Here is a 144,179-nt window from a genome sequence, read left to right on the forward strand (position 1 = left end):
CCTATTCCTTCTCTCCATAGATGCTGTCTCACCCGCTGAGTTCCCCCAGGATTTTTGTCTACGTTTGATTTTTCCAGCATCTGTAGTTCTTTCTTAAACAGAAGTTAATCTTCATCATTGCCACTGAAGGTAGCTCATGCTTTTCAAAGAGACGAGGCACTCTGGCTGCAAACTGTGCAGAGATATCCTGAATATTTAAAATGGGTGCAGGGGATAATGGGAGAATGCCCAGATTCTTAGGGAACCTCTGAAAGCAATTGTACAAGATGTATACTGGAGAGAAATTGCTAATTCATAGGTGGGGGTGTGGAAAAAATCCACCAGGCGGGCCCATCAAGTCTACTCCGCCGTTCAATCACGGCTGATCTATCACGGCTGATCTATCTTTCCTTCTTAACCTTATTCTCCTGCCTTCTCCCCGTAACCCCCTACCTACACCCCCAGCACACTAATTATCTCTCTCTTCTGTTTCTCTTCAAAATATCATCACTGCAGTGCATTTTATACCATCTGCTTCCCCTCTCATTTAAAAATTGCAGTCTTGATAGCTTCAGTCTTTGCTGATCATACCATGTTCGTGAGCTGTTGATATAACTTGGTGATCCCTATCTTAGTGAAGCAAAATGTTCCTGATACATTGTACTTCATAAGGGTTGAGATAGAAGTGTGAGCTCGAGTTCACTGTTGTCGTCAGCTATGCAATATCATGCGGCTGCCAACTAATGTCTCCTTCTTTCTCCAGCGCTTTTCATTGTCCTTCTCATTCTGCAGCCTAAAAGGCAGACCCACAAGACAACCCACAAACATCTTAAGCTTTAACAGAGAGACATCAACATTCCAAAGATAGCAACATTGTAAATAAAAGGCATAAAATTAGGTGTACAATAAAGTAAATGAGGCAGTAATGCAGAAAAGGACAAACTTGTCGGAGGACTTTAGAGAGCATTTTTGCAGGCCAATAGAATGAATACCACATACAATGCCAATTTCTGCTTGAAACTTTTGATCCTGTTTAACTATTCAGTAATAATTTTCTATTCACTTCTTCGGTGTAACCTTGAACATTTGCTATTAAAGAATGCTTTTCACGCATTAGTATTGTAAACTGCTGAGAGAATTACAAAAAGGTTGCAATGGGAAAGGCGGCTCTTGGGCTTATCGGGTCCACATTGGCTATGTACAAGTCGGGGTGGGAGATTGCAACCTTCACGTGGTCCGCCCTGTTTCAACAAATATAATCAACCTGGCGTGCACAATCAAATAAGATCAAATAGAACAAGTCCTACAACTTTAGGCTGTGCTCGCCCTACTCAAGATGTATAAGTCCAATCAAGGCACTCGCCTGTCCTTTTCATACAGTCCTGTAAATTCCTTCCCTTTATTATCCAGCTCTCTTCTTAATGCTATATTTAAATAAACTTCCATTAACACCCTTGGCTGTGTATTCCAGACCCTAAATGTTTGCTAGAAATAAAACTTTTTCCCCCATAACACTTCTGGTTCTTTTGCCAATCTCCTCTATTCTATGCTTCCTTGTTTTTAATCATTTCATCAATATGACTTGCTAAGTCAGGCAAACAATTTTTTTACAAAAGAATATGCAGGCAAAGGAGAAAGTAAAGGACGCTTAGTAAGTCTCTCAGCTGATTTTGTCAGTGCCTTAGATTTTGCTTTAACTGAGAATATTATTTTCTTTGTGCATGTACTTTTTGTTTTCTCTATTTTATCTTGCTGATAATGGAAACTGAGTTAAGCGGTCAAATTGGCCAGCAGAGATGGGCATGTCATGTGTACAATTATTACAAGTTGACTGAGATCAAGGTCAGTGAGCGTTAAGCTAATAGGGAAAGAAACAATTACTACTATGTAACAAAGTCAGCTGGAGCAGTCTTCAAGAAGAACAGTTAACCCTGCAGCTAATGGGCCTGTCCCACCTAGGCGACTTTTTAAAAAGACTGCAGGTGACTATGCATTCGCCACATGTTCGCGGGTGGTTGCCGGGGAGTCGCCTTCATGGTCGTGAGGAGTTCCCACATTCTGGGAACTAGTCGCGGCCTCATTATGGTCGCCATGAATTTTTCAACGTTGAAAAAATAGCGGCGACCAGAATGAAGCCGCCATGGAGAGTAGTGAGAATTCTCGTGCCGTAGGTGGGTTGCCAGGAGGTCGAAGGTTCTCGTAGGTTGTAGCCGGTACTGACTGGTGAATTGACTCATTGGGAAAAAAAAATGTAAGCAGTTCAAAACCAACCGGTAATGTTAATGTTCGCCAAGCTTTAGAGCCGTGTATCTAAACTTCTTAAAAGTTGTCTCCACTCCTTCTCCCCCCCCTCTTTATAAAAAATTACATTGCCAACCTTCCTATTCATCGCGGAGTGTGTCTGTATCACATTGGCTTTGAATTTCGCTCAGTTAGCGCTCCCCCCGCTTGCCATGTCCCCTGCCTGCATAACGGGCTGGTGAAGGAAGCGATGTGTGTGTGTGTGTGCTTTCTGATCACGACAATTTGCCAATCTCCAGTACATTGGCCGTGATCTGTATAGACGGGTTGCCTATTTGTCAGTAATTTAAAGACCAATTTGAAAATACACGCATTTATGATAATGTCACCCAATGAGCTGCAGTGATGCATAGATTGTCTTTGCAATCTCTAGTTATTTGCCAAGTTACTATGGCTTCGAATTAGTTATTTCACAAGTTGCTAGATGCAGCCTTCAACGAAGAGGTGTTCCTTCCAATCAGACGGAGGACCGCAGAACGAAACTTAACCTATTCTCCTTCCACAGATGCTGCCTACTGAGTTTTTCCACATCTTATACAGATACATTGACAATAGGTGCAGGGGTAGGCCATTCGGCCTTTCAAGCCAGCACCACCATTCAATGTGATCACGGCTGATCATCCACAATCAGTACCATTCCTACCTTCTCCCCATACCCCTTGTTTCTGCTAGCCCCCAAGAGCACTATCTAACTCTCTTTTGTTTTTATTTCAAAGTTCTAGCAGTTACAATCGTTTTTATTCATTTTCATTTATAGATGATCAGTAGTCTTCTTCATCTTACGACTGCAGACCCTTTCTTCTGCATCCTGATTCCTCTAGATCCCTCAGTTCAGCCTCTTATCCCTTGCAGTTTTTCTATCTGCCAAGGTGACACAGACTGCCTTTATTTTTCCACTGCCCTCACTCTGGAGGGAAGAGTGTGATAGCAATGCAGTGTATAGTGTGTATGTGCCAGCAGGGAAGCACAGTGTATGTTTAAACAGGGAAGGAGATAGTTAAATGCCATGTCTTCTGCATAGGCCCCTTCAACAACATGGACATGGCAAGAATGGACCATGGCTGAAAGTATACCCACAACAAGGTGGATGGAACGCAACTTGTATGCAACTTATCCAGGAATGCAACAATGTATGCAACTTATCCAGGAAGATCTCTTTCAGGAGGATATGGTTAAACACCTGGAGCAAAACGTTTATTGCAGTCGTGGAGTCATATAATGTGGAAACAGGCCCCTTGGCCCAATTTGCCAACACCATCCAATATGTCCCATATAGACTAGTCCTACTTGCCTGCATTTGGTCCATATCCGTCCAAACCTGTCCGAACCATGTATTTGTCTAATTGCTTCTAAAACATTGCAATAGTTCTTGCCTCAACTACCTCCTCAGGCAGCTCGTTTCATGCAACCACCACTCTTTGTGTGAAAAAGTTACCCCTCAGATTTCGGTAAAGTCTTTCCCCCTCACTTTAAACCTATGCCCTCTGGTTCTCGATTCCTCAACTCTGGTCAAGAGACTCTGTGTTTCTACCTGATCTATTCTTGTCATGATTTTATACGCCTCAGTAAGAACACTCCTCATCCTGCTACTATTCCCTCCTACGCTCCAGGGAATAGTAGCAGCCTGCTCAACCTCTTCCTATAACTCTAACTGTGATACCACCTTCAGGGAACTATTTACCTGCACTCCTAGATCCCTCTGGTCTATAACACTTCTCAGAGCCATACCATTTACTGTGTAGGTCATGCCCATGTTAGATTTCCAAAATGCAACACTTCACATTTCTCTGCATTAAATTATATCAACCACCCCTCAGCTTACCTGGCCAAGAGGCCTACCAATAAAGATCTTGCTGAAATTTTTGACAACTATCTTCACTACCTGCAATACCACCCCCTTTTGTATCATCTGCAAACTTGCTAATCTTGCCATGTACATGGCAAGATTAAATCATTGATATAGATGACAAATAGTCATAGACTCATACAGTACAGTACTGGCCCAACTCATCCACACCGACCAAGACGCTCATCTAAGTAATCCCATTTGGCCCATATCCCACTAAATGTGTCTTCTCCAGGTACCTGTCCAAACATCTTTCAAATACCATTATTGTACTTGTCTCAATCACTTCAGATAGTAATTCAGTCCATAGACATACTACCCGGTGGGTGCAATTGGAGACACACATAGGATAGTGTTTTTGCAGTAGCCTTGGATTTGGCGGGGGGGGGGGGGGGGGGGGGGGGGGGGGCGGTGGTGCAGGGAATGCTTAATAAAGGGCCTTTAAAATCCTATTTAATCACACACCCGACCCAGGGTGCGGATGCTGTCTGCGCGGAGTTTGCACGTTCTCCCTGTGACCTGCGTGGGTTTTCTCCGAGACCTTCGGTTTCCTCCCACACTCCAAAGGGTTTTGTAGGTTAATTGGCTTGGTTCATTTAAAAATTGTCCCTAGTGGGTGTAGGATAGTGTTAATGTGCTGGGATTGCTGGTCGGCGCAGACCCAGTGGGCCGAAGGGCCTGTTTCCGCGCTGTATCTCTAAACTAAACTAAACTCCAAATAGTAAACTACAACCGGTTATCAGTTGTGAAATGAAAAGCATTGTTGCAAGAATCAGCACCACTGTCTGAAAAGGGCTGGCTGGTGGGTCACAGGCCAGGGTTGCTCGAGACATGGATTGTAAACAATTGTAAAGACATGAACCATGAGGCATTCCTGTTTGCATTGGCCAAATGTAAAACAATAGGGACATGTTAATTGACTTACTTCAAACCAGGCATCAAACATCTCCAGCTTCACAACCAATAATTGGAGATATAGACGTATCAGGCAGCACAGACCCCACAGCTACTTGGTCACTGTCCTCAGAAGTTTTTAAATTATCCATGTGCATTACTGTCTTGGTTGGTAAATATTTAGAGCTGCTTTCTTGCATAATGTGCTCTCATTGTGACTATGTAATTCAATGGAACTATTTGTCTGCATTCAAAATATTGAAGTAAACAATGTAATTTTAACGACCGCTGTCATCTTTGTTCTAATGAGTATAAAAACAATGTAGAGGAAGATGTAGAGATGGTACAATTACAATGTTTAAAAGACATTTGGACAGGCACAATATTAAAGGTTACGAGGGACATGGACAAAACACAGGCAGATGAGACTAAGTTGGCATCTTGGTTAGCATGGATGTATTTGGCCAAAGGGCCTTTATCTGTGCTGCATATTATGTGTTTTGATTTCAGACATTCTCCAGAGAGGATCTTCCATCAGGTCGCCATTTGAATGCTTGTGCTGAATAAAGACCTTTTACAGCTCCAGCTCCAGTCTCCGCATGATTTATTTACAGTCACGACATTCGGAAGCTCTTCCAGGATACATTCATGACCCATTGTGTCGTCAGCAACTCCAGAAGTCCAAGGGGGGAAGCATTTTTTTTAAAGTTTAGCATCTGCAATCAATTTGTTTGGATCAATAGTTTGAAAAGATTAAATGGATTGAATCCGTTGGATCAAAGTATTGAAGAACAGAGAGCTGGAATGGTCTGATGTGGGTCTTCTCTTCAATTGTCAGCTTGTGCTGAATAAAGTCCTTTACATCCACAGCATCAGTCTCCACTGTGACTCATTCACAGTCATAACATGGCCAGCTGTGACAAAGGATGCAACTAGATCCAAGAATACTAATTTTCCAAACACTAGCCAAAAATATTACTGGAAGAAATATTCTTTTAAAGTAATATTTCTTCAGTAATCATTCAAAGAAAAAACAGCCGTACAAAAAACCTGTCAAATCAAGAATCTGGCAATTAGATAGCACACACAAATCAAAGGAAAATCTTGGCTGCTCTCGAGATAAAAAATACACAACTTCTGACCCATGGAATCCTTGCAATATTGCAATGAGGAAAGCTGGTAAAAATAATTTTCAAGTGAAGGAATTCATAACCAATTTAAATACCTGGCCAAAATTAGGATTAAACACAATTTTATCAAGGACTTGCAGTTACAGAAGGAAAACACAGCTGGAAAACAACACAGTTTAAATTCTTGATAATTGTTACCATGAGATTGACCGGGGAGGAAGTGCGTTCTTTGCCACAACCGTTACCATATTGTCAACTTACAATGTCACCTTTTCAGGTAAGCACTTTCCAGGAATAGATAGCTTGCAGGAAGCAATGCCCTTCTTCCACTGAATTTTTCTTGAATCTCGAACCCTACATTATGCGAGAGATCTACAAAGGTAATAAAGAATTGTAGAATGGTTGCAGCACAAATAGCCATTCAGCCCCCCATATCGGCACCAGCTTTCTAGTTCCATCCACAGCCCCTTCTCCATACTTTTGTAAATTTTTCTCCAATTCCCTCTGAATTAATCCCGTCTTTCCAACATTTGCAACAAATGTTTACCAGATTTTAATCATGTGCTGCATAAAAAAACCTCTCTTTATGTCACTCTTCATTCTCTTTCACTTAATTTTCTGCTGCTTACATTTAATTCGTGGCATTCCACCAAAAGAAAATGGCTTCCCAATATCCATTCTGAGCAAACTCCTTGCTCTGTTATATATGTGTTTCAAATCTCCAATCAGCCTTCCTTCCATGCACATGAAAATGTCCCTAATCTGTTATTTTACATGTTGGCTCGCATCTTGGGAGGTCCATCTTAAATCTCTCCCTTCACTTTAAGCCTATTCCCTCTAGTTTTAGAATTCTTTACTCTGCAGAAAGATCGAGTCTGCACTTCAGCCACACTCTTCATAAGTTTCTATATTTTAATTAGGTCACCCTTCAGCTTCCAACACTCCAAAGAAAAGAGTCCCAGCCTATCCAGCCACTCCCTGCAACTCAAGCCTACAATTCTAGATAACATTCTGGTGAATCTCTTCTGCACCCTTTTCAACTTAATGCCATCCTTCCTGCGGCTGGGCGAACGGAACTGCACATGGAACTCCAAATGTGGTCATTTGTATAGTTGCATCACATGATCCTTCCCAATAAAGGTAAGCATGCCAAACATCATCTTCACCACCAATTCCAACTGACTTGCCAATTTCAGAGAACAATGCACCTTTACTCCTAGATCTCTCTATTCCACAACAATGCCCAAAGCTCTATTATTTACCGTCCTTCTTTGGTTTGGCGCAACTCATATTTGTCAGCATTAAGTTCAATGTGCCATTCCTCGGCCCACCTTCCCAACTTTAGATTTAGATCCTGTTGTAAACTTAGATATCCCTCCTCATTATGGGCACCGTCGAGTATGGCTGCCCAGCCTGCAGCTGTCCATCCTTTCACCCTTTCTTAAATGTTTTAGTATGTTAAAAAGTTTCATTTTGGAGGTTTCATCTTTTTTATGTGGGGGGTGGGGGAAGTGGGAAACAGTTTTTCTCAGTCCCTCCCTGGTCTGAGATGCGGCTTTTCTTTGGCCTACCAACGTGACTAGAGCGGTGTTTCCTGCCGGGATCGGCCAGAACTTTAGCTTCGGGGGCGGCGCAGCGTTGAAGCACCATCGCGGAGCGGGCGATGCCTTACCCAGGTCGCCATGTGGTAAGCTCCGGAGTGCTGAGTCCGCTGACTCCAACATCGCGGAGCTGTGGGGTCTGCGGAGCGTCCAGCCATGGCTGCGCTGACTTTTCAACACCGCGGAGTCTGGGATCTCTCGCCGAGATCGCCAGTGTCGGAGCTCCAACCAGCACAACCTGTGGACTTCGGTCTCTGGCAGCAAGCGGCCGTTCCAGACACGCCAAGCCGCTCAAGAATGTTCTCCCGACGCCGGAGCTCCATCATCCGGCGAGAAGGCCTGAAACATCGGGCCGCCATTGCGGCGATTGCGGAGGTCACAAATAGGCCCCGACTACGGGGTGAACAAGAGGAAAAGGACTGGACTTTGTTGCCTTCCCTCACAGTGGGAACCATTGTGGGGGGGATGTTTTAATGTTTTATGTTAAATTCTTCTTTAACTTGGTGCCTTACTTTTATTGGTGTGCTGCAAATGGCAACTCAAATTTCACGCCACCAGAAATGGTGTATGTGACAATAAATGTCCTGTGTCCTTTGTCCTACCACCAGATACGGTGTAATCTGCAAATTTTCAAACAAAGTTCACTGCATTGTCCTCCAAAGCTATTGTGGAGAACAACAACGAGCCCTGCAGCACAGGTCACAGCCTCCTATCAAAAAGACATCCACCACGACTCCCCTTCAACTCCATCCTTCGAACCACTTCTGAACCCAATCGGGTAGCTCACCTTGGATTCTATGTGTTCTAATCTTCCACAGTACACTAACATGTGGGACCCTGTCAAAGGCCTGGCTTAAGTCTGTATAGATAATGTTTACTGCCCTGCCCCCGGCAATCCTCTCAGTAACCTCTTAAAAAACTCTATCAGAGACATAATTTCCCATGTGCATATCTAAATGTACAACAGGCTCAAGAAACCAGATAACTTAACCTATTCCAATATTTCTATAATACAGTGGACCAGACCAACAAAAAAGAGCAAGTTACAAATGCTCTTGATGATTGGAAAGATGGTCAGAATATTATGGTCAGAACATTGATATTTTTAAAGGAATATTCTATTCAGGAACATCTTACTCATTTCTGGGATCAACTGGTCAAGCAAAACCCGTTATGTGCAAAGTAAAATTAAACCATAAAATAAAATGATAAAATAGAAAAGTGATGACATAGAAAAGCCAACAATATGATAGTTATTTAAAAATTTAAAAAATCAGGTTGATGTTCCATCCAGTACATAGATGGATGTTTTTGCTGTGCACTTTGAACAAGGCTATTGAACTGAGGTTTAAAGATTAATCAAAAAAATGAATTAAAAAAGTTGGAGATACCCCAAGAGAACATGAATTTTAGAGTAAAATATTATCAAACAAAAGGCAGTGCATTGATAACAAGATTAAGATCTTAAATAAATTATCCTTCTCCACACACTTTAAGATTAAACCTTACAGATTTGCATATTGCTGAATTTAAAATTAAGATTTGCAACATAAAATTGCTTTTATAAAATGGAAGGTAAATAAGCCGATACTAAAGCAATTAATGGAAGCTTTACATAAAGCACTCATTCTAATAAGAACTGACCTAGAAACACTACTCATTGCGAATCAGTGTCCAGTAAATACTCAATATGAGCTGTCCAAACATTAAACACTGATTAGTACAGGTGTCAGGGGTTATGGGGCGAACACAGGAGAATGGGGTTAGGATGGATAGTTAAATCAGCCATGATTGAATGGCGGAGTAGACTCGATGGACCGAATGACCTAATTCTGCACCCATCATGATTTTGTTACTTTATAACTAAAGTAACAAAATCTAGTAGTCTGTCTTACATTTACTTTCCAGTAAAGATCATGAACATTATATACTAGAATAAGATCATGTACTCCATACATTACACTATCCCTGTTCAAACTTGTTCCAGGTCCTTATGGCAGGCCAGAAGGGTTTGTTGGACCAATTGGATGGGAATGGTTGGATGGATATGAGATTTTATGCTCGGAGGGAAGGAAGGCACTACCAAATTGCTGCAAATTTTTCTGAAGTCCCAGGAGGTTAAATGTAGAATTCCCAACATGATCCAGAGAATGGCTTGAACTTCTTTTAATGTCAGCGATGTCAAGCAAATGACACCCAGCAACATAATGGAAACTTTCTGGTTACCTATCCAATGCATAAAACAAAAAACACCACAATGCTAATTGGGCAGGAGATCATCAGCAAAGCTGTGGGTATACCTTTTTCTCCTTGATCTCAAGGATTTTCCCAAGAAAGATATCACTGGAATTTAGGTGGAAAACAAACATGACTAACAGAACATGAAAAGCATAGTAATCTCAAGTTGAATTAATCCAAAATGTTTATTTATACAGGTGCAACCAATAATAAAGATCAACATTCAACTTTTGAAATATTACTTTCAAATGTGTTTATTAGCAATAATCTGCACTGGAAAATGGGGGTGTGGGGGGGAAGGAGAGAGAAAATCATGCATCAAAGCCATCCGGGAAATAGGGATTTTGGCCATTTACTCATTTATTTGAAACACAATATTCTCTCGCCTAATTTGTTACTTGTATCTACACACGGGAACACTGTTTGCATTTCTATTTGGGAACAAGGCAGGACCAAGACCAGGACCACAACAATAAATAGGTAGAATGTGGAACCACACTTGAAATTATTATTAATGTCCATACATGTTCATCAACATATGAGATACCAGTTAAAGGCAGTTGTAACCCATTTTCCCCATCTAGCATTCCCAAAGCTAAACGAAATAAAAAAATTAATAAGTATGTTATTTCTCATTTAAAGCATCATTATGCAGTTCAGAGATAAAAGAAAGATTCATGGACATAATTCACTAAAAGGATATGTAATCAACTTCGACCTGAAATACTGTATATCCTTCATCTTGAATTCAGGTGCAGAGAGTTCCACTATGGCACATTTTCTGCTGTCAATATTGAAGATGCATACTTACGAGCCTGTAAAGGAAACACATTTTGAGCAAATAGATATAGCAAACGTTAAATATTTATCAATTTATAAACTGCTGAACATCTATTTTCCATGTTCTACATGAAGCTTCGGTAAAGCAGATCCTGTTAAACAGCATGCAGGAAGCCAAGGCAAGGCAGGTTCATTTAAGATGGGTGTTGCAGAGAACAGTTTATGAAGAGAACTGAAAGCAAAATGGCGAGTCAGCGAATCCAAAAGGGAGACCCAGCACGTACGCGCATTGTTCAATGCTTTAAAATCATTAACAAAAATATTGGTTTATTGATTTATTATTGCAACATTTACTGAGAAACTGAAAAGTTTTGTTTTCATGCTTTCCATTCAAGTCACGCTATACCTGAGTGTAATCAAGCCATGCACAAGCACAGCAGATAGCACAAAGAGAAAAATCAGAGAACGAATGCAGTGTTACAGCAGCATAGATAGTTCAGATTTAAAAAAGTAGATAGGCAAAAGATCGGGAATTCATCTGTAATATGAAAGATCCATTCACGAGCCTGATAACAGAGGGGAAGAAGCAGTTCCAGAGTCTGGTGGTGCGCACTTCAAGCTTCTCCCCGATGTGTGCAGGGAGAAGGAATGAACAGGGTAGGAAAGGTCTTTGATTATGTTGGCTGCTTTCCCGAGGCAATGTGGTATAAATGGGGTCGATGAGGGGTGAAGAGGGAGCAGGGACAGGAGGGTGGCTTGTGTGCTGGACTACAACCAATCTGGAATTTCTTGTGGTCTTGGGCAGGTCTTTTGCCAAACCAAGCAGTGATGTATTTCAACAGGATGAATTCTGTGGTGAATCTATAGAAGTTGGTAATAGTCAGTGGAGAACTGACAAACCTCCTTAGAACCTCTTTTGAGGAAGTAGAGGCTTGGGTGCGTTTTCATGGCTATAGCTTCAATGTTATTGGTCCAGGACAAATTATTGTTGCCTAGGAACATGAAGCTCTTGACCTCATTAATCTCCACCTCAGCACAGATTCAGATTCAGATTCAATTTTAATTGTCATTGTCAGTGTACAGTACAGAGACAACGAAATGCATTTAGCATCTCCCTTGAAGAGCGACATAGCAAACGATTTGAAAAAAAAAAAAATAAGTGTCCGGGGGGGGGGGGGGGGTGGGTGGTTTGGCAGTCACCGGGGTACGTTGTTTAGTAGAGTGACAGCCGCCGGAAAGAAGCTGTTCCTCGACCTGCTGGTTCGGCAACGGAGAGACCTGTAGCGCCTCCCGGATGGTAGGAGGGTAAACAGTCCATGGTTGGGGTGAGAGCAGTCCTTGGCGATGCTGAGCACCCTCCGCAGACAGCGCTTGCTTTGGACAGACTCAATGGAGGGGAGCATGGAACCGGTGATGCATCGGGCAATTTTCACCACCCTCTGCAATGCCTTCCGGTCGGAGACAGAGCAGTTGCCATACCATACTGTGATGCAGTTGGTAAGGATGCTCTCGATGGTGCAGCGGTAGAAGTTCACCAGGATCTGAGGAGACAGATGGACCTTCTTCAGTCTCCTCAGGAAGAAGAGACGCTGATGAGCCTTCTTGATCAGAGTAGAGGTATTGTGGGTCCAAGAGAGGTCATCGGAGATGTTGACTCCCAGGAACCTGAAGCTAGAAACACGTTCCACCTCCGTCCCGTTAATGTGGATGGGGGTGTGCGTGCCGCCTCTGGACTTCCTGAAGTCTACAATGAGCTCCTTGGTCTTCTTGGAGTTAAGGGCCAGGTTGTTGTCAGCGCACCATGCTGCTAAGTGCTGGACCTCCTCCCTGTAGGCCAGCTCATCGTTGTTGCTGATGAGGCCAATCACCGTTGTATCATCTGCATACTTGATGATGGTGTTAGTACCATGTACAGGTGTGCAGTCATAGGTGAAGAGGGAGTAGAGGAGGGGGCTCAGCACACAGCCCTGAGGAACGCCGGTGTTCAGGGTGAGGGTTGAAGAGGTGTGCTTGTCTAACCTCACAGACTGGGGTCTGTTGGTTAGAAAGTCCAGTATCCAGTTGCAGAGGGAGGGGTCGATGCCCAGGTTACCGAGTTTGGTGATCAGTTTTGATGGAATAATGGTGTTGAATGCTGAGCTGTAATCGATGAACAGCATTCTTACATAAGTGTCTCTGTTGTCAAGGTGGGAGAGGGCGGAGTGAAGTGCCGTTGAGATGGCATCCTCCGTACTCCTGTTCTTGCGGTAGGCAAACTGATAGGGATCCAGTGTGGGGGGTAGGCAGCTTTTGAGGTGTGCCAGGACCAGCCTCTCGAAGCACTTGGTGATGATGGGGGTAAGTGCAACTGGGCGGAAGTCGTTGAGGCTTGCCGCAGTGGAGTGTTTTGGTACTGGCACGATGGAGGTGGCTTTAAGGCAAGTGGGGACAACTGCTTGGGCAAGTGACAGGTTGAAGATGTCAGTCCAGACGTCTGTCAGCTGCGCAGCACAGGCACTGAGCACGCGCCCGGGGATGCCGTCAGGGCCAGCAGCCTTACGTGCATTAGTCCTACTCAGTGCCACGTACACGTCGTAGGGGGTGAGTGTGAGGGGTTGGTGATCGGCAGGTAGCACAGCCTTGATGGCTGTCTCTAGATTGTCCCTGTCGAAGCGGCCATAGAAGTGGTTAAGCTCCTCAAGGAAGGAGGCGTCGCTGGATGTGGGGGTGATGTTGGAGGGTCTGTAGTCCGTGATGGCCTGGATGCCTTGCCACATGCGTCGGGGGTCGGAGTTGTTGTTGAAGTGCTCCTCAATCCTGAGCTTATGGCAGTGCTTGGCCTTCCTGATGCCCCTCTTCAGGTTAGCCCTGGATGAACTGTAGGCTCGAGCATCGCCTGACCTGAAAGCGGTGTCCCGTGCTTTCAGCAGTAGCCTGACCTCGCTGTTCATCCATGGCTTCTGATTCGGGTATATGGTCACCTGTTTGAGGGAGGTGACACTATTGATGGTGGAGTTTATAAAGTCCAGGACAGAGGATGATAATTAGATCATTGATAATTAGATCATTCTTAAAATCAATAACTAGCTCCTTTGTTTTGCTAACTGAGGGAAAATTTACACGTTTACACCTCTTTATTAAAGACTGAATTTAAGGTGTAAACTTATATCAATGTTTAGGCTCTCTGCCCTTGCACTTCAGATTTAATTTCAGAATTTACTAATGCATTATAATTGTATTAAGAATAGATATCTATATTTAGACCCTTTGATTTGTGGAAATGTATTAATATTTAGAGTGATACATTTCCTCGACCTCCGAGCTCAAACCATGGGAGTCTGCAGACTTTAACATCGTGATCTCGGAAGCTCCAAGCTGCGGGGGCTTCGACCGCCGCGGCTGCAGGAGCTTCGACCACCCCGACTGTCCATGGTTCGACTGCCCCGACCACGGTGGAATAAAGAGGAAAAGGATTAGACTTTATTGCCTTCCATCACAGTGAGGAACATAGGGAACCCATTGTGGTGATTGTTTATGTACATTTTTTATGTAGTTGTGTGTCTTGTTGCTTTTTTAAAATATGGCTGTATGGTAATTCGAATTTCATTGCACCTTAATTGGTACACGTGACAATAAACTGACATTTTCAAACCTTGAAACCCATCTGATATTCATTTTTTTCCAGCCTAAAAATTACCAATAAACAGAGTTTATTAACAATAACTCGTTCCTCCTCAGGGGATACAGTTCTGTAGCTTTCTTCTGCAAAACCTTATGAAATAAAAGCTATATTGAGCCAACTTATTTTTCACATGCAATTCATTACCTGGGTCTCATTCCGATGCATGGATATTTCTCAGAGACACTAGTTTGGTAATGTTGGATTCAACGCTTGAGGGGGCAATTTGAAGGGTCTTTTTTATGTTAGAAAACAGGTCAATTTCACCTTTCACTTTCAATCTTTGAACTTTTAGAACTGCTTCATGCACAGATGCTTTTGCCTTCATTACCAGGCACAAAACATAAATAGCATTTTTACCCCACCTAAAAGATCTGTATACTTCTTTGCACTTTTTTTTTGTTACTGTGTACTTAATTTTTTGTGTGCTTAATATTGTGCTAATAGGGACTGCTACCACCCCAGAGTGTAGTAATCTAAGATTATCTCATATGATTATATCATAATGATGTTCAAATAATTCTAATCAGATTTAGACTATGTCTTTATGATCGCAGTATATAAAAGGAAAATGTACATAATTTTTATAGTAGAGTATACGATTTCATATTCTAATACATAAATTATACGCATTACAGAGTCACAAACTGAGCCCCATATTGAGAGCTGTGGTCTGAGTTTTGTCTTTTCAGAATACCATATTGCAATATATCCAACTTTGGTCCACATATAAACTGACAATGGCGGACGACAGATGGCGCAATGGGCAATGGGAGTGCAGTGGAGAGATAAGTTTATTTGGCCTTCCATCACAGCGATGTGATGGATGTTTATGTAAATTATGTTGTGTCTTGGGTCTATGTGTTTGTAATGTATGGCTGGAGAAACGGCATTTCGTTTGGACCTCAAGGGGTCCAAATGACAATTAAATGTATCTTGTATCTTGAATCTTGTAAATGTTCGGCTGGCAACCGGAAGGTAGCCGGTTCGAATCCCGCTTGGAGTGCATACTGTCGTTGTGTCCTTGGGGCAAGACACTTCACCCACCTTCGCCTGTGTGTAAATGTAATGTAATTATGTGAAGCACTTTGGGGTCAATGCAAGTTGACTAAAAATGTGCTATATAAATAAGATTATTATTATTATTATATTATTACATATGTTTCGATTATAATTTCCTACTCTGTAAAATGGTTCAAACTTTAAATAACATATGCAATTTTCATTTTGCATGTGCAAATTCTTCAAAATGACTGTCCACACAACCAGCTTGATGCTTCACTGCCAGATTGGATGCCTGAGAGCAATCAACATTGGAAAGAAGGAGACCATGGCACAAGGATTATGCAGACAGTGTTCTTTGAAGGTTTTGAAGTTTAGACCAAGATTTCAACACTAACAAGTAAAAGTAAATTAGAAAGCTATGCGACAAAAATAGTTCTAATATAATTTTGACTTGCTGCATAGAACACACAACATTCAAAGATTATTAAAAGGTAACTTACATTTTTCTCTTCTGCCGATAGAATACCATTAATTGCCACGATTTGATATTGCCTATGCTTCATACTTCCAATAAATCGACGAATCATTTTAAGATTCATTCCCGTTATATCACTGCGTAAAAGTTTCTGCATTTCTTGATTGCCAGGATCAAAAATTAAAAGGCAAAGTGTTCCGTTATTCCTTTCCTCAACGCCAACAACAGTCCGACTGTGACCTAATATTGCAAAAATTAATAAATTATTTAAAAAATAAGACGTGTTCTCCCGACAAGTCAAACAATAACGGGTTGTGCCGTCAGTGATGGCAGCCTCGCCAACGGTCTCTGTCTTTTCGTCTTTTTTGTTATTTTTAGTGTGTTTTAAAAGTATGTGTTAATGTTTTCTGGTTTGTTTTATGGGGGGGAGGAGAGAGGGGGGAGGGGGAAAACTTATTTTTCACAATAACATACCTTGCTGGAGATACGATTGTTTTCCGGATCGTATCTCCGGTCGCTCTGTGGCCAAACATCATGGAGCTGGAGACCTTGCTCAAGACTGACTTTGAGCCCCACCGCTGGGCCGTGGATTTACCATCAGAGCCTGCGATCCCTTGCCTGGGATCGATGCTCCAACCGCAGCCTGCGGATTTCAACATCAAGGAGTTTGCAGTCTCGGGTAGAGACTGATGTCGGGAAAATCAAAAGTCGCAGGAGGTTTGACCAGTCCCGGCCCGGGGTCCGATCGCCCGGTGTGAGGGAGCTGAGATCCCCCTGATGTGGGAGCTTGATCACCCTGACAACGGAAGGTTCGAGGCCCTCGATGGAAAGAGATTGAACTTTTCTTTCTGCCTTCCATTACAATGAGGAATGTGGAGGAGTCACTGTGATGAATGTTTATGTTAAAATGTATTTTGTGTGTTTTGTTGCTTTTTATTGGTATGACTGTATGGCAAATAAAATTCCTTGTATGTTGCAAACATACTGGGCTAATAACGTATGAATATGATGATTATAATTATGAATAAACAAACACTTCCAATGAGTGGTGTTAGAGTTTAGTCAGAGGGTGGTGAGTCAGTGGAATTCATTGCCGCAGATGGCTGTGGAAGCCAAGTCAATGGACGTATTTAATGTGGAGATTGACGGATTTTTGATTCCTAAGGGTGTCAGGGGTTAAGGTGCGAAGACAGAGGATGGGGTTGAGAGGGAAAGATAGATCAGCCATGATTAAATGGCGTAGTAGACATGATGGGCCAAGTGGCCTTATTCTGCTCCTAGAATTTATGAACAAAGTACTTATGAGTGTAAAATTTACCTTTTTGAAGACATTAAAAACTAGTTAAATTGTTTTAAAAATGTGCAAAAAATTGCCCAATTTGCCTCTTGGTTCAACTTTCATTAGAAAATCCAATGGGAATATTTCCCGATTACTCCCAAGCCTCGCATCATACATAGGAAGCTTCAATATTATCCATATTTTATGACATAATGCAGCAGTGTCCAAATGCAGCCAAAAATATAGCAGGCTCTAGGTGTCACAATATCCAAATAAATGTTATGAAACTATTCTCTGAAAATATGAATTATCTTACAAATTGTAATTGTCAAATGCTTTTATAGGATTAGCAATAACTGCAATTGAGAAGTCTATACTGAAAACATATCATTGACGCAACTCATTGAACTAAAGCTATGAACAATCTATAATAACTGGAGGTCCAAACCTCATGGAAGAGTTGACTCAAATAAATAAATGGTAATTTTCTCTACTTCAAGAAATAAGTGCACAAATGGCCATTTAACACATTTTCTTTTAAGATCATGGATTATTCTCTACCTCTCTCCTGTACTATCCCCACATCATTCAGAATCAAAACCACATTTAAAAAAAAATACAGTTTTGTATACATTTTACCGATGACTGGAATGGAGAATTTCTAAGTTTAACAAATTTCAGTGAATAAATTTTATTTAATCTCAGTCCAAATGAGTCAAGTTCACCCCAAGTTCTTGATTCTCCAGCCAGGGGAAGTAGTCTTCAGCTTTTACAGTCAACGCCTCTTTCAGTTTGTTTTATTAAGTTAATCTCTCACTTTTGTCAACACCAGTGAGTTTACGGCCATCCAACTTGCAAACAATCTAAGCACAACACCTTAGTTGCATGATTCAAGATGGCGGACAGCGGGGGTGATGCGCCGTTGTGTATGGCCGCTCCTCCTGCTGTCTGTCCTTTCACCCTTTTTTATTTTTATTTTTAGTCCTGTTCGTATGAAATGTTTATTGGAGGACTTCTTTTATGCGGTGGGTGGGGGAGGGGAAGGGGGAAACTATTTTAACCCCAGTTCTACCTGGTCGGAGATGCGGTTTTTCTCCGAACCGCATCTTCGTCCTCTCTGTGCGGCCTAGTCAAACTGGAGCAGCGCTGGAGCGGCGTTTCCTGCGGGGACTGCAGCTTCGACGGCGGTGTAGATGCTGGGACATCTACAAGGAGCGTGGGATGCCTTACCGGGTCGCCTTGCGGTAATCTCCGGGGCACTGTGACCGTCGACAGCACCGCGGAGCCTGGGATCCGAGATCGCCAGTGTCGGGGGTTCGGCCGGCGCGGCCTGTGAACTTTGGTCGTTGCAGTCTTCGGGGGGGAAGCGGCCGCTTCAGTCCTGGCCGCTGATGGACGTTCACTGACGCCGATGGTCCAGCTTCACGGCAGGAGGGCCTGAAGATACCGGGCTGGCTGAGGAGGCCAGATATAGGCCCCGACCTCGGGTGGACTATGAGGGGGGAGAACTGGATATTTTTTGGTGCCTTCCCTCACAGTGAATTCTGCTGTGGGGGGACGTTTCATGTTGATTTCTATAGTGTACTGTTTCTGTGTCTTTTTTCTTTTTCTCTTTTTTCTCTTTTTTTGATTTGTATGGATTTATTGCATTGATCTGTTCAATTAATTTAATCAATCTCTGTAAAGCACTTTGGTTCAAATACTGGTTTTGTTGAAAAGTGCTATATAAATAAATATTATTATTATTATTATTATTATTCAACTGTGATCCTTCATTGCCAAGGCAAGTATAGCTGCACTTAAGTAACCTAATCAAAAACTGCTCACAATCTTCTTGTTGTGGTCTTTTACCAATGTCTTCGCCAACTGCAGCAAAGGTGTTCAGCAAAACAGATGTGGACTCTTATACATTGGTGAGACCAAATGGGCGATCATTTTGCTGAACACCTTCGCTCAGTTTGCCTGAACCTAGCTGATCTCCCAGTTGCTAAACACTTTAATTGTCCTTCCCATGCACCTTTCTGTCCTAGGTTTCGTATATCTTTCATTCATTGTCCTTTATCTCTAAACATCATTGCCTATATCTCTCGTTCCCCTTATCTCTAACCAGTCCGAAGAAGGGACTAGACCTGAAACGTCACCCATTCCTTCTCTCCAGAAATCCTGCCTATCCTGCTGAGTTACTCCAGCATTTTATAACTTAATTACTCAAATTGTGATTTCTTGCCATCACTGCTATAAACCCTAAGTCTTCTTTACAACTGTTGGCTTCAATAACATAAAAATTATGAAATATTTAACTTAATTACACAAACCATAATTTCCTGCTATAAACCCTAAGCCATCATTATGACTGTTGGCTTCAAAAAACCTTATTAAGACCCATGTAAGTAGCAATGAAAACATAGAAACATAGAAATTAGGTGCAGGAGTAGGCCATTCGGCCCTTCGAGCCTGCACCGCCATTCAATATGATCATGGCTGATCATCCAACTCAGTATCCCGTACCTGCATTCTCTCCATACCCCCTGATCCCCTTAGCCACAAGGGCCACATCTAACTCCCTCTTAAATATAGCCAATGAACTGGCCTCAACTACCCTCTGTGGCAGAGAGTTCCAGAGATTCACCACTCTCTGTGTGAAAAAAGTTCTTCTCATCTCGGTTTTAAAGGATTTCCCCCTTATCTTTAAGCTGTGACCCCTTGTCCTGGACTTCCCTAACATCGGGAACAATCTTCCTGCATCTAGCCTGTCCAACCCCTTAAGAATTTTGTAAGTTTCTATAAGATCCCATCTCAATCTTCTAAATTCTAGAGAGTATAAACCAAGTCTATCCAGTCTTTCTTCATAAGACAGTCCTGACATCCCAGGAATCAGTCTGGTGAACCGTCTCTGCACTCCCTCTATGGCAATAATGTCCTTCCTCAGATTTGGAGACCAAAACTGTACACAATACTCCAGGTGTGGTCTCACCAAGATCCTGTACAACTGCAGTAGAACCTCCCTGCTCCTATACTCAAATCCTTTTGCAATGAAAGCTAACATACCATTCGCTTTCTTTACTGCCTGCTGCACCTGCATGCCTACCTTCAATGACTGGTGTACCATGACACCCAGGTCTCGCTGCATCTCCCCCATTCCCAATCGGCCACCATTTAGATAAAGATAAAGAGATAAAGAGATAATTGAATCTTCACAACTTTTAGATAAATACACAACAATTAACGAACTGTAACACTTGGCTTTCCTCTAGATTACTCATTAGTCAACTGCAACCACAAAGATCAGTTTACACCCCAGTGGTATGAACATCGACTTCTCCAATTTTAGGTAGTCCCTGCTTTCTCCTTCTTTCTCCTCCCCTTCCCAACTCTCCCTCAGCCTACTGTCTCCGCATCTTCCTTTCTTCTTCCCCCCCACCCCCACATCAGTCTGAAGAAGGGTCTTGACCCAAAACTTCGCCTATTTCCTTCGCTCCATAGATGCTGCCTCACCCGCTGAGTTTCTCCAGCATTTTTGTCTACCTTTGATTTTCCAGCATCTGCAGTTCCTTCTTAAACAAGTCACCTTATAAAATCGTTTAACTTGTTTATTTAAAATTTTCCTGTCTCTACCTTGTTTTCAAGAGAGATTTAGATTTAGCTCTTAGGGCTAAAGGAATCAAGGAATATGGGGTACTGATTATTGATGATCAGCCATGATCATATTAAATGGCGGCGCTGGCTCAAAGGGCCGAATGGCCTATTCCTGCACCTATGCTTCTATGTCTCTGCCTTCCTCCCTCCTTGAACAGAGCAACAGCGCCACCTTCCAGCAGTGCCACATAACTATTCTTTGTACTTGAAAGAAGAGGTTTCCTTGACTCCTTCAGTGCACCATTTAAACGTCACTACATCATCAAAACATTACAGCATGATGGGAGCCATTCAGCACACAGAGGTCCTGCTGTCTTAATTCAAGAATTAAGGGAAAATGGGTAACTAAATAGAGAATAGAGCACCTCAGAAACAAAGCAGTCAGATCTGTGTGGAGGCGCAGGAAATGGGCATGGTCCTCCAGGTGGCCTTTGCCTCCGTTTCTACCGTGAAAATAGACATGAAGACTGGGGAACTTGGGACAGTTAAACCCCTTTTTCACGGGGCGACTTGACGCAAGAGTTAACCAGAGTTGAAAATCGTGGGAACCTCTTGCGATAACCGTATGGCATTCGTGGACCACCGTGGACCACCGTGGCGCTAACGGCAGGTACTCGTGTAACTTGGTGACTGGGGAGAAAATTCAAACAAGCTTGAATTTCTCCAAGAGCGACTTGTACACTTGTGGTTGAACATTGCAACATTATATGCACGTAGTGGCCAGTGCGATATCCGTACTGACTCTTGCGTGTACCGTGGGAACTCCTGCGAACGGTGAACCCGGAAGCTGGACAGAGGGGACAGAAGGCGAGTAAGAATTGTCTTCTGTGGGATTGAATTTAAAAAATAAAGATTTGCATCCACATATGGACATCAACTTATTCATAAGTTATGTTAATGAGATTCAAGAAAATAACTATAATCTTTAAATGGGACTTTACTGAAAGGTCCCGCATTTTCATGGTCCGTAAGAAATTTTTCACATGTACTTCTTTGAGAGATACAGCTCGGAGTCCTCGCCGACCAGCGATCGATGCCTTTCCGAAGCAGGGTCCAGAACGCTACCAATCAATGTTCGCCAGAGACCCGTGTAAAGGAGTGAACTGCACATGCTGGTTTAAAACGAAGACAGACACAAAAAGCTGGAGTAACTCAGCGAGTCAAGCAGCATCTCTGGAGAAAAATAGGTGATGTTTCGGGACGAGACACATCTTCAGACTCAATTCCGATTAGGATGTCTGAAGAAGGGTTCCGATTCGAATCACCACCTATACTTTTTCTCCAGAGATGCTGCCTGACACGCTGACTTACTCCAGCTTTTTATGTTTTTCTTCCCAGATCTGATTTACCTGCTGAGTTACACCAACATTTTGTGTCCGTGTTCACTATGAACATTGAATTATTTAATTTTAGGTAACTTACACTCTCTCTTTCTTTCCCCCGCCCACCCCCTCCCCCATGCAGTAAATGTCGGTTAACCAGTCCAAGGTTTGCAACGCTGGTTCCCTCTTGGGATCACACTATCCCTAGCCAACAATTGGCCTATCATGGAACCAAATATAGACATAAAGTGCTGGAGTGACTCAGTGGGTCAGGCAGCATCTCTGGAGGAAAGGGTTAGGTGACATTTCGGGTCGGGACCCCTCTTCAAAATACCCTGCTGAGGTCATCTGTTGTTGCCCTGATTTGTCCCGGTCTTTTCTTGCTTCCAGTTTCCCCCTACAATCATCCCGAAGAAGGGTCCCGACCAAAAATGGAATCTATTCCTTTTCTCCAGAGATGCTGCTTGGCCCGCTGAGTTACTCCAGCATTTTGTGTCTAACTTGCTGATTCAGACAGTTTTTGATTTACTCTGAAACACACGTTGGAAATTTAAACTTGGGCGCAACTAACATCGTCTTACTACCGTGGGAACTCTTTAACTCAGCAGGCAGGCAGCAGTTAATTGTTGCTCCCTTCAGTTTCCCAGGGGGTCGGGACGGGACTGGAGTTGGGAAGGAAAGGTGGGGGAGTCGAGGGAGAGGAGGGGGAGACAGATGGGGGTGTCTTCATTTACTGGCGGCGGGTGTCTGTCACTGAAACAGGCAGGTGACATCATTTGTGCCTCGTGATGATTTAATTACACTTGACAGTTTACAATGTAATTCAAGATTTAACGGGAAAGCTCGGGAGACGGACAAATCACTCGCACAAATAACAGAAATGCCGAGTACCGTGGGAACTCTTTGTCTACCCCCCCCCGTTATATCGTGTGATATCATGCTAGACCACGACCACTTCACTCTGGGTACATCTTGCGTCAAGTCGCCCCGTGAAAAAGGCCTATTAATGGAGATGTCTTGAGGACAGTTCATATTACGGCCGAGGAGTGCTAGGCTTTCTAAGTCGTATTAAGGTAGATTAAATATCCGGGCTTGAGCTGCTGAGTTATTCCAGCACTTTGTGGCTTTGAGTAGTTTATTAACCTCTGGAAAAGTCAGCCTTTCCAATAATTCCCATGTCATTTTCAGTCCATCCATATTTCAACTTTATTTTCCTTTGCTGAGACACCAACATCATCAACTTCCTCAGTAAAGACCAATGACAAGTATTCAATTGCTACCTCAACCATGCCCACTGCCTTAATGAGTAGATATGTTTACCATCACTAATTGGCCTTTCATTTTACTACTTGCTAATTTGCCCACAGAAGACTTCTGGATTATATTTTAATATTTGCTGCCAGTCTTTTCTCATATTTCTTTATTGTTCCATTGTACATATGGTAATTTTACACTCTTGACCCCCATCTCAACCTTTTTATATTCCTGGCTGCTCAGTTGTTAACAGTACAGTACCTGTCACATGCAATTATATTACCTACGCCTCTCTCTCCAGTCATCCAGGTAACTCTAGCTTAAAATTGCATTAGCTGCCTCCCCCTCGTAGGAATGTACCAGATTTATACAACAAATTCTCTTCCCGAAGGGAACAACAAATAGTTTTGCCTGCCAATTTCATTTTAACTGAGTTAGATCTGTTCACATCCTGCCGAATGTGATACTTATCAAATTAATCCTTTCTATCAGTGATCTTTCCCCTTTTTCCAAAGATATTCCAAAACCTTTTGATAATTTGATAATTGTTCCCCAAATGTTCCTTTCCCAAGTGCTTTAACCAAGTCAACCGCTTCCATTCTTATTCAGCAAGAAATTAATTAGCTGACAAAGTTCCCCAAACATATTTCAACTGCTCCTCCCTGTCTTTCACCTTGTATTCCTCTCCCATTCTGTATTAAGATAGTTCAAGTCCTTCATTGTCACTGTTCTGTGGCTTTTGTATTTCTCTACAATATCCCCATAAATTTGCTCCTCCATATCCTTTCCACAAGGGAGTAGTCCATAGAATATTCCGTGGAGTAAAGGAACCTTGAAAGTTTAAGTGTAATCAAATAAATTTTGTTCATGACTGTTGAAGGATATCTTGTCTCCGCAATATTGCAAATGCCTTCAATCTGTACCGGCAGCTCTCCACACCACTCACGAGGTTCGTCTTCATCTCAAGATAAATTATCCACTGACATTTACTATACACCCACCAACTCCCACAGGAAGACTATGCCTCCTACTCTGCTACATTAACAACTGTATTGGTGTGGCCTCCTGCACCCATGCAAAAGTGTTTAAGAAGGAACTGCAGATGCTGGAAAATCGAAGGTACACAAAAAAGCTGTAGAAACTCAGCGGGTGCAGTAGCATCTATGGAACGAAGGAAATAGGCAAAGTTTCGGGTCTGAAGAAGGGTTTCGGCCCGAAACATTGCCTATTTCCTTCGCTCCATAGATGCTGCTGCACCCGCTGAGTTCTCCAGCTTTTTTGTATACCTCCAACGCAAAAGTGGCCAATTTCATTAACTTTTCCACTAATTTCCACCCTGCCCTCACTTGGACCATCCATGACACTTCTGTACTTTAAAAAAAAAAAAAATCTGTTTCCATCTCAGCACACAAACTATCAAATGACATTTACTACAAACCTACCGACTCCCTCGCTCCAGCATCTCCTCGGCCATAATATGGACCGTCCACTTATTAGGACCTCATCCTACTCTGTCAGGTACACCGCTCTCCCTTCGGTCCCTATCTCCATCCTTCACCCACGCACTCCTCCCATCAAGTCTCCTCTCCCCATTGCTCTCATCTACCCACCCCACCTCTCACCTTTGGTCCCATACTCCACCTTCCTTTCCCATTAGATTCGGTCATCCAGTTACCTCCACGAATCACGTCCCAGACTCTGTCGCTGTCTGCACCACTGTCCCCTCCCTCTGTCTTCATCCACCATTGCATCCCTTCTCACCTGGATCCACCCATCACTTGCCAAATCTAGGCCCACTCCCCCACCTCATTCAGTCCAGATTAAGGATCTCAACCCGAAACATTTACTGCCCATTGTCCTCCACAGGTTCTGTCTGACCTGGTGAGTTTCTTCAGCCATCGGTTTTATGCAACTCACCCCTCACCATTCCTTCTCCCACCCAATCTCTATCCATTATTTCTCCTTACTAATTTTTCCCAAACGTTTTGTACCCATAGATACTTAGTACAGAATCCTGCTCTATGTTTAGTCAGGTCTTTGTTATTACCACAATGTAATTATCCCACATGGCTACCTGCAATTTCCAACGTACGCTTAGATGGACACGCTGTACAAAGATAATTTACACTTCCTTATAGACTAGTGCATTATAAAAATCTTCTTATTCTTTCTCTAGTGCTACAATTCTACATGCACAATTTTTCTTCATATCAATCCTCAATTCTGGAGCCTATTTACCTGTTATTATTTTAAGCTCCAATCCACAAACATTTGCACAAGATGACAAAACAATGACTTTGCCATTTCAGATGCGAGAATCACGCCGGAAATAAGGTATAGCAAGCTTTCTTTTATTTACCTTGGTGCTGAAGATAGATTGGTGGTTTGTTTGTCCAAATTACCTTGGGTTGTAATCGTAACGCAGCATTACTGCCCAAGGAATAATATTGTCTTATACGCTCAAACAAACGAGGATGTGTGCCGGATGGTCCAGTGGGCTGGTGAAAATCAACAATTTGACATCTACAGAAACCAAAATTATACATTTAAATTTATCCAAACATAATTAGGAGTAGCGATTTGTTAGGTAGATACAGATATAAAGCAGCAAACAACAGTCTTTTATGTTCTCTATTGGCATGTCCAATTTCCCTTGAAAACCATGGCTCTTTCCACTTTTTACTGTTTCCTTTCAACCGAACAGGAACATAAAGATTCTGTACTCTTAAAATTTCCTCTTTAAATGTCCTCCATTTCTCTTCTACATCCTTCCCTTAAAACAAAATGTCCCAGTTCACTCCTTTTAAATCATTTCGCATCTCATCAAAGTTAGCCTTTCTCCAATCAAAAATCTCAACCCTAGGTCCAGTTCTGACCCTCTCCATAATTATATTGAAACTAATGGTATTGTGATCACTGGACCCGAAGTGCTCCCAACGCATACCTCTGCCACCTGTCCCGTCTCATTTCCTAACAGGAGGTCCAACACTGCCCCTCCTCTAGTAGATATATAGATAGCCTTTTATTGTCGGTACCTCTATGTATTGCTGCAAAAAACTATCCTGCACACATTTTACAAACTCCAAACCATCCAGCCCATTTACCTGAATGTGTTTCCCAGTCTATGTGTGGAAAGTTGAAATCTCCCACAATCACTACTTTGTGCTTACTACTAATATCTGCTATCTCCTTACATATTTGCTCTTCCAATTCTCGATCCCCATTTGGCGGTCCATAATACACCCCTGCATGCTTTTTTACATGCTTTAATTTCAAGTCATCAAAGTAAAATGTTTTATATTTGTTTCAGAATGCTTCAATCTATAATAAGTGAACATTTCTTTCAGTTCTCTTAGTTCTTAAGAAAGTTATGGGCTTTTGACTGTCCTCGATCACAGCTTTTGTGTTAAGTCAATGGAAAAGCAATAGGGAATAAGATGCTAATTTCAGTATGAAAATGGCTATAACTTTTTTAATACTGAAGATATGAAAGGGAATTATGTGTCAAATTAAACTTCTTTTTATGCTTTATCTGATGGGATAAATTGTAGACTTGATTTTTTAAATCTCAAAATTTTGTAACATTGCTAGGAATGGGCACAGAGAACAGGGAAGAGATAAGACTTTTGCCTATCACAGTGAGGAGGTGTTTGGGATTCACTGCAATGGATGTTTGTGTGGAATTGTGTGTTTGTTTTTTTTGTTTGTTGTTATGACTGCAGAAACGTAATTTTGTTCGAACTTATGTTCAAATGACAAAAAACAATTCTGACTCTGAGTCTTACAGAGTGGAAACAGGCCCTATGGCCCAACTTGCCCACATATCCCATTTACACTAGTCCCACCTGCCTGTGTTTGGCCCATATCCATCTAAACCTATCCTATCCAAATTACTGGAAGTTCTTAAGAAAAGAATTTACTTGCATTTGAGATAGCATTCCTCATCCTAATTTGGCCTAGAAAAGGTGGTGGTGAGTTAACTTCTTGAAGAGCAGAGGTCCTTCTGGCAAAGGTACTGCTAACAATGATAGCAAGACAATATGATGGTGCGGTGTTACATGCCTGACTTGGTGGTGGGGGGGAAATGGTGCCTGACTTGGAGAGGAGGAAACACCTAATGTGTGCCTATGCCTTTGCTGCACTGTCCGTTTCTGTTGTAGAGGTCATGATTTTGGGAGGTGTTATTTGAAACAGTGTTGAAGAAGAACTCAAGCCACTGTAAACTGGTAGTGAAGTGAATGAATAAATAGGTTGCTGGACATGGTGTTAATAAGTGAAATGCATTGTCTTTAATAGTGTTTTCCTGTCCCGCAGAAGGGGAAGAGAGGATAACTTAGGCATAGATTTTGCCTTTAAGAATGTTGGCTCCCAGAAGCCTATACAACTTTCAGTTCTCAAACCCAAGTTCCATTGTGCAAATCCAAAACTACCTAATTTGTCAATATATTTATGATTCATTATGACAAATTCAGCCTGTTGCAACAGATCTTCATCCATAAAAGTGTCAAAATAGCAAGCAGAAAAGAAATAACTTTACTTTGCACCTGATCCATGTCTATTTAAGGTATTACGATTACATAATAGGGGCTCTGGATCCAAAAAATATTCTTGTCCCCAAAATTGAGCATTTATCAATTATTATTTATTAGCTGTAATCATCAACTTCTTCAACAAGTTTTAAAAACATCAGTGAAATCTATGAGAACTTATACGCAGCTTAATTCATTTGGGGATTCACTGTTCTTTGTTCTATTATAAAACATACCAGAAAATAACAGCATCATTTTTATTTTGATCTCCAAACAGCAAACAACTGATTTTGTTTTGTTAGTCAACATACTTACTTTATTCTTAGAAAGGTCAATAAACAATAGATTTCCGTTGCCCCAATCCAAGCGCGAGTGCCCTTTAATTTGTTTTCAAAAGAGGCAGCACCTTGAGGATCAAAGCCAGTCTTCCATGCTTCCTCGATCATGATCTGGATTTTCGGAATGCAAGGTATTACAAGATCTGAAGGAAAAAAGAACCATAAAGTAATTGCAATTATCCATCCAAAAAATAAATGTATGTAAAACACACAAATTATATTTCAATCACTGTAGACAGAGTATATAGTGGTCAAAATTTTGATAACCAAAGGTTACAGCAAAAATTACTATTATTTTTTGCATTGGTATGAATCCTTCAAAGATAAACTTAGTTTCCAGACCCCAAAGACAAGTTTAGAAACCATTCCAGAACTTGAGCTCCTAACCTACTTTGATGTTAATTGAGTGATAGTTTCATCGAAGTCCATTCATATTTTCCTGGTGACTTGCCAAGCAGTATTTCCCCTAGGCATTGACATTAAAATATATTGGTGTTTGGCTTTAGGATTGGTCTTTTCTTAGTGTCACCTCTACCAAGACACAGTGAAAAACTGTAACAATGAAAAGCTATCTAGTCAAATCATACTGTACGCGAGTGCAATCAAGCCATACACAAATACAACAGGTAGAGCCGAGAAAAATATAAGAGTGCTGAATATAGAATAACAATTTATGTTTTTGTTGCCAATATATATAGCAATTAAACACACTTGACTATCGTGTTACAGTATTATAGTGTGACAGCAACAGAGAAAGTGCAGATATATTTAAAAAAAAACAAGTAAAGGCCACAATGGAGTTGATTGGGAGATCGGCACATTGGGATATCATTCAGTCTGCCAACAGAATGGAAAAAGCAGTTCTTGAGTCTTTTTGCCCAATGGGAGAGGGGAGAAGTGAGAACGATCAGAGTTTAAACGATTCGTGATTATGTTGGTAGCTTTTTCTGAGAGTGTGAAGCGTAGATGGAATTGATGTTATGTGGGGGGAGAGCTGTTTTGTGTAACAGATGTGGGTTGCAACCACAACTGTGACATTTCTTGCAGACCTGGGCAGAGCATTTGCCAAACCAAGTATAAGGATGGACTCTGTGGTGAGTGCAGAGGTTGGTAAGAGTTGTTGGTTGGAAACATGCTGAAATTACTTAGTCTTCTCAGGAAGCAGAGGCATTGGTGTGTTTTCTTGTCCGTGGTTTCAATGTGATATGTCCAGGAAAATCATTGGTGATATTAATGCTTAGTGATATGAAGTTCTTGACCATCTCTAATTTGCACCATTGATGCCGATTGGGGCATGTACACCACCTCGATTCCTGAAGTCATTAACTAGCTCCTTCGTCTTGTTGACATTGAGGGAAAGGTTGTCATCTTGACACCATGCTGCTAAGCTCTCTGTCCTTCCTGTATTCCGTCATATTATTAAGTAGTCATTTATCTAATGATAGATTTGTGCAAAATGCACCTGTCACTATATATTAAAGCAATCTATTCAGTGTGAAAAAAATGCAAAATGTATGCAATATAAGCATTGATTGCCAAAGTAAAAGCAAATCCAGGAGCCTGCTTCGCAAAAAAAATTATTTCTTGCTCACAATACATTACGAACATTAATGCTTTTATGTAGCAAAATCTGTACCTTGTAAAACATCCTTATACTGTTCCATCTTCATCAGTGAGGACAGAAGCATTTGAAAGTTTCGGTATCCACATCCCCAGCCGTTGTCCCCTACAGAGGCATGATAGTGATCTGTTTCTGCACACAAATATACATGCTTCATATCTGTGCCACTTCTCTGATAATACTCATTTAGTGCCCTCATTAGACCTGTAAAACATGAATACATTTCAGTAAATACAAAGGAATGGAGTTCAATTGCAATACTGGACAGGATTAATTTTTTTTAAATACAAGTTCATATGATTTTTAAAGAGATTTTGAACTCCAGCAAATTCAGCAAAGCACCATGTAAAACAATTTTTGGTTGCAATTATTGGAAATTAAGCAAATTCAAACTAACGATAAAATAAATATACAGGTAATATATGCAGTTAAAGCGATGGAAATCCTCATCCTGATTCTAATAGGTTTTAACTGAGGTTCAAGTGGTACTCTTGACTCTGAATGAGATGCTTGTGGGTTGAATTGTCTCTACAGAAACTTAAGCACAGAACTAAGCACTGTGTTGATACTCCACTGTTATGTTTAAAGTGTACCATACTCTTAGGATGCATCATCCTTCAGAATGACTGTGTTAAACAGAGATCCCGTATGATTTCACACATGGATGTAAAGGAATTCTTGGGACCATTTTAAACAAGAATAATCATTGGTTTACTGTCCAACGTCTATTTTCTTTCACCATAATAAGGTATGAGGGGATTGATGGAAAACTATCTGCCCTGTTATCAATATACAACCCCATAGTAATGTGCCGCTTCCATCAGGCAACACTTTATCTTTGCCTTGATGTAGTCAAAATTAATATGTTTTGGTTTTAATAAGCATGGAAACTTTGAAATATCTTGGGGCAAAAGTTCCATTGCAAGTAAATTGCAGGCTACCTGCCCATTTTGTTTTGATGGAACTCCAATGTCATCTTCCACTGGGTATCCAGTTCCTTGCAATTCGGTGTGCTGCAGAGACCATCTCACCACAGACGGCCCACTGGTGGCAGACACCGTCTCACCACATACGGCCCTCTGGTGAACAGACCGTCTTAGTGCCATTGGTGATCATAGTCTCAGTGCCACTGGTGACAGACTGTGTCAGCAGACAGCCCATTGGTGACAGACACTATTGCAACACAAGTCACCCATTGGTCACAGAACCATTTTGATAACTATTTTGATAACCATTTTGAGTCTCCATCTCAAACACTTCATCCTCATCCGCAAACTGACAAAAGTTATCAAACCTATCAATGGGCCAATGACAGCTACGATTCATAAATATTCAGTCACAATAAAAGATCAACATTTAAAAGAATTGAAAATACTAATTTAACGTTGAAAGTGAGAAACATTCTCACACTAAAATTGAATTAACTTAAATGATAAAATAATGACTACATATTTTTCTCCCACCAGCTGACTTCCACCACATTTGCACAGAACAGCGGCATTTAGCTGGTGCAGTCTTAGTGGGAAGACATCCCACACAGGAATTCCATGAAAAGTTGACTGCAGTAGAGCAGAGAAATCTCTCAGCTCAGTTTACAGGGTGGAATATGCTGCCACAATCTAAATCTGGGAACTGGGACTGTCATGCCATAGAGATACCAGAGTCAGTCCCAATATAGATATCCGCACTAGGACAAGAAAAAACTTTATCCTTATTCCGAGAAGTCAAGTGGTGCTTTAGAAACTAACCTACTATATTTTGGCGAAGATAGACGCAAAAAGCTGGAATAACTCGGCGAGACAGGCATCTCTGGAGAGAAGGAATGGGGAAACATCACCCAATGAGTCTGACGAAGTCTCGACCCGAAACGTCACACATTCCTTCTCTACAGAGAGGCTGCCTGTCCCGCTGAGTTCCTCCAGCATTTTGTGTCTCTCTTGGGTTTAAACCAGCATCTGCAGTTCCTTGTGTAGGAAAGAACTGCAGATGCTGGTTAAAATCAAAGGTAGCTCTTCCAACATACTTTATTATGGAGGCAGATTTATAAAGTTACCACAAAAATCCTGCTTAGGTTTTAAAACAAAAAGCTGAACCATTCATACCCAATGTCTTAGTTCTGCCATCATCTTCTCCCTTTGCTAATGATTCCATGACTTCTGCTTTTCTTCGATGGTACTCCGCAGGATTCATTTGACCTCGGCAAACGGCTCTATCCATATTTTGCAGTGCCTGATTTTTATATCCTCCGCAATTATTTAATCCATACTGTTTCTAGAGGGAAGGGAAAAAAATCCAATTTAAATTTCAATTAATTTTTAAATAACTTAAAAACTCCAGTGTGGTCAAGAGATTGCTCTGTGAACTTGCATAAACTTAATTGGCTGAATGGCCCCCTTCTACGTCAAATAATGCCGTAAACAAGAACTTCATTGTTCTGTTGTCAGCATATTACGATGTAACACTGTGTCTTAGAAGTTTCCTTCTATACTTTTTTCTGAGGGACTAAAGTCAGGAAGACCATACAATGCCAAAGTTACCTGTTCAGTACCAAACTCATCCCACATGATGTTGCAAATTGGCAATTGAAGAGGTATTTCCCCCCCCCCCCAACCTTAAAACATAATAAATTATGACAAGGGGAAAAATGTCTCGACATTGCAAAATGAATGTATGGTAAACAGACACAAAATGCTGGAGCAACTCAGCAGGACAGGCAGCATCTCTGGAGAGAAGGAATGGGAGACTTTTTGGGTCGACACCCTTCTTCAGAACAATGGTCTTGACCAGAAACATCACCCAGGTTTCGGGTCGATACCCTTCTTCAGACCAAGAAGGGTCTCGACCCAAAACAGCACCCATTCCTTCTCTCCAGAGATGCTGCCTGTCCCACTGAATTACTCCAGCATTTTGTGTCTATCTTCAGTTTAAATCAGCATCGGCAGTTCTTTCCTACACACTAAATGTAAGGAAAGTTACTTTCAGAATAGAAATGTACTCAGAAGGACAATTACGGCAGATTCCAATTTGTTAAGGGGACACCACACTGCTAGTGAAAATGTACAGAGGAACAATTACGTAATACTGAAATAAGACATTTAAGCCAGAAAAACTACATGTATTCAGTTCTCTTGTTAGAAATGCATATACAGAACATCCAATTCAAAAATCTATAACCAGAAAGGGTGCTTAGGGCATACGTTAGATGAAATGCTAGATGTTATTGGACTAGATACAGCTAACTGCAACCTATTTAAAAAAGGGAAAGCTGGAAGTGTCATTCAATTATTTCTATGATATTTTTTTTCTCTGAATGAGATTGATCTATGGAATGAGATTGAATAGCTGGTAATGAAGAGTGTTTTCCTATAGTTTCTCAAGAGGATATTAGGTGGAACTAAAGTAAATAATACCCAAAATGGTTGACATATCTCTGACCGCGTTTTAAAAAAAATATTTTGAACATTGAATCATTATGACAGTCATGCTTTTAAAGATGCCATGTGCTACCAACTCCATCAATTTACAGAGGACCTGGTGCTTGAGAGAAACAATAAAGAAATGTTGCGATATATAATTCTTAAGTACTAAAACAAAATTCAAATGGGTGGGGGCTTTGTAAAATGCTGCAATATTGACTGTAAGCGAGTAGATTTTAGAAACATTTAAATAATTATACTTGGACAGTTCCATCATATATTGCTGAAGAATTTCAGATGTGGTCAACTAACTGAACATTGATAAAAAGGGGTTTTCTGTAAATACCTGAAGTTTTTGAAACTCCTCCTGCTCTGTCTGTGTTTCATGTGACCTGCTTTGTCTATTCTCCTTTTCCTGTAGTTGTTGGGCAAACTGATGATCAGCCAACACACATTCTAGAGATAAATCAATGGATGAGACACACAACCAGCAGCACAAAAGGAAAATACAATAATATGCATACAGCACAGTTTTCAGATGTGCTTTCACATTCTAGAATTTGTTTTAACATCCATTCTATTGGATAATTATTAATTGCTTATTATCGATTCCATTATTTAAAGTTATTCATGATGCTTTATCCTGATCTCACATCTTACCATAACCTAAATTTCTATTCCAATTACATTTTCCTTGACATGTTCCTTGACAAAAGGCCAAGCGACTGATCTGGAAGGATGGAAGTTTGAAAAACATCTAAACATCAGCAATTATTCAAACGGTTAAAATAAGTCACTAATCAAATCAGTTATGGTTCCTGATCTTTCTGCTGCCAAACACCAGAAAGTTGTCTTATTGAATAAATGATGAGAAGATATAGTAGTTTGCCCCAACGGAGTGAGGAAGGTACAATGAAGCAGAAATTGAAAAGAGCTGTATTTGAGATGTGTGGAAGTTCAGCCCTGGGTTAATCAAGGCACCAGCTCTCCAGGATACGATGCTGCCTCGGTGACTGAGAAAACACTTGGTAGCTCTGGGAAAATTTGCTGACAAAGGAAAGAGTTTATGGCAAAGGGCAAAGAAAAGGTGCCCTTCGACCTTAGGTTAGTTGAAAAAAACATTGGCACGTTCCAAATTGATGCCAGGATGTCTGACATCACAGAGATCACTGCTGAGTCAAAATAAATATAAGAAGAAATCTGGTTGGGTTTCACCTTCATACAAGTGGAAACCAACACATGCACACCACATTAAAATAGATAGAAGGGAACAATAGGCCAGGTAGAGAGAGCTCAAAATTAAGTTCATTACAGGCTCCAGGGGTGACAGTGCTGGAGCATAACAGAAGCCATTATTAAAGAAAACCCATCGTAACAACTTTTCGCAAAGCGTTACCTTCAGCTCTGCTCTCAGTTAAGTGTAGCTCAACATGTTCCTGCAGTATATGCCAGTTTTCAAATACCAGTTTGCACATGGGACACACATACAGTCTCTGCTTTGCATATCCTGTCAAATACAAGGTAAAAAATATATAGTTCAATTCATTAAAAAAAAAACAGAATGTTGGGTTGTTGAGCAGATCAATCAACATCTTGAAAATAGAAACAAAGGTAATGTTTTACAACAGTACATCTTCATCAGATCTGAGGTAGATCAATGCCTAAAATGTCAACAATTTTTTACCAGAGGCCAACTAACTTGCTTAATATTCCTGCATTTTCTTTTATTTCAGATTTCCAGCATCTGAAGTTTTGTTTTGCTTTTTAACAAAGAAAATTATATTTTTTGATGCGATGCTGTAATAGTAATATGAAGAGGTACATATTAACCAATGACATTAACATTGCACAATTAATATAAAATCAGCATGGATTACTCACAAAAATTATATATCAATAATTTCCCCTGGAATAATGAGACAAGCTTTCACTCAAGAGAGCAGAGGTTTTTTACATTAATTTCACATTGTTTTTGCTATCTATCGGCACAGACGGCTGTAGACCCATCATTGGGCATTTTTAAGGCATGGATTGACACATTCTTGATTGGTAAGTGTGTCAGGAGTTATGCGGAAAAGGCAGAAGAATGGGGTTGAAGGAAAGATAGCAGCCATGATTGAATGGCAGAGTAGACCTGATGGGCCTAATGGCCTAATTCTGCTCCTATTACTTACGAACATCATCTCGTGAGTTTCATCAATTCATTTCCAATTCTCTCCATGAAAAAAGAACATTGCAGAATACATAGAAAAACATACTGATAAACGTTTTCCTAAATCCTACTGACTTGCTGAGTAGGACTAGAACGCAAGGAAACATGGGATTTGTCAAAGGTCATTCGCCATTAAGAAAAAACGAATGAAGCGCTGCCTGAATAAACTGTGTATAAATTCTTATCTTTATTCATAATTTATGCATAAAAATATATATAATCTGAGGAACTGGCGTGCCAGGTAGTGGGAGAGAGGGGGCAGATACAAGTGGGAAACAGGGAGAGACTGGACCTGTTGCACGCACACAGATCTGCGCCTCATCCGCAGCCAAGATTGAAGCCGGGTCCCCGGTGCCACAAGCGCTGCCGATCCGCCATTGGATCGTCCCTGTCTACCCCCCCCCCTCCCTCCCAATAAAGCAATAAAGACGACAAAATAATCTTAGCTTTTAACAAAGGAACAATAAATACAACTAATTCATGGTTTGAAAGCAGTATTTTCTTACTAGAAAAATGAAAGTTGGAAAAAACGGATGAAATATGTTCACAGCTCCACTGCTTTCAGCAATGTTTGTGCCAGGTGACCTTTGACCTGGGCATGCACAGTCAGAATACCGAACTCGCTTATTAGACTTGGATATGCAGTGAGCTATCTCAAATAGATAAAAATGACCCAATTTGAAATCAATTTACTGCATTTTAAAATTAAGAAATAGGTCAGAATATTAAGGGTTTGGATAACCATCCTGGTGTGTTAATTTTGGGAATAATTTGGCTCTTTATTTGCTCATGACAGATTATTAATTTTACCACACAAATAGATGATACCTTTTTGAGGGGTTTCCAACATTGCTATATGCTTGATTTTAACATGTTCATTTAGATCTCCTCCCGAGTTTCCTATTAGGCCACAAAAAGGACATTCAGGGGCACCAAAGTTTACAGATTCTTCAGAATTGCCACAATGGTTGCCGTCTTTTGATTCTTCATTGTTCTTATCAGATGGTTTTGGTACAGGTTGAACCCAAACTGCTCCTGAAAATTCCCCATTGACATTTTCAGATGGTATTAATCTTCTAGATTCATGCATCCTATCGTGTTGTTTAAAGAGTCTCTCATCGTCAGAAGGTGATGCAGAATAAGACTTGTGAAACTCTTCTGGATTTCCTACTTCACTCTTATTCACCTCAAACTCTCTCCGTTCTGGAGACTCATTACATCGAAGTAAAGAATCAGAATCAGGATCCTTTTCTTTGTCAATAGAAGAGATCATCTTTCCATCATCTAGTGCTTCCACCTCACCGTGTGTAGTCTCTATATGGAACATCAATTCATCGTAGCTGATTCCAGACAAAGTGCAAATTGGACAACTATTTTCATTTTCTTCATGTACATAAAAAATGTGTGTCCTCATGTCTGGTTCTGATAGGCCACTTTGTCCACAAATGTCACAGGTGAACATGTGGGATCTTTGATCTGTCCTTTCACAACTAAATGGGAAAAAATAAATCATGACATTGGCATATCTGTAAAGCACCTAAAACTATTAATTTGTTAATATTACTATACCCTGTGATAATAATGGTGCAAAATCCCCAAGATTTACATAATGAAAATAATAAAGCTAAACCCTGCAACAATAACAATATTTGCAGTATCTATATACTGTGGTTTACATGCAAGACAACAGACACTCTTGTATAAGCTCTGTCAAGAGAAGGAATTACCAGGTAGACAGAGAAGGTTCTAGGATGTGTTCAAAGAAGAAAAGCTACATCTCCGCTGACTCTTGGGAATCTTTGGCCCTTCTCCGCACAAAGTGGAAAAGTACCATTTAGGATACGTGTACATGCCGAGGCCATGCACACGTATGTTCTAAACGAGCTGAGTAAGGAACAGACTAATCTATAAACTACCCACACAGTTGCTCTGTCAACTAACACCTGCTCCATTTGTGGAAGAGTCTGTAGTTCCCATTTAGACCTCTTTATCAATCTAAAAAATCCACAAATCAGAGTGCCAGTATCTCATCCTCGAACCAGAGGGACTCCCCACAAAGAAGAAAACAGCAGCCTATGTGTGATCCGAATGCCTGGCTACAGCATGCCAAACAACAATACCCTGACCAACATTTGTATTACATAAAATATGTTATGGCGACTACAAAATGTTGTAATACAAGGAGATCTCGGGTCCTAGTGCGCAAAATAAATGGTTGGCCTATAGATACAGCAACTAATTTAGAAGACCTATGGAATATTAGCTTTTACAGCATGGGATGTGGAGTATAAAAGTGGGATGTTTTGATGCATTATTATAGGGCGCTGGTGAGGCAAAACCTGAAATATTGTATACAGTTTTGATCCCCATCTTTAAGGAATTATATACTTGCATTGAAGGCAATGAAGCCATTTAAAATAGAGCCAAGGAGAAATTATTCTCCCCAAAGGTTTAACACGTTGGAATTCCCTGTGCCTAATGCCTGCAAGCTAAGTGCACAATCATAGGGTAGGGGAGTAGGTAAGAATGTAGAATTGAGCACAAGATTGTTTTGTTTTGCATGGCAGAATTTTTGCTGAGGGCCATTCCTGTTTCTTATTAAACATTCAGTTAGTAACATGAATAAATATCTAAGATTGAAGGCTGTGTAGCAGAGTTTGTGGATGATACGAAAAGAGGTGGAGGGCAAGGTAGTGTAGAGAAAACAAGGATTCTGCACAAGGATTTGGACAGGTTGGAAGAGTGGGCAGATAAGTGGCAGATGGAATATAGTGTAGCAACGTGTGGTCATGCATTTTGGTAGTAGGAATAAAGGCATGGACTATTTTCTAAATGGAGTTAAAATCCAGAAATCAGAGGTGCAAAGGGACTTGGGAGTGCTGGTGCAGGATTCCCAAAAAGTTAATCTCCAAATTTAATCGGTAGTAAAGAAAGTGCTATATATACACAAATATACAACTCAGTGCTTGTATAAAAAAAAAACCAGGGATATAATGTTGAGGCGCTGGTAAGGCCACATTTGGAATATTGGGAGCAATTTTGGGCACCATATCTGAGGAAGGATGTGCTGGCTCTGAAGTGAGTCCAGAGGAGGTTTACAAGAATGATTCCAGGAATTAGTAGGTTAACCTATGATGAGCCTTTGTCAGCACTGGGCCTGTACTTGCTGGAGTTTAAAAGAATGAGGGGGGGGACCTCATTGTAACATACAGAATAGTGAAAGGCTTGGATAGAGTGGATGTGGAGAGGATGTTTCCTCAGAATTAAAGGACGCTCTTTCAGGAAGGAGATGAGGAGACATTTTTTTAGTCAGAGGGTGGTGAATCTGTGCAATTCTTTGCCACAGAAGAATGTGGAGGCCAAGGCAGTGGATAATTTGAAGGCAGCGATAGATAGATTCATGATTAGTACAGGTGTCAGAGGTTATGGGGAGAAGGCAGGAGAATGAGATTAGGAAGGTGAGAAAGATCAGCCATGATTGAATGGTGGAGTAGACTTGATGGGCAGAATGGCCTAATTCTACTCCTATTCCTTATGGAAAAATGCTGGAATAACTCAGCAGGTGAGGGAGCATTACTGGAAACATGTAATAGGCAACATTTCAGGTCAGAATTGTTCAGACCTAAAATGTTGCCTATTCCTTTCTTCAGATGCTGCCTGACCCGCTGAATAACTCCAGCATTTTGTATCTATCTTCAGTAATTGATAAACATTGATAAACAATTTACCTTTTGGTGTAGTCTGACTTTTGGTGGACTTTTGGTGGAGTCTTGAGAAACAAGAACAATGTGTATTTTCTCCAGGATTGCTTGAAGCTAATGGTAAAACATATAATCTTGTTGATATAACACAATACATATCAAGAAATTAACAAGCCATTCACACAACACTCAAAGGCATTTGACTGTCAGAAACGCCGACAAAACATTACTGTAGTGTTGTTAAATAACTGTTAAGAATGTGGCATGGCATTAACTGCTGAACAGATAATCTCATTTTATATTCATAATCTGAATCTGTTTTCAGGAGCATTGGCATTTCTTATTGTTCATCCCATCCTATGAATGTTAACAATAACGGGAAATGCAATTACGATTCTAATTCCTGATGAAAACTACGAGCAACAGCATCAATCTAAGTTTGGAATGAAAACTTAACTATTTCATGCTCAAGATTACTGAATATGAAGTGGGTACAAAACGATTAAGGAAAGAAGTGAAGAACAGGTCATATTTCAGCCTCCTTCACTCGAGGCAAAACAAGCACAATCTATCCAAACTCTCACTTCGCTTTTTTTTTTTCTTCCCACCTGATCCATCCTCTCTGCAACTTGAAATTAACTGCTTGTTCCCATCATTCTTGTTTTTTTTTAATTTACAAAAGTTGGATTGCCATTTCGTTACAGCTCTTATTGTTTCTCCTCCGAATTTACAATTTTAAGATGAAAGATAACCTTGGAAAGTTTGTCACAGAAAGTGGGGCGGGGTGGAAGGGAAAAATCAAAAGAGAAAGAACTCACAACTAGTAACTGCCACCTCACTACCACAACAGAAGATTCGTGAGCTCAGTGATTTTGACCTGCAGTTATGCTCCACCATTTACCTCCAGAATTAATGACCAAATATCACTACTCTTGCTCTAGTATCTTTGTTAATGACTACGAGGGCCAGGAATGCCACACTAAGCCTTGATCAACACAGTCTGTCCCAAAGCTCTAAGATCTTTGGTCTGTCCAATCTCAATGACCCATCGCTTCCGGTGTTCTGTTTAATCCCGTCCGGATACCCCGACCCTTCCACAATACGCATGCGCACAGTCGGCACTCTGTCTGGAGATAGACCATATTCACAGAGGTGTCACAACCAACCCCCCCCCCCCTCCTAAAAACAACAATAGCTTCAGATATTTTCTTTTAAATCTGAATTATTTCATTATAACGATCGGGACAATGCAGTATATGATAACTCAGATTGGGTTAGTTGTAGGTGCGCTGTTCCCAGTGGTATTTAAGCAGAGGGGAATAGTTTTATTTACTTATTAAGGGGGAGGAAATTGCAGAGAGGATGGTGCGCAGGCGTAGAGTGGGTGGCTGCGAGGTGCCTGGTGGGAGAGTTGGATAACCGTCGCTGCCGGCCGTGGTCGCCATTTTGTCCGCCGCCGCCGCCGCCCGTGGTCGCCGACAGACAGCCAGCGAGCGCTGCTCACTTCAGGTGGGGGGGGCACCGCTCTCTGCTGCTTTTACCGCAGCCCGCTCCATTACACTCCACTCGCGTCTCCCGTCCCTGCATTGAAAAGCGTGAAGGAGCGCGGTGCTGGGGGTGGGGGGGAGCGGCCGAGTGCGGTAGGCCTCGAAATGCTGGAGTAACTCCGCGGGACCAGGCAGCATCTCTGGAGAGAATGATTCTCTGGCGATGCTGCCTGTCCCGCTGAGTTACCACAGCATTTTGTCTCTTTCTCGGGGAATGTATGTGGGCCGCCGTGTCGGGGGTGGGGATGGGGGACCCTCTCTCTCCCCGTGTCCGCCCCATTCCTCTCCGTGGCTCTGGTCGGTGCTGGACCTACGCAGACTTGGGTGACTTCGTGTGTGTGTAGTGGACCATCTATGACTTTTCTGCTCCGGTTTTGAGTTTGTTGCGCGGGGAGAGACGAAGGTGAACAAGCGGCGGGTAAATAAATGGTTGTTCGAGGTGGAAGGCTGGAGTAGGAGCTATCGGTGTGGTCGCTGCTGAGGCCTGGCTCCTGTCAGCTCTGATAACTCGCAACCCTGGGCTTGGAATGGTCTTAGTAGCCCTTTTTCAATGCCCATCGTTTTCTTCTTCCCTTCCGAGGTCGAGTAGTCCCAAGTTTTATTTTGCACAGATTGTCGTCTATGTTATTCAGTTGTCATCTTTCATGGCCTACAGGTAAAGTTCTAAAATGTATCTGTAAATTAGAAATATCGTCTGGGTGATGTTAAGTCGTTATTTTTGATAGAATTAAGACTAGAAAGTGTTTTGATTAGGAGCGTGTTAAAACCTGTCATCAACTAAAGAGTGGAAATGCTGATAATGAAAAGAACTGGAAATCTGTGTAAACCTGTTAAAGTGGCTAGGATCGTAATTATGAAAGGAATATGCATACAAATAAAAAATAACACATCGAAGCAGAATTAGACCCATTCGACTGGTGGAGTCTGCTCCACCATTCGATCCAGACAGATGTATTTTTCCCTCTCTGCCCCATGCTCTTGCCTTTCTGCTGTAACTTTTGATGCCCTCAATTAATCAAGAAACTGTCCATCTACTTTAAAAATACCCAATGACTTGGCCTCCACAGCCTTGTGTGACAATGATACACCACCCTCTGGTTAAAGAAATTCCTCTTCATCTCCATTCTAAAGGTGTATCTGGTTCTCTGGTCCTAGATTCTCCCACTACTGGAAACATCCTCTCCACATCCAGTCCAGACCTTTCATTATGCAATAGCTTTCAATGAGATCCCTCCATCATCCTTCTAAAGTCAAGCTAGTTTTGGCCCCGAGCTATCAAATGCTCATACGTTAATCCAATCATTCTTGTAAACCTCCTCTGGATCCACTCCAATGCCAGCATATTCATCCTTGGATATGGGGCACAAAACTGCTCACAATATTCCAAATGTTGCTTGACCAGTGACTTAAAGTTTCAACATTACATCCATATTTTATATTTTAGTCATCTCTAAATGAATACAAACACTTGTCGCTGTTACTAATGACTTAACCTGCATATTAACGTTTGGTAATCATGCACCAGGTCCCTTTGTACCTGCGGTTTCTGAATCCCCTTCCTAGCTAGAAAATGGTCTACGCCTTTATTCCTCTACCAAAGTGCATGACTGTACACTTTTCTGCACTGTATTCCATCTGCCACTTTACCCACTCCAAGGCTTTCCACAGCTCCAATACTTCCTGCCCTTCCACCAATCTTCGTATCATCCGCAAACGTGGTCACAATGCCATCAATTCCATCATCAAGATCATTAAAATATAATAATATGAAAAGTAGCAATGAAACACTGACCATGGGGAACAGAAGGTCGGCTAATGAATGATTGACTGAAGATTATTTTTACGCTACTACCGTATTTTTACCGCTACTCCCCATTTTTACCGTATGGTTTTAAGAACAGATGTTGTTTAACACAAACAGCATTAAGATAAACTAAAGAAACTTTCAGCCCATTGTGCCTGCTTTGCCGTTCATTAAGATTTTGGCTGATCTATTGTCTTGGCACTTTCCTGCATTTACCTCATATGAATGAATAAGTTTATTGGCCAAGTATTCACATACAAGTAATTTGCCTTGGTGCTCCCCACACAAGTGACAACATGACATGCAGTGACAGTTACAAATGACACATAAAACATTAAACATTAATAATAAAACATTATTGATTAAACACGTGATTTAAATAAAATATCAGAGCAAAAGGAGGCTACGGATTTTTGGTTATTGAGTAGAGCTACTCATGGGGGAAAAAAAAGTTGTTTTTTAATAGAGAATAGGTGCAGGTGTAGGCCATACAGCCCTTCGATTCAATGTGATATATTTAAGAGGGAGTTAGATGTGGCCCTTGTGGCTAAAGGGATCAGGGGGTATGGAGAGAAGGCAGGTACATGATACTGAGTTGGATGATCAGCCATGATCATATTGAATGGTGATGCAGGCTCGAAGGGCCGAATGGCCTACTCCTGTACCTATTTTCTATGATCTTGGCTGATCATCCCCAATCAGTACCCAGTTCCTGCCTTCTCCCCATATCCCCTGACTCTGCTACTTTTAATACCCCTATCTAGCTCTCTCTTGAAAGTATCCAGAGAACTAGTCTCCACTGCCCTCTGAAGCAGAGAATTCCACAGACTCACAACTCTCTATGGAAAAAGTGTTTCCTCATCTCCGTTCTAAATGGCTTACCACTTATTCTTAAACTGTGGCCCCTGTTTCTGGAATCCCTGAACATCGGGAATTTGTTTCCTGCCTCTAGCGTGCCCAAAGTCTTAATAATCTTATATGTTTCAATAAGATCTCCGTTCATCCTTCTAAATTCAAGAGTATACAAACCCAGCTGCTCCATTCTCTTAGCATATGACATTCCTGCCATCCCGGGAATTAACCTTGTAAACCTACGCTGCACTCCCTCAATAGCAAGAATGTCCTTCCTCAAATTAGGGGACCAAAACTGCACACAATACTCCAGGTCTCACTTGGGCCTTGTACAACTCCAGAAGGACCTCTTTGCTCCTATACTCGGCTCTTGTTATGAAGGCCAACATGCCATTCGCTTTCATCAATGCCTGCTGTACCTGCATGCTTACTTTCATTGACTGAATTCAGGGCTCTCACTTAACTTTTTTTTCTCTGTTGCCAGCCGGGCAACTTAGGCAGCTTTTTAGGTTGCCAAATGACAGTTTAGGTGGTCAATTTAAGATGGCTTGCATGACGCGTGCTTTAATGTCCTCAAATGAAGTGCGTAGTTGCCAGTGGGAATTATGCTCAATGAAGCATTCACATATTATTTCTGCTTCAAATAAAGTCACAAACTAAACATATTCACCAATCAAGACATGATATATATACCACAATGACATGCAACAAAGTTACAATACAGTATCTCAACTATTTTTACACATTGCAATTAATGCAATTTCTATTATTTCTTTCCACTTCCCAACAAAAATGTGGTTGGATTATTCAGCATATGATCAACCTATGTCAAAATATCCTGGACCATGGTAACATGTATGCTTAACCATGCACATTACAGATTGATGCAAGCATGTTTTCTGTGAAGGACCGAAAATTATGACATGGCCATAGCATGGGTCGTTATTGCTATTGGTACAGAAACACTCTTGCTTCCCACATAACTTATCCACAACAAAATATACAGGTTGCAAGGAAATTCCTAAAGGCATTTTATGATAATAGCTGTTAAAACCGACTATACCCATCTGACTGACAGGAGATGTCCAAAGGACATAACTGCAGCCAATGTTCTTTTGGTAATATGTTTAAAAGGTATATGTGTTGTGAACAGCAATGAAGATACCCAGTTTGTAGGCACCAGATTTAAAAAAAATTATTGATAAACGCTGTTTCCATCATTCCCACTTCAAAATTAACATTAACATTTCAACTGAAATATCTCCTGACCAAATTTGTGATGTATATGACCGACTGTAGAAGTAAAACCTGGATAAATCCAACATATAGTTGTGAATGTTGCTCATTAAATAACAGTATCAAGGCTCTCACTTACCTTTTATCCCTGTTGCCAGCCGGGCAACCGTGACAGCTTTTTAGGTTGCCAAATGACAGTTTAGGTGGTCATTTAAGATGGTTTGCATGATGCGTGCGATAATGTGCTTGGACGAAGTGCCTAGTTACCAGTTGGAATTATGTTCAATGAAGCATTCACATATTATGTTTAAGAAGGAACTGCAGATGCTGGAAAATCAAAGGTAGACAAAAGTGCAGGAGAAACTCAGTAGGTGCGGCAGCATCGATGGAGTGAAGGAAATAGGCGACGTTTCAGGCCGAAACCCATCCAGGGCTCTCGCTTAACTTTTTTTCCCTATTGCCAGCCGGGCAACCTTGGCAGCTTTTTAGGTTGCCAATTTACAGTTTAGGTGGTCATTTTAAGACGGCTTGCATGATGCGTGCTCGGATGATCAGTGCAGGATGAATAGATGGGGGGTTGGGAGTAGATGAGGGGATAAGGGGAGTGGAGGGGGGGGCGTACGAGAGAGAGAGACAGAGAGACAGAGAGGAAGGGGCAGAGGAGGTGGGAAGGAAGGCCAGCGCTCCTCAGACAACACCTGTCAGGCACAGAAATCGCAAACAAAATATGGAGGGGACTGCGGACAGAATAACTTTACGACCACGCGCGCATGCGCACACTCACACACACGAGGCTTCGGAGGCTTAATCCGGCGCTAAATGCAGCTCAACTGCCTGTCGCCCAAAGATACGAGAGGAGCTCCTTTATAATCTGTGGTCTCGCCTACAGCCCTGTCTCAATCCAGACAGGGACAGGCAGAGTTGAGCAGCGCTGCTTGTCTGCGCTGGCTGTGGGTCTGAGGGCACCGCGCCCGTCTGACTCCCGACGTCTCTGACCACCCCCGGGCGTGGGGGGGCTCTCGGGTGGGGATGGGGATGGTCCAGTGGCGGTTCGGCAGCGATTGCAGCGCCGGAGACCGGGATCGATCCTGGCTGCGGTGCAGGGCTGCCGAGAGTGTTTTGGCACGTCTCCCTCCTCCAATCACCGCGCTATATCCTCAGCATCCCCCACACTCTACTTCCGCCTCTGACCGACACCTCCCTCCTCCAAGGGTCTGTTTTGAAAGCGCCGTTGGCGGAGTGGCAGCAGCGGCCGTTATCAGGCCGGGCGGGGTGCGGGAGGAGATGAAGCCGTCATTTGCTCTGACCTTTCATCACGCCACACTTGGCATCTTTCCCACATCCGTCGCCGACACAAAACGTCACGTTCCTTCAGATTCAGATTCAATTTTAATTGTCAGTGTACAGTACAGAGACAACGAAATGCATTTAGCATCTCCCTTGAAGAGCGACATAGCAAACGATTTGAATAAAAAATAAATAATAAGTGTCCGGGGGGGGGGTGATTGGCAGTCACCGAGGTACGTTGTTTAGTAGAGTGACAGCCGCCGGAAAGAAGCTGTTCCTCGACCTGCTGGTTCGGCAACGGAGAGACCTGTAGCGCCCCCCGGATGGTAGGAGGGTAAACAGTCCATGGTTGGGGTGAGAGCAGTCCTTGGCGATGCTGAGCGCCCTCCGCAGACAGCGCTTGCTTTGGACAGACTCAATGGAGGGGAGCGTGGAACCGGTGATGCGTTGGGCAATTTTCACCACCCTCTGCAGTGCCTTCCGGTCGGAGACAGAGCAGTTGCCATACCATACTGTGATGCAGTTGGTAAGGATGCTCTCGATGGTGCAGCGGTAGAAGTTCACCAGGATCTGAGGAGACAGATGGACCTTCTTCAGTCTCCTCAGGAAGAAGAGACGCTGATGAGCCTTCTTGATCAGAGTAGAGGTATTGTGGGTCCAAGAGAGGTCATCGGAGATGTTGACTCCCAGGAACCTGAAGCTAGAAACACGTTCCACCTCCGTCCCGTTAATGTGGATGGGGGTGTGTGTGCCACCTCTGGACTTCCTGAAGTCTACAATGAGCTCCTTGGTCTTCTTGGAGTTAAGGGCCAGGTTGTTGTCAGCGCACCATGCTGCTAAGTGCTGGACCTCCTCCCTGTAGGCCAGCTCATCGTTGTTGCTGATGAGGCCAATCACCGTTGTATCATCTGCATACTTGATGATGGTGTTAGTACCATGTACAGGTGTGCAGTCATAGGTGAAGAGGGAGTAGAGGAGGGGGCTCAGCACACAGCCCTGAGGAACGCCGGGCTTTTCTCCAGAGATGCTGCTGGACCCGCAGAGTTACTCCAGTTTTTTGTATCTTCAGTATAAACAAAGTTGCCAAGCCGGGCAAAATGACTCGCTGTTTAGGTTGCCCGGCGGCACTTTGAGTGGTCAGTGGCAACCGCTAATTTCGAGCCCAGCCATCAGTCTGAAGAAGGGTTTCGGCCCCAAATGTTGCCTATTTCCTTCGCTCCATATATGCTGCCGCATCCACTGAGTTTCTCCAGCACTTTTGTCTACATTCACATATTATTTCTGCTTCAAATAACTCACAAACTAAACATATTCACCAATCAAGACATGATGTATATCACAATGACATGCAGCAAAATTATAATACAATATCTCAAACTCTTTTTACACATTGCAATTAATGCAATTTCTATTTGTTCTTTCCACTTCCAAACAAAAATGTGGTTGGATTATTCAGCGTATGATCAACCTGTGTCAATAAATCCTGGACCATGGTAACATATACTTAACCATGCACACTACAGATTGATGCAAACATGTTTTCAGTGAAGGACTGAAAATTACCATGACATGGCCATAGCATGGGTCGTTATTGCTATTGGCACAGAAACATTCTGGCTTCCCACATACAGGTTGCAAGGAAATTTCTAAAGGCATTTTATGATAATAGCTGTTAAAACCGACTACACCCATCTGACGGGTTAAACATCACACTAACTGCCAATAGATGGCCAAAGGGCATAACTGCAGCAAATGTTCTTTTGGCAATATGTATAAAGATGTCAAAACGCCACGTTACCGGACATTCAGATTAGAGGTATGTGTTGTGAGTAGCAATGAAGATAAATTATTGATAAACGCTATTTCCATCATTCCCACTTCAGAAATAACGTTAAAATTTCAACTGAAATATCTCCTGACCAAATTTGTGATGTATATGACGGACTGGAAACATGGATAAATCCAACGTATGGTTGTGAATGTTGCTCATTAAATAACTACAGTACTGATACTCCATATTAAGAGCATTGATTTGTCGTTGAAATGATTTCTGTAATAATGTGTCAACGGTAGCAGTGGCAATCGAACACCGGTTTTAATGTTTCACGTGTTCACAATTTAATTAATCCATCTTTATAGAAACATAGAAAATAGGTGCAGGAGTAGGCCATTCGAGCCTGCACCGCCATTCAATATGATCATGGCTGATCATCCAACTCAGTATCCCGTACCTGCCTTCTCTCTATACACTCTGATCCCCTTAGCCACAAGGGCCACATCTAACTCACTCTTAAATATAGCCAATGAACTGGCTTCAACTACCTTCTGTGGCAGAGAATTCCACAGATTCATCACTCTCTGTGTGAAAAATGTTTTTCTCATCTCAGTCCTAAAAGACTAACCCCTTATCCTTAAATTGTGACCCCTTGTTCTGGACTTCCCCAACATCTGGAACAATCTTCCTGCATCTAGCTGTCCAACCCCTTAAGAATTTTGTAAGTTTCTATAAGATGCCCCCTCAATCTTCTAAATTCTAGTGAGTACAAGCCGAGTCTATCCAGTCTTTCTTCATATGAAAGTCCTGACATCCCAGGAATCAGTCTGGTGAACCTTCTCTGTACTCCCTCTATGGGAAGAATGTCTTTCCTCAGATTAGGAGACCAAAACTGTACGCAATACTCCAGGTGTGATCTCACCAAGACCCTGTACAACTGCAGTAGAACCTCCCTGCTCCTATACTCAAACCCTTTTGCTATGGATGCCAACATACCATTCGCTTTCTTCACTGCCTGCTGCACCTGCATGCCTACTTTCAATGACTGGTGTACCATGACACCCAGGTCTCATTGCATCTCCCCTTTCCCTAATCGGCCACCATTCAGATAATAGTCTACTTTCCTGTTTTTGCCACCAAAGTGGATAACCTCACATTTATCCACATTATACTGCATCTGCCATGCATTTGCCCACTCACCCAACCCATCCAAGTCACCTTGCAGCCTCCTAGCATCCTCCTCACAGCTAACACTGCCCCCCAGCTTCATGTCATCCGCAAACCTGGAGATGTTGCATTCAATTCCCTCGTCCAAATCATTAATATATATTGTAAATAGCTGGGGTCCCAGCACTGAGCCTTGCGGTACCCCACTAGTCACTGCCTGCCATTCTGAAAAGGACCTGTTTACTCCTACTCCTTGCTTCCTGTCTGCCAGCCAGTTCTCTATCCACATCAATACTGAACCCCCAATCCCGTGTGCTTTAAGTTTGCATACTAATCTCTTACGTGGGACCTTGTCAAAAGCCTTCTGAAAGTCCAGATATAACACATCCACTGGTTCTACCTTATCCACTCTATTAGTTACATCCTCGAAAAATTCTATAGGATTCGTCAGACATGATTTACTTTTCATCAATCCATGCTGACTTTGTCCAATGATTTCACCACTTTCCAAATGTGCTGCTATTCCATCTTTAACAACTGACTCAGTTTCCCCACTACCGATGTTAAGCAAAAAAAGGGTTCTTGGGGGAAAAAAGAGCTACCTTAAATTTAGTTGTGTCTGGTTGGGTAACTATGGTAGGGTGAAGACTGGAGCAGCCAGCATCTCTGGATATAAGAAATTGGGTGACATTTCGGGTAGAAACCCTTCTTTAGACTCCCTCTGATTTTAGTGTTTTAGGAAAAGGGGAGATGCAACGAGACCTGGGTGTCATGGTACACCAGTCATTGAAAGTAGGCATGCAGGAACAGCAGGCAGTGAAGAAAGCAATGGGTTAGCATTCGTAGCAAAAGGATTTGAGTATAGGAGCAGGGAGGTTCTACTGCAGTTGTACAGGATCTTGGTGAGACCACACCTGGACTATTGCGTACAGTTTTGGTCTCCTAATTTGAGGAAAGACATTCTTGCCATAGAGGGAGTACAGAGAAGGTTCACCAGACTGGTTCCTGGGATGTCAGGACTTTCATATGAAGAAATACTGGATAGACTTGGCTTGTACTCGCTAGAATTTAGAAGATTGAGGGGGGATCTTATAGAAACTTACAAAATTCTTAAGGAGTTGGACAGGCTAGGTGCAGGAAGATTGTTCCCGATGTTGGGGTAGTCCAGAACAAGGGGTCACAGTTTAAGGATAAGGGGGAAGTCTTTTAGGACCGAGATGAGAAAAACATTTTTCACACAGAATTCTCTGGAATTCTCTGCCACAGAAGGTAGTTGAGGCCAGTTCATTGGCTTTATTTAAGAGGGAGTTAGATGTGGCCCTTGTAGCTAAAGGGATCAGGGGGTATCGAGAGAAGGCAGGTACAAGATACTGAGTTGGATGATCAGCCATGATCATATTGAATGGCGGTGCAGGCTCGAAGGGTCGAATGGCCTACTCCTGCACCTATTTTCTATGTTTCTATGTTAGACTAACTGGTCTGTAATTCCCTGTTTTCTCTCTCCCTCCCTTTTTAAAAAGTGGGGTTACATTAGCTACCCTCCAATCCTCAGGAACTACTCCAGAATCTAAAGAGTTTTGAAAAATTATCACTAATGCATCCACTATTTCTGGGGCTTCTTCCTTAAGTACTCTGGGATGCAGCCTATCTGGCCCTGGGGATTTATCGGCCTTTAATCCGTTCAATTTACCTAACACCACTTCCCAGGTGAATTAGTATGTGTTGGTTGGAGTATGTAATATTGTGAGGGGAGAACACGGGGGATGTCAGTGCTGTTGATTGGGGGAATCAGTACAGGATGAATGGGGTCGACAAAAATTCTGGAGAAGTTCAGCGGGTGAGGCAGCATCTATGGAGCGAAGGAAATAGGCAACGTTTTGGGTCGAGACCCTTCTTCAGACTGTTCCCCTCATTCTTCTTGAATGGGGGGGATCAGTACAGGATGAATGAGAGGGGAGTCAGTACAGGATGAATTGGGGGGGGGGGGTCAGTACAGGATGAAGGGGGTGATCAATACAGGATGAATGGGGGGGGGATCAGTACAGGATGAATGGGCGATCAGTATGGGATGAATGAGGGGATCAGTACAGGATGAATGGGAATTCAGTAAAAGATGAATGGGGATTCAGTAAAAGATGAATGGGGATTCAGTAAAAGATGAATGGGAAGATCACTACAGGATGGATGGGGGGGAGATCGGTGCAGGGTAAATGGAGGGTGGGTCAGTATGGGTTGAATGGGAGGATCAGTGCAGTATGAATGGTGGGAGAAGTGCAGGATGGATGGGAAGAGGGGTCAGTACATGTTGAATTGGGGGACCTGTGTAGGATGGATGGGGGGGGGGTGGCAGGAGAATCAATGTGAGGTGGGTAGGGTGATGACTAGATTGGGGGGTGGGGTAGATGGGGAGGGGAGCACAGGGAAGGTCAGTGAGGACTGAATAGAGGCGGGAATGGGGATCAATGCAGGATGGAGAGGAGGGGTTCAGGATAAGAGGGGTTCAGGCGTAAGAGAGAGGGAGAGGGGGGGGGGGACAAGAGAGGGGGGAGGGGGGGGGGGGGGGGGGGCAGGGGGGGGGGGGAGGAAGGAAGGTCAGCGCTCCTCGGACGACATCGCCCCTCTGCCTTGATCATCCCTGTCTACCGCCCAGTGCCGCCGCCAAAGGGGGAGGCAGTGGGATCTCCTCGCCACCGCCTCCCCTCCTCCGCCAGCCAACAGCAAGGATTGGGGCTGAGCAGTGCAGCTCAAAGATCGTATAGCTATAGGATCTTTGGTGCAGCTGCTTCAGACGGCGGAAGGAGGCCTCCCCCCTCCCTCCCTCCTCCTGCCGGCGTGCGGGAGGGTTTGTTTTAAAAGCGCCGTTAGTGGAGTGGCAAGCAGCGGCTGCTATAAGGGTGGGCGGGGTGCGGGAGGAGGAGATGGAGCCGTCACCACGCACCTAGTATATTCGCCCCTGCAATACAGTTGCCGCCGACACGAAACGTTATGTTCCTATTCTCCAGAGATGCTGCCTGGCCTGCTGAGTTACTTCGGGTTTTTGTGTTCATCAGTAGAAACCAGTATCTGCAGTGCCAAGCCGGGCAAAATGAGTCGTCGTTTAGGTTGCCCGGCGGCACTTTGGGTGGTCAATGGCACCCGGCAACTGTTAATTTCGAGCCCTGCTGAAGAACAAGGACCCCCAAATCCTGTTGTACTTCCCCTTTTCTCAACTTGACACCATTTAGATAATAATTTATGTCTGGCTGTGGCAGCTTTGGCAGTCCGGAGTCACCTTCCAGAGGAAAGTGATTCAAAGAGTTTGTGGCCAGGGTGAGAGGGGTCAGGGATGATCTTACCCACTCGCGTCCTGGCCCTTGCAGTGTACAGTGTACAGTTTGTCAATGGAGGGAAGATTGCAGCCAATAACCTCAGCTGAACGGATGATTCGCTGCAGCCTCCGGATGTCGTGCTTGGTGGCTGAGCCAAACCAGACCATGATGGAGAAGGTGAGGACATACTCTGCGATGGCCGTATAGAATTGGACCATTATTGCCTGTGGCAGATTGTGCTTCCTCAGCTGCCGCAGGAAGTACATCCTCTGTTGTGCTTTTCTGACTATGGAGTTGATGGTAGCTCCCCATTTGAGGTCATTGGAGATGCTGGTTCCCAGGAACTTAAAAGACTCCACAGATGTGGCTGGTGTTGTTGATGGGGGGGGGGGGGGCTCCCCTGTCTTAAGAGCATTGAGCTCCAGGTTGTTGTGATGGCACCAGGACGCCAGTATGACATCTCCTGTCTGCAGGCAGATTCCTCCCCATCCTGGCTCAGTCCAATCAGGGTTGTGTCGTCCGCAAACTTGAGAAGCTTGACAGGAGTCAGTGGAGGTGCAGTCATTGGTGTAGAGAGAGTAGCGGAGAGGGCCCTGCGGTACTCCTATGTTTGCGGGTCCGAGATGTTCTTTCCCAGCCTCACATGCTGCTTCCTGTCTGTCAGGAAGCTGGTGATCCACTGACAGAGGGGTTCAGGCACAGTAAACTCGGAAAGTTTGGAGTGTAGTAGCTCTGGCACAATGGTGTTGAATGCAGAGCTAAAATCAACAAACAAAATCCTAGCATAGGTCCCCTGGCGGTCTAGGTGCTGGAGGATGAAGTGCAGGCCCAGGTTTACTGCGTCATCCACAGATCTATTGGCCTGATATGCAAACTGCAGAGGGTCCAGCAGGGGGTTTGTGATATTTTTCAGCTTGGCCAGCACAAGCCTTTCAAGGGTCTTCATGACTACAGAGGTCAGTGCGACAGGCTTGTAGTCATTAAGACCTGTAATCCTTGCCTTTTTTGGGTAAAGGGACAATAGTGGAGACTTTGAAGCAGGCAGGGTCAGTAAAGGTTTGCAGGGACTGGTTGAAAATGTCTGTGTGGACTGGTGCCAGTTGTTCTGCACAGAGCTTGAGAGTAGAGAGTATCCATTGCACATAGTCAGAGTTGTACAGGGAATCGGGCCCTTTGGCCAAACCTGTTATGTGTCGATGAAGTTACTTAACAGAGATCGTTTTCCCTATGAATGCATACCCCACTGCTCACTGAGCAACAATTATTAAACCCAGGGAGGTGCTGTTGTAGTCTGGCAGGCTGATCACTACCACGCTGAGGCCAAGTGACCTCGCACCTTGGCCATGACCTAACATGAACATCAGGCTATTATCTCCCAGACTGTCAGCATCTCATTAACTGCAATTCCCATCCCCCAGTTGACCCCCAGCCCACCTCTATCACCTTCCCAAAATCCACAAACAGGACTGCTCTGGCAGACCCATTGTTTCTGCATTGTCCCACTCAACATAACTCTTTTCCAAACACCTTGATTCCATCCTATCCGCCCTTGTCCAGTTCCTTCCAACCTATATCTGAGATGTTCTGAAGATGGGACTTTCCTTTCAAGCCTTTTTCTGTGGTAAAGGTGTTTCCCCCTCCTCCCATCACCCATTCCTTCTCTCCAGAGTCGCTGCCTGTCCCGCTCCAGTTTTAAACAGAGCTCTGCCAGTTTAACCCGTGGGAATTTAAACAAAGAGCTGTCGGCTAGAGCGCTGTGGGATCTAAATATAGAGCTACCGGCTGGAGTGTTATGGGCTTTACACATCGCATGGATCACACATGTGTCACAGACCAGGAAAATTCTCGTATAACAATGAGTCTTTGGAATTCTTTTTGAGCCTTTGATTATTTTTCAGGCAGTGGTAGAATTCTGGGTAAGCCTAGTGGTGAAAGGCTACCAGTGGGATTGTAGTTACATTGAGATTGGCCTTTATTTTACAGAACGGTGGGTGGGCTCAAGGGAGAGCGAGGGAGGGATGGGGGGAGGGAGGAGGAGGGAGAAGGAGGGAGGGAGGGAATGAGAGAGAGGGAGGGAGAGGGAGGCTTCCAAAATGGCTTCTACATCATCATCTGGTGCTAAAAGCAGGAAGCAGCCTTTCAAACACCAGTATACAAAGAGATGGCAATGAATGCACTGTCAAGTAAGGTGTATAGAAGACATGTCAATTGGTAGCATACATATGCATTCTTGTACTCTTACATGGGTATGACCGCACATTAAAAAAAAATTCAGCAAAATGGCACCGCGTAAAAACACTGATTTCCTCAGCAAAATACTGATTTTCAGGTACTAGAATACTGAAATGCACTGACAAAACTTGGCAGCTCTGATAATTCAACATTTCCGCCACCTCCAACGTGATCCCACCATCGGTCATGTCTTCCCATTCCACCTTCTCTGGAGATCGCTTCCTCTGTAACTCTGGTTCACCTGTCTTTTTTTTAAAGAAAAATTCACCACTCTAACAATCCTTTTCTATCCATGTACCTGTCCAAGTGCCATTTAAAATACATAATGCTACCTACCTCTACCACTTCCTCTTGAAGCTCGTTCCATATGCACAAGACCCTCTGTGTTGGGGTAGAAATTGTCTCTTGGGGCCCCCTTTTAAAATCTTGCCCCTTACCTTAAACCTATGCCATAAAAATAGACTCCTTGGCTGCAACCCACCACAATCCATTTGGATAGAAAATTTCAAGTTTTATACCTCTGGGTGAAAAAAGTATGCTATCAGCACGTCACTATATTAAACTTTTGTCTTTTTTTCCTATCAACATTGGATGATCTCAAGGTTTTTGCTTGCTATTTCATCAACCATGCATGTTAACTTGCTTTTTGCACAAAACATCTCTGCATCCTACACAAATCAAGCACTGACACCCATCTTTGCACCATCAGCAAATGGATTATGCTTATGTCCTCATCAAATTCATTGAAGTATTTTGTGAACAGCTGAAGCCTGGGCACTGCTGGTGGTGCATGTTCCCATTTATTTTTGCTATTTCCTGTCTCAAGATATTCTAAATCCACAATGGAATATTACCCTCAATACTGTGTGCAATATCAATGATATTGAATGATGTAGCAGGCTTAAAGGGCTGATCGATCTATTTTTGAATTTTTTACTTTTCAAAAGTTCAAAAGTTTTTAAATTAACCTTCACTAAAATTATATTTGGAGCTCCATTTAATTTTTTAGATATCATTCCAGCTTGATAAAAGTGAAGCTCGCTGCAACACATGTATGTCCTGCTGGACTTGTGTTAATATATTTAATTGTTAACCATTGTCTTGTCTTAAAGTTCACACTCTGGACACTGCATGCTATTGCTATTTGGGATGAAGCAGATAAGTGGCAAATTTGAGGCAGAGCTCTCACATGGAAATGTATGCACAGATCTCGTTATATTCAATCTTGTTATTGATAAATTAGGGAAAGTGGGTACTGGCAATATTAAAATAGTGTCTTTGATGATTTTGAAGTTTCCTTAATGTGGACATTATAAAGGGATCTTATGCTCTGTATAGTGAAGTTGTGTGACCAGTGAGATGCCAGATAAAATGCAAGATCATTGGGATGCCTTTTACCTAGTCCATTTCGTCATGGATTTTTTTTGTCCATGCTGCTACTGCCTCTATTCCATGACCTTCAATTTTGTTTGGTCTATTTTGTGACACTTTATCAAAAGATTAAGTACTTGAGTATCATTCATCGGCAAAGGCCTTATTAAAACTGAGATCAGAAAAAAACCAGTTGAGTTCAAATTTGCCTTTAATTAATCTTTGTCAGTTTCCATTAATTAATACATCTGATTGTTATACAAATGTTTATCTCTAAATGCTCCCTCAGCTATTAAACTTTTTAGGAGCTTGGTTTATTCGTGCCTTCGCATTATTATGAATATAGATATATGATCCGCTGGCACATGCTCACAACAAAACATTTCAGATGAAAGCTCATGCCTCCAGTTTAAACTTCTGCTCTCTTCAATCTGGTAGGCTGCAGGCTATCTGGACCTGGTAACTTATGTCCTTTGTACAAAAAGCCTTTCCTGAAGCTTGTGCTTTTTTTTTTAAATGAGATCATCAGAAGTATCTCTTCCACTCATCCATGGTGAAAAAGTACTTGAATAGTACCATGGACTTGCCATCCGTTTTGCTTTCTAATCAGCCCTCCTACTGCTTTCTAAAAAAATTGTAACTTTGTCTTGAGAGTAGTGGGCAGTAATGCTCCTTTTTGTGTTTCATTCTTTGCTTGTACCAGAACATTTGGTGCATTTTCAGTGTATGTGTTATCCTCTCCATCATAAAATGTGATTTATGTAAACAGAAGTTGCATCAACTCACACACAGTTCCTTATTTAAGATAGTTTTCACTTTTCACAATTTTTATTTAAAAACAAGGTTTGGGTAAATAATTATGCTTCTCAAAATAACACTTGGTTTTTACAAAAGAATTTGAAATAAATTAGCCTTTTCCCAAATTCTCACAATTAAAACCCTGTTCGCTGAACTAATTTTAACAAAATTAATTTTTAATTTTAAAACTTTACTCATCCCAGAGGGAAACTGGTCTGCCGACAGTCACAACACACAAGGTACACAAAAACGTAAAATTAAAAGTGAAAACAACAAGAAAAAGACAAGCGACTTGGCTGGCTGCCATGTGCTGAGGCACTGCAACGGGTGGTGAAAACTGCCCATCACATCATCGGTGCCCCCCTCCCTGCCATGGCTGTCCTTCACTGCGCACGGTGTCTGAGAAGGGCTGGCAAAATCATTAAGGACCCCTCAAACCCCAACCATGGACTGTTTGCCCTCCTCCCATCAGGGAGGCGATACAGGAGCCTCGGGTCTCACACCAGCAGGCTAAGAAACTGCTTCTTCCAAAACACCATTACCCTGCTGAACTCACAGGCCCGGTGCTAGCCCCCCCCCCCCCCCCCCCCCTCCCCCTGCTCATCAGTATTATTTATAGTTTATATAATTTATAGTTAAGCTCAATTCACCAGAATATAGCACGCCAATCTTTTGCACCTTAACAACTATCTGTATATATGTATATGCCTATGTACATACGGCAATATATCCTCATTTGTATATATTGTCTTAATCAGCATTTTACTACTTTGCACTCTGGTTAGATGCTAAACTTTATTTTGCTGTACCTGTACTTGTACTATGTGAAATGACAATAAAGTTGAATCTAATCTAATGTGCACAACACGTTCACTGGAACAAATGAACAAAGAAACACAGACTTATCCCCTGGGCAGAGGATTGTATAGTGTCCCCACGCCAGGTCCCCATTGTTCTTCAGGCGTCCCCCCACGCCGGGTCACCATTGTCTTCCCTTCCCCCCCCCTCATGCTTATCGACCGCGAGGCTGCCGCTGAGGTTCCCACTGCCACTGAGGCACCTGCTGCCGAGACTCCCATCGCTGAGGCTCCTTCGGCCCAGACAGACCTCGCCTCCCGGCTTCATCACAATCCCCTAGGAGGCCTGTGAGTCGGGTTGGGCTTAACGGGCACGTTCTGGTCTTTGGTCGTTGGCGCTTGTTTGGCCCGCGAGGCTCCACGGGACACTACCGCCGCACACAAGGCTCCCCGGGAAAATCAATCTACATGAGCGGCTCCCCAGAACTAAGTCTAACTAATGTTAAAACATTTGAGAGCTGTATGAGTCTAGAGGGAAATCTTACTTCCTGAATGTGTCCAACAAACTCATTGTATACTTGAGTATTACTAAACCACTACGCAAAAAAAAAGTTCAGTTGCATGAAAAATGTTAGGCAAACAATTAAATCTACCTTGTGTGGATTCTGTTTATTAAGCATAATGGAAATGATTGCAAAGGTACAAAATCTTTTTTTTTAATACCCAAAATGTGCAATGAAGCTTCAGGTCATGAACACATGAATTTGATTTTTGTATTTCAATAGACATTGTTAAGCTAAACTCAAAGTAGATTTGTCTGTGTAGGTGGGGGGGTCTGGTTTTCTTTGTTGAATGTTATTTGTTAATTGGGATATTTCATTACAGACATGGCAAGCCCAGTAAAAGACAATTGCAGAATGAAAAGCTACAAGAACAAAGCATTAAACACTCAAGAAATGCGAAGACGACGAGAGGAAGAGGGAATTCAGTTACGAAAACAGAAAAGGGAAGAGCAGGTGTGCAAGGAAGAAAACTTTGAAAATATTTAATGCAGATGCTCAGCTTCTTTTTTTTCATCTAATAATTTGGTTTTCCTGTTAATATTCTAGTTGTTCAAACGCAGAAATGTGGCTGTTCCTGGAGATGATGAAGTCATGTTTGAAAGCCCCATTCAGGATCCTGATATAAGTTCAACTGTGGTATCAATGCCAGGGGTAAGTGGAAGGAATTAGATGATTTGATGTCTTTGACAGAATTTTGCAAGAAAAGTATTAATCCTCCTATGCTCTCATAGGAAGGTGTAATCACAGCTGAAATGGTACAGATGATATTTTCAGATGATCCTGATCAGCAGCTTGCTGCCACGCAGAAGTTTCGGAAATTGCTTTCAAAGGGTAAGAATCTGTTGTTGTATTGAGTTGTGAGAAAATCTGTATATGCTTTTGGATTTTGTGGTGAGGCACATGTAATTGATACTAGCCTATGGAAATGTCTGCTAAACTATTACAAACCTCCCAGCTCAGTAGGCCCCCTGGCATGCCTGATTGACAAAGTACTAATTGATTAGAATGAGCCAAATCCGCCATGAACTTTTATAGCGTAGATGATAACATTGATATCGATATTTATCTTTTTCTGTTTGGCAAGATATGAGTGTTGTGCCACAGGGATCAATGCTGGGGGCATCAACGTTAAAATTCATGTAAATCATTTGGATGTGGTTGCTAAACAAACAATATCTTGAATACTTGTATATAGAATTGATCTTAATGTGTACTAAGGAACTGCAGATGCTGGTTTAAACCAAAGGTAGACACAATAACTTAGTGGGACAGACAGCATCCCTGGAGAGAAGGACCGGGTGACGTTTTGCATTGAGACCCTTCTTCAGAATGACGTCAGGGGGGAGATAGATAGATAAAGTGTGGTTGTGTGAAGACGGGGCTGAGGGAATGCAGATCAAGGAAAATGTAGCTGGGAGAAGGTAACACAAAGCAAACAGAGATAAAATATAGTCGGCGACAGTAAGACTGGTCTGAGAACTGGGAAGGGGGAGGGATGGAGAAGAGGGTAAGCAAGGGTTACTTGAAGTTAGAGAAGTCAATGTTCATACTGCTGAGGTGTAAGCTGCCCAAGCTAAATATGAGGTGCTGTTCCTCCAATTTATGCTGGACCTCACACTGACATTGGAGGAGGCCCAGGACATAAAGGTCAGCATGGGAATGGGGAGAGGGAGTTAAAGTGTCCAGCAACTGAGAGATCAGGTAGGTTAATGATCTTAATGTGTTGGAAGACATTTAGAGAAGATTATTGGAGTATAATCTGGAATGGAAATCTCATGAGTTAAGGTTGGCAGGTTGTGCTTTGTATATGCTGGTGTGTGCATTTAAAAACAAAATAGTGAGAGAACTTGATTCAACTGTGAAATATCAAATTTTGAAGTAATTATAGCAAATTCAGTGTTCACATTACAGTACATAATTATCAACTTTCTGGGCATGTTTGAGTATGTGAAGGCAACAAGGATTTCCTGAAGGATGTACATCAGAAACTGAGAAGTGGATGTACAATTCAGAAATATTTACTGACAGCTGGACAACAGTGTGCTTTTTTGGAAATGAAATTGAACAGTGTTGTACGCATTATCCACTTGCCACAGGATTCTGTACCAAATCATATGATAGGCAAGTGGTAGTTCGAAACAAGCCATTCGAAAGTACAACAAGTGGTGCAAAGAGATAATATCAGAGTGCAGAGCAGAATCTTATAGCATTATGCCATTGCAATTACAGAGAAAGGAGAATTTAAAAAAATGGCATCTGCAATGCGGTAAATTGGGAATCTGGACTGCACTCGAGTTCATGAGAGAGCTGGTCAGTAATCTGATAACGGCACGGAAGAAGCAGCCTGTTAGTGTCATGGACTAGGCTACAACCAAAACTCTGAATTTCTTGAGGTCTCGGGCAGGTCCGTTATCCAACCAAGCTGTGATGCTTTCTACTGTAGAAGTTGGTAATAATCATTGGAGACAGGCCAAACATTTAATTGTCTGAGAAAGGCCTGGTGCGCATTCTTAGTATTTTCAGGTAAATTAGAAATTGTTGATGATATTTGTGCAGAGGAACTCGCAGCTTTCGATCATGTCCACTTCAATACCTGAACTGGATATTTATGCCTACTGACTGAGGCATGCACATCACCTGTGTGAAGGCAATTGCTAGCTCCTTTATCTTGCTGACTATAGGAGAGGTGGTTTTCATGACACCAAAGATAGACACAAAAAGCTGGATTAACTCAGCAGGCCAGGCAGCATCTCTGGAGAGAAGGAATGGGTGACGTTTCGGGTCGAGATCCTTCAGATTTATGACACCATGTTACTAAGCTCCATCTCCTTCCTGGACTCCATCTTTTGGTCCGAGATCTAGCAATGTTACAAAATTTTGAGATTTTAAAAATCAAGTCTGCAATTTATCCCATCAGATAAAGCATAACAACAAGTTTTATTTGACACCAAATTCACTTTCATATCTCAAGTATTAAAACAGTTATGGCCATTTTCATACTCGGAAATTGGCATCTTGTTCCCTATTGATTTTCAATGGACATTACAAAAAAGCTGTGATCTTGGATAGTCAAAAGCCCGTAACTTTCTTAAGAATTAAGAGAACTGAATGAAATTTTCACATATCATAGATTGAAGTATTCTGAAAAAATATAAAACAATCTTACTTGGATGACATGAAATTAAAGCATATAATTAGCTAATTACCTAATTGTAGCTAATTACAAAATTGACCGATAGGACAGAAATGGTAATAAACAACCAGACTGCCTTGAAAATTCAAAAATGTGATATTCTCAAGATCAGAACTTTAATATTATTGTATAATATGCTGTAAGTCAGTTATGGATAGGTAAATAAATTACAATTTCTAGCAAAAGACCAAGTGTTTATGGAGAAGATCAGCTGCTAGCTGGTACATTGGCATATCATAATCAGTAGCATCATCATACTCCTCAGACGGCAACCAATAAGCAACTCTGTACATGTTGTTTTTCCTCAATTTTTCAATATCAGAAAAAAAGGTAGAGATTATAAAGTTAAACGCTAAAACAAATAGTAAATACTAAAAAAGAAAATCATGTTTAATCAAAATTCAATTACTAGATATAAACATCTATCCATTTCTTAAATAGCCTAAGTGTCCAAAGATTATTCACAAATAATTCACAATATAACATGATTTTTATATCTAATTTACATTAATTTATAGGCCAAATGGAAGGAATTTAGTGTTCAATTGCTGTAAATAAATGCCCATTTAAATCGGCTTTCTAGTGGGTTCCTGTGAACGCGCTGGTTTAGAACGTTCACATCGCGCTGGATTAGTGCCCTCAAATGCCGAGAAAAATACGGCGGGATATAAAAAGCCCAAAATGAACTACTCGTTATAGAAAACTTTATAAACAGGGTTATATATACGCCCCATTTTATGTAAAAATAAGGTACATACCTTTAATTGTTTGCTTTATAAAACCCTGGGGCTGCGAGAGGTTGCGAAGTGAGAGAGTGATTTTAAAATTATTATAACTATTATTCGAGGCCTATAAAACTAATAATACCTTTTGCGACCGGGTCTTGCAGCGATTTTTCGTTAATGATTTACTAGGCTGAACATCTGCGATTAGAACAGCCTAGTAAAAATCGCGTTTTAAACCCGCCCCCTCCAAACAGCGCCAAAATCGCGGACATGGCTTTGGGCAGATTCCCAATGACGATTCAGGTAGGTTTTGCTGACACCTTTGTCCAGGAGTGTGGAGATGAGCTTCATTACGATTATGGTATTGAAGGAGTGAATGGAAGGGAAAGGTTATTTTTAGGGTAAATAAATCTTGTAATCTCTGACAGTTATGTTTTAATGTGTTCAATATTTTCAGGAAAAAAATGGAAGTATTTCAGGCTTTTCAGTTTGGTGGGCGGCATGCTTGCTCTGCCTATTTTTTTGTTCTTCTTGATTGATACACATACTATGGGAATCCTGGTCATTTGCATAGGGAGTATCAACAGATGATTCATTGTTATGCAATCTGGGATGAGTGTTATTGACAATGCTGATGACATTACCTGCCTCGGTACTATTCTCCATTTAGAGTACAGGATCATATTCTAGCCACTAGATGATGCTGGAAAGCAATCATTAGGGATAGACCCTCAGCACAGGTCTATTCTGATGAAGTTTGCTCTTTGACAAGGAAAGCCGTTTTTTTTCTAGTTTTTTCCTCTCACAACTCTACATTTGGATTTTTTTTTCAAATGCATGTCCATTTGTGTTTTAATATTTACATGTTAAAAGCATTATGCAAAGTTAAATTCTAACCCTGAATGTAACAATGGAATCCTAACTAATTTTTGACTGGATTGTTTGTTTAATGTTTTTACATCTTTCAAGATTTTTGAGATTTTGCAATTTTGCCTTTTAGAACCCAATCCTCCCATAGATGAAGTTATAAATACACCTGGTATTGTGCCAAGACTTGTGGAGTTTTTGAAACGGAATGAGAATTTTACCTTACAAGTGAGTATATATTGAAATGTAAAATATTACCTTTATAACAAGAGGAATCGAATATAGGAGCAAATAGGCCCTTCTGCAGTAGTACAGAACCCTAGTGAGACCACACCTGGAGTATTGTGTGCAATTTTGGTCCCCTAATTTGAGGAAGGACATTCTTGCTATTGAGGGAGTGCAACGTAGGTTTACAAGGTTAATTCCCGGAATGGCGGGACTGTCATATGCTGAAAGAATGGAGCAGCTGGGCTTGTATACTCTGTGAAGTTTAGAAGGATGAGAGGGGATCTCATTGAAACATATAAGATTGTTAAGAGCTTGGACACACTCGAGGCAGGAAACATGTTCCCAGAACCAGGGACCACAGTTTAAGAATAAGGAGTAAGCCATTTAGAACGGAGACGACGAAACACTTTTTCTCACAGAGAGTGGTGAGTCTGGAATTCTCTGCCTCAGAGGGCAGTGGGGGCAGGTTCTCTGGATGCTTTCCAGAGAGAGCTAGATAAGGCTCTTAAAAATAGCGGAGTCGGGATATGGGGAGAAGGTAGGAACGGGGTACTTATTAGGGATGATCAGCCATGATCACATTGAATGGCGGTGCTGGTTCGAAGGGCCAAATGACCTGCTCCTGCACCTATTGTCTACTAGTCAGTCTTGACATGTCCCATGGAATTACTAGGTTTGTTGCAAGAGTGCTTTTATTTTACAAGGATTATCATAAATGTTGTCATAAAATGCATGCATTTCCATTCCTGTATTTGGCTGCATCTCTTCGTGCTTTGCACTGACCTGAATTTTTTCTCTCTAGTTTTTAAATTTCATGCGAGTTGTTCAACCCAAAACATAAAATTAGATTTTTTAAATTCCAATATTCTTAGTACTCTTTAGAAATGTATTGAGTTTTCACTCAACCGGTTATTTCATATTCTAACATTTGCATCGAAAAATTGCCTTAGTGTATTCAAAGGAAATGTTTATCTTGTCCTGAACACCACAAAATGTAATATGAAAGAAAAGCGAACTAAAGCTTGTACCTTAATATTCATTTAATAGAAAAAAAGACACTATTTCTATGAATTATTAACCTGTGCTATTCTACATTCCCAGTTTGAGGCTGCATGGGCTTTAACAAACATAGCCTCTGGCACGTTTCTCCATACTAAAGTTGTTATACAAGCTGATGCTGTACCGATCTTCATTCAGCTGTTTAGCTCCGAATATGAGGATGTGCAGGAGCAGGTATTCCTTTTTGTTTTAAAGACGTGCATCTTTTTTCAGATGTTTCTATTTTATTTATTTCTTTTAATACCGATTGTCCTATGGAGAGAACTCAAGTTTATACTAAAATGTTAAACAGAGAATTAAAATGTTTTTGGTTACATTTAATCAAGTAATGAACAAGTGTAGATAGGAAATTGAAGGTTTGGACATTTTCTGATGTTCAGAATTAAAGCATTTAAATATTTTGTTGGAAAATAATATCTTGTGGATATTGATTACATTTTGTTGTTGTTTTTTACATTCATATTTTGTTTTTAAATTAGGATTTGTGTTTTTTTTTATAGCAGAAAATGTACTGAAAAAGACATGGATAACAAACTGTCATGTCTGTTAATCTTTCTAATAGTGCCCACGATAATAACACCATGCACAAATTTAAAGATTGTTCCAAAAAAAACCTTCATTGCATGTCTATGATTTTAATCTAGCATATTTAAAAAGAAAGTCACGAAGCAATTTAATTAGAGATAATCATAGCTTGTAACATTTTAATCGCTCAAAATGTAACTTATGTGGGCATACCGTTCATGTATTTTTGTATTGTCTCATAGGCAGTCTGGGCATTGGGTAACATTGCTGGTGACAATGCTGAATGCCGAAATTTTGTGTTGAACTGTGGCATTCTTCCACCCCTTTTACAGTAAGTTTATAGCAATTGACCATCAAACGTATACACGAGTTATTTGTTCATGTTGCTTAAGGTGATTTGTGAAGAAACAGGGTACTGAAGTTCTGTTACTGCTGTTGTTTCTTAGTGGAGGTTAAAATGGAGATGGGCGATAGTGTTGATAATATAGTCCTGAATTGTTGCAATGCATCCAGGGGAATGAAATTGAGTGAATACACATTGGCAATGATATAGTGAACATTTTCTCATGCATAGTGTTATTTTTTATTGAATATTATAGCTCTACCAGTTGTGACAAATGTCAGTCTGAAGAAGGGTTTCGGCCTATTTCCTTCGCTCCATGGGTGCTGTCCCACCCGCTGAGTTTCTCCAGCATTTTTGTCTACCTCACATTTTATAAATTTGGAGTATTAAGAAGCAAGCCATTTGCAGTAGTTTTTTTAGTATGAGGAAGTGAGAATAGGCTGCCTAACACAATGAGGAGCATGCAAAGCAGACACAATGCTGGAGTAACTCAGCGGGACAGGCAGCATCTCTGGAGAGAAGGAATGGGTTACGTTTCGGGTCGAGACCCTTCTTCAGGGGAGTTGGCGGGACAGAGATAGAATGTAGTCGGAGACAATAAGACTAGTGGGAGAACTTGGAAGGGGGAGGGGATGGAGAGAGTGAAAGCAAGGGCTATTTGAAGTTGGAGAAGCCAATGTTTATACCACTGGTTAGAGAAGCCAATGTTTATACAGCTATACAGCAGAATATGAGGTGCGGACTGAGCGGAGGTGTTCAGTGAAACGATGGCAGAGCCTGCGCTTGGTCTCGCCCATATATAGAAGTTGACACCTGGAACAGCGGATACAGTAGATGAGATTGGAGGAGGTGCAAGTTAACCCCTGCCTCACCTGGAAATGACCGTCGGGATACTTGGATGGAGTTGAGGGGGGAGATAAAGGGACAGGTGTTGCATCTCCTGCGGTTGCAGGAAAAAAGGAACATGCAAGGCTGAATTGATCATAGTTTCCTTTTCTTTCTTTACTTGAGATTCCACAGAACCACATTAATGCTGACATATTAATAGAGCAACCTTCCTGTAGATTTGTGTGGAACGAGGCTTGAATTTTAGTTTTCATCACAACATAGTTATGCATAAACATTCAATTATTTATAAATCTGTATCGCAGTACATGATTTAATTTGATATTCAATGTAACTTACTGATTAAAACTGTTCTCAAATGGTTCATATCGAAGCCATTTTGTGCAAAGTATAGTTATTCCTGTGGGTCAAACAAAATTGAATTTAGTTTTTCTCTTTATGCAAATTATTTTTTTTCTTTACAGGTTGTTAACCAAGTCCAATCGACTTACTACAACAAGAAATGCTGTGTGGGCTTTGTCAAACTTGTGCAGGGGCAAGAATCCACCTCCAGATTTTGAAAAGGTATAGTTTGTGTCTTTATCTTTTTTAATATATTCAAGTAAACAATGGCCTAGAATTTATCCGTAGATATACTAGTGTGTTCCCACATAACTGACAACAACTTTTAGATTTCCATGCTATTGCAGATGTCCCATAATCACTGTCAGGTGTACAAAGCATTTCAAGCATGAGATTTCTCCGTGGATTTTGAAATTTGGTAAGGCATTGCCGCAGCTGCGAGGCTTCACCGCCGCTGTGGCCCCATCCTCGCAAGGCTTCCTCGTCTGCTCATTGGTTTGGGTTTGGTGTAGGTCTTGTAGCCTATGTCGAGCTGACCATTTAACATTTTGTAAAAACAAGGTCAAACAGTGAGCTTCACGTCTGACTTGGAGAGGGTTCCACCTCAGAGAATTCAGAAGTTTGGTGACACTCGCTTCTCTCTCATAGGTGTTAGTAACAAATCGATCATAGACCTTCATCCTATTGTCCATTCTATTAACGGGACTCGGATCCAAATTTGTCAAGAGAATCTCAATTTCCACAACAGTCTTAAAGCACGTAAAACTATTCTGTTTTTTTGTGTGGATTAATTAGTATATTTCTCTCTGACGATTTGTATTTCCCTCTTTAGGTATCGCCCTGTTTAAACGTATTATCAAGACTGTTGTTTAGCAGTGATCCTGATGTTTTGGCTGATGCCTGCTGGGCCCTTTCTTATCTTTCTGATGGACCCAATGAGAAAATACAAATAGTCATTGATTCGGGAGTTTGTAGGCGATTAGTGGAACTCTTGATGTAAGCAACTGGATTTTCTTTATCGAACCACCTTTGCTCAGTTGATGCTGCCTTTACTTTCTCATTGCATTTTTTCCAGCAAAAATTGTATTCTTATCAAAGACTTGTGGGTTCCACTGACAATTGAATTGTAGAATGTGCTCCATCCCATTCCCTACATATAATCTCAAACTTGTCAAATTGGATTCTTGAATTATATAGTTAATTGAATTTGTAATCACATGAAACTGCTTTCTGTGATAAATACTATTAACCTAAGCCTAAAGCACCATTGATCATATTGTTTGATAAGTTATAGAGTCATAGAGTGATACAGTGTGGAAACAGGACCTTCGGCCCAACTTGCCTACACTGGCCAACATGTCCCAGCTACACTAGTCCCACCTGCCCACATTTGGTCCATAATCCCTTCAAACCTGTCCTATCCATGTACCTGTATTAACTGTTTCTTAAATGTTCGGAAGTCCCTGTCTCAACTACCTCAAAGGTGGCCCTAGATATTGTGGACGCATTGGTGATCATTTCTCAAAGTTCTATAGACTCTGTATCAGTTTCTGTGGACGGGAGGGTAGCCAATGTAACCTCACTTTTTAAGAAAGAAGCGAGAACATTGAATTATAACCCAGTTACCCTGACATTGGGAGGAAGATGCTTGTCAATTATTAAAGATGTAATAACACTGCATTTGGAAAGCAGTGACAGGATCGGTCAAAGTCATCATGGATTTATGATGGGGGAAATCATGCTTGACTAACCATTTGGAATTTTTTGAGGATGTAACAAGTAGAATGGATAAAGGAGAGCCAGTGAATATGGTGTATCTGGACTTTCAAAAAGCCTTTGACATGGTCCCACATGAGATTAGTGTGCAAAATTAAAGCCCATGGTATTGGGGGTAGGGTATTGACATGGATAGAGAGCTGGTTGGCAGACGGGAAGCAAAGAGTAGGAATTAATGGGTCTTCACAATGGCAGGCAATGACTAGTGGGGTGGCGCAAGGCTCAGTGCTGGGACCCCAGTTATTTACAATATGGATGGTAGGGTGAGCTGTGAGGAGGATGCTGAGGCTGCAGGGTGACTTGCTCGAAGGGCATTCTCCTACAACTATTTTCTATGTTTCTAGGTTTACCTCTTCTGGCAGCTTGTTCCATACACCCACCACCCTTTGTGTGAAATAGTTACCCCTCAGATTCCTGTTAAATCTTTTCTCCTTCACCTTAAACCTATGTCCTTGATCCTCAAAGTTTTTGTTATCCAGATTATTTTATTTAGTCTTGATCACAATAGTCACATTTATTTACGCAAATACTCATGCTGAACAATTTTTGACACTTTGCTTTTATGTGTGGAGATGAATGTTGTGCAAATTTGTGCTGTTCTTTAATAGGCATAATGATTATAAGGTGGTGTCACCTGCACTGAGAGCTGTAGGAAACATAGTTACTGGAGATGATATCCAGACACAGGTGAGTACGTGATCCTTTGGCCGTTGTATGTACACTGCCCTCCATAATGTTTGGGACAAAGACTCATAATTTATTTGCCTCTGTACTCCACAATTTGAGATTTATAATTTTTAAAAATCACATGTGGTTAAAGCGCACATTGTCAGATTTTATTAAAGGGTGTTTTTATACATTTTGGTTTCACCATACAGAAATTACAGTTGTGTTTATACACAGACTCCCCCCCCCCCCCCCCCCCCCCCCCCCCCCCCCCCCCCCCCCCCCCCCCATTTCAGGGCACCATAATGATTGGGACGCATGGCTTCACGTGTTTAATTGCTTTGGTGTGTTTAATTGCCTCCTTAATGCAGGTATGAGAGAGCTCTCAGCACCTAGTCTTTCCTCCAGTCTTTCCATCACCTTTGTAAACTTTTATTGCTGTTTATGTTGTGCCAATGAAAGTCAAAGAAGCCAATATGAGACTGAGAAAAAAATTAAACTGTTAGGAACCTCAGACAAACCTTAAGCTTACCAAAATCAACTGTTTGGGTCATCATTAAGAAGAAAGAGAGCACTGGTGAGCTCACTAATCGCAAAGGGACTGACAATAAAGGAAAACACCTGTCCAACAGATCAGAAACACTCTTCAGGAGTCGGGTGTGGGTTTGTCAATGACCACTGTCAGCAGAATACTTCATGAACAGAAATACAGATGCCACACTGCAAGATGCAAATCACTGGTTAGTTGCATAAATAGAATGGCCGGGTTACAGTTTGCCAAGAAGTACTTAAAAGAGCAGCCACAGTTCTGGAAAAAGGTCTTCTGGACAAATGAGACGAAGATTAACATATCAGAGTGATGGCAAGAGCAACTTATGAAGGAGAGAAGGCCCAAGATCCAAAGCATACCACCTTATCTGTGAAACATGGTAGTGGGGATGTTATGTCCTGGGCATGTATGGCTGCTGAAGGTACTGGCTCACTTGTCTTCATTGATCATACAACTGCTGATGGTAATAGCATAATGAATTCTGAAGTGTATAGGCACATCCTATCTGCTCAAGTTCAAACAAATGCCTCAAAACTCATTGGCCGGAGGCTCATTCTACAGCAAGACAATGATCCCAAACGTACTGCTAAAGCAACAAAGTAGTTATTCAAGCTAAAAAAAAGTTCAATTCTTGAGTGGCCAAGTCAATCACTCGATCTGAACCCAATTGAGCATGCCTTTTATATGCTGAAGAGAAAACTGAAGGGGACTAGCCCCCAAAACAAGCATTAGCTAAAGATGGCTACAATACAGGCCTGGCAGATCATCACCAGAGAAGACGCCCAGTAACTGGTGATGTCCATGAATCGCAGACTTCAAGCAGTCATTGCATGTAAAGGATATGCAACAAAAGACTAAACATGACTACTTTCATTTACATGACATCGCTGTGTCCCAAACACTATGGTGCCCTGAAATGGGGGGGACTATGTATAAACACTGCTGTCATTTCTACATGGTGAAACCAAAATGTATAAAAATGGCCTTTATTAAAATCTGACAATGCACTTTAACCACATGTGATTTTTCTTTTTTCTTTTACAAATCTCAAATTGTGGAGTACAAAGGCAAATAAATAAATGACCGGCCTTTGTCCCAAACATTATGGAGGGCTCTGTACTAGATTGTTATTTTTTTTATCTTTATGCCAGTTGTTCAAAGAGAAACAGTGAAAGTTAAAACGTTTTAAAGCATGTTGAGAAACATCTGGATACACATTACATAAATGCATTAAAGTGGCAGGGCATGTTAATGAGAGATTAGTCATACAGCATGGAATTGGGATATATATCTCTCTCTTTAAAAAAAAAATATATATATATATATATCCACATCCACAGGTACTTTGACAGTAATTATATCCGTGTCTATGACTACATCTGACAGCTCTTTTCCAGATACCTTCTGAGTGTGGAAAAATTGCCCAAAGATCCCTCTTAAACCTCTTCCCTCTCTCCTTGATCCATTCTCCTCTCACCTTGATCCATTCTCCTCTTGTTTTAGAATCCTCTACCTTGGGAAACAGATTTTGCTCATGGTTTTATACATCTCAGTAAGGACAACGTGGCAATTATGGAAATGTTATTAATTAATTCTGTAATTAAATTCTTGCTGACAGGAAAAAAAACATCCCAGGTCACCTGCAAGCCCTGGTACTGCCTGCCGCACTCAGGTCGCCTGACTGGCTGTTGCGTTCAGGTCGCCTGCAAACCCCGGGTCTAGCTGCAGTTCCCAGGTTGCCTGCAAGCACCGGGTCTAGCTGCAGCCGGGACTAGCTGCAGTTCCCAAGTCGCCTGGCCTGGGACTGGCTGCAGGACACCATGGCTGGCTGGCGGATGGGCCGGCAGAAGGCGCTGAGATGGCGTCCGGTTCCGCTGTTCGGCCCCGGCGGCCACTCACAGCCGCCCAAGCTACTTCCATCCCCGGCCACAATGCGGTGGCTTGATCCCCGACCCCCTCCTTTCTCAATGTTCCTGCCCTCCCCGCAACTTTGCCCCTGGTGGCCTAGCCAATTTTGTGCAGCCCAGGCCATGCTGACCCGGGCCAGACTCCACACGCACTGTGACAGGAACTCATTGCCAGGAAATACGGTAGTAGTTCATATTCTTACCCAAGGTCATTTAAAAGAAGGTTGTGGTCATTCATATCATTGCTCAATTGAAGTTGGTGTGAAATGGTTGCAATGTTTTCATACTTAAATAATTGCACGGATTGCGATGAGCAAGAGGCATAATGCACTATTCATAGGAATATGGCTTTTTTTATGGAGGATTAACTATTTCTGTATATCATCAAAAAAACGATGTTAATCTTGTTTTAATAGCAAATTAATTTGCTGCTAGTAACAAAAGGTAAATATAGGTCCTGCAAGGACAGCCTCCTGCAGTTAATTCTGTAATGTTTGTTGCTGAAAATAAAAAAAATAATGCTTTTGGAGAAATTGTGCCACATTTACAATTCTTGAAATGTGTTACTAATTCCATTTGCATTCTGAAAGATACTTGGTTGATACAAATCATTATCGATGTTATAATTAATTGCAGTTGAGGATCAGATATATTGAGCATAGTTTTATCGCAGTTTTTTTTTTTAAGCTAATTGAGAGAGGTAGTACAAGATAGCAAAGAATAACAAATAAGTGATGTTTAATGTTATATATAGCATGAAAATGCAATTTGCTCCAACTCGTCCATGTTGGCCAAGACGTCTATCGGAGCTTGTACCATTTTTGGCTGTGTTTGCCGACAACCCGCTAAATTGTTTCTATTCATGTAGCTATCCCTAGTCAGTCCTTGCTTTTCCAAATCCTGTCCCTCAGAACCTCCTCCACCAACTTTACCACCACTGATGTGCTCACCAGTCTGTAGTTCCCAGCCATCTTCTAATCTCCTAGTACCTTGCTTCCAGCTAACGAGGAAAGTATACATGCCATGGACCCTACCATTTGTTCCGTGGCCTCCCCACTGTATCCTAGAATTGGGCCCAGGAAATGTAACCACCGCACCTCTTGTAATGTGGATATTTACCAAGACATCATGTTATTTTCCCATAATTCAACTTCCAAGACCTCAATGGTAAATGCAAATGAGAAACGGTCTGTTGAGTGATCTTAATACATGGAGACCAAGTAACTGTTTTTGTATTTGTTTCTTTCTGAGTTGATTGGTTCAGGATAGTTTTATTTGCATGCTTTACAGGTATTTTAACTTTCCCTTAGGTCATTTTGAACTGCTCTGCCTTGCCCTGCCTACTTCATTTGTTGAGCAGCCCTAAAGAATCAATAAGAAAGGAAGCTTGTTGGACAGTTTCAAACATTACTGCAGGAAACAGAGCACAAATCCAGGTACTGTACTGCCAAGTTATTGCACAATGTAAAATCTGCTCATACGTTTCCTTAATTTGGAGCTCTTTTAAAGCCCAACAATAAAACTAAAAGGAATGGATCGTATTACATTGGGGTTGAATAAAAGGAGTTGGGTTCTATATTGTGACTGGAACCGATTTGGGTTAGATTGGCCAACTCCGTTTATTCTACCCCAATGTAATACGATCCATTCCTTTTAGTTTAATGATAGGAATACAATCCACACGGTAGTGTCCATGAAGGATGGTGGCATTATGCATATTTTTTTTTAAGTTGGCTTTTCATGGTAAATGGTTACTTTAAAGGAAGTTCAGAAAGATGACCAAGAAAGATTTGGATTACAACACCTTTTTATGGGCTTAGAATGCCCCACTGCTTATAGATGGTACATTAATTTTGAAAGAGGCATTGGAAAATGTGGCCACCCAGCAAACAATAACATTGCCAACATTTGTTTTGTAGTGTTGATTGAAAGCTAAGTATTTGCCTGGACATGGGGTTTCCGAAGAGGTGGGGAACTCCAACGTGATCTTTTGGACCACTTGGTTTAATGCCTTGAAAAATGTTGATGTTCAGCACTTACTACAGCTCTGAATTAACAACCACAGTTTTCATGCTTATGGGTGCAGTATTCAGTTTTTCGAATGCCAAGTAGACTCTCAGCATAGTCACTGTTAACGCCAGCCTGCAACTCTATTTGTGAGGCTGCATCTTACAAATTGCACTGTCCAAATAAGTATTTAAATGGCGTCAAAATAAACTTTAGATGGTACAGTTTTAAAAAATAAGTGATAAACAACCAATACATTTCACAAGTATGAAACTAATTCAGATACAGCTACTTAAAATAAAGCACATTAAATTGTTGGAAAAACACAATTGCGGGATACCAGGTTGGAGAAGTGTGTCTGAAGAAGGGTTTCGGCCCAAAACGTTGCCTATTTCCTTCGCTCCATAGATGCTGCTGCACCCGCTGAGTTTCTCCAGCTTTTTTGTGTAACATTGCGGGATACCAGTTGGTTCCCATTGCTAATCAATTAAGGAATTGGGAAAATTAAGTTTATGAATGCTAGGTTGAAGGGCCTTGGCAGGTCTATCAGCCTGTACCCAATAGATTTGGGTACAGGCTGATAGACCTGCCAAGGCCCTTCAACCTAGCATTCATAAACTGAAAATGATCCGTGAAGGTATCCTGGAAACTCCTGGATTTGAATGAAATTTATTGGTGTTTATACAGTATAGCCTGAAGAAGTGATCAACTTTGTAACTGAATTTTGTTGATAAGCCCTGTTTTGATATTTGCATTTTGTCTCATATTTAACAGGCAGTAATAGATGCAAATATTTTCCCAGTGTTAATTGATGTTCTTCAAAAGGCTGAATTTCGCACTAGGAAAGAGGCTGCTTGGGCTATCACAAATGCAACATCTGGTGGGACTCCGGAACAGATCAGGTAAATTATTAACCAGAAATGGGATGTTCATTTCCCAACGTTTGAGGTTGTAGTTTAATTGATTGGAAACTTTGAATTTACTATCTATTGTACAGTGTCTGGAAACTAAATTGTGCAGTCAAACTTGGAGCCCACCTAATGCCAGGATTTTCAAAACACATTGAATAAAGTGTCGTGTCAAAGGTGATTGCAGAAAATAAAAGCTCAAGATGTAGAAGATTTCACATTAATGTGGATAGGAGAACAGCGGTTTGGTTGCTGAATCTGCTGAGATGAGAAGGAAAATAAGTTCTGAAAGACACAAGAGGCTAACGTGTATCTAATAGTTTAAGTGGACTTAGATTGCCAAATAGTGTAATACTAAACCAGGGGGGACCCGTTGGGTCCCATCACCTGAAAGCGCGGTTGCGGGGGATGCCTGCGGTATCGCACATACACAAACCACTCCCTCACACACAGAGGGGAGTGGGGAGGGAGGGGGAGGTGAGTGGGGGAGTGGAGCAGGGAGGAGGGGGAGAGAGGGGGGGTGAGGTGGTGGAGAGGGGGGCAAAGGAAGGAGTGGAGTGGGTAGGAGGAGAGGGGATGGGGGAGGGGGAGAGGGGATGGGGGAGGGAGAGGGGGGGGATGCAAACCCACACGCTTGCAGAGAGAATGTGCAAATTCAACACAGACAGTGCCCGAGGACAGGATCGAACACAGATCTCTGGCATGTGAGGCAGCAAGTCTACCAGCTGTGCCACTATATTTCCCATACACAAATAAATATACGTTGATAACTTTGGTTACTAAAAAAAAGAAACTATCAATTTTCAGTCTTAAATCTCTAAGTTACGCTATGTCCCCCTTTACAGCTACTGTATGTTTTACTTCAGTTCAAAACTATGCGGCAGTACATTGGCCATAAAGTTGCTGCCTAAAAGTGCCAGAGACCCAGAATTGATCCTGAACATGGGTGGTGTCTGTATGGAGTTTGCTCCATTTCCCTTTGATCGCATGGGTTTTCTCCAGCTGCTCTTGTTTCCTTCCACATTCCGAACCTTTTTCGGACCCAACCCAAAACTTAATATTTTCCTTTTATCCAGCGATTCTGTCTGGCCTGTTGAGTTACTCCAGCTTTTTGTGTCTATCTGTGCTATGTTTACATATTCTGTTGCACTGCTGCAAGTAAGGATTTCATTGTTCTAACTGGGACGTGAGAGAATAAAACACTCTTGACTTACATCGCTAATGTGTGGGATAGAACTAGTGTACGGGTGATTAGTGGTCGGCGTGGACTCGGTGGGCCGAAGGGGCTGTTTCCATGCTGTATCTTTAAATTAAATTAAAAACACTAAAACCAGAGGGAGTCTAAAGAAGGGTCTCTACCTGAAACGTCGCCCAATTTCTTCTATCCAGAGATGCTGGCTGCTCCATGGAGTTTCCCCGCACAATTAAATCATGGAATCGTCTTCACCCTACCATAGTTACCGAACCAGACGCAACTAACTAAGGTGGCTCTTTTTTCCCCAAGAACCCTTTTTTGCTTAAGTCCAAGTCAAGAGTTAAGAGAATTTTATTGTCATGCGTACCAGATAGAACAATGACATTCTTGCTTGCTGCAGCACAACGGAATATGTAAACATAATACAGAACGGGCGTTCAGTGTGTCTATATACCATAGACCATTTATATACACAATAAATAAACAGATAAAGTGCAATTGGCTGTTATTGTTCAGAGTTTGGTGATGGACCCTCCACCGCCTCCAGTTTAAATTCCATTTGGAATATTTTTGGAGGACCAGGAAACCAAGAAGCAAGAGTTACCCCAGGGAATTACTCCAGCTCCAGGCAGTGATTCTGCGTTGGGTTTTAGCGGTGGCGGCGACTGGACGGTAATGGCGGTCATATCTCCCACAAGGCAAAGGGAGGGAGAAAGTGCCCGGCGCCGACCAGTTGCCATGGCAGTGCGCATGTGCAGGGCGGCCGATGATGTGCTGATCGTGGTGTGCACGTGTACATGGGGAGGCTGTGCAGGTCGTGGCAGTGCGCATGTGCAAGGTGGCCTGGCGTGCCGGCGGATGAGAAGCGGCCCTTGAGCTGAGACCCTGCGGCCCGTCACAGATGGTGACGGAGACTGAGAGTGGCAGAGAGAGAGAGATAGAGAGGGGGGCCCGCTCAGAATTGAACGATAGGTGTCCTGGGTGCTTGCCAAGCCGGGCAAAATGACACGGCTTTTAGGTTGCCCGGAGGGACTTTAGGTGGCCATTGGCAACTGGGCAACCTAAGCCCTGATATTCTTGGAATTTCGAGCCCTGATATTCTTGGAATGCACTGGTTTGTACTTGTGGAATTTAGAAGTAGGAAGGGAGTTGATTGAAGCACATGTTCCTGTGTGACAGGATGCCATTGAGGATAGTTACTCTTATGGGTGAATCTAAATCTTAAGGGGTGCTGTTTAATATTAAAGCATTGCCCGCTTAAGACAAAGATCAGACAAGATTTCTTCTGAGATTTTTGTGCTTGCTTCACTTTCTCAGAGGTGAAATAAATGGTCCTTGAACATTGTGGGAACATTTGGCAGAGAAACACCAACATTTTATGTTTCCCCATGCGTTAGAATACTACAAGTTGTAAACGGAAATCCAAAATATCTTGAGTATATTCTTAAATTTTGCCTACAATATTTATGTTGGGACCTCCTTGACACCAATAGCAGAGCCTGAGCTTATTACATACCCTGTCAATTAAACCAAAGGTATTGTTGAATCTGTGGCAGGTTGGATCTGACTACATGGGTAATGGCATTGATTTGAGTGAGAACTAATTGCCACAACAGGTCAAAGTAGATTTTATGTGATGTACATATTTCTGAATTAATTACAATTTTATTTTTTTATTTTCACACGCTTTAGTTTTTTTTCGTTGGCAACATTTAGGAACTTTTTGTGCCACCGTGTTGGATTTGCTCGTACCATTCAGAATGGAGAGTGTTTTATACAACTTAAATCTTGGGAGTACATTGTGTTTTCAACTGGTTACTGACTGCAAAATGTAGATCAATATATCAAGTTGTTGTCTAGTCAGTAATTTTTGATATTGTAATCCACAAGTATCAAGCTGAAATCCATGGTACCAAGCTGAAATCATAATCATACTTTTATTAACCAAGTATGTTTTTCAGCATATGAGGAATTTGATTTGCCATACTGTCATACCAATAAAAAGCAACAAAACATACAAAATACATTTTAACAAACATCCACCACAGACCCCTCCACATTCCTCACTATGATAGAAGGCGGAGAAAAAGTTCAATCTCTGCCCTTCTTTGTCCTCCCACGGTTGGGGGCCTCGAGCCTTCCGTTGACGGGACGATCTTCGCTCCCATAGACGGCGGTCGAGCCACCTGTGTCGGGGGCGATCAAACTCCCGCATCAGGGGATCTCGGCTCCCCCGTGCCGGGCGATTGGACCCTGGGTTGGGGGTGGTCGAATCTCTTGCGACTTTGGAGCTTCCCGACATCGGTCTCTACCCGAGACTGGGAGCTCCTCGATGCTGAAATCCGCAGGCGTCGATTCCAGGCAAGGGATCGCAGGCTCCGATTGCAAGTTCACGGCCCCACCGTGGGACTCAAAGTCAGTCTCAAGCAAGGCCGCCAGCTCCATGGTGTTAGGCCGCAGAGTGACCGGAAATACGATCCGGAAAACAATCGCATCTCTGGCAAGGTAAGAGATTGAAATGTTTCCCTGACCCTTCCCCCTCCCCACATAAAACAAACCAGAGAACATTAACACAAACTTTTAAAATACTCTAAAAATACCAAAAAAAGACGAAAAGACAGACAGACTACTAGCAAAGCTGCCATCGCTGTACAGCGCCGCCCGGTGGACTGACGGCGGCAAAATTTGAAATTATTTCTGTTCAAATTTTACATCAAATAAAATGCTGAAAAACTAAGCATTCCTTAATCTGTTGTTAATTGAAAAATGTCTTTGTCCATGTTCTCGGTAAAAAAAATGAATGAAATAGATAACCTCTTCGTGTTTTTCAGGCCAGAACTTCAAATCATTACCAAAAAGTATTGTTGAATGTTTGTCTTGAGTGGTTAAATGTTTATTAGCCTAATAAAGGTTGAACTTTGTGGGGAGGGGGAGGAGACCCAATGTTACATTAACAGAAAATTGAATTACTCAGCATTGGATTTTAAGGAATGATATTTGACTGTATGTAGCATGCCTCACAACTTTGCCATCTCTCAAAGCTCTTTTGTGCCAATAGATTACTTTACAGCCAATAAAGCACCTTGGAAGTGCAGCTACTCTTGTGGCACAAATAGAAGGAAACAGATCAGTATCTTTTTTTTTATAGATTTGGCGGTAAAAGTAGATAATTATCATTGTTCTGGTAATAAGTCCTAGGATATTTGCTAAAACTAATTCTGCTGGCCCTTACTATGTCTCACTATGAGCAGTTTGAAAATAGTCAGATTTATTTACATGATTTCTGAAATGTTTATTGACTGGAATCTTTGGTTTACTTTAAAGGTATTTGGTAGAATTGGGCTGTATCAAACCTTTGTGCGACTTACTTACAGTCATGGACTCCAAAATTGTCCAGGTTGCTTTGAATGGACTAGAAAATATTCTACGGCTAGGAGAACAAGAGGCCAAGCAGAATGGAACTGGTTTCAATCCTTATTGTGCCCTTATTGAGGAAGCCTATGGTAAGGAATGTTTGTTGAAGAGGGTAAATAACTTTTGGCTCTCTGCTCAAATACATTCTCTGTAAAAGAAATAGTCTTTTGATATTAGACACAAAATGCTGGAGTAACTCAGCGGGACAGGCAGCATCTCTGGAGAGAAGGATGGGTGACGTTGCGGGTCGAGACCCTTCTTCAGACTGATAATATTTTTTGTCCTTCAATAATGTTGGATATAAACCACAAACAGATTTGACTGTTACTGTGGTCTTTCCTAGTTTGATATATTTTTAAATATTAGTGTCTGAATTGAGTATATTAACTAAGTCCTGTATTTGATTTACCCCAGCAAATAATTATGTAATATCACCCAGGTCTCTTGCTTTCCATAAGGCCAATATTTTGCTGGCCTAGTCTGCTCATGCTCAAATAATTGATTACGGTGTGGTGTGTGTTCCTGGTTTAGATCTAATGGGCCAATTGCATTGTGGTGTGCATCAGAATCCGGTCGTGTAATCTCTGTTCTAGCTGTCCAGAGTTAACCATATAACAATTACAGCACGGAAACAGGCCATCTCGGCCCTTCTAGTCCGTGCCGAACACTTATTCTCCCCTAGTCCCATCTACCTGCACTCAGACCATAACCCTCCATTCCTTTCCCGTCCATATAACTATCCAATTTATTTTTAAATGATAAAATCGAACCTGCCTCCACCACTTCCACTGGAAGCTCATTCCACACAGCTACCACTCTCTGAGTAAAGAAGTTCCCCCTCATGTTACCCTTGAACTTCTGTCCCTTAATTCTCAAGTCATGTCCTCTTGTGAATCTTCCCTACTCTCAGTGGGAAAAGCTTATCCACGTCAACTCTGTCTATCCCTCTCATCATTTTAAAGACCTCTATCAAGTCCCCCCCTTAACCTTCTGCGCTCCAAAGAATAAAGCCCTAACTTGTTCAACCTTTCTCTGTAACTTAGTTGCTGAAACCCAGGCAACATTCCAGTAAATCTCCTCTGTACTCTCGCTATTTTGTTGACATCCTATAATTAGGCAACCAAAATTGTACACCATACTCCAGAATTGGCCTCACCAATGCCTTGTACAATTTTAATATTACATCCCAACTTCTATACTCAATGCTCTGATTTATAAAGGCCAGCACACCAAAAGCTTTCTTTACCACCCTATCTACATGAGATTCCACCTTCAGGGAACTGTGCACAGTTATTCCCAGATCCCTCTGTTCAACTGCATTCTTCAATTCCCTACCATTTACCATGTACATCCTATTTTGATTTGTCCTGCCAAGATGTAGCTCACACTTATCAGCATTAAACTCCATCTGCCATCTTTCAGCCCACTCTTCCAACTGGCATAAATCTCTCTGTAGACTATGAAAATCTACTTCATTATCCACAACACCACCTATCTTAGTATCATCTGCATACTTACTAATCCAATTTACCACACCATCATCCAGATCATTGATGTACATGACAAACAACAGTGGACCCAACACAGATCCATGTGGCACCCCACTAGTCACTGGCCTCCAACCTGACAAACAGCCATCCACCATTACTCTCTGGCATCTCCCATTCAGCCACTGTTGAATCCATCTTGCTACCCAACAATTGAACCTTCTTAACCAAATCTCCATGAGGAACCTTGTCAAAGGCCTTACTGAAGTCCATATATACAACATCCACTGCTTTACCCTCATCAATTTCCCAAGTAACCTCTTCAAAAAATTCAAGAAGATTAGTCAAACATGACCTTCCAGGCACAAATCCATGTTGACTGTTCCTAATCAGACCCTGTTTATCCAGATGCTTATATATATTATCTCTAAGTATCCTTTCCATTAATTTGCCCACCACTGATGTCAAACTAACAGGTCTATAATTGCTAGGTTTACTCTTAGAACCCTTTTTAAACAATGGAACAACATGCACAGTACGCCAATCCTCCGGCACTATTCCCGTTTCTAATGACATTTGAAATATTTCTGTCATAGCCCCTGCTATTTCTACACTAACTTCCCCCAATGTCCTAGGGAATATCATGTCTGGACCTGGAGACTTATCCTTCTCCTTGGTGAATACCGAAGAAAATAAATTGTTCAATATCTCCCCCATCTCTTTTGGCTCTGCAGATAGCTGTCCACTCTGACTCTCTAATGGCCCAATTTTATCCCTCGTTATCCTTTTGCTATTAATATAGCTGTAGAAACCCTTTGGATTTACTTTCACCTTACTTGCCAAAGCAACCTCGTATCTTTTAGCTTTTCTAATTTCTTTCTTAAGATTATTTTTACATTCTTTATACTCCTGAAGCACCTCATTTACTCCATGCTGCCTATAATTATTGTAGATCTCTCTCTTTTTCCGAACCAAGTGTCCAATTTCCCTTGAAAACCATGGCTCTTTCCAATTTTTACTATTTCCTTTCAACCGAACAGGGGCATAAAGATTCTGTACTCTTAAAATTTCCCCTGTAAATGTCCTCCATTTCTCTTCCACATCTTTCCCATAAAACAAAATGCGGATGGTTTGACTGCCCCCACTTTATTGCCTTCCATCACAGTGAGAAACGTGGGGATTCTGCCGTGGTGGATATTAATGTTGACTTTTATGTAGTTGTGTATCTTGATTTTTTTGTTTAGTCTGGCTGTATGGTAATTCGAATTTCACTGTACCTTAATTGGTACATGTGACAATAAACTGACCTTAACCTTGAAATCTAACCTGGGTGAGGATCTAAGAATTTATTTTAAAATAATGCTGAGAATTATCCAGGCAAATATATGGTCTTCTGAGTCTCAGTACGCACTGTTTAAAGCCACTGGCGGTAGCCATTGAGATCTGGCCTATGAATATTGTGTAGATTAATATGAAACATTGTGCCATTTGTATATGACATTGCATTCTTTAACTGCAGGTCTGGACAAAATTGAATTTCTTCAAAGTCATGAAAATCAGGAGATTTATCAGAAGGCCTTTGACTTGATTGAACATTATTTTGGGATAGAGGAGGAGGACTCGAGCATTGCACCACAGGTGGATGAGAATCAACAACAATTCATCTTCCAGCAACAAGAGGCCCCAATGGAAGGTTTCCAGTTGTAAATGCATGATTGGTGAAATTGTCTATGATACCACCATTGCACCATATTCATAACTACAAATCCTCAGAGCCAAAATTAAAAAGCTGTTGTAGATGAATTTAAAATTAGAAAGAGCAAAAATGTGAGACAGCTTATGCACTTTTCTATTTGCAGTTTAATATGTAATTTAAACTGCGGCTGTTGATTTTTATGTTGCATATTTAATGTTCATTTAGGTATCTTGAGTCATAAATCTGAATTATGTATCTGAATTGCTCAAAAGAAAAGGTTTGGCCTAGCAGATACATCAATATTTAAGCTGAAATTACAGCCATCAAATAGTACTATTTCATTTAACTGTTTACAGCCCTAATTTAAGCAGTATACTTATTTATTCTTTGTTTCTAGAGCCTCAAAATACTGTTACAGGGTGTGGTTTCCTTTGTGTTGAATAATGGAATTTAAGTCTAAATCTATTTGACCAAAATTCTTTCTAAAGTCCAAAACGTTTATGCTCTCATTTACATTTAAAAAATACCTGGTTGAGCAAATTTAACCTATCGTGGCAACTTTCAACACTAGTGTCTCTAATGAGTTTAAAGGTACACCCCTGCTGATATATCTACCTCTTTAAATTAGGACACAATTGTTTAAAAGTTATTGACTTAAAATATTTGTTAACAGTACAAGTTAATGTGAATGAAAACAGTAATTATCAGCATTTGTTAGTCTATATTTCAATATGAAAACCTGTAAATTTATTTATAACTTTCTAAAAAAAATTGCACTCTGAACAGGAGACTTGAAATTGTAGCACTGCTGACTATACATCATGTTGATAATTTAATTAGGTGTGTTTAGGATTCCCTAGTAGGTTCATCCAATGAGGAATACCTGATTAAAAGCTAAATTTGTTCCTCTTCTCCCTCCCATCCACTCTTTTGCATCTTCTATCCTCTTTCCTCCCAGGAAAACAATAGATTAAACTGAAGGGAGGTGTAATCATTTTCCTCTTAGTAAAATTTGTTTATTAATTAGGCATTGACAGAAGAATTTTGAAAAACCAAATAAGTGCTGATTACTGATTTAATAATGCATAAGAGGGATTTCACAACTAATCTGTTTGGTCTTGTATATTACCTTTTTTATTTTTCTTCTTCACTAGCACTACTACTGATGGTCCCTTGGGGTGATATTTCTGTAAATGCCATAGTTCATTTAATGAACGTGTAAAAAATAGTAGAGTAACTTTCATCGCTAAAATGGTTAATAGGTACCTAATAAGTTTTAAAATGCTGATTAGAAATCTAAGGTCATGTCACCACATTGACATTAAAGAATGAAAAATGGTGGCAAAAGTGATCCTTGAATCTTTCATTTGTATTCTGCAATTTAAAATCACAGCCACAGTTTCAGATACTATTTCTTGGGTGTTGCAGCAGCATTAAAATTTTCTTTCTATCAGATCATTAGGGCCTGCAAAGGACAACCTTTGGTGATAAGAATGTTGTACAGTGATTTTGATTTATTTTGTAAAGAAAGTTTTGAATTTTGCTCTTGCAGGTTCAGTGTAAATATGCAAACATCACTACTTTCATGTTACTTCTCTCCTAAAATCCATTGTTTAAAATGGGCGACTGTCGTTTAAAAATTCGACAGATAATAAATTTTGGTTAAATCTTGAGGTTCATAACTTAGTTCTATCCTGTACTTTGAATTTGAATTAGTAATTCTCGTGTATTTTTACAGCGTGTCATAATTTAGTTAATTTTACTGTTCTACAATGTTGAAATGAAAATGGGAAGTAATGGCTAAAAATTATTGGTGATATCAACTGAATGGGTTAACATGATGTTCAACACCTTCTTTTCCTATTTTAACGGAACCCATGTGTTACTGATCATTCACAAATGTTGCCAACAGTAATTCTAAAGTGAAAGGGAACAGATTGCTAATCTGTGTTGGTTGAAAGTATAAAACATGCCAAATTTGCATTATAATTAAATGTAACTGATGTACAGTGGCAAGTGTGTATATATAAAGAGATATTTGGAAAGACTTTAAAATACTCCTTGCTCTGTTACTAAAATACATAGTTATAATTAGCTATTTCTTTTTTTCACTACAGCTGATGATGCCTTTCAATGAAAACTGTCATCTGTGCTGCATGCCATTCATAGGTTATGGGGATTTTTGTTGTAAATAGTAGTTATGGCTGAAAGCTTGAATTTGGCTACAACTCTAAAAACCTATGGAACAGTAATACATAATTGCAGTGTAGGAAACATTTCCACATACTGTTTTATGCATGGTTATTTCAGTTTCATAACAGATCACCAGTGCTCCATCATAAAATTGATTACAGTCGTCACTACTTTTGAAAGATTACTCTTATTTAATTTGCACAGTATTTAACATGACCAAATATTAGCTTAAAATCTCTAACAGTATTATGTTGAAAAAAATGTCCCGTTAAGTTGATATTTTACGATAAACCTCACGAGAAACTAATCTGACTGGGATAAAACTGTATATAAAAATTCTATAAAGGGATACTTTCTATTTTGTCTTAACTGAAATATTCTCCTCTTGCCTCAAGTTCCCATGCAAATTTAGTATTTTGCTTGGTTTCCCAGTCGGTATCCCTGCTATAGAATTGAGAAGTCACAATACAAGTGCTGATTTGGCAAAAAGCCAAAATAAATTTTGGCATTGTGTTGTTGCTTTTGTTTGCTACATTAGCCACATGTCCAACTGAATGCCTCATTTTGAGTTAAACTTTGTATTAGCTACCTTGCTGCATTTTGCAGTGTGTATGTTGTGTTATATACAAAATAATGTGAACCTGAAAACTAATACTGTGCTAGATGTATCAGCAGAAATATTTAAGAGCTTCATTTATTAAACAATAATTACAATACATCTTTACCAGCAATAGTTGCATAAATCATAAGTTTCTAAAGATTTGAAAAATCTGTGCTCTAAATTGACATATCTTCATTAAAGCTAATGTTTTTGTGTGTGTGTATATATTTTTTTACAATGACCAGAGCTTGTACAATTTGACATGAGTATATTCATCTTTTTGGATCTATTTTCTTTCATTTGGAATTACTATCACTCCTGTTGCTGGCAACAGCCTAGGAATCAACAGTCCTGAATTCCCTTTCCTCTTGTTCTACGCTCCATATTCTCCTTTAATTTGAATTTGTGTTGGAACAAACTTAAATAAAAATACTGTCAAATTGGCAAGAATGAATACCATGCAAAAGATCTCCGATCTGTTTTGTGCATTTTGTATATGTGCAAAGAATGTTGCATTTTTTCCTTCCACTTTTGGACTGGGGAATAGTTTTCTAGTGAATATCTTGCAAGCATACTCAAGCTAATTGATTATTCAGTTGCATTGAAGTGTATTGAATTTGAAAATATCTGGAAAGTGAAAATAAAATCCATTCACATGACTTTGATATGCTGTTTAACTTCATATTTTGAGTAGTAATTGTTAAGTGTGTCTGCTTTTGTGTGTCTGTGGTTTAATCTTTTAAACAATGTGACCAAAGGGAAGGAACTGAACTTTTTTTTTGTTGGCTCGGAAAAGCCAAAAGCTTTATTGCACTAGAAAGGTTACTTATTTTCTGACGTTGAGGTAATATTTCTCCTAATCCATTTTTTAGACAAAATGAAATTGGTTCTGATCCTATAAGAATTTGCATTTGTGCAGTATGCCTATCTTGTCTCAATAGATATACCTTTCATCAAATTCTTGTGATATCAATCACTTTGACTATACACCAAATTAAATTTAATGCTGACTCAATACAACTGGATCGCCATATTTTTTTCATTGTTTCCCAAACAAAGAAATGACTAATCCGTTTTGATGGTTTGGGAAGGAATGTTAATTAGAACATGGGGAAATCCTTGCACTTTAAGTGGAACCAGGGGGTCTTATTTCATCAGATAAAGCATCAAATGTAACATCTCAAGACTCATTGTATAGCAGTCTCCTACTGATGAGCTGATTGCTCATTAATGCAAATGGTGATACGTTTTCCTCATTGGTTGTGCTCTAGTTGTAAAATAATCAATTCATTCCCATACAATGAAACATTTTCCTTTGCATTTGATATTACTATTTATAATAAGCCATTTTAATTCTAAATTAAAACATGATTAATGTAATTTCAAATAGTAGAAATTGCTGTTCTATTCCCATGTTTACAGACAGTTATGTTTATGGAGTTCTTGAAGCTGTACAAATTTTGAGTAGATAAATGAAAAAAATTAATGCCATGTGTGGAAGGAAAAAATGACAAAATATCAAATTAAAAATGATGGTCTGCTGTGGATTGGGAATTGTGAACGAGGAACATGTAATTTAAGTGAAGTATGTAGATCTGGGTTATAAAGTTAAAAGGCATGTTAATCATTGTTGCTACAAGCTTCTACCTTCTGTGCAATTGAGAGAGAACTTCAACCTGTATTTAGTTGTACGGTTTATTTTGACAAGGTCATCAGGATTTAACAACGGGGATAGCCACTGCAGCTTCCTGCTCACGCATAGCCTCTTCTTTCCATCTTGCCTTTTTGGCTCTATTCCAGCTGGCAAGTGATTCATGCCGTTCAGCAGCCTGAGAGGTGCAAAGAATATCAGATGAGCAAACTAACAATTTTGTTCATAGGAGCAAAAAAATTACAGATGCTGGTTAGAGTAACACAGGGGTCAGAAGAAGGGTTTCGAGCCAAAATGTCACCTAGCCATGTTCGCCTGAGATGCTGCCTGACCTACTGAATTATTCCATGACTTTGTCCTTTTCATCTCTGCATAATGTAGTTTATATGTAAATTGAAACTACCCGGTCTTGGCCACCACCTGATGACATCCTTATTGGGGGCTGTTATCTTCTATCATCTTATAGTTGTGACTCTTATAGTTGAAAATGTACGAGAAGCTCAAGAGGCTAGAGAGGTAGGTGGTGGGGAATTCTTCCTGAGAGGAGGCGGTTTCTCAAATAGAGCAGGAGGAAATCGGAAGAATGTTGGGAGTCAACGCAATATCCTTTGAGAGGAAAATTCACTGCTTATGGAGCTGCCAGTGCCAGAATGAATGCAATGGAGATTAAAAGCTTTCTTACAAGAAGTAGTGCTGAGGAAGGAACTCTGTTGGATAGGAGAGAATAGATACAAGGATGAATTCTGATTAAGGATGTGTTTAATATACTGTTAAACTACAGGAATATGACCCAACTTAATTGAAGGATGCATGATGAATTAAAACATTAAATGTACGAATTAGTTCAAATGGTGGGAGGATAACATGGGGAAATTTGGCATTGCACTACATTTTCATGGCAAACATAGAGTTTTCAACAATGCATAATTTGGTGTGCCTGTGCAAAGATTCTCATACCTGTTTTCCAGATGCAATCATAGCAAAAGAGGCCAAAATGGTCAAACCAATCATGATGTAGCAAGTCTTTACTCGAGCCCTATTTCTTGATGCATTCAGCATTTCAAATCTTAAAAGAAACGTAAATGTTAATGTTACTGCACACTCAATGGAATTACGCTGCATCATCTTGCAATAATTTTAATGGCTTTCCTTCCTCTGGTAATACCTTCCTGAGGATCATAATCATTATCCTCCCTTCACTGTTTGACCAGAAGTCTGAACCTCTCCTCAATCTAACTGGAAGCACTATAGTCACAAACGTTCAATAATTCAATGAGAAAATGCAGGTCCTGTCATAGTGTGACAACATGTAAACTTTCTCATACTGCAAGAACAAATAAATCATAATTATCTTCCTATGTCATTGATAAGAGTTGGATTTTAACAATTGCAAAACAATGAGCTGTCAGTCATTGTCATGCATTGGTGGCATATGTAATTCCCTGTGAGGCCAACAGGTAGCATACACCATACAGCTGAGCTATTCAGCCCAAATGGATTCTAAGCATGGTTCAAAGTCTGCCCAGAGTTGATAATGGAGCAGTGTGTATGTTTTAATTTATTCAAAAGTACCAAGTTAACCACTTCTTATTCCAGGTTGTTTGAGTGACTATTTGCATTACCTTTGTAAAATATTGGTGCACTCACAACTCAAGGAATGCATTCACTCCAGAGCACCACACTTGAGGAAGCTTGAGATTCTTCTTGGTTCTTGGATTCCTGGTCCTCCAAAATATTCCAAATGGAATTTAAACTGGAGGTGGTGGAGGGAGGACTTAAGCCAGAAAGTGTTCTTGGGAAGAAGATATTCTTGGGGATGGCACAGAAGATATTCATTAAAATAATTGTAGAGATGGGAAATCATTCTTGCAGTTAGATTGGGGTTGTTTTGGTGGAACTGACATAAATGCAAGGGGACGACAGGAATTTAACTGTATAACCCTTGTCGAATCAGAGCCAGGAGATAGAATTAAGATGTCTTTTGGCATTTGAATAAGAAAGTAATTAAGATTAATCAAAAGTGCTTTTGGAATGCCATTGTTTACACAATGAGCAGTTATGATTTGTCGTGTTAAATGTTGACTTCTTGGTAATAATGCAGATAAGGTCAGTTTAGTTTTACTAAAAGAGCTTAAACCATCTAAAAGGAAAATATTTTCAGAACAATGGGGAGAGAGCATAGGGAGTGGACTAGTAGGTGTCCTTGCATAAAGCCAGTTTGATAGACTGAATGCCCTCCTTTCATGCTCTTAGCAATTTGTGAAAAGGCTGAAGGGTATAGCACTGAGTAATTTAGTTCATTCTTTGTGTCTGCAATAAGAAACCCAACAGCAGTGTTTTTGAAGAAACAATGAACAGGCTTACAAAAAAGGACACTAAGTGCTGGAGTCAGGCACGATCTCTGATCAGTCTGAAGACATGTCCCGACTCAAAACATCACCTATCTATGTTCTCTAGAGATGCTGTCTGACCCACTGAGTTACTCCATGTTGTATGTTTTTGTATGTTTAGCAGAGTTCTTGGACTGTGCAAATGAAATCAACTTGCAATTAGAGATGCATTCCTTCACAGGGCAAGGTATCGCAGTTCTTGCTGAGAATAATGGTTTTGTTGGGACTGTTTAAATACATTTGCTGCATGCCTACTAGTTCCAATTTAGAATGACTGAATACATTGGGGTTTATACAGTTTTTAAGTGTAAAATGTAATAATTCCCGCAAACCAAATTTACTGTCCAAAAAAAGTTTGTAATGATTGATTTTAGATGATCAGCCATGATCATATTGAATGGTGGTGTGGGCTCAAAGGGCCAAATGGCCAAAACACCTGCACCTATCTTTCTGTTTTAAAGATAACTCCGTTTTTTAAATGTTCTCCCTTAATTCCATGTTTTGCTATCTTAATTTTGCTTTCTATACTTCATTTAAATGCAATTCAGTTCAGTTTAGTTTATTGTCATGTGTGCCGAGGTACAGTGAAAAGCAATACATGATTGCAATCGAGCAATTGTATAGGTACATGATAAGGCAATAACGTTTGGTGCAAGGTAAAGCCATAAAGTCTGATCAGAGATAGAATGGAGGGTCACCAATGAGGTAAATAGCAGTTCTCTAGTTTTGGTAGGATGATTCAATTACCCGATAACAGCAGGGAATAAACTCCCAATTTATGTATTTGTTATTACAGTGCCTTATTTGGTATGCGCATCTCGGGATTCTCCAAAGTAATTGTATGACGAGACTTGAGTTGAAATATAAGCATGTCATTGGTACATCAATTCAAATTTCTGTACCATCATCACTGCCAGTCTTGTTAATCTCTATTGCTCAATGGTTCCATTAAGACTGAAATATGTCTGAATGAACAAGCCTATATGGAAAATCATAGGGCTGTTTGGAAATTGACATAAATTCTAATGACCATAGTGGCCTCCAAAAGTTACTGCACATGAAAAGTTTTAGTAAACAACGTGAATTTTGCAAAAACTCTCAAAGGAAATGTTTATTATAAACACAGATGTGAACCCAAAGTCATGACCCGGGGCTTCCAATTCCCTTACTTCTATCTTAGTTCAACAGATATAGTGATCTAATGGAAACAAAAACACACAGAGCATGGACACGAGTTGAAATGGGACGATCTTAACTGGTTTGATTAAAGTACTGAATGTTTTGACACAGAAAAATGACAGTGATAAGGCTACATGAGATTCTATTTAGTTTATGGAAATCTCTGAACTTGAGTTTTACAGTGGTGGAAAAATATGAAATCTTATTTTAAAATGTTCTTCAGAACCTATTCATATTGGAATCGTAAAATACAGTACCGAAGGAAACAGTTTGGTCTAGTTTTTCTAGGCTGTTTGAAAGATACATCTAATTTGTTCTTTTCCCCAATAGTATTGCAAGCTTTTATCTAATTTGTTTTTGAAATAAATTTGCCCAGAATTTGCAATCAGTTGTACCTTCTGTACTCACTGCTTCCTTGTACCAACATGTATAATCAAAGGCACATAATGAAATTGTTGATATTTCAATGCATTAGGTCAACAAGTCTGGGATTTTCATGCACGTGCAGAGTTGTACAGAGTTTTTCTCTATTTAAATAAATGAACAGGGAACATGCTGAAAGGAAAACCTTGCATGACAGTAAGATCTTGTGCAATATAAACTTTATTATATGGGAAGTGATGGCAAGGAAAAGGAGAATTGGGTGGAACACAGCACCTGAGACAAGTAGCATAAAATCTGATAGGCTTCCTAGCCTGACCACTGGTTGAAAGCTTTGAATATTTATGATAGATATATTCATGGGCTATTAATATAAGTGAATTATTAAAATAATTAAAGAATGTTAAAATGATTAAAAGCGGGGCACGATTAATCGAATCATTTGCAAAAACCTATAACACTTGTTCAGTTTCTTGCAACCATTTATTTCAATGGAGAAAAACTGTCTAAATCACTCACTTGGAGGGATATGGGCTAAACGCAGGCAGGTTGGACAAGTGTAGGTGGGATATGTTAGTCGGTGGAGGCAGGTTGGGCCGAAGGGCCTGTTTCCACGCTGTATGACTATGACTTAATGATTCGCATGGAAATCCCAGATTTGTGCCTTAATGCATTGAAATATCAACAATTTCCTAACAATAGAGGTATTCCCTGGAAATTCTCCAGCTACATTGAACCATCTCTTTTCACTTCGATTTCTGGCAATGCACTCAACTTACCAGGCAAAAATATTTCTCCTCGTCTTGTTTCTGATTTTTTGACCAAATTCTGTAATTCTTTCTCCGAGTACATTGCCCTTCTCCCTACCGGAAAGTTTCTATTTACTAACACTATCAAAGGCAATCATGAATTTAAACACTTCAATTAAAGGCTCCTTAACACATTTTGCTCCAAGAACAATTACAACTTCCCCCAATCTCTCCACACGTGAAGTCCTGTTTCCCTTGTAATCTTTCAGCAAATCTAAGCAAAGACATCACAGATTGGTTTGCATATGGCCCAAATCCTATTCAAAGAGAATCATTTCACTTATCACATCAGCCACCTCTGAGCATCCATGGGTAGGCATCATAGCGCACACACATGTCATTTGTAAACAGGGATTATGGCAGAATGTAGGCAATTGTAACTAAGACCTGGACACCAAAAGTACTTTCACAACTTTCTATCCTATCCATACAATGCCTTGGAGTCAATTTGAATAGTTGGCCTTGTGCAACATCTCTCGTACCCTTTATATTCCTGGAATTGCTCGTCTTCCAGCATGGAAGGTAAATCACTATAGTAAAGATCCTAGTTTGCTCATGAGGATTTTTGCCTGCACACTTCCTTTGCCTCCATGCAAACGTAATCCCAAATGGAAATTTCAAGGCAATTACATTCACATTTTCAAACTTAACATGTGGCACATGATGTAATACCTCCTGATCTAATCTTGTATGATTAATATCAAACCATGATATAATAGAGGTTAATAAGAAATAGAAAATCAAACCTTCAGGAACATATCTAATTAGAATTACCACACAAACCCAAGTTTGAAGAAGAGTCTCGACCCGAAATGCCACCCATTCCAGCTCTCCAGAGATGATGCATGTCCCGCTGAGTTACTCCGGCATTTTGTGTCTGTCTTAGGTTTAAACCAGCATCTGCAGTCCCTTCCTACACACCAAGTCTCTTTTGTCTGCATACTGTATATTTCTGGTAGACAGAATAGTGCTTGCTCTCAGCAGGAAACTACTAAAGAGAGAACCTCCCACATACAGGCTCTCACGGTAGCGCAGCGGTAGAGTTGCTGCCTTACAGCAAATGCCGGGTTCGATCCTGACTATGGGTCTGTCTGTACGGAGTTTGTACGTTCTCCCCAGTGCCGGATTTACGTATAAGCTAAACAAGCCATAGCTTAGGGCCCCCACTTTCTAGGGGGCCCCCCGAAAAAATTGATGGGCCTCGAGGTCTAGGGGGTCCTCCGGCCAAGGCAGAACACCTACTGTTCAACTCTGGGCGGCCCCCCTCTCTATCTCTCCATCTCCCCCCGCTATCCGTGTCCGGGCCGGCGGGCTCAGCTCGCTCCTCATCCGCCGGCACGGCAGGCCGCCTTACACATGCGCACAACCGTGGCCAGCACATCATCGGCCGCCCTGCGCATGCGCACTGCAACGGCAACTGGTCGGCGCTGGGCACTTTCTCCCTCGCTTTGAATTGTGGGAGATTTGGCCGCCATGGCTGTCCGGTCGTTGGGGGCCTCACAAGTGGAACAGCTTAGGGCCTCTCTTCATCTAAATCCGGCACTGGTTCTCCCCGTGATTTCTTTCTCCGAGTTCTTCCGTTTTTCTCCCACACTCCAAAGACGTACAGGTTTGTAGGTAAATTGGCTTGGTAAATGTAAAAATTGTCCCTAGTGGGTGTTAATGTGTGAAGGTCGCTGGTCGGCGCGGACCCAGTGGGCCGAAGGGCCTGTTTCCGCGCTGTACCTATAAACTAAACTAAAGTTAGTGGCAGAGGTTTCAAATGAAAGCTTTCTTGCAATTACCCTCAAATCTAATTAATTTTTGGAGCAATGTATTCAAACCCTCCCTCTGCCACGGTATATTGCCACTAGTATTAATGTTCTCAGTTTTGGCCCTCCACTAACCTTCTACAGATCAGAACATTAAGTGATGGCCAACTCCATGAGAATAAACATTACACTATTGAGAATACCTTATATGTTTAATCTGTACACAATTTGTTTTGACAGATGGCTTTGTATTACTTATTACTAGGAAAGTACCAGACAGCAATTTCTATCTTTTTGTATAACTAATTTAATTTTTCTTTTTTCAATTCAATTAAAATGAATAAACAATTTTCTATTAACCTGCCAGCAATTCTGGCGTACTGCAGGATCCACCAATTATCACCTCAAAATGCTTTTAAGAAAAATTACATCAAAGCAATAACATTTGAAATTGTATTTTGTAGTAGATAGCTTCGGCAGGAAGGATTTAGTTTAGAGAAGTTGATTTACTGAAGGGATATTAGTGCTTTTTAAAAAGGCAGGCTTTGTTTAATAGAGATAATTATGTCAATTTACTGGCTCATTAGTTTAAAAAAATTATTTATAATGCATGGAAACTAGTCCAGAAAGCAACTACTTGCCTATGGCAGGGATTACTTATGTAACATAGATCGTGGATATAGAAACTTCCTTATATCAATAAACTCAATGAGCTGGAGCCAATATTATTAATTTATATTGTGAAGAACATTATAGACAATATGTTTTGAACATACTGATCTTTAACTGACCTGATATACACAAGTAACCTTAACAATTGAGTTTAAAATGTCATTCATATTTTAAGAACAGTCCAGCTATATAACATTTAAGTAGCTTTCCCAGGATCTTCTGTTTGTTTATGCTTTTACGTTTTTTTTAGCTGTTCGACACAGCTCGTTCATAGTCTCAAAGTCCCATAAGTGATTCCAGGCATCCAACAGTCTTCCTCGCAATTTGATCATTCTTTATGTTTTGTTGTAGACTGCAATCACTAGCAAGTCATTCATGTCTTGAGGCCATAACAGCAACGCTTCTTTTCTGAGATCCAGCTGACTCATAAGCCATCAACATGAAGGGCAAGTTAGTTTTTGTTCTTATTCAGTACTAATGTGATCATTTCAACACTTTAGCAGTAAAAAATTAAAATTCCCCTTTAAAACTGAACATTTCTCAAACATTACAGCTCTTCACATGAATATTGGTTTGACTTTAACATAGTTTGTAGGAAAGTCTAAATAATTGCTCAAAAATGATTTCAGGTTATTAAAGAGAGAAATGAATTTTGAACTCACCCCCACTTTATGGACTGGTTCAAAAAGTAAATTGTATTAATTGTTGTTTTTCCTGTACTTTGATTGTCCAATCATTCTATTTGTAAATACAGCTATTTCAGCCTGAATCATCATATTTCAGTAGTTGTGAATTATTTTTAATCATGTCACATAATTATATTACTTTAATAAAACTTTCTGGCTGGACAAGAATGGACTTTCTTCATGAAACATCCATTGTCAGGCGAAATGGCCGACCATGGTCAGGAGTTGTGTGAAGCCCCGAGAAGGCGGCAGCGGTCCCACGATGTCCACGTGGATATGGTCAAACAGCTGGTGAGGGAGGCGGAACTCCTGGACAGGTGCCCGCACATGCTGCTGTACCTTGGCAGTGTGGCACAGGATGCAGGTATGCACCCAATGTTCAACCTGCTTGTGCAACCCATGCCACATGAAACGGGAAGCCAGGAGGGCCGTCGTCGCCCGAATGAAAGGGTGGGCCAGCCCGTGGAGCATCCTGAGCACTCTGCGCCACCAGGCAGACAGGGACGATGGGCCGCAGCTGACCAGTCGAGACATCACACAGCAGCCTCACATCTCGCGCCAGGGCACACTCAGTCCATAAGCTGCTGAAACGCTTGCGCATCGTTCTTAAGCCTGAAGGGCATGCGCAGGAACTCGAAAAGGCCGAATGGTGTTATGATGGCTGTGTTAAGCATGTCGTCATGGTGGACGGGAATTTGATTGTATCGACGTACCAGGTCGACCTTGGAGAACACCGCCGCCCTGGCAAGGTGTGCACTGAAATCTTGAATGTGTGGGACCAGGTACCTGTCAGCGATAGTGGCATCATTAAGCCGACGATAGTCTCCCCAAGGGTGCCAGCCACCATCCACCATCCACCTTGAGGACCATATGGAGCGGGGCCACCCACAGGCTGTCTGAGTGGTGCACGATACCCAGCGACTCCATAAGGTGGCACTCCCCCCAAGCTAGACGGAATTTGTCCGGTGGAAGACGCCATGCCTGGGCATGCAGGGGCGGGCCAGTAGTGGGAATGTGATGCTCCACCCCGTGTTTCGGGGCGGTGGAGCAGAACTGCCGCACAAGGATTTCAGGAAAGTCGGCCAGTACCCGCGAGAATGTAGCATCCACGGACGACAGGCCCATCAGGCCGCACCACCGGATCACCCAGGCAGAGGGAAACGGGCTCCAATGTTAGAGTGCACCAGACACTGCTGCTTGACATCCACCAGCAGGGAATGTGCGTGTAGGAAGTCCGCCCCAAGCAACGGCTGGGAAACGTCAGCAATGACGAATGGCCATGAAAAGCGGCCTTGCCCGAAGTTGAGGGAGAGCGTGCGCACCCCATATGTTTGGGCTCCCATTTGCCACGGTAATGAGGGAGAAAAGGCTTAACCCGTCGTGCAGAGGCCTGGTCGTGGGCGCTGATAATATAATAGTACTTAGTGGTATCTGCCGTCACGCCCCGCAGTGCAAACTGCGCCTCGGCCTGGTCAAACCATATTTCAGGCTCGTCGGTTCACAGGGTAGGCAGCTTCAGCACGACGGTGTGGAGATCGGCGGGGCCGGCGTGGTCCAAGGGAGGTTGACCGGGTTGTGCGTCCTGAAGCATATTCAGGTCCATCGCGACTTGCGACGAAATGTCGAGGGTCACCAGTGTAGCGGGTGCATGGAAAGTCCAGAATGAAGGCGAGGAGCCAGATGAATTCTGTAAAGGCTTGAATGAGTACAGCACACTACTCTCTGCTTCAGTGGGAGACTGAGGACCAACTGCCACTCCTAGCCCTTGCTCTTATACTCATGGCTGGGCCCCATCCCCGGACCAGTCCATTAAGTGCCGAGGGGGGTGAACCAGGGAGTAGACTACTTCCCAGGAATCGCTACACTAGCAACTTGCTAATAAAATGTAAATGAAACCCAACCTTCCCAATTGTTCAGGCTCTCACCTGCAGCACTGAAGCTGTATCCCAGCATTCCAAAGTCTGGATTTTGCTATACGAGAGCTGGATTAATCTTTAATGGAAAAATTGAATTATTCCCAATACTTGGTTAATTAAAACACTGGAATTACAAAAATCCAAAATAGAACCACTCAGTATTGGCTCAGTATCATCTCCGAGGATATGACATGGGCATCACACGCCTCAGCACTCATGAGTAAGGCAAGGCAGCGCCTTTACCACCTCATGCAATTGAGGAAATTCAGAGTGTCTCCGAGGATCCTCCAGTGCTTCTACGCAGCGGCGGCAGAAAGCATCTTGTCCAGGAACATTACCATCTGGTTTGGGAATTGCGCTGCCAAGGACAAGAAGGCTCTGCAGAGAGTAGTGCGTTCGGCCGAACGCACTATGGGAACTTCACTTGCCCCCCTGCAGGAACTATACATCAGGAGGTGCAACTCCAGAGCCAACAATATCATGAGAGACCCCTTCTACCCCTGCAACGGACTGTTCCAGCTGCTACGGTCAGGCAAACGCCTCCGTTGCCATGCAGTGAAAACAGAGAGGTTGAGAAGGAGTTTCTACCCAGAGGCCATTCGGACTGTAAACGCCCATCTCACCAGGGACCAACTCAACTGAACGTTTTTCCTTCCATTATTTATTATGTAAAGGTATATGTGTGTTATGATTGTGTTTATAGTTTGTTTGATTGTTTGGTTGTTTGTCTTTTTGCACAAAAGTCCGCGAGCATTGCCACTTTCATTTCACTGCACATCTCGTATGTGTATGTGACAAATAAACATGACTTGACTTGTATCAGTTTCTAATGAAAAATCCTTAAACTTGAAATATTTAACTCAGCATACTCTAAGTATTTCCAGTATTTTCTGCTTTTACTTCTTTCCCAGTGTTTGTTTGTCTGAAGAGAACAAGGGAAGTGAGAACTGTTTCCCATGGGCACAAAAGACAGCACCAAGAAAATAATTCCACGACTCAGAAATAATTGGCAGTCAGCAGTTTTCGTCATTGATCACAGAGACTAAATGTGGGAAAGAAATATTTGACATTAGAGAACTATTGAGTCATTCTTGCCATAGAGGGAGTACAGAGAAGGTTCACCAGACTGATTCCTGGGATGTCAGGACTTTCATATGAAGAAAGACTGGATAGACTCGGCTTGTGCTCGCTAGATTTTAGAAGATTGAGGGGGATCTTATAGAAACTTAAAAAATTCTTAAGGGTTTGGACAGGCTAGATGCAGGAAGATTGTTCCCGATGTTGGGGAAGTCCAGAACAAGGGGTCACAGTTTAAGGATAAGGGGGAAATCGTTTAGGACCGAGATGAGAAAATCATTTTTCAGACAGAGAGTGGTGAATCTCTGGAATTATCTGCCACAGAAGGTAGTTCTGGAAGTGGCGGCGCTGCCCTGGCAGCAGAGGCTCGACTGCAGTCCGTTTGTTTTTACTTTTTTGTGTTGTTTTTTTTTCGTTTTGTCTAGTTAAGTTTTTGGTTTTTAGGTTGTGTTTATGTGGGGGGGGGGGGGGTTGAAACGGGGCTTGCTGTCTCTCCCTTCGGGGGAATGCGACTTTTTTGTCGTATCCCCCTTCTCTGCCTCCGTCTGCGCTGAGGCCTAATGGCGGAGCTGGCGACCTCAAGACTCTGGAGGCAGAGCCAGTCAGGACTTGCCCTGGGCTCGCTCCCGTGAGGGCGGTCCAGCTCGGGGCTGGAACGGCGCTCCCGTGAGGGGCTGTGGCGCTCCCGTCGGAGCGGCCCAGCCCGAGGGTGGAATGAGGGTGATCCGGCTAGGGCTGGAACAGTGCTCCGGTGGCTGGGACGGCATTCTTGCGGCGGTGACTTGAGTCCGGGGTTCAGCCACGGGCCAGCGGCTGCGTCCGCTGGACTGGAGGGCGGCAGCTTCGACCACCCCGGGCCGTGGTGCTTGAGCCGGCCCGTTTGCGGGGTTCGGTGAACCACGGGACTGTTTGTACCATCGCCCAGTGGAGTATTGCCTCAGCACAGAGGGAGAAGAGGAGGGAAGAGACTGCAGCCCTAAGATTTTTGCCTCCACCACAGTGAGGAGGTGCTTGGAGGACTCACTGTGGTGGATGTTAATTTGTGTTTATTGTTGTTTATTTTTGTATTATTGTATGTATGACTGCAGGCACGAAATTTCGTTCAGACCACAAGGTCTCAATGACAATAAAGGTAATTCTAATTCTAATTCTTCTAGTTGAGGCCAGTTCATTGGCTATATTTAAGAGGGAGTTAGATGTGGCCCTTGTGGCTGAAGGGATCAGGGGGTATGGAGAGATGGCAGGTACAGGATACAGAGTTGGATGATCAGCCATGATCATATTGAATGGCGGTGCAGGCTCGAAGGGCCGAATGGCCTACTTCTGCACCTATTTTCTATGTTTCTATTCTCATTTTGGACAGTTTATTCTCTTCAGATAATTCCTGCAGAGCTATGTCATTTGTATCAGCTTTTCTTAAACTGACAAGAATACAGAAAGATTTGTTAGAGGTATTTAGAATTATGAAAGGATGCCAAGATAATCAGAAATAGATTGTTCCCAGAAGAGATTTTTAACACAAATGTAAGTTATATATCCATCTTTAAAATATAGTTTCCATATGATTTGTTTTGGAATCAGTATGTCAGAGGTGAATGCAAGGAAGGAGACTTATCACTGCAAGTATTTTGATGCTAGTGTACAATTGCACAAAGCACCAATGGATATTCGCTGCGTTGTTCTCAGACCTCACAGCACAAACTTACAGGATCTTTCCAGTAGAACTACAGAAGGGGAGGAGCTGTTGAAGAAGGGACACAGACATTTTCCTCTGCTCTCTGTCCTGATTATAGGGAGTCCAATTTTTATTTGTTATAGGTGCAGAATTAAGCAATTCTACTCCGCCAAGTCTACTCCGCCATGCAATCATAGCTCATCTATCTTTCCCTTTCAACCCCATTCTCCTGCCTTCTTTCCATAATCCCCGACACCCTTACTAATCAAGAATCTGTCAATCTGCGTCTTAAAAATACCCCACTAATGCCATAATGCTACTGTTACAGAAGTGCTCCCATTGTATTGAATAAAACAACATTAGGGGTGGGGATCATAACTGATGCCATGCTTCCTATCCTAGTTTTATTTCCCTTTTATTCCAACCTTATCAGCTACCAAAGTAAACATAGACAATAGGTGCAGGAGGCCATTCGGCCCTTTGAGCCAGCACCACCATTCATTGTGATCATGGCTGATGAACGTCCCCTATCAATAACCCGTGCCTGCCTTCTCCCCATATCCCTCGACTCCACTAGCCCCTAGAGCTCTATCTAACCGCCACAGAAAAGGACGCGGGGAAACTGAAATATCAACTGAAACCAGAAGATTCGTGGTAAGGAAAGTAGAAAATAGGAAGACTTAGTCCTGTCAGGATCCTATGCCATTTTTTCACATTTTCCATTTTCTGATGCAACAGAAGAGATACATTCCTCTCCTATGTCTTGAAAACAAGACTTGGAAATCACCCAAGTTACTCTAAAAGCTCTTCTTATTTTGCTTCCAGAGGAGAGTTGGCACAAGATTTATGAAGACCCTAAAGAGAGACTCCACCATACACCTGGACAAGAATAATACATCCATGAGAGTACTAAATCAATCCTTTTAGTGTATCTCGCAATGAACTGCCCATATCCTGTAGGCTCCAGAGGAGACATCAAGACAGCTTTCCATCTCCTTGTGAGCAGCAACCTAAACAGACTTATTCTCTGTTTCCACCAATCCTCTCACCCAGTAGATCACTTGGGAATAGGGTTTTCCATCCTGTTTGTTCAGCTCGCCATTTCTTCTCCAAGTCCCCCAGTGTATCAACAACCATTGCTCTGTGAATTCACTGATCACCAAGGCACCGTTCTACTAACACCCTATATTGCTCTCTCTTGATCCCTTGACCCACCTGACCAAACATTCAAGGTGTATCCCTTGTGACAACGCTTCATCCGTCATGTGCCACACTGATCCTGGTCATTGGCAGACAAGTCAGGAGAAGCCAGCTTCTGGGTGATGTTTCAGGTCGAGACCTTTCTTCATAGCCTGAAGTGGAGTCTGAAGAAGGGTCTCGGCCCGAAACATCACGCATTCCTTCTCTCCAGAGATGCTGCCTGTCCCACTGAGTTACTCCAGCATTTTGTGTCTGTCTTTCCATAATCTTTGTCGGACACCACAGAATTTTGTACAGAATGTATTTTCCCCACTTGTTCATTCTGATTCCAAGTTTTAAATCTCATTGAAAATTTCTGGAATCTAGTCTCACTGTGTACTGAAATCAACCCATCTCAATGTGTGAATCTTCAAATTTACTCTAGACTTTACTTTAGACTTTAGATATTTAGAATTGAATGTCCTTACTAATTTACAGTTCTGACATCTCATCGGAATCCATTCACAAATCTGTACAAATATGAATCAAATCCACATCTAAACAACGTTTTGAATATCCACACTAAAATACCTTAAAATAAAATGCAGGAAGATTGCTCCCGATGTTGGGGAAGTCCAGGACAAGGGGTCACAGCTTAAGGATAAGAGGGAAATCCTTTGAAGACCGAGATGAGAAGAACTTTTTTCACACAGAGAGTGGCGAAGCTCTGGAACTCTCTGCCACAGAGGGTAGTCGAGGCCAGTTCATTGGCTATATTTAAGAGGGAGTTAGATGTGGCCCTTGTGGCTAAGGGGATCAGGGGGTATGGAGAGAAGGCAGGTACGGGATACTGAGTTGGATGATCAGCCATGATCATATTGAATGGCGGTGCAGGCTCGAAGGGCCGAATGGCCTACTCCTGCACCTAATTTCTACGTTTCTAAGTCTAAAAGATTTTATCATGGGAGATAGTACATAAAAATAAAATTATGCCTTTTTAGGGCATTTTGTGTTGCAATGGATTTCATTTTTTTAAATGTTAGAGTAGGTTTATCGTGTTACAAATTGTGAAGTAAACATAAATAATTAACATTTAAAACATTTCCAATTCCTACTGAATATATGGATTGAAGAAAATCTATTCTGGATCTCATTTTTTTCTCAGCTACTGAAAGAAACGAGTGGCTAGTTAATATAATAACATCTATGCTCGTTGCGGCATACAAACTAAAGCGTGAGAAAAGCTTTGAAGTATTTTTAAAAGACATTGGTAATACCCAAACAAATGGTTTAAAATCTAGAGTCGTGGACTTCTAAACCGCAGAAAGAGGACATGGGATTCATTGTGTCTTAGCCGGATCTTCGATATCAAAAACTAATCCCACTGCTCTGCTCCCTCTCATCGTTGCCCTGGGAAATGGAAACATGCATTATACAATTAAAAGTTCTTAGTTTTGGCAGTGACGGCTCATGTCCAGTGGAAAATATCAACAGTGGTACACTGATAGAAAGTACAGCGTGATACCATTGCAACATCTGTTGCATAAATACAATTTCTGTACAGGGTCATGCAGCCAACAAATCAAGACCACAACCATGCACTACTGTGATTTGAGTAAACTTTTAACCCAGTGTAACTAATATATCTACTTCCATTCCAATCTAAACATTTGGTTTACTTGCCAGCCACAAAGTTCAATGTTCCATTCATTTTACTTATTTACTAAAAACATAAATAAAAAATAATTTTGATGTAAGATTCCGCTGATGTGAAATAATAAAATTGTCTGGTCTATTTGGATAGTGATCTCACAGTACAAAATGTTATTGGCTCAGAAATTGGATGGAACATATCGGGTTTGAGTAACATTTCCGCCTTCCTGACAGATGCACCTTAATAATTTGTGTATTCTTAGATTGATAGTATTACCATACTCCAGAAGAGAATCCTTCTTACATAGAAACATAGAAACATAGAAATTAGGTGCAGGAGTAGGCCATTCGGCCCTTCGAGCCTGCACCGCCATTTAATATGATCATGGCTGATCATCCAACTCAGTATCCCGTACCTGCCTTTTCTCCATACCCTCTGATCCCCTTGGCCACAAGGGCCACATCTAACTCCCTCTTAAATATAGCCAATGAACTGGCCTCAACTACCCTCTGTGGCAGAGAGTTCCAGAGATTCACCACTCTCTGTGTGAAAAAAGTTCTCCTCATCTCGGTTTTAAAGGATTTCCCCCTTATCCTTAAGCTGTGACCCCTTGTCCTGGACTTCCCCAACATCGGAAACAATCTTCCTGCATCTAGCCTGTCCAACCCCTTAAGAATTTTGTAAGTTTCTATAAGATCCCCTCTCAATCTCCTAAACTCTAGAGAGTATAAACCAAGTCTATCCAGTCTTTCTTCATAAGACAGTCCTGACATCCCAGGAATCAGTCTGGTGAACCGTCTCTGCACTCCCTCTATGGCAATAATGTCCTTCCTCAGATTTGGAGACCAAAACTGCACGCAATACTCCAGGTGTGGTCTCACCAAGACCCTATACAACTGCAGTAGAACCTCCCTGCTCCTATACTCAAATCCTCTTGCTATGAAAGCCAACATGCCATTCGCTTTCTTTACTGCCTGCTGCACCTGCATGCCTACCTTCAATGACTGGTGTACCATGACACCCAGGTCTCGCTGCATCTCCCCTTTTCCCAATCGGCCACCGTTTAGATAATAATCTGCTTTCCCATTTTTGCCACCAAAATGGATAACCTCACATTTATCCACATTAAACTGCATCTGCCAAACATTTGCCCACTCACCCAGCCTATCCAAGTCACTTTGCAGTCTCCTAGCATCCTCCTCACACCTAACACTGCCCCCCAGCTTAGTGTCATCCGCAAACTTGGAGATATTGCCTTCAATTCCCTCATCCAGATCATTAATATATATTGTAAATAGCTGGGGTCCCAGTACTGAGCCTTGCGGTACCCCACTAGTCACTGCCTGCCATTGTGAAAAGGACCCGTTTACTCCTACTCTTTGCTTCCTGTTTGCCAGCCAGTTCTCTATCCACATCAATACTGAACCCCCAATGCCATGTGCTTTAAGTTTGTATACTAATCTCTTATGTGGGACCTTGTCGAAAGCCTTCTGGAAGTCCAGATACACCACATCCACTGGTTCTCCCCTATCCACGCTACTAGTTACATCCTCGAAAAATTCTATAAGATTCGTCAGACATGATTTACCTTTCGTAAATCCATGCTGACTTTGTCCAATGATTTCACCACTTTCTAAATGTGCTGCTATCCCATCTTTAATAACTGACTCTAGCAGTTTCCCCACTACCGATGTTAGGCTAACTGGTCTGTAATTCCCCGTTTTCTCTCTCCCTCCCTTCTTAAAAAGTGGGGTTACGTTTGCTACCCGCCAATCCTCTGGAACTACTCCAGAATCTAAGGAGTTTTGAAAGATTATTACTAATGCATCCACTATTTCTGGAGCTACTTCCTTAAGTACTCTGGGATGCAGCCTATCTGGCCCTGGGGATTTATCGGCCTTTAATCCATTCAATTTACCCAACACCACTTCCCGACTAACCTGGATTTCACTCAATTCCTCCACCTCCTTTGACCCGCGGGCCCCTGCTATTTCCGGCAGATCATTTATGTCTTCCTTAGTGAAGACGGAACCAAAGTAGTTATTCAATTGGTCCGCCATATCCTGGTTCCCCATGATCAACTCACCTGTTTCTGACTGCAAGGGACCTACATTTGTTTTAACTAATCTCTTTCTTTTCACATATCTATAAAAACTTTTGCAGTCAGATTTTATGTTCACTGCCAGTTTTCTTTCATAATCCATTTTTCCTTTTCTAATTAAGCCCTTCGTCCTCCTCTGCTGGTCTCTGAATTTCTCCCAGTCCTCCGGTATGCTGCTTTTTCTGGCTAGTTTGTACGCATCATCCTTTGCTTTGATACTATCCCTGATTTCCCTTGTTATCCATGGATGCACTACCTTCCCTGATTTATTCTTTTGCCAAACTGGGATGAACAATTTTTGTAGTTCATCCATGCAGTCTTTAAATGCCTTCCATTGCATATCCACCGTCAACCCTTTTAGAATTACTTGCCAGTCAATCTTGGCCAATTCACGTCTCATACCCTCAAAGTTACCTTTCTTTAAGTTCAAAACCATTGTTTCTGAATTAACAATGTCACTCTCCATCCTAATGAAGAACTCAACCATATTATGGTCACTCTTGCCCAAGGGGCCACGCACAACAAGACTACTAACTAACCCTTCCTCATTACTCAATACCCAGTCTAAAATAGCCAGCTCTCTCGTTGGTTCCTCTACATGTTGGTTTAGATAACTATCCCGTATACATTCCAAGAAATCCTCTTCCTCAGCACCCCTGCCAGTTTGATTCACCCAATCTATATGTAGATTGAAGTCACCCATTATAACTGCTTTGCCTTTGTCGCAAGCATTTCTAATTTCCTGTTTGATGCCATCCCCAACTTCACTACTACTGTTAGGTGGCCTGTACACAACACCCACCAGCGTTTTCTGCCCCTTATTGTTTTGCAGCTCTACCCATACCGATTCCACATCCTCCAAACTAATGTCCTTCCTTTCCATTGCGTTAATCTCCTCTCTAACCAGCAACACTACCCCACCTCCTTTTCCTTTCTCTCTATCCCTCCTGAATATTGAATATCCCGGGATGTTCAGCTCCCAGCCTTGGTCACCCTGGAGCCATGTCTCCGTGATCCCAACTATATCATAATCATTAATGGCTATCTGCACGTTCAACTCATACTTATAGACTATTGACCCCAGATGGGTGCAGTGAGGAGCCGAGTGCCTGACTGGAGTCAAATGGTTTTCAGGACAGATGACCTTTGAAAAAAATTACCTTAACATTGGGTCAGATCAAGCCAGACAAGGAGTCTTTATACAGAGGTAACACATAAAATTCAAGATGCTGGAATTTTGAGCAAAACACAAAGTGCTGGAGGGTCAGTGGGTGAGGCAGCATCAGACTGTCCATTCAGACTGTTCCGCTAACTTCCTCCAGCACTTTGTGTTTTGTTCAGGGTCTTTATAAATAAATGTGCCAAAGCTTTAAACGTTTTTTTTTTAATGCACCACTTAAAAGGTAAATGCACTACTATATTGTAGTTGAATCTATCTATCAGGGACCCCCATACACCACTAAGTGGGTGTGCGCTATGTCTTGCTGGGATGAGCTTCAGATACCAAATTGGTTGGGTCGCAAAAAACATAAGCCGCAGGGTTCAGGCTGGGTTTAGACTGGTTGTGGCTCCTTGGGTACAGATGTGTGCAACTTAATAACTAAGCAGAACTCTAATGGAAGGGAAAAATATTTTGTTGCAGCACTTCACCAAATGGCAGAAATACCACACTTTGGACTGTAATTGGTAACATATCTTTCCTGCTCAGTCAGCCCAGAAGATTACGATTACATTGGTCAGTTACATACACATTTTAACTATAAATTCATTAAGAACATTTTATATAAAAAGATGGATGTACTGAGAGCCAATGACTGCCCTCTCTGTCCCACAACAACCCATGATCACTTAAATGGTCACTTACTATTACCATATAAAGTTTAGTTTAGAGCTACAGTGTGAAAACAAGCCCTCACAGAGACCACACCGAACAGCAATCCACGCACTTACACTGTCCTACACACTAGGATCATTATTTACACATTTATACCAAGCCATTTAATCTACAAACCTGTACGCCTTTGGAGTGCGGGAAGAACCTGAAGATCTTGGAGAAAACACAGGCAGGTCACAAGGAGAATGTACAAACTCTGTACAGCCAAGCACCCATAGTCAAGATCGAACCTGGGTCTCTGATGCTGCAAAGCAGTAGTTCTACCACTTCGCCACCATGCTGCTTTCTCGTCGGCAAGAAGAGAACTTCTTCAAATTAGGCATTCCATGAGGAGTTTTCCAGAACTCGTTGGAGGGAGAGGAGAACTTCTTCAAAGTAGGCATCTGCAGTTCCTTCCTACACATTTCGCCTGTTTCACTGCAAAATCTTCTCAAGATATGCTTGCTTTGAAGAAGATCTCCTTTCTCCAACGAGAATTTCACAACACCCCCTCAGTGACCTAGCCCACAACTAACAATGTCCTGTTTCCTTCATTCATTTGTTCTATATCTCTCTGCATCACTGTCTATATCTCTCATTTATCTTTCCCCTGACTAGTCTGAAGAAGGGTCTCGACCCGAAACATCACCCATTCCTTCTCTCCAGAGATGCTGCCTGTCCTGCTGAGTTATTCCAGCATTTGTACCTACCATATTTCAGTTATGTTTCTTTTGTGACATTGTTAATTGTTAAAAAATATTGGTAGCAATTCAGTTTCAACATTCAAAACTACAACCATTGAATAACCATTGAAATAGAACATACGAAACTATAGCAGGAATGTCTTTCTCATTCTTGAAACGCCCAGACCACAGAAGAATCGTTCTGTCAAATTTTGTGGGTTTGTATCCTGGAACTTTCTGGGTTCCACGAACTTCTGGATTAGAACAGAAAAAAAGTTATAAATGTGATATTTTGCATTGTGAAAATAAAATAACTCAAGTAATAAATACAATTGCATTATACGATGTATACAATAGAGACTGTCCTTATATGTGTGGCATAATCAAAATTTATTGTATGTCACTTCAATGCCTCTGTAAAGGTTTGTTAGACTTGTGTAGGCTTGTGGTCCTTACTGCACCTCCATTGTGGACAGCTGTATATTTTCTTCCTGCCTTTCTACAATGCACTGTAGAAAATATCCTGACTAGTTGCATCATGGGCCCAGCATGGCAATTCCAATGCACAAGAATGCTAAAGACTGCAGACTTTGGTGGACCCAACCCATCATAGACACAGTACTCCCCACCATCAAAAGTATCTATGGAAGACACTACTTCAAGGAGGTGGCATTTTTCATCAAGGATCCTCATCATCCCACCCATGCCCTCTTATTGCTGCTCTATTGAAGGGGAGAAAGGAAGATAAAGGAAAAGAAGGAAGGGCGAGAAACATAGAAAATAGGTGCAAGAGTAGGCCATTCGGCCCTTCGAGCCTGCACCGCCATTCAATATGATCATCCAACTCAGTATCCTGTACCTGCCTTCTCTCCATACCCTCTGATCCATTTAGCCACAAGGGCCACATCTAACTCCTTCTTAAATATAGCCAAATGAACTGGCCTCAACTACCTTCTGTGGCAGAGAATTCCATAGATTCACCACTCTCTGTGTGAAAAATGCTTTTCTCATCTCAGTCCTAAAAGATTTTCCCCTTATCCTTAAACTGTGACCCCTTGTTCTGGACTTCCCCAACATCGGGAACAATCTTCCTGCATCCAGCCTGTCCAACCCCTTAAGAATTTTTAAAGTTTCTATAAGATCCCCCCTCAATCTTCTAAATTCTAGCGAGTACAAGCCGAGTCTATCCAGTCTTTCTTCATATGAAAGTCCTGACATCCCAGGAATCAGTCTGGTGAACCTTCTCAGTACTCCCTCTATGGCAAGAATGTTTTTCCTCAGATCAGGAGACCAAAACTGTACGCAATACTCCAGGTGTGGTCTCACCAAGACCCTGTACAACTGCAGTAAAACCTTCCTGCTCCTATACTCAAATCGTTTTGCTATGAATGCTAACATACCATTCGCTTTCTTCACTGCCTGCAGCACCTGCATGCCTACTTTCAATGACTGGTGTACCATGACACCCAGGTCTCGTTGCATCTCCCCTTTCCCTAATCGGCCACCATTTAGATAATAGTCTACTTACCTGTTTTTGCCACCAAAGTGGATAACCTCACATTTATTCACATTATACTGCATCTGCCATGCATTTGCCCACTCACCCAGCCTATCCAAGTCACCTTGCAGCCTCCTAGCAACTCCTCACAGCTTACACTGCCCCCCAGCTTCATGTCATCCGCAAACTTGGAGATGTTGCATTCAATTCCCTAGTCAAAATCATTAAATATACAGTATATAAGCTGGGGTCAAGCACAGCCTTGTGGTACCCCACTAGTCACTGCCTGCCATTGTGAAAAGGACCCGTTTACTCCTCTTTGCTTCCTGAGAAATTGGGATGTCTCCCTACTAGCTGTGTACCTCTTAGCAGTCTTGGGGGAAGACTAAGTTGCTGGGACAAGCCCTGATCAGCCAGCTCCTCCCTTGAGGCCAAGGCCAGGGCATGCCCAAGGCCTCCTCACCTGCCCACAGACGACAAGGGACTGTGCCCACACATAAAGGCAAAGACTGAGTCTTCAGGCCAAACCCAAAATTACCAGTGGCTCCTCTTCAAAGTCAAGACTGAGCCGCTAGGGCAAGGCCGAGACAGCCAGTGCCTTTTCTTCATGGTAAAGACTGAGCCGTCAAGATAAGCCCGAGTCTGCCAATGCCCCCCGCTTCATGGCAAAGACCTGATAGAAGTTTATAAAATTATAGGTAGGGTTGATGCTCAGAATCTTTCTTCAAAGGTGGAAATGTCAAATACTAGGTGGTGTAGGTTTGAAGTCAGAGGAAAAATGTTAAACAAAGATATGTGTGGTAGGTACTTGTAACGCGCAGGGGACATGGTAGAAGCAGATGTGACAACAATGTTTAAGAGCCATTTAAACAGGCAGTTGAAGTGAAAGGGATAGAGGGATGCAGGTAGATGGGAGTAGTTTAAATTGTCATCATGGTTGACTGACATGGTGGGCAGAAGGGCCTGTTTCTGTACTGTAATGTTCTTTGTAATTTGTTTTTGTTTTTTGTTCTTTGTTTGTTTTCTGAGAATTACAAATGATTCTTAATAGTTTTTAGTCCTTAAGCTTTAGACTTTAGAGATACAGTGTAGAAACAGGCCCTTCGGCCCACTGAGTCTGCACCGACCAGCAATCACCCAATACACTAGCACGACCCTACACACTAGGGACGATTTACAATGTTTGCCAATGTCAATTAACCGACAAACCGGAGCACCCGGAGAAAACCCTTGCGGTCACAGGGAGAACATACAAGCTCCGTACAGACAGCACCCATAGTCAGGATCTAACCCGGGTCTCTGTCGTTGTAAAGCAGCAACTCTGCTGCGCCACTGTGCCACCCACAAAAGCTCTGGAAAGAAGCTCAGGAATTCTCTCCTTGAGCTTCCCCATCTCTCCATCTTTTCTACCATTTACCATTTCTTATGCCCATCTTTTGTCCATGGTTTTACTCACTGTGCTAATGTATTCTTGTTAGACCCAGCACCAGTTACTCTGATTAAGTCTTGTGATGCACTTTGGAATATTTCACTGTGTTGACAGCACTCTATAAGAGTCAGGTGGGAGAGATTCCCCCCCACCACAGGTACCATGTAATCCTGTGCTACCTGCTCCATGGTCAGATAGTCGGCGACTAAACCGTCTCCCCCACCTGGTTTGCCAGGTGAGGAGGGAGCTGTGGACCCTCAGCAGGACCAAAAACAAGACCTGTCAAAGGGCGGATGAGCTTCTAGTGAGCCAATGGCCATCCACACTTCAGTAGAAGTTGCGATCACTGTCGTACATGGCATTGTAATGAATAATGATAAAGCACACACACCAAAATCCTACACTTCCAGCGGCAGAAATCTGCAGGAACTGGAGGACAGAGATGTGTGGTGCGTCTGTCACCATTCCCGTTGGAAACCAACACCATTGCATCGCTAATGTTTTCAACGATGATGAATGAATGAATAAGAGAATGTAGTAATTTTGGTGACATAAGAAACTGCAAATGGCTGGAATCTTGAGCAAAGCACAAAGTGCTCAAGGAGTTTAAGGGGTCAGCCAGCATCTGGAGAGGGAATGGACAAACAACGTTTCAGGTAGGGTCCGTTCTTCAGACTGATTGGAGTAAGGGGAGATGTTAGAAAAGAGATGGGGGCAGGACAAAGCCAGGCAAGGATAGAGGTGGATACAGATGAAGGTGTATTTGATTGACAAATTAGTGGAATAAGCAATAAAGATGTGGTGAAAAGGGGACAAAGGGTATTGGAGAAGGAATGAAAGGGGGATGTGGGTGGAAGGGACAGGGAGGAGAAAGAGGGGAATAAAATTGAAATGGGGGATGGGAGATGGCTGTATAAAGGAGAGAAAATGAACAGTATGACTGTGGGTGGACGGGGAGTTTGGGAGATGGTGGGAGAAATGGTAATGCACCAGGGCAGATGGCCCAGAAAAGAAAGAAAGAGGTTGGTGGGGTTATTACTTGCAGCTGGAATGTTCATTTGTTTGTACCAATTGCTTTAGTTTTGTTGTGGAGGGAGCGGTCTCTACAGAAAGTGGTGGGAACAGGAAGATGTGACTGGTGGTGGAATCACGTTGATGGTGAAGGAAATGGTGGAGAATGAGGTGAGGACAATTCTGGAGTATGGTGTACAATTTTGGTCGCAAATTATAGGAAAGATGTCAACAAAATAAAGAGAGTACAGAGGAGATTTACTAGAATGTTGTCTGGGTTTCAGCACCTAAGTTACAGAGAAAGGTTGAGCAAGATGGGTCTTTATTCTTTGGAGCGCAGAAGGTTTAGGAGGGACTTGATAGAGGTCTTTAAAATGATGAGAGGGATAGACAGAGTTGACGTGGATAAGCTTTTTCCATTGAGAGTAGGGAAGATTCAAACAAGAGGACATGATTTGAGAATTAAGGGACAGAAGTTTAGGGGTAACATGAGGGGGAACTTCTTTACTCAGAGAGTGGTAGCGATGTGGAATGAGCTCCCAGTGGAAGTGGTGGAGGCAGGTTCGATTTTATCATTTAAAAATAAATTGCATAGGTATATGGATTGGAAAGGAATGGAGGGTTATGGTCTGAGTGCAGGTAGATGGGACTAGGTGAGAGTAAGTGTTCGGCACGGACTAGAAGGGCCAAGGTGGCCTGTTTCCGTGCTGTAATTGTTATATGGTTATAAAGAGGATATATTGGATGTCCGAGAGTGAAAAGCCTCATCTTGGGAATAGATGTTGTAACGTTGTAATTTGCCAAATGCAGCATTGTTAACATTGTTAAGTATTTTAAAGTTAAAGCTGCAATTTATGTTATAAAATGCCTTAATTAGTTAAAGTTATTTCATACTGTGTAACTATGAAGGGAAGCAAGATGAGAAAATCTAAAACAAATGATTGTACTCTGTTTATTTGTGGTTAGTGGACGAAAAAGCTAATTTGTCAGTGAATATTTAATGTTTAGAAAAAAAAATCAATTAGGACCGTCCAAGGAACCAGATCTTTGAATTAACTGCAGATCGGTCTATAAAAGTCTCGGGTGAGTATTTAAATGACTCTCTATGTACTTTATTCAAGATATATATCACATACTCCGAACTTCACTGCTCTGCGTAAAATCTCCGCCAAAATTGAATTTTTACCCAATTTCAAATCAGGGGAAATTGGAGGAATGCATATAAAAACAGGTTGTATTAGTTGACAAACAAGAGAACATCGGAGATATCAGGTGAAATTTCCTGAAACGTTTGAAATTTGTTCGGGTGGTCGGGGGGAGTTTGAACCGAAGTGGAACATTTATGCAACAAACGAACCTTAAGAAATGGTTCAAGCGATTGAAACAGATTAGATTGTGTGCAGACTCTCAGAGGGGTAGAAATTAAACTATATTTACCTGTGCGAACTCCTCTCTCGGTCATGATCCGTAAATCAGAAGTGAAAGCCTTCACTAGACTGCCTGTAGCTTTGGCGAGCGGAGACCGCCTATCTATCGGTTTAGTCCCGTACAGCCTGCGCGGTACCAAACTTGTTTTCATCTGACCTAACGCGGCACGAATCATCCTCACTGTTCCTCAGCTCGTACAATATTCCCTTCGCCGATCAATTGGACTCACTTATATAAACAGATCTTAAACTGCCAATCACGCAGCCCGCTCTCAAGCTATTACTCTCCAGAATAGATCTGCAAGATGTCACCGCTGCTGATTATCCTCAGTGGAAAACGTGTACTGATAGTAAGTAATCAATCACTGTTTATCAGTGCAAATCAAATTTAGAACCGGTCAAAGGATGTGCAAAGATAAATATTTTTCCTAAGATCGTTTCCGAGTAAATTATGCAGAATTACACTCAATCAGTAATCATGTTATAGAAGTAGTAGATGTACTGAACAGTACAGATCAATTTAGTTTAATGTCTCATGTACCGAGGTACAGGGAAAAGCTTTTGTTGCGTGCTACCAGTCAGCAGAAAGAAAATATCTGATTACAAACGAGCCATTTACTGTGTATAGATAGACTAGACTAAGTGGGACCCGTTGGGTCCCATGTTCACACGTGAGGGCTGGTCCCCCAACGCAATATTCCACCTCTCCACCAATTCCAATATTGGTGGCCAGTGGGTGGGGGTGGGGTGGAGCGCTAGTATGGGTGTTGTGGGCTGAAGGGACTGGTTTCCAGAGGGCTAGTATGGACATTGTGGGCCAAATGGATTCTTGGGGTGGCAGCTCAGTCACTCAAGCCTGATGTGCTGGCAGCTCACTCACAGATGGTGGGCTGGCAGTTGACTCACGGCTATTCCTTGAAATTCCATTTCAAGCCGGGTGCAAGGCCACCAAACTCAAGTGCTGTTTCATACCACTTCAAGCAGGATCCACCAAACTCAAGTGCAGTTCCGTATCACTTCAAGCATGGTGCAAGGCCACCAAATTCAAATGCAGTTTCATATCATTTCAAGGGTGCAAGGCCACCAAATTCAAAATAGTTTCATACCATTTCATGCAGGGTGAAACCACCATGAAACCACCATAAAACCACACTAAACACCACATAAACACCACACTAACAGTTCAGTAAACATTCAGTGTGTTCAGTTGATTCACAGTTCAGACAGTCGTGACCTCTCCCTCCCACATCTTGCAGGCACTGAGCCACACCCACACTTTCGGCTTTTATAATCCCTCCCCCCTCTCACCGGAAGGGGTGTGGCCTTCATGGTATGATTGACAGGAGAGAGATTCTCAACACTTTTTAAACACCAATAACACTTTTCATTGATGGGAAGAATCATCTGTACCTGATGAGCGGAGGGGGACTGAGTAAGATGGCCAAAAATCACAGCCGTAAATGGTAGCATTTTATCTAAAATCAATATACAATGTAAACAGGAAGTTGTCAAGTTTAGACTTTTAATCATTTGCCATTTCAAACCAACCACCACCAACCACCATTTGCTGTGCTTTATTTCAAACCAACCACCACCAACCATTTGCTGTGCTTTATTTCAAACCAACCACATTTTCATTTTCAAACCACATTAAGGGCTCTCAAGGTCAGTAAAACCACTCTCACAGTTTAGTAGACATGTGTTCAGTGTTATTCACAGCTCAGACTGAGAGACATGACCCTCTGGCTGATCATCCCCAATCAGTACTACAAATACTACTAATACTACTTTTTATACCAATAGTAGTGCAGAATAGATAGATAGATATAATTAGATATAATTTATTGCCACACAACCAGGGTCGGTGGAAATTTGGGTTGTCAGCAGTAGTACAATAATAAAGAACACACAACCACAATAAAACTGTAACACAAACATCCACCACAGCAATCATCACTGTGGTGGAAGACACAAAATTTGGCCTGTCCTCCTCCATTTCCCCCCCGTGGACAGGACCAGAGTCCAGAGTCAGTCCAGGATCGGCTCTTCCTCACCGGAGACCGCGGCTTTAAGATGGTGTAGGCCGATCGGTCGAGATTTAAAGACTCCGCCGCAGCCAGAAGCACCGTAGACTGCAGGGCCGGCGGTCGAAGCTCCCCTCCAGGGGTGATGGTGAGTCCATGCCATTGACAAATTCCAAGATGGCGGCGCTGGCTTAACAGCTGCGGCCCACCTGCAGTCCGTCTGTTTTTTTCTTTCGTTTTGTTCCTTGTCATGTTTTAGTTAATTTTGTTTTATTAAGTTGTGTATGTGTGTGGGTGGGGTGGGAGAAACATGCTTTGGCCTCTTCCTTCGCGGGATGCGACTTTTTCTTCGGTCGTGTCCCCCATCTCCATCTGTGCCGAGGCCTAGTGGCGGGGCTGGCGGCAGCGGAGCTGTGGCGGCGGCAGCAGCGGCGGAGACCTGACCCGGCTGGAGCTGTGGCGGCAGCAGCAGCAGCGGCGGAGACCTGACCCGGCACCCAAGCTGTGGCGGCGGCCTGACTCGGCCCTGGAGCTGTGGCGGCAGCGGCGGCAGCAGCAGCGGAGAACTGGACCGGCACCGAGGCTGTGGTGGCGGCGGCGGCGGCAGCAGCAGTGGCAGCGGCGGAGACCTGGCTCGGCCCTGGAGCTGTGGCGGCGGCGGCAGCGGCAGCGGCAGCAGCGGCAGAGACCTGGCCCGGCACCCGTGGCTGAGGCGGTGGCGGCGGCGGCGGCAGCGGCAGCGGAGACCTGGCTCGGCCCTGGAGCTGTGGCGGAGGCAGCGGCAGCGGCAGCGGCAGCGGAGACCCGACTCGGCCTCTGAGCTGTGGCGAGGCAGCGACCATCCGCGGAGTTTGAACCGTCGCCTCGGCGCAGAGGGAGAACAAAGAGGGAAGAGCCAGAGACTTTAAGATTTTGCCTTCCACCACAGTGAGGAGGTGTTTGGTGAACTCACTGTGGTGGATGTTAAATTTGTGTTGACTATGTGTTTTGTCATTTTTTTAAATTATATGTATGACTGCAGGGAAACAGAATTTCGTTCAGACCGAAAGGTCTGAATGACAATAAACGAATCTAATCTAATCTAATCTAAATCTAATGCCGGACCCACGGTAGAAGTTGGCCGCGGGCCGGCAGTGATGGCTTCTTCTTCCCCCGGGTCCCCCACGAGCGATCCCGGGCTGTAGACGCCGCGCCAGCTGGAACTCTGCAGACCGCGGCTTCAGGCTGCCGGCAGCCCCGGGCCAGTGAAACGGAGCGGAATATAAAACTATGGGAGGCATAAATAAGGTAGGCAGTCAGAACTTTTTTCCTAGGATGGAAAAATCAAATACTAGAGGGCATGGGTTTAAGGTGAAAGGGGCATAGTTTACATAGAAACATAGAAAATAGGTGCAGGAGGAGACCATTCGGCCCTTCGAGCCAGCACCAACATTCATTGCGATTATGGCTGATCGTCCCCAATCAATAACCCGTGCCTGCCTTCTCCCCATATCCCTTGATTCCACTAGCCCCTAGAGCTCTATCTAACTCTTAAATCCATCCAGTGATTTGGCCTCCACTGCCCTCTGTGGCAGGGAATTTCACAAATTCACAAAGGAATTTGAAAGGAGATGTGTGCAGCAATTTTTTTACACAGATGGTGGTGAGTGCCTATAACATGCTGCCAGTGGTGGTGGTCAGGCAGATTCGACAGTGGCATTTACGAGACTTTTCAATAGGCATACTGAGAATGGTGGGGTATGTGTTATGTGCAGGAAGATAAGGGATGCTCTTGGCATCATGTTTGGTACAAACATTATGGGCTGAGAGGCCTGTTCTATATTCTATGTCCACAGCTATAGAGAAAGTCTAGTTAAAAATGTGCAGGGGCCAAAATGAGGTAGACTGTAATATTGGGGAAATCTCCTCAGCATATGGGAGGTACAGTCAACAGTCTGAGAGGTTGTTCTTCAATCTGGGGGAACATCCATTGTGTGAGGTACGGACAGGGGTTTCTGCGGCAACAGACGGGATTCGAGGATGCCTCCCTGGTGCCAGGATCAGGATGTCACGGACACAGTGCAGAAAATCGTCAAGGGTGAAGGTGAACAGCCGGAAGTTGTAGTGCATGTTGGCACAAACAATGTCGGAAAGAAGGGGATGAATATTCTGAAGCGTGACTTAAGAGAGTTCGGGAAAGTGCTGAAAAGCAGGACCTCCAGGGTGGTTATCTCCGGTTTGCTTCCAGTTCTGAGAGCAGGAACAGGGAGATACAGGACCTGAATGTGTGGCTGAGGAACTGGTGCAGGGGGCAGGGATTTATATTCTTCGACTACTGGGATCAGTTTTGGAGTAAGGGGGAACAGTACAAAAGGGACAGATTGCATCTTAACAGGTGGGGGGACCGGCATTCTGGCAGGCAGGTTTGCCACTGCGACACAGGTGGTTTAAAACTAAATATGGGGGGAGGGGGTGAAATGGGATAGTCAAGGACGGAGTTAAAGGGCAAGGGAGTAAAGGGATAGTTAATGAGCCCAGAATTAAGGGAAAGGAAGCTCACAAAGGGATAGGAGAGTATGGCCAAGTTTAATAGGGATCGATGTGAAAGGTGAGATGCGTAAGGAATTAAAAATATTGTATTTGAATGCGCGAAGTATAAGAAGCAAAGTAGAGCATGCGGCTCAGATAGAGGTTGGTAGATATGATATTGTGGGGATTACCGAGACGTGGCTGCAGGAGGATCGGGCCTGGGAACTTAATATTCAGGGTTATACATCCTATAGAAAGGACAGGCAGGTGGGTAGAGGATGGGGGGTAGCACTGCTGGTGAGGGGTTGAATTCAGTCCCTTGTGAGGGAAGACATAGGGACTGACGAGGTAGAGTCACTGTGGATTGAGTTGAGGAATTGCAAAGGCAAGAAGACACTAATTGGTGTTATCTACAGACCCCCAAATAGTGTAAGTTGCAGAAGGACTTAAAACTGGCATGTAACAAAAGTAATGCCACTGTGGTGATGTGGGATTTCAATATGCAGGTAGACTGCGAAAATCAGGTTGGTTCAGGACCCCAAGAAAAGAGTTTGTAGAGTGCATCCGAGATGGATTCTTAGAGCAGCTTGTAATGGAGCCGACCAGAGAAAAGGCAATTCTGGATTTAGTGTTGTCCAATGAACCAGATTTGGTAAAGAGAACTCGAGGTAAAGGAACCGCTTGTAGGTAGTGATCATAATATGATTAGTTTTAATCTGCAATTTGAGAAGGAGAATGCTGAATCGGAAGTGTCGGTGATGCAGTTGAACAAAGGGAACTATGAAGGCATGAGAGAGGAGCTGGCCAAGGTAGACTGGAAAGGGATCCTAGCAGGAATGATGGTGGAACAGCAATGGCAAGAATGTCTGAGCCTAATCCGGAAGACGCAGGATCATTTCATTCCAAAAAGGAAGTAAGATTCTAAGGGGAGTAGGAGGCAACCGTGGCTGACAAGAGAAGTTAGGGATAGAATAAAACTAAAAGAAAAGATGTATAACACAGCAAAGAGTAGCCGGAAGCCAGAGGATTGGGAAACTTTCATAGGACAACAGAAGGAAACAAAACGGGCAATACGGGCTGAAAAGATGAAGTAGGGGAAGAGGGGAAGCTGGCCAGGAATATAAAGAAGGACAGTAAAAGCTTCTTTAGATATGTTAAGGGAAAAAGAGTAGCAAAGTCAAATGTGGGTCCCTTGAAGGCAGACACGGGTGAAATTATTATGGGGAACAAGCAAATGGCAGAAGAGTTGAACAGGTACTTCAGATCTGTCTTCACTAAAGAAGACACAAACAATCTCCTAGAAGTACTGGAGGACAGAGGATCTAAGGGGGTAGAGGAATTGAAAGACATTTTCATTAAGCGAGAAATAGTATTGGATAGGCTAATGGGACTGAAGGATGATAAATCCCCTGGGTCTGCAGCCCAGGGTCCATAGGGAGGTGGCTCTAGAAATAGTGGCCACGTTGGTGATCATTTTCCAATGTTCAATAGATTCAGTCCCTGTGGATTGGAGGATAGCTAATGTTATCCCACTTTTCAAGAAAGGAGCGAGAGAGAAAACGGGGAATTACAGACCAGTTAGCCTGACTTCGGTTGTGGGAAAGATGCTGGAGTCAATTGTTAAAGAGGTAATAATGGGGCATTTGTATAGCATTAAAAGGATTAGTCCAAGTCAGCATGTATTTATGAAAGAAAAATCATGCTTGACTAACCTTCTGGAATTTTTTGAGGACGTGACAAGTAAAATGGATGAAGGGGAGCCAGTGGATGTAATGTATCTAGACTTTCAGAAAGCCTTTGATAAGGTCCCGCACGGGAGACTGGTGACTAAAATTAGAGCACATGGTATTGGGGGTAGGGTGTTGACATGGATAGAAAATTGGTTGGCAGACAGGAAGCAAAGAGTAGGAGTGAACGGGTCCTTTTCAGAATGGCAGGCAGTAGCGAGTGGAGTGCCGCAAGGCTCGGTGTTGGGGCTGCAACTCTTTATCATATATATTAATGATTTGGAAGAGAGAATTAGGAGCAACACTAGCAAGTTTGGGGATGGCACAAAGCTGGATGGCAGTGTGAACTGTGAAGAGGATGTTAGGAGTTGTAGGGTGACCTAGACAGGTTGACAGATGCAGTATAATATAGCTAAATGTGAGGTTATCCACTTTGGTGGCAAAAACAAGGGGGCAGATTATTATCTCAATGGGGTTAGGTTAGGTAAGGGGGAGGTGCAGCGAGACATGGGTGTCCTTGTACACCGGTCACCGAAAGTTGGCGTGCAGGTACAGCAGGCAGTGAAGAAAGCTAATGGAATGATGGCCTTCATAACAAGAGGATTTCAGTACAGGAGTAAAGAGGTTCTTCTGCAGTTGTATAGGGGTCTGGTAAGACCACATCTGGAGTATTGTGTACAGTTTTGGTCTCCTAATTTGAGGAAGGACATCCTTGTAATTGAGGCAGTGCAGCGTAGGCTCACAAGATTGATCCCTGGGATGGTGGGACTGTCATATAAGGAAAGATTGAAAAGACTAGGCTTGTATTCACTGGAGTTTAGAAAGATGAGGGGTGAATTTACAGAACCATATACATTATAAAAGGACTGGACAAGCTAGATGCAGGAAAAATGTTCCCAATGTTGGGCGAGTCCAGAACCAGGGGCTATAGTCTTAGAATAAAGGGGAGGCCATTTAAGACGGAGATGAGAAAAAACTTTTTCACCCAGAGAGTTGTGAATTTGTGGAATTCCCTTCCACAGAGGGCACTGGAGGCCAAATCACTGGATGGAATTAAGAGAGAGTTAGATAGAGCTCTAGGGGCTAGTGAAATCAAAGGATATGGGGAGAATGCAGGCACAGGTTATTTATTGGGGACTATCAGCCATGGTCACAATGAATGGCGGTTCTGGCTCAGAGGGCCAAATGGCCTCCTCCTGCACCTATTTTCTATGTTTCTATGTTTCTATCCTGCTTTCAAGCTTTTGTATCTTCTGCACAACAGGAGAGGGGAGACAAGAGAATGGCAAGTGTGACTGGGTCTGTCATGGTACATCACAGTTTGGTAGAAATTGGTAACAGACATTGGGGACATGCCGGATTTCCTTATTCCTCTGAGGAACTAGAATAATTTGTGTACTTTCTTGGGTGTATCATCGATGAGAGTGGACCAAATCAAAATATTGGTAGTATTTACACCTTGGAACATGTAGCTGTATTCTATCTCTACCTCAGCACCATTGATGTAGATTGGGGTGTGGACACCAACCCGCTTTCCGGTCAATCAACAGCCCCTTCCTTTTGCTGACATTGAAGGAAGGGCTGTTGTCTTGATGCCATGCTGCTAAGATCTTAATCTTCTTCTGTACATTTCTCTATATATTATTTGAGATCTGGCCCACTATGGCAGTGTCATCTGCAAACGTGTAGATGAAGTTAGGGCAGACTTTGGCTGGACAATCATGAATCTAAAGGTAGTATAGCAAGGGTCTGAGAACACAACCTTGTGGGGATTGATGTTGAGAATTGTCAGGGAGGATATTTTGTTGCCTATCCTCACTGATTGGTGTCTGTGGGTCAGGAAGTCAAGGAATCAGTTGCTAGGTGGGGGGGGGGGGGGATATATTCAGTAGTTTGGAAATCAACTTGATTGGAATTATGGTGTTGAAGGCAGGGCTATTGTCAATAAATAGGAGTCTGACATTGGAAATTCTTTCAGGACTCATCAAAGAACACATTTTCATGCCTTTTAAGAAATATTAAACTAAACCGCACTTTGTTATATTTGTCAGTAGTTTACCCAAAGTTGCACTTTGAGCAATAATAATCACATTGTGTGAATATAAATATATCTTGTACAATGGCATTGAATGTAATTTTCACCCCATACATCATTACAATCTTCATGATGGATGAGGGCAGAGCAGTTGATGCTGTTCACAGAGGGCTTCAGCATGGCCTTTAAGTCCTGTGTGGCAGGTTAGTCTGGAAGGTTAGATTGCATGGGATATAGGGTGAGCTAGCTAATCTCTTCTTCTTGCGTATGGTGTGCACAGCCTAAAGTTGTAGGACAACTTGTTCTATTTGATCTTATTTGATTGTGCACGCCGGGTTGATTGCATTTGTCGAAACAGGGCGGACCACGTGAAGATTGCAATCTCCCACCCTAGCTAGCTAAATGAATACAACATTCTCTGGCAGAAAGAGTCAGAGTGGAAGTGGAGGTTATTATTCAGATTGAAGGACAGTGACCAGTGGTGTGCCACAGGGATCAATGCTGGGTTCTCCATTGTTTGTCATCTATAACAATGATTTGGGTGACAATGTTGCTAACATGCTGCCTTAATTAGGTAGTATTAGCTACAAGGTGAAGTTGGACAAACTTGGATTGGTTTCTCTAGAATGCTGAATGATGGGAGACCTGATGGGAGTATATGAAATTATGAAAGGCATGGCTAGGGTAGGGTAGGTCTGAACCCTTTTCCCAGGAGAAAAATGTTAAAGACTAAAGGGCACAGCTTTAAGCCGAGAGGGGCAAAGTTTAAAGGAGATGTATAGGGCAAGGTTTTACACAGCCCAGAAACAGGCCCTTCAACCCATTTCTCCCTTTTACCCGCACCTGGTTCATATCCCTCTCAACCTTTCCTAAATATCTACCCGAACAAATGTATTTTAAATATGTTATATATGCCTCATATATACTGTATCTCCCTCAACTACACCTGGCAGCTCGTTCCATATACCTATCCACCACCTCAGTCTTGATTCACCTATCCTAGGAAAAGGATGTCCATGTACCTTTTCTATTCCCTTCATGATTTTATATATCACTCCTCTGCCTGCTATGCTTCGAAAGAATATCTTCTGAACCTGTCCAACCTCAGGCCCTAAAGACCAGGTAAAATGATTTGGATGGGAAGGCTATGAATTGATACATGATACATAGGTACAATAAGGTTTAGGGGGGTATGGGTCACGCTTAGATGGGCATTTTGTTGACTATGGATGAGTTGGGCAGAAGGGCCTGATTCTGTGCTGTACGACTTCACTCGTGCTCTAAATCCCATTGGAGATACCAGTATAACTAATTGGGAGATTTATTCTACTGCATTTTAGAACATCCTTGAATGGTGTTGTTATTTGCTTCGTAACTTCAATGGGAATTAAAATTGAATGCTCTTGAACCCTTTGGATTACAATAGATGGAATCTGATCAGTGCTTATTTTGCGACAGTACCTCTAAAAAAAAAAAACTAGGTTAATATACAGCAGCTAATAGTGTTGCATGAACTGTTATATGCATACAGGCACATTTTTGCCCCCAAACAAGAACAAAATCAGACTGCATAAAAATCTGAGCATCATGTAAACAGGATCAGTTATTCTTCCTTCGTTCTTTGCAACGGTGCCATCTGCTGGCAAAGGCTTGAACACAAACTCTTTCATTAAAGAATAGTACACATATTTTTCATTGAACAAAGATTACAGGTGGCACTTGAAAGTAAAATAAAAGTCAAATATACCTCAGAGTAAGTTTATAAATTTGACAGGTAATTTGATCAATACATTCTATTTGGTGACGTTACTTCTCAGCTATGCTTACGTTGTAGATATTAAGTCACTGAGTTAAACAGCACGGAAGTGCGTACCTTCAGCCGACTATGTATACTACAGTCAGTTTCCTTAGTGCACAAACAATGCAAGTAAACCTGAAGGGTGCCCTGGAGGCAGCCACCAAAATGTCTTGACTTGGAGTGTTTAGTGCTTGGCTTTCCATTCAATCTGAGGGCTACTGCCTAAGTTATCAGGTTGCTCTATAGCCAATGAAGGATGCACTAAAGTGACACCACGACTCTGATGCAGGAACAGAACAGCCAATTTTGGAAATTATTCTAGACGACCCATGGACACATTGGGCCCCTGTAGTGCACGCACGTATACCGGGCCCGGCAACCCTCCCCTAACTGCGCAGGCGCGGCTGGCGACCCGTGGATATGTTGGGTCCCCGTTGTGATGCCAGAGATCCTCAAGATGTTCAGTTAATTCAAATTCTATCTTTCGCGCTCCTGCTGGGCCCAGCAATCCTCCCCAATTGCACACGTGTGGATACCGGACCCGACAACCAGCCCCCAACTGCACTGGCACAGCTGACGGGTCCGGCAAGTAGGAGCGAACTGCGCTGGCGTGACTGCCACGTTGAAACTTGCTCCGTTCACAGTATAAAGTTTATTAAAGGTTATAAAATGAATTACTTTGTAAAATATAATGAAACTTTGTAAAGGATTATATGCGAGATGTCCTCATTCTTTAGGGAACGGCGGTTCCACTCTCCCATCGTGGATGAGGCCCTCACTCATGTTTCCTCGGTACCCCACAGCTCTGCCCTTGCTCCCCCTCCCCCTAATTGCAACAGACACAGTCCCCCTAGTCCTTGCATTCCACCCCATTAGCTGTCGCATACAACACATAATCCTCCGAAATGTCCGCCACCTCAAACGGGATTCCATCTCCACCCCTTTCTGCCTTCCGCAGAGACCGTTCCCTCCACAACTCCCTGGTTAACTCATCCCTTCCTATCCAAACCACCTCCTCCCCAGGTACCTTCCCTGCAACAGCAGAAGATGCAACACCTGTCGCTATACCTCCTCCCTCGACTCTGTCCAGGGATCCCGACAATCATTTCAGGTTAGCCAGATGTTCACTTGCACCTCCTCCAACCTCATCTAATGTATCCGTTGTTCAAGATGTGGTCACTTCTACATCGGTTAGACCAAACGCAGACTGGGCGATCGCTTTGCGGAACACCTTCGCTCAGCCCACGTGAACCAACCTGATCTCCCGGTTGCTGGATACCTTAATTCTCCTTCCCATTTCTATTAGACTTTTCTGTCTTCAGTCTTCTCCATTGTCAGAATGAGGCGAAACGCAAATTGGAGGAACAGCATCTCATATTTAGCTTGGGCAGCTTACAGCCCATTGGTATTTAGATGAAGGGATTCAAAGTAACATTAGCAAATTTGCAGATGACACAAAGCTGGGTGGCAGTGTGAACTGTGCGGAGGATGCTATGAGAATGTATGGTGACTTGGACAGGTTGGGTGAGTGGGCAGATGCATGGCAGATGCAGTTTAATGTGGATAAATGTGAGGTTATCCACTTTGGTAGCAAAAACAGGAAGGCAGATTACTATCCAAATGGTTACAGGTTGTGAAAAAGGGAAGTACAACAGGATCTGGGGGTCTTTGTTCATCAGGCAATGAAAGTAAGCATGCAGGTACAGCAGGCAGTGAAGAAAATGAATGGCATGTTGGCCTTCATAACAAGAGGAGTTGAGTATAGGAGCAAAGAGGTCCTTCTGCAGTTGTACAGGGCCCTAATGAGACCTGGAGTATTGTGTGCAGTTTTGGTCCCTTAATTTGAGGAATGATATTCTTGCTATTGAGGGAGTGCAGCGTAAGTTTACAAGGTTAATTCCCGGGATGGGGGACTGCATATGCCGAGAGAATGGAGCAGCTGGGCTTGTATACCCTGGAGTTTAGTAGGATGAGAGGGAATCTTATTTAAACATATAAGATAATTAAGGGTTTGGACACGCTAGAGGCAGGAAACATGTTCCCGATGTTAGGGGAGTCCAGAACCAGGGGCCACAGTTTAAGAATAAGGGGTAAGCCTTTTAGAACGGAGACGAGGAAACACTTCTTAACACAGAGAGTTGTGAGTCTGTGGAATTCTCTACCTCAGAGGACGGTGGAGGCCGCTTCTCTGGATACTTTGAAGAGAGAGCTAGATAGGGCTCTTAAAAATAGAGTCAGGGGATATGGGGGAAAAGGCAGGAACGGGGTACTGATTCGGGATGATCAGCCATGATCACATTGAATGGTGGTGCTGGCTCGAAGGGTCGGATGGCCTACTCCTGCACCTATTGTCTATTGTCTATTGGAATGACTTGAATTCTCTCACTTCAGGTAGCCTCGGCATTCCCTATCTCTTTATCCTTCCCCCACCCGTCGCACTAGCTTCTCATTTGCACCCTACATATCCCTCCCCCCTTCCCCTCCTCTCCTCTCACACATGAAGAGGAGGGGGAGGGAGTGCTCGGGGATGAGGGGAATTGAGCCATTCCATGCACAGTTTGGGGCTATGGGTGAGGGGTGGAATATTGTGTTGGGGGAATGGGGGGCGTTGGGGAAACAGGCGAGTGGTGGAATATTGCGTTGGGGGATCTGGCCTCCCCTGTGACTTAGCCTAGTCTCATCTAAAAGTCAACATCTACAAGGTGGCGACACAAGGCACAAGACTGCAGATGCTGGAAACTTGAGCAAAACACAAGGTTCTGGAGGAACTCAGCGAATCAGGCAGCATCTGTGGAGGGAATTGATAGACTCATTTCAGATTGGGGTAAATCGGACAGCTCCTGACTCTAAGCGTCACCTATCCATTCTCTCCACAGATGCCATCTGACCAATTAAGTTACTCCAGCACTATTGTGATCTACAGTCTAGCATAATACTCTCTCAGTTGCACATGAGAGTATCAGATTTAATTTTGGGCTGAAAGCTCTGAAGTGTGATGTGAACCTATAACCTGACTAAGAGACATGCTGCGACAAGCTACAGCTGACACCATATAGTTATTGCCAGGATTTCAAACGTGTATCAGAATATTTAAATTTCATATGCACTGCCCTGTCCTCTCCTCCCAACTTGACACTGAATGCAATTAAATCTGTAGTCTACTCTGGAACACTCTAACTACTCCAGAAATTCTGATATGTGGATTCAGAATATATTAAGTGGAAGGTCTGCGTTCTCAGTATGTCACTGAAGTAGAAAGCTTAAAACAGCAGGGGGAGTTATGTGCAACACTCTTGGAAAATGAACATAATAGTTTGAACAAGTCACATGCAGCACAAAATATATCTTGTTTATTTAAAATGCCTGCTTCCTTTGAAACAATGTGGTGGAAAGATGCCCACTTAAAAACAAATGTCCTAAACCTGTTACCTACAATTACTTTATTCATGTACCAACTCTTGGTATTGATCCAAAATGTAAGTCAGTAAGTAATGAGTGATAACTCAATATTGTTTTGACAATTGTTGATGCTACAAAACTGGGAGCCAGTGTGGAAAGTGAAGAGGTTGCAAAGGTGCTGCAGTTGGATTATTGAATGGGCAAGGACATATCTGGTGGAATATAATGTGAAATCATTCATTTTTGAGGGAAAAATAGAAAGGGTGAATAAAGAGGATGAAAGATAGAGGAACCTGGCTGTCCTTGTTTGTAAAATAATGTGCAGATATAGCAAGAACTGAACAAGGGAAATGCTATGTTGGCCATTATTGCAAAAGGATTTGAGTCGAGATGCCCTGCCACAATTATGAAAGGCTCTGGTGAGACTATAACCAGAATAATGTGTGTAGATCTGGTTTCACTATAGAATAAAGCAAACGTATTGTAATAAAGGGACTGCAGTGAAGGCTCTCCATATGGCATTGTATAAATGGTACACAACAGTACTTGAGTGAATACACTCAATCGAGTGGACACACTGATCTGTTTTGTAGTCAATGCCTACTATGTTCTGTTGTGCTGAAGCAAAGCAAGAATTTCATTGTCCTATCAGGGACACCTGACAATAAACTCACTTGAATAAATTCCTGAATGAATTCTCAAGTGTTGCAGATAATGCAAAATGTATCTCAGAACTGTACTCTTCATCTCTCGGCTGCGCAGTCCCCAACTATTTAGATAGAAGTTTTATTTTATCTTTCCTGCCAGAATTGACAATTTCACATTATATAATTTGATATTATACTGCATTGGATGGATCTTTGTCCATGTACTTAACTTATCTCTATCACTTGTCGCTGCCTTTTGTTCTTCTTACAACTTACTTCCCTATCTATCTTTGTGTCATCAGCAAATTTAGCAACTATACCTCCAGCGCCTTCATCCTAGTCACTAATGTACATTGTAAAATACTGCGGCCTCAGCATTAATTTATATGGCACACCACACATTATATATCTTGCCATTCAGCAAAATACCTAGTTATGCTTGTCCTCTGTTTCCTGTTAGTCTTCCAATTACTTATCCACATCAATATTTTATTTCCTACATCATGAGCTATTATTTTCTACAATAATCTTTGATGTTTCACCCTATTAAATACCTAACATATACAGTACATCCATCAGCTCCCCCTTATCCACAGCACATGTTACAGTGTTAAGTTAACTGGCCCCATCGTTTCCTGCTTTCTGTCTGGCTTACCTTTTGAATAGAGGAATTAGATTTGCTTCTCTTTTATCCAATAAAATCTTTCCTGAATCTGGGGAATTCTGCAAAATTGAAACCAACACATCATGCAACATTAATAAGATATGATGTTGCTGCTGATTTAATCAAGGTTTTAACTCTTTTCAAATAAAATCTTATGATCTTATTTTGAAAATAAGTAATGAGTTGTTATTCAAAAGCATTAAGCATTCATATCTCCAGTGTTATTTCACGGTCCAAATGGATTGCAGAATTCATGGGTTTTAACTTTATACTAGACTAACTGCAGATTTGTTGGGTCTGCTCCACAAACGCAATATTCCACCACTCAACCATTCCCCAACGCAATATTCCACCACTCGCGCATAACCCCCAACTGCACAGGCACAGCTTATTTCCCCTCATCCCCCAGCACTCCCTCCTCTACTCTTCACCCTCCCTCTTCTTTCCCCTCTCCTCCTCGCCTCCCCAATCCCTCCCTCACCTCTCCATCCCTTCCTCCCTCTCCTTTCCCCTACCCTCAGTCTCTCCCTCCATAACTCCTCTCCCTTCCCTACACCCTTCTCACCTCCCCCCCTCCCTATCCTTCTATCCCCCACCTCCCCCACTCCCTCCTCACCTCCCCCTACCCCCCCCCCCCAGTCCCCATCCCTCCTCCCTCCTTTCCCTTATCCTCAGTCACTCTTTCCCTCCCTCCATAACTCCTCTCCTTCCCTACCCCCTACTATCCCCCTATCCCCCCACTATCCCTCCTCACCTCCCCCTCCCCTCCTATTCATCTATTTCCCCCTCCTCCCCCACCTGATATGAGAGGAAAAAAATGAAAAAAAGAGGAAGAGATAGATTTCTCCATGGATTTTGAAACCCGGCGAGTCCCCACCACCACCTCACCGCTGCGGTCTCGGTGCCTCTGGATCGCCGCGTAGAACCCGCGGCTGGGGCCTCGCGGGTAGAAGCCAGGGTTGGACGAAGCAACCGACGGCGCCCAGGGCTGGGCACCACGTAGGCCGTGAAGTGGGCTCGGCCGCTCGGCACCACGTAGGCCGTGAAGTGGGCTCGGCCGCTCGGCACCACATAGGCCGTGAAGTGGGCTTGGCCCCTCGGCACCACGGAGAGGTCAGCACCACCATCTCTGGCGTCACAATGGGAACCCCTCAGCCGCATCTATACAGTTGGGGGCTATGGGCGAGTGGTAGAATATTGCCTTGGGGGACCGGGCCCAATGGGTCCGCACCTGGCCTAGCGTGCTTTAAAATACCCGCAATTAATTATTTAGCTTGACAGCAATATTAAAGGTTCACGACTGTAGTTGATGTTAAAACTGCAGCATAGACTTGAAAAAATTAATTTTGCACATCATCACATGGTGGTGCTGTTAAGTCTTTGGCTTGTTTCAAAGTGTAGCTGGGTGGTTACAGCTTCTGACCACGATGTTTCACTCTGAAATGTTGGTTTACCACAGGAGCACATCTGTGGTTCATTATAATCTTTCACTAATAGATCATTAAATGTGAGGAAATGCAACGAGACCTGGGTGTCATGGTACACCAGTCATTAAAAGTAGGCATGCAGGTGCAGCAGGCAGTGAAGAAAGCGAATGGTATGTTAGCATTCATAGCAAAACGATTTAAGTATAGGGGCAGGGAGATTCTACTGCAGTTGTACAGGGTCTTGGTGAGACCACACCTGGAGTATTGCATACAGTTTTGGTCTCTTAATCTGAGGAAAGACATTCTTGCCATAGAGGGAGTACAGAGAAGGTTCACCAGACTGATTCCTGGGATGTCAGGACTTTCATATGAAGAAAGACTAGATAGACTCGGCTTATACTCGCTAGAATTTAGGAGATTGGGAGGGGATCTTATAGAAACTTACAAAATTCTTAAGGGGTTGGACAGGCTAGATGCAGGAAGATTGTTCCCGATGTTGGGGAAGTCCAGAACAAGGGGTCACAGTTTAAGGATAAGGGGGTAAAATATTCTATGCATTACCCTATCTATACCTCTATTACCCACAGTGAAACTAGCAGGACTAGCGTGGGGAAGGGACGGAGAGGGAGGGAATGCAAGGGTTACTTGAAATTAGTGAAATCAGTATTCATACTGCTCGGTTGTAAGCTGCCCAAGCAAAATATGCAAAATATCCAATTTGCGTGTGGCCTAATTCTGACAGTGGAGGAGGCTCAGGACAGAATAGTTCGTATGGGAAGGGGAATTAAAATGTTTGGCAACCGGGAGATAGCACAGGCCCAGGTGGACTGAGCATATATATTTCTCTAATTTCAAGTAGCCCTTGTATTCCCTCTCTCTCCACCCCTCCCCCACCCTAGCTGCCCTGCTAGTTCCCCTGTTCGTATCCCCTCGTTATCACCTTCTCTAGTCTGCACCAGAATATGTTCCTCCTCATTTCCTTTGTCTTTTGAGATTCTTTATCCCCTTAGCTAACATTACTCAAAATTGAGATGTCGAGCATCTTTAAAAGCTCTAGGTGACTTGCTTCCCTGCATTCCCGCCACCCTACAAACCCCTCTCAACCTACCCTAATTCCAATTGAGAGACTCTTCATTGTTTGGTTACCAGCTCACTTGCTCTTCGGGTTCAAAACTGTCCACTTGGCATGCAGAATCTGATATCCAATTAGCAAAGCAAGCGTTAGCAAAGATAGACACAAAGTGCTGGAGTAACTCAGCGAGTCAGGCAGCATCTCTGGAGAAAAAGGATAGGTACCGTTTCGGGTCAGGAACTTTCTTCAGACATCGAGATGGCAACGGTTAGCTTGAGGAGCGGTAAACTGAGAAAGCCATGTTCCATTTGACAATGTTGATAGAACTTTAAATGAATAGTAGTTCTGATAGCTGGAGGAAAGGAATGCAGCAAATGGTGTTTTCTTATCACTGCTTAGCGGGTGTCCCAAAGGAAGCTGACTAGAAAGACTGAGGTACGTGCTAGTGGGACCTAAAAAATTGAATTATTTAATATTGTTTGCATTAGGGAACGATTATAAATGCTGTTTCCTAGTTTAAAACAGAAATGCAAATTTGCTGATGATTCAAATGTGGAGTCTGGGCAAACATTAAGAGGATTGTAGAAGATTTCAAGCTCAGACAGATTGTCGAAAGAAACATTTTTAAAACTCATTTGAGCTAGGAGGATCAAGACTGCACAGTCAGCACGGCTCCCAGTAGACAAGGAGGTGTATTTGATAAAACTATTTTGAGCTTGTCAAAGGTGAGAATTCCTGGTTAAAAGCTCATGTCGAGACTTGTTAAATGCAGAGTAAGGTTTCATGTACACAACCCCAATAATGTGCATCAATCAAAAGCAGAGACAACATTCCTTTCTAAGCCAGCGTGAATGTTTAAGAGCGTTTGGAGGGAGGAGTTCTCTACAGGGAACTAACATACATGAGATCAGATGTGTTTCATGTCTCAATACATTGTCTTTTGAAGACCTCAAAAAATGAACAAAAAGCACATTTTTGAAAAGGCAGCTAACAAATGGTGTGTAAAATTCTGCAGTAACACAATCAATTATTTGTTTTCATTATAGGCCCTGTGTGGAATGATTTCCAAATATTTGTACTTATATTGTCAATTATCTGAGAACTTGCCTAACATTTTACTTTCCTTTGAGGACACATTATCCTTAAATTTTCCAGCCTTGATGTTTACTCTGACTTTGTTCATGTGTCTCCCTGAAACAGACACATTTGCTATTTGTAATATTTGTTGTGCCTTCTCAAAGGAAGTTTCTTATTTTGTAAGAAAGCTTTGCTTAGTTTCTCTATGGCAAATTATTAACATTTATTTTTAATCTCCAACCTCTTGTTTGCTTATCTTGTCTTTTTTCTCGATACTACTGGGCTTTTTTAGCCAATAATCTTCTTCATGTACAAAAGTACAGTTTCAAAGATTCATGGACTACGATCTTAGCCCAGGGGCAGTATTTACTTGTGAGTCAGGTCACAAATTCAAGTCTCACTCAATAGGTTTGTGTTCATGACCTTGTGAACGGAGAATTGAATTGAATGAATATGGGACCATCGTTAGACCACAAGATGCTCTCTACCTGTTTCTTATGTGAGTAAAATTATTCTCACATCATTTGTTGAAAAAGAAAGAAAAGCAGAAAATGATCAACAGTTGCGGCAACATTTGTGGAAAGAGAAACACAACATTTTTTCACAGAGGCTGCAGAATATCTCCATCATGTTCTTGTTTATTTTCATATTCCTGCAATCTGCAGCTTTTCCAGTCATAGTCGTACAGCACAAAAACAGGACCTTTGGCCCAACTTGCCCATGCCGACCGATCTGCCGAATCTACACTATCCCCACCTGCCCATGTTTGTCCTGTATCTCTCTAAACCCTGGATAGACACAAAAAGCTGGTGTAATTCAGGGGGTTCGGCAGCATCTCTGGAGAAATAGACTAGGTGACGGTTCGGGTTGAGGCCCTTCTTCAGACTGAGAGTCAGGGGAGAGGGAAAGGAGAGATATGAAAGGGTACATAGAAAGAATGAATGAATAGGAAATCTAAAGTTGTTGGACAACTTGTTCTATTTGATCTTATTTGATTGTGCATGCCAGGTTGAATGCATTCGAAGAAACAGGGCAGACCATGTGAAGTTTGCAATCTCTCACCCCATGCTATAGGACAAATCAAAGCCAGCAACTATAATCAAAGAAAGGTGGAGCCCACACTGGTCCATTGTTGGCTACGGAGAAGGTGATAATGAGTGATACAAACAGTGAAACTCAGCAGGACAGCAGTAAATCTAGCCCAACGACTAGGGTGGGGGAGGGGTGAAGAAGGAGGGGATGCATTAAGCTGCCCAGGCAAAATTTGAGGTCCTGTTCCTCCAATTTGCATTTGGCTTCACTCTGACAGTGGAGGAGGACAAACCTTTCATGTTCATTTACAGAGTGATACAGCGTGAAACAGGCCCTTCTTGCCCACACAGCCCAACATGTCCCAACTACACTAGTCCCACCTGCCTGTGTTTGGTCCATATCCCTCCAAATCTGTCCTATCCGTGTACCTGTCTAACTATTTCTTAAATGAGGGATAGTCCCTGCCTCAACTGCCTCCTCTGGCAGCTCGTCCCATACATCTACCACCCTTTGTGTGAAAAAGTCCAAATGTCTTTTTAAATGTTGTTATAGTATTTTCCTCACCACCTCTTCTGGCAGGTCATTCCGTATACCCACCGCCCTCTGTGTGAACATTTCAAATTCAAATTCCTATTAAAGCTTTCCTCTCTCACCTTTTGAATTTACTTGGTTGAAATAGAATGACAGACCCATCTTGGCCTTGAAGCAATACTCCCAAAAACAAAATCAAATCTACTCTCAATTAAAAGAGATGGTAGGTTAAGTCCCTGACTTCTTCTTAGACATGCAAGCACTACATTTAAAAAACAGAAAGCTCTCCTAAAGTCCTGCCGTGTATTTATTTGATTCATGGAATAATCCAAACATCATCAAAAGAGCTGAGTGTCTATAACACCTGACTGGTACTTATTTATATATCACTAGACTAAGTGGGACTTGTTGGGTCCCATGTTCACACTGGAGGGCTGGTCCCCCAACGCAATATTCCACCTCTCCACCAATTCCAATATTGGTGGCTGAATGGATTCTTGGGCTGGCAGCTCAGTCACTCAAGCCTGGTGTGCTGACAGCTCACTCACTCACGGCTGGTGGGCTGGCTGTTGACTCATGGCTATTCCTTGAAATTCCACTTCAAGCAGAGTGCAGGCCACCAAATTCAAATGAAGTTTCCTACCATTTCAAGCAGGGAGCAAGGCCACAAAATTCAGAAGCAGTTTCATACCATTTCAAGCGGTGTGCAAGGCCACCAAATTCAAAAGCAGTTTCCTATCATTTCAACCAGGGTTCAAGGCCACCAAATTCAATAGCAGTTTCCTACCATTTCAAGTAGGGTGCAAGGCCACCAAGGTGACCTCCCCCTCCCCCATCTTGCAGAGACTGAGCCACGCCCACACTTCCGGGTTTTATATTCCCTCCCCTTCGCACCGGAAGGGGCGTGGCCTTCATGGCAGCGATTGACAGAAGAGTGAATCTCAACATTTTTTAAACACTAATAATTCTTATTTTTAATCAATAGGAAAAATCCTCTTGTCCTGCACAGCGGAGGGGGACTCTGAGTAAGATGGCCAAAAATCACAGCCGTAAGTGCTAGCGTTTTTTCTAAAATCAATATGCAGTGCAAACGGGAAGTGGTCAAGATGAGACTTTTAATTATGTAGATTACACACTAACCTGTATATTTTACGAACAGCAAAGGCAGATTTCCGTTGCCCCTATATCACTGTCTGCCTGTCCTAGGCCACACTGCTTACTCCAGTGAGGAACTCATGGCACTGTGTTTTACAGGCGAGGAAAGGGAGGTCGGTTGGCAAGCCAAGCCGGTTGTGGGCGACCGTGGAGCACCGATGCCAGCCTAGGGCTTAGCTGACATACCTGGATTGAGGGCACTCCAGTACATTCAGCCTCTGGACTTTTTGGAATTTTTTTTTCTTTTGGAGATGGTGCCCCAATATGGCGACGGGTGCAAGAATGTCACTGTGCAGTGCGTACGTGACAATAAAGAACCATTAAACCATTGGCTGCACAACCCTCAGCACTTAGGCACGGCTGAACGCAGGTTAGGACATCTCTCAGCACGGAATTCCTTTGACAGCTGGGGCAGCCACAGCTCCAGGGTCACAGTCAGTCAAATCTGACTATGTTACCAAATGAGCGTTTGACGGCACTGGGCCTGTACACACTGGACTTTAAAAGAATGAGGGGGGACCTCATTGGAACATATAGAATAGTGAACGGCTTGCATAGAGTGAATATGGAGAGGATGTTTCCATTAGTGAGAGAGTCTAGGACTAAAGGTCATAGCCTCAGAATGAAAGGATGTTCTTTCAGGATGGAAATGAGGAGGAATTTCTTTAGTCAGAAGGTGGTGAATCTGTGGAATTCCTTGTCCATAAGGCAGTGGAGGTCAAGTCAGTGGATAGTTTTAAGGAAGAGAGAGAATGATTCTTGATTAGTATGGGGTCAGGGGTTATGGGGAGAAGGCAATGAGAATGGGGTTAGGAGGGAGAGATAGATCAGCCATGATTGAATGGCAGAGTAGACTTGATGGGCCAAATGGCCTAATTCTGCTCCTATTACTTATGATCTTATGATCCAAATTCATGTGGGACCTGTAAAACAAAAAGAACTGTATATAAAATGGCGATTTTTATTCACCTAAAGCATGTAAGTGACACCACTGAACTATTAATTTATAATTGAAATGAACTTAACAAAATAAGCCACCATCATCTTTCTCTATTCATTTGAATGGGGATAGGTATGTTTGTGCCTGGTTTAACCTAGCTATGTATGGTCCAATGGAACTGGGAGGTCTGTACAAGTTAATGTTGCCAAGTTAGTCTTAGTGAAGAGACCACTGGTGCAAGGTGAGGTCAACTGGCAGAAACTTCAGTGGAGGGAAAATGCAGCTGCCACTTTGTTCTCTAGTCCCAACTTAAGTGAAAGGCCTGGATAGTGTGAATGTGGAGAGGATGTTTCCACAAGTGAGAGAGTCCAGGAACAGAGGCCATAGCCTCAGAATAAAAATACATGTCTTTAAGGGGCTGTCCCACTGTACGAGCTAATTCAAGAGCTCTCCCGAGGTTAAAAAAAATCAAACTCATGGTAAGCACGTAGAATGTACGTAGCGGGTACGTCGGAGCTCGGGGTGTCTCTTAGCGACTCGTAACGTTAACGGCAAGGTACTCGGGAAACGCGGGACTCGTGAAGATTCGTGAAGATTTTTCAACATGTTGAAAAATGTCCATGAGAGCCCCAAGTACATACGAACGGCAATTACCGTAATTCTCTGAGTTTGAATCAGGGGAAACTTGGGAGAACTCTCGAATTAACTCGTACAGTGGGACAGCCCCATTAGAAAGGAGATGAGGAGGAATTTTGTTAGTCAGAGGGTGCTGAATCAGTGGATTAATTGCCGCAAATGGCTGTGGAGGCCTTCGATTGATGTTTTTTAAGGCAGAGACTGACAGATTCTTGATTAGTAAGGGTGTTATGGGAGCTGGGGAATAGGTATAAGAGAGAAAGATAGATCAGCCATGATTGAATGGCAGAGTAGACTTGATGGGCAGAATGGCCTAATTCTACTCCGAGAATTTATGAACTTAGTCCTAAAAATGAGATTTCTGAAAAAAAATGACTGGTATGGTCTGCATTAGCATTGGCGTGGGAATGGAAGATATGGTTTAACATTTCTAAGCTGGATTTTTTTTTATACTTATGAATTCTTTAATATAAGGCACACATGTGTGATTGTATTTGACGGAGTAGGAAATTAGAGATGACAGTGAGATCAAAGAATGTAGCCTGGGTTTGCCCCATTTTAAATGTTGGCCCTTAAACTAAAGCTATTTCAATGGAAACAGGCTTACTACAAGTTGCATATTCTGTGAGAAAATAAGAACTATTGTTCTTCAGACCAGTGAATCTCTGCAAATGAATTTTAGATGTTGTACCACAGTTGATGTAATTTTGGGGATATTGATATGGAAATTAAGTAATAGGCAGAATGAAAATCGTTCAAAATGTGAGGAATCAAATTTTGCTGGTATGTTAAGTCATCCATATTTGTGTACAAAATTGTAATACTTCAGGTTGGCCAAATTGTGGAGGACAGATTCTCATGTGATAGGAGCAGAATTAGGCCATTTGGCCCATCATATCTACTTTGCTATTCAAACATGGCTGATATACAGTATCTCTCCCTCTTAACCCCATTCTCCTGCCTTCTCCCCATAACCCCTGACACCCGAAGGAGTTGTGGAAATGATTTTCTAGCTCTGCAACATGTGACATTATAGCCTTCTGGACTGAATTCAATCATTTCAGATTAGTTTAATTTAGGTTAGTTCAGAGATACAGCGCGGAAATAGGTCCTTTAACCTACCGAGTCTGCGCCGACCTGCGATCCCTAAACACTAACCCTATCCTATGCACACTAGGGATAATTTACAATTAAACCAAGCCAATTCACTTACAGACCTGTATCTCTTTGGAGTGTGCGAGGAAACCAGAGATCCCGTAAAAAAGCCCACGCAGGTCACGGGGAGAACATACAAATTCCGTACAGACAGCACCCGTGATCATGATTGAACCCAGGTCTCTGGCACTGTAATGCAGCAACTGTACCTGTCCTGCACCTTGCCACCCTTATTTTTTAAACTTCAGCTAGTTCAATAACACTCCTCAGAGAATGAAATGTGTAGTCCCACCCTCCTTTTAATGTTTTTTTTTTCGTAATTCATAATTCCAGTGGAACAGATCGATTATTCAACTATGAACTGTGACAATCCTCATGGACCTGTGTATATGCCATAACTGTTCTATCATTCAATGGTCGCATTTTTCTCTGATAATTAAAAAAAATACTCTGGCTTTTTCACTTCATAAGGTCATAAGTTCATAACTTATAGGAGCAGAATTAGGCCATTTGGCCAATCAAGTCTATTCCGCCATTCAATCATAGCTGATCTATCTTGAATTCTCAACACCATTTTCCTGTCTTCTCCCCATAACCCCTGACACCCTCACTAATCAAGAATCTGTCAACCTCTGCCTTAAAAATATCTTTCGACTTGGCCTCCACAGCCTTCTCTGGCAATGAATTCCACAGATTCACCCCCCCCCCCGACTAAAGAAGTGTCTCCTCATCTCTTCATCTCCTCATGTGCACCTTCTCCAGACTATTCCTTTCATTATTCTTCTATTAACATTCTCCTTTAATGTGCACTCTCATTCATAGAGTCATAGAATCATTCAGCATGGACACTGGTCCTTCAGCCCTCCTCGTCCATGCCAACCAAAATGCACCATCTGACCATTGCCTGGGTTTGCCCCATATACCTCTAAACCTTTTCTATCCCTGCAATAAGATATGGAAAATGTTAAAAGTACAGCAAAAAGAAAAGTCAGCCAGCACTGGTGCGGAAATAAATTAAGCTAATCAAGTATGTTTGATTCCTACCTTTTCCCTCTTCAGATGAAATGCATCAATCAGAAACATTTGGCAGATACCATGTAGAACAAGTGTAGGTATCCCTTGTCTTTATTTTTCATGCATTTCCAATAGATGATCCTTGGCGATATTTGTTACCCTAAATGATTTGCTGCTATCAGACATATCTTCTCCGCCCTTTCCTTTGCATTATTCCATAGGAACCGTCCCCTCCATGATGTTCTGGTTCACTTTTACAAAACCAACTCCCAGCTCCCTGTATCTTCCTATGCCACCACATGAATTATGACACCTATCAATTTCCCTCTTCCCTTTCCATTCACCACAAACCCAACCACTTTCAAGATGAAGTGGTGAACCACATGTTCCTCTGGTTTTGTGTATTGCCTTCCATCACAGTGAGGAGGAGATTCACTGTGATGGATGTTTGTGTAAATTGTGTTGTGTCTTGGTTCTTTTTCTTGTGTGTATGACTGCAGAAAAATCATTTCTTTTGAACCTCAAGAGGTTCAAATGATAATAACAAATGATAAGAATAAAGGGAAAGCCATTGAGGTGAAAAAAACTTTTACACCCAGAATGTTGTGAATTTGTGGAATTCCCTGCCACAGAGGGCAGTGGAGGCCAAATCACTGGATGGATTTCAGAGAGAGTTAGATAGAGCTCTAGGGGCCAGTGGAATCAAGGGATATGGGGAGAAGGCAGGCACGGGTTATTGATTGGGGACGATCAGCCATGATCGCAATGAATGGCGGTGCTGGATCAAAGGGCCAAATGGCCTCCTCCTGCACCTATTTTCTATGTTTCTATATTCCTAAATAAATGCTCGTGATACCATTTATTTTACTAAGAGGGAAACTCGGTTTAATTAACAACCTAGGTTGGAAAACAATCCCATACTTGGTCAGGATCCAATATTTACAATGACTCAGTAATTAAATTGTTTATGACATGGGATCATACTGTTATTTATGGATGGTGATCCTTTAATTTGCCTGTTTATAATTTGCTAAATTGTGATAATTAACTACATCAAAAATTAATTTTCAGGATGGTGCAATTTCAGACTTTTTACAGATGATTGTCAGTGAAATTTTACAATGTTATATTTTTTCCTGAAAAGTGTGAAACCGAATTCCTTATTGACATTATTTATTAGAAACCTATTCCTTATGGCACATTATTTTGGTTAATATATCCAGCTTACTCATAACTTAGTCAATAAATTAATGTTACAAGTTTTCAAATCAGAGGATGAAATTCCTGAGAATTTATCAATGGAAGCTAAGTCTAGCAGTAGTCCTATTTAAGCATCGCCTTATTTAGAGTCATAAAGTAATTGTGAATTTATTCTTTAAGAATAGGAGGCTGAGGGAAACAGGCCCTTCAACGCACCTCATCCATGCCAGCTAAGATGCCTCATCTAAGCTTGTTCTATTTGTCCACATTTGGCCCATGTCTCTCTAAACCTCTACAATCCATGCGCCTATCCAAGTATCTTTTAAATGCTGTTACAGCTCCTGTCACAACTATCTCCAATGGCAGCTTGTTCCATACACCCACCACTCTGGGTGATGAAAATGCTCATCAGGTTCATATTAAATCTTTTCCCTTTAACCTTAAACATATGTCTTTGATTCCCCTACACTCGGTAAAGTAATTTGTACATTCACCCTTTCTATTCCCATCATGATTTTATACACCTTTATAAGGTTATCTTGCGTAAGACTTATCTTGCACTTAGTGTTATTCACGTGACAATAAACTAAACTTAAAGATCATCCCTCAGCCTCCTATTCTTAAAGAATAAATTCCCTAGCCTGTTCAACCTCTCCCTATAGCCCAGCCCCTCAAGTCCTGGCAACATCTTTGTGAATCTTCACCGTACACTTTCCAGCTTAATGACATCCTTCCTATCGCAAAGTGGCCAAAACTGAACGCAATAGTCTAAGCATGGCCTCACTAACGTCTTGTTCAACTGTAAAATAATGTCCCAACTACTATATTCACTAAACTGACTGATGAAGGCCAATGTTCCAAAAGCCTTTTTAACCAACCTATCTACCTGTGTTGCTACTTTTGTGGAACTATGTACCTGCACTCCTAGATCCTTGTGCTGTACAACACTCCCCAGGGCTCTGTCATTCACTGTGTAGTAACACCTAGCACTTCAATTCCATTAGCCATTTCTCAGCCCATGTGTCCAGCTGATCAAGAAAATGCTGTTTTTTATGTCATCTTCCCTATTTACAGTACCACCCAATTTAGTGTAATCTGCAAACTTACTAATCATGCCTTGTACATTCTCAGTTGATACAAATAACAAAAAGCAATGGGTCCCTCTGATCCCTGAGGCACATCTCTCATCAGAGGCCTCCAGTCCAGAAAAAACCCTTTCACCACCACGTTCTAATTCCTTCCAAAAAGCGTATTATGTATCTAGTTAGATAGCTCCGCCCGCATCCCATGTGATCCAACGTTCCAGAACAGCCTGCCATATGGAACCTTATCAAAGGCCTTGCTGAAGGATATATAGACTCGTCAACTTTTTTGGTTACCACTTCAAAAAACTCAAATTCGAGCGAGACGATCTCCCATGTACCATGCTGAGTATCACTAATCAGCTCCTGTCTATCTAAATGCATATATATATCAAATCCCTCCCCAGTGACTTATGGACCACAGATATTAGTTTCACTGGTCCCAGGCTTTTCCTTGGAGCTTTTCCTAAATAGAGACACGGCATTAGCCACCCTCCAGTTATCCAGCACCTCACTCGTGTAATAATGATTCATATATCTCAATCAGGGCTCCCACATTTTCTTGTCTAGCTTCCCACAGCGTCCTCGGATATTTCTGATCAGGCCCAGGAGGTTTAACTACCTTCCTAGGATATCCAGTATCTCCTTGGCTGTAATATGATCTCAAAATATCTCTGTTAACGCGTTCTGTTCCTTCATATGAAACAGAGAAGAGTTACTAATTGAGTTCCATACCCATCACTGCCAGCTCCACATCGCTTTGTTTTCTGGGCAGCCATATTCTCTCTATAGTTACTCTTTTTCCCTTAACGTACATATAATTTCTTTGGATTCTCCTTAATTTTATGTGCCAGAGGTATCTCCTGCCCCCTTTATGCCTTTGTGATTTTCTTCTCAAGTATGCTCTTCAGTCCCCTATACTCCTCCAGGGATACACTTGATCCCAACTGCCTATACCTGCCCCACGCATATTTTTTTTTCCTGACCAGGGCCTGATTTTCTCTCTTCATTCTGTATTCCTTGTACCCAGTTGCCATGTCCTTCACTTTAACAGCAACGTGAGGAAGTAGTTGAGTTGCTCGTAATCGTGAATTGTCTTTCTGCTGACTGGTTAGCACGCAGCAAAAGCCCTTCACTGTGCCTCGGTACACGTAAGAATAAACTAAATTCAACTCAACATATAAAAGATACTTGGACGTACATGAATAGGAAAGGGTTAGAGGAATATGAGCCAAATGTGGGCAAATGGGACAAGCTCCGATTGGGCATCTTGGTCAGCATGGATAAGGTGGCCTGATGTGTCTATTTTCATGCAGTATGACTCTATTTATTTAAGGGCACCCTTCATCAGTGTTGGGTCTTTTCTGCCCAGGTTTTACTGAGCCATTTTGAGCCCAACCTCTTCTTTAACATCTTCTTGTGAAACAAAGAGATGTGCTAGTCATGGCTTTATATTCTGTCAGAGGGCTGCTTCTAACCTGCGATCACAGCTCTTCTGTTATTCCTCTCCTGCACCATTCTGCACGCACCTGTGGGTCACCATCAAAGAAGCAGGAAACCAAACTCAAAAATGCAACTCGGAATCAAAAATATCGGACGTTGTTGGTAATCTGAAACAGAAATTGCTGGAGTCACTCAAGATGTCAGGCATAAACCAGCGTAAGAGAAATCTAGTTAATGGTACTTTCATTTCCTTTCTCTTGAGGACCTTTCTGCAACTACTGACTGACCAGTGATATCCTTCTAGCATTTCCTGTTAGTGCTGCCTTTGAGAGTAAAAAGCTTGACTTTGTCCGAGCCTTACATGGCACCCACGGTTTAATTTATAATTCTACTATTCTATTTAGGATGCCATGATTCAGATTATGAATCCAATTCTATCTATTGATTGTTTAAGAAGGAACTGCAGATGCTGGAAAATAGAATGTACACAAAAATGCTGGAGAAACTCAGCGGGTGCAGCAACATCTATGGAGTGAAGGAAATAGGCAACATTTCGGAAACTCCTTCATGTTCAAGAGTAGTCCCCGCGTACTCGAGGCCTCAGCTAGGTCGTGGCGTATTTTTCAACATGCTGAAAAATGCCCGCGAGTAAAAAAAAGGTCGCCATGGCAAAAATCGATATTTTTTTACTCGTAGGTTTAGTCGAGGTAGGTCGTAGTAGGTCAGCATGTTATTTGTAGGTAATCGAGGGTAATCAAAGGTAGTTGAAGGTAGTCATAGATAGTCTTCAACATAGTCGAAGGGAGGTTGAAGGAGATCGAAGGAGGTCGTCGTCAGTCTCCACTATTCCGTGTCCAATTTTCCCGAAGCTAGTCGAAGCTAGTCTTCAACATAGTCGAAGGAGGTTGAAGGAGGTCTTCCACATAGTCGAAGGAGGTCTTCAACATGACACTTTTTTCAAACTCTCCTAAACTCTTCTAAACTCACCAATTAGATCGCCGCAGTGGGACAGCCCCCCACACAACATTGGAAATGTGACACAATGTTGGAGACCAATTTCATGTTGAACAGATCCATTGGATTTTGGGATCTGATTCTTGTCCATCTACAGGTGATACAAAGCCAAAATGTCATAATGCCCTCGATGAATAAAACCCCATATAACATTTTTAAGCAGTACACAACTTACGTAGCCCATGCTTCTGTTGGTAACCACCTCTCTAATCAGAACTAAGATGACTCCAATAGTAGGGTTTTCCTTTTAAAAAATAAGTATAAAAAATTAGTCTGATCGTCGGAGCCTCTGAGGTCAGACTTGCCCAACAAACGTGCCTCAGCTGCATTTCGCTCAGGTCAATACCTGATAGGACTGTAATTATTTACTTTTACCCTTGTCATACACTTTGTGTCTTTATTGCTGAGTTCATTCTTACCTCCCTCGTCGCTCCATTTCCAGCTACTGTCACAGTTCAGGCAAGATTACTGCCTCAGGATCTACTTGATCCACCAAAAGAGGTGTACACCTCCTGATTGAGAGACAGTTTCTTCCCAGCTGTTATCAGGCACCTGAACCATCCTATCAACTACTAGAGCGGGGACCTGGGCTACCTTCTACCTCACTGGAGACCCTCGGACTATCTTTAATTGGACTTTACCTTGCAGAGAGGAAGTCCTGAAGTTGACAACCTGGTGCTCAGAAAACAATCTGGCTCTGAACACCAGGAAAACAAAAGAGCTCATTGTCGACTTCAGGAGGCACAGCACCGACTTAGCCCCCCTACACATCAACGGCAAGTGTGTGGAGAGGGTCAACACCTTCCGGTTTCTCGGCGTCCATATCGCTGCTGACATCTCCTGGACGGACAACACGACAGCGGTCATCAAGAAGGCTCAGCAGCGGCTGCACTTCCTGAGGGTCCTCAGGAAGCACAACCTGGACTCTAACCTGCTGCTGACCTTCTACCGCTCGTCCATCGAGAGCCTGCTGACATACTGCATTACAGCATGGTATGGCAGCTGCACCATGGCAGACAGGGAGAGGCTTCAGAGGGTAACCAGGACAGCGCAGAGGATCATTGGCTGCCCTCTCCCCTCCCTGATGGACATCTACACCTCCCGCTGCCTTAGCAGGGCAAAGAAGATCATCAAAGACAGCTCCCATCCTGCGTTTGGACTGTTCGACCTGCTGCCCTCTGGAAGGCGCTATAGGTGCATCAAATCCAGGACAAACAGACTCAGGAATAGTTGCTTTCCGAGAATTATATCTACTATAAATTCAAATTCACACATGCACTGACTACACCGCCCAACACGGACTTCCATCTGTATATATGTATATATGAATGTAGCGCCGCAGAATTTGTGCACCTATTCCCCCCCCCCCCCCATCTCCCTTCTGTTTTTTGTTTTCTGTCTCTTGTTTTTTGTGCTAAATTGTATGTATGCACTGAGTACGAGCAGCTTTCAGTTTCACTGTACATGTATAGTGACAATAAATGGCATATCTATATCTATACTAAATGTTATTCCCTTTATCATGTATCTTTACACTGTGGGTGGCTCAATGGTAATCATGTATATTCTTTCTGCTGACTGATTAACATGCAACAAAAGTTTTTCACTGTACCTCGGTACATGTGACAATAAACAAAACTAAACTAAAAACTTCCAAATATATCCTCTACAGCCCAAATGCTGCCCTGGTCCTCCTCTATTGCATCATGCTCAATCAGCTGACAGCTTGTCTGCTGCAGGTGGTCTGAAACATCTCAACAATTTAAACGCTGACCAACCACTATTTAATCCTCTTTTATGTGATCCCACATTATTAACCAATTTCCAATCCTGCCATATGTAGATTTCTGGTATTGTGATAATTTTAAATTAAACTTCTCTTGTTTCTGATTAACTCCCTTCCTGGACTTGCCACTCCCAACCTCTGTAACATCCTCCGGGGATAATATTTCTAAATACTCTCCTAACGACTCCAGTTTCTTGCGCAAACCATTTCCTTCAGCCCTCAATTGATCACCTGCCTTCGTCCACCTTGCCTTTGAATTTTGCTCTCCTAAAACTTTATTTTTTGGTTGTTTCCTAAGCCCCTGTTTGAACTAACTCTTTCGCCTACTACCAATTTATCTTCTCAAGCTGAGTATTTGTTCTTGTCTGATAATTCCTCTATTAAAATCTCTGATGTTTTCGCGATGTACAGATCACAAATAAAGTTAATGTACATTGTTCATTATAATATGAATCATCTTGTTTTGAAGCAAATAAACAGAGCTTTATTATAATAAATTATAGTTGGAAGATTGGGTAATTCCACATAGTGGTATCAGATCCTGATATCAAATACTAATCGCAAAATCTTATTTACGTAGTAGTGCTGGCATGTTTTAAGATAATCCTTACCTTCTCTTTTCATGTTTTATTAATTAAGTAAAAAGTCATGAGACAGTCATTTCAAAGACAGTCAAATTATTATGTCACATGGTATCCATCCCCACCAATATCATATGACCTCTGAATAACAATGTTTGCTTTGTATGGCATGGAATGTAAGAATCCACAGTGGCATTAAAACTGATTAAAACTTCCTCTACAGATTTATTGAATTGGATGCTAATATGGTTACATATTTGAATAAATAAGTATCTGAAATCTTTTGGATTCTGTTATTAGAGATAAAATATTGTTATCTGAGACATAAGTTGATAAAAGTAAAATATTCAAAAAAAAATAGAACATGGCTGAAGTTCCAGACTGAGAATGCTTTTTTTAAATCATTGACCACAAATACTTCGTGTAAATCTGCCGTGAATATTCCAAAAACAAACTTAGCATTGGATTTTTAACAGGCATCTGCTTTGATTTGATATTGCAGTAATTTTTATATTATTATTTGACTATCTGAAAACTATTGAAGATAGACTCAAATGCTGGAGTAACTCAGCGGGACAGGCAGCATCTCTGGGGAGAAGGAATGGGTGATGTTTCGGGTCAAGACCCTTCTTCAGACTGATGTTAGGGGAGAGGGAGATACATAGATATGGAAGTGGAAGGTGTGAAAATAGGACAAAGGGAATGTAGATC

The 144,179-nt window shown here is 42.2% G+C and overlaps 3 protein-coding genes across 6 annotated transcripts; 1 reads left to right on the plus strand and 2 right to left on the minus strand.

The window, feature by feature from the left end:
* Nucleotides 1–10,162: 10,162 nt before the first annotated feature.
* Nucleotides 10,163–40,299, minus strand: zufsp (zinc finger containing ubiquitin peptidase 1). Of its 4 annotated transcripts, none has more exons than XM_055635796.1 (11): nt 40,117–40,299; nt 39,243–39,329; nt 36,343–37,004; nt 34,699–34,809; nt 33,649–33,758; nt 31,989–32,157; nt 29,902–30,090; nt 28,243–28,408; nt 25,758–25,921; nt 15,933–16,147; nt 10,163–10,804 (listed from the first exon to the last, which is right to left on the minus strand). In XM_055635796.1, the coding sequence occupies exons 3-11, from the start codon at nt 36,974–36,976 to the stop codon at nt 10,757–10,759; spliced, it is 1,806 nt and encodes a 601-aa protein (XP_055491771.1). In that variant the 5' UTR covers nt 36,977–37,004; nt 39,243–39,329; nt 40,117–40,299; the 3' UTR covers nt 10,163–10,756. The 4 variants fall into 4 exon arrangements, with proteins under 4 accessions (XP_055491771.1, XP_055491772.1, XP_055491774.1 ...); XM_055635797.1 differs by lacking the exon at nt 40,117–40,299 and adding an exon at nt 40,034–40,086; XM_055635799.1 differs by lacking the exon at nt 36,343–37,004.
* A 282-nt stretch (nt 40,300–40,581) lies between these two features.
* Nucleotides 40,582–85,137, plus strand: kpna5 (karyopherin alpha 5 (importin alpha 6)). Its single transcript, XM_055635800.1, has 14 exons — nt 40,582–40,724; nt 58,274–58,404; nt 58,498–58,602; nt 58,683–58,782; nt 62,870–62,964; nt 64,066–64,197; nt 64,791–64,879; nt 66,202–66,301; nt 66,912–67,075; nt 68,464–68,542; nt 72,289–72,414; nt 73,760–73,887; nt 78,413–78,591; nt 81,509–85,137. The coding sequence occupies exons 2-14, from the start codon at nt 58,276–58,278 to the stop codon at nt 81,694–81,696; spliced, it is 1,614 nt and encodes a 537-aa protein (XP_055491775.1). The 5' UTR covers nt 40,582–40,724; nt 58,274–58,275; the 3' UTR covers nt 81,697–85,137.
* A 1,023-nt stretch (nt 85,138–86,160) lies between these two features.
* Nucleotides 86,161–112,150, minus strand: LOC129697347 (protein FAM162B-like). Its single transcript, XM_055635801.1, has 4 exons — nt 111,532–112,150; nt 106,299–106,410; nt 87,088–87,196; nt 86,161–86,308 (listed from the first exon to the last, which is right to left on the minus strand). The coding sequence occupies exons 1-4, from the start codon at nt 111,695–111,697 to the stop codon at nt 86,192–86,194; spliced, it is 504 nt and encodes a 167-aa protein (XP_055491776.1). The 5' UTR covers nt 111,698–112,150; the 3' UTR covers nt 86,161–86,191.
* Nucleotides 112,151–144,179: the final 32,029 nt, after the last annotated feature.

Source organism: Leucoraja erinacea, chromosome 5 (assembly GCF_028641065.1).
Source record: "Leucoraja erinacea ecotype New England chromosome 5, Leri_hhj_1, whole genome shotgun sequence".
In the NCBI taxonomy this organism is placed as follows: domain Eukaryota; kingdom Metazoa; phylum Chordata; class Chondrichthyes; order Rajiformes; family Rajidae; genus Leucoraja; species Leucoraja erinaceus.

Coding starts and splice junctions, on each gene's coding strand:
- zufsp (XM_055635796.1), bottom strand. CDS start 36,976: ATGTTCACCTGTGACATTTGTGGACAAAGTGGCCTATCAGAACCAGAC. Junction 30,091..31,988: donor TGGCAGAACTAAGACATTGG/GTATGAATGGTT, acceptor CATGTTTTACAG/GTCTAATGAGGGCACTAAAT. Junction 16,148..25,757: donor AATCTATCTTCAGCACCAAG/GTAAATAAAAGA, acceptor TTGCAATATTAG/GTCACAGTCGGACTGTTGTT.
- kpna5 (XM_055635800.1), top strand. CDS start 58,276: ATGGCAAGCCCAGTAAAAGACAATTGCAGAATGAAAAGCTACAAGAAC. Junction 62,965..64,065: donor ATGAGAATTTTACCTTACAA/GTGAGTATATAT, acceptor CTACATTCCCAG/TTTGAGGCTGCATGGGCTTT. Junction 67,076..68,463: donor CGATTAGTGGAACTCTTGAT/GTAAGCAACTGG, acceptor GTTCTTTAATAG/GCATAATGATTATAAGGTGG.
- LOC129697347 (XM_055635801.1), bottom strand. CDS start 111,697: ATGATTCGTGCCGCGTTAGGTCAGATGAAAACAAGTTTGGTACCGCGC. Junction 106,411..111,531: donor CGAGAGAGGAGTTCGCACAG/GTAAATATAGTT, acceptor GTTCTAATCCAG/AAGTTCGTGGAACCCAGAAA. Junction 87,197..106,298: donor GACATTCCTGCTATAGTTTC/GTATGTTCTATT, acceptor GTTTCTTTTAAG/ATTTGAAATGCTGAATGCAT.